General features: G+C 39.4%; 2 protein-coding genes across 8 annotated transcripts in view; one reads left to right on the forward strand and one right to left on the reverse strand.

Moving 5' to 3' along the window:
• The first annotated feature begins 15,976 nt into the window (after positions 1-15,976).
• Positions 15,977-90,646, forward strand: ATG5 (autophagy related 5). 5 transcript variants are annotated; one of them, XM_029962769.1, is made up of 9 exons: positions 15,977-16,016; positions 16,714-16,874; positions 21,699-21,826; positions 28,196-28,274; positions 34,060-34,222; positions 49,080-49,174; positions 63,882-63,999; positions 75,630-75,784; positions 88,314-88,460. In XM_029962769.1, exons 2-9 carry the CDS (start codon positions 16,767-16,769, stop codon positions 88,335-88,337), a joined length of 870 nt encoding a protein of 289 aa, XP_029818629.1. In that variant the 5' UTR covers positions 15,977-16,016; positions 16,714-16,766; the 3' UTR covers positions 88,338-88,460. The 5 variants fall into 5 exon arrangements, with proteins under 5 accessions (XP_029818629.1, XP_029818630.1, XP_029818631.1 ...); XM_029962770.1 differs by having other exon boundaries at positions 75,633-75,784; XM_029962771.1 differs by lacking the exon at positions 75,630-75,784 and having other exon boundaries at positions 88,314-90,646.
• A 27,666-nt stretch (positions 90,647-118,312) lies between these two features.
• The window catches only part of PRDM1 (PR/SET domain 1), a 23,413-nt gene continuing 4,392 nt past the window's right edge, over positions 118,313-137,333 (reverse strand). The window contains exons 1-6 of one of the 3 annotated variants that reach the window (XM_018078405.2): positions 136,283-136,878; positions 134,466-134,585; positions 131,084-131,336; positions 122,249-123,357; positions 121,814-121,942; positions 118,313-121,398 (exon numbers count right to left, since the gene is read on the reverse strand). In XM_018078405.2, coding sequence (XP_017933894.1) covers positions 120,823-121,398; positions 121,814-121,942; positions 122,249-123,357; positions 131,084-131,336; positions 134,466-134,585; positions 136,283-136,285 — 2,190 coding nt within the window. In that variant the 5' untranslated portion in view covers positions 136,286-136,878 and the 3' untranslated portion in view covers positions 118,313-120,822. Of the gene's footprint in view, positions 121,399-121,813; positions 121,943-122,248; positions 123,358-131,083; positions 131,337-134,465; positions 134,586-136,282; positions 136,879-137,333 lie in introns of those variants that run through there. The other 2 variants (XM_018078403.2, XM_018078404.2) reach the window with 2 other exon arrangements.

The raw sequence follows: 137,333 nt of genomic DNA on the forward strand, positions 1-137,333 counted from the left end.
TCCCCGGCCCCGCTCAGTTTAAAGGGAAAAACATGAATAAAGAACGTCAGCTGTACCGCCGAGGGGGCTCCTCAGGAGAGAGCACACCCCAAACCTTGAAGCGCTGCTTTTTGTCTCGGTGCCCGCCACATTAATTAATTAGCTGCTTATCCCTCTCCCTGGGAATAAATTAGCTCCGACCGCCCTGCTGGCTCTTTATCCCGCTGAGGAGGACGAGGAAAGAATTCCGTCGAGTGGCAGAGCCGTTCCCGCGGGATGGGTCAGGCTGAGGCACCTTGCCGCGGAAGGATCGTGTCAGGTCGTATCGTGACCGACCCTTGCCAGGACGTGGCGGTCCCACGTGTTCCTCGGTGCTTTTAGGAATCTTCTCTTAAATGACCCTGAGTCTAGCTTTCCTTAGGAGACTTACTATTGTGCACTGACAGATACTGTCTGTCCTAAATTGCACCTAACAAGCATGCGTTTGTCTCGTATAAGGAGCTTTTAGGGTGATTGTGGTTTTGGTTCTGACTTTGCTTGCTACTGACGGGACGTGGATGTTGTAATTTTCTGCTAAAAATGCTAAGCTGAGATAATAAAAATGTTGGAAGTCTGCATTGTGGAAAAACTTCAAATTCACTGGTAGTCAATGGTCATAATCAGCCAATAATTTACAAACACTACATAAATTGATGAAAGTAAATTAATGCTTTTTTTTATGGCAGGAGGACAAGGATGTGAGCAAGGCAGGGGAACACAAAATACAGAAGGGTTGGCTGAGCAACCAAATCCTACCTATAATGGTGTTTTATCCAAAGTAATATGTACACCTCTTTGGGGGGCAAATTCAGTTCTTTTCTGAGCTGTGAGTAATTTACTTGGTTAGTGATTAACTGAGCAGAATAACCTACAAAGAAAGTGATTTTTCCCAAAATTAAATGCATGTCATACCAAAATTGGGCAGAACTGAAAACGAAGACAGTTATACCCTCAGGAACTGCATAAGGGATTGAGAAAAAAAGTCTGTTTCACTAAAGCAATTTATATAAGCATAAAAACTGTAGAATCACAGAACGCTTGAGGTGGGAAAGGACCTCTGAAGGTTGTCTAGTGCAGCCCCCTGCTCAACCACAGTCAGCCAGAGCAGGTTATTAAGGACCATGTCAGTTTGGATTTCAAGTATCTGCAAGGACAGAAACAGCAGAACTGATGGCAGATAGCATGCTGTTCTTGATGGATGGGCTAGGAACAAAGCAGGAAGTCCTGTATCTGGACAGGACTTTTGGACACTAGCTAGACACTGTAACGATTCAAATAGCTACATCTCTTCCCTTATTCTAGCCTAAAATTATTCCTTTTTTTTTTTTCTTGACCAGAGAACCACTATTCACATAACCATGGCATTTTTCTGACATTCACCATTGAAAAAGGCAGATACATATGTTACTGTGTATGTATACTACATTTCCATTTAGGTGTCAGTTATAATCAGTCTTATGTTGTGCTGGTGCAAAGGTGAATTAATCGATGTTGGTGAACCACTTCACCAAAACAGCACTGGGGAGAAAGGAGCCTGCACCACTACAGTTCAGGTGTCTCTCCTCTCTTCCACTCTACTCCCTAGGTACTCTCAGTTTCTGGCAGACCAGGCAGATGAAGGTACCTTCAGCAGACCCGTGCTACTTCATTCCACACCAGAAAAAGATACGTTTGGCCTGAAAACATGCTTCAAATGACAGAAGAGAAAAAAGAAAAGAGGAGAACTGCAAGGCATGCATCTTTTCAAACCCTCTTAAATTGTCTTGGCAGGGTTTGGATCAGCATTAGCACCATAAAATACGTAGAAAACGTGCAGAGTTACATATCTGTCTGGAGAGACACATGTAAGGAATATGCATTCCACATCAGCCTTGAGGTACCCAATATTTGTGCTTCAGTGCTAACATACACCACAATATCCTGATACACAAAAGTAAGTGAAGAGGTTTAGTTGTTAATATTTGTTTAAGCTTTGGCCAAAATTAAGGTCTGGTTGCTAATTATGGCAGTGTCAGAACAATGTGTGATCTCAGTCAAAAGAGATTTGTGGAGACCCAGTACTTTGGTTGTACCTGGCTTATTTAGAAGGTTTGGACCTCTTCTTTCAGGAAAGGCATTTTTAAGGCCATTAGTTAAGGCCGTAAGATAGAAATTAACTAGAATTAGCCAGTTATTTAGGAAACTTTAAATGATGGTCATGTTTGTGTCAGCAGTCAGTTTATGTCAGTTTAAGCCAGGCACATGCAACAGAACAAGTCAGTCTAGCTTTTATCTGAACCAACACAATTTTGCAACCGTTCGTAGTACTTCATACCATAGAAGGGTATTATGCAACAAATTATCCTTCTCCTGTTTGGTATCATTCCAACATGGTGAAAAAGAATATGATTGAGTATCTAGATTAGACTTTATCATACTCAATACCCATCTAGCTTGACTACACATTGTATGTGAGATTTAAAAAAAACCCAAACCCTGAAACATGCTAATTTTGGAGTTACAATGAAAATCCAACAAATACAAACTCAAAATCTTTAAAGTTGTTACAGAAATTAACTAACACACAGGCTGAGATATCACTATTTATTCACATAATTGATTCTCCCTTTTTATTGTTTCAAAAGAGAAACAATCACTGTTCTGATATAAAACTGTTCCAGTATATGGCACAATATCTGTGGAAAAAAACGAAACAAACAATCAAAACTCCCAATCTAAAGCCCATAAGCAAATTACAGAAAAATGGGAATGGATTATCATCAACTTTGTCACCAAATATTTTGTCTTCTTTTCCAATGTAATAGAGCTTTGAAATTTCCTCCAGAAACAGTACATGCATGCATGCAAATATTTGAGATTCTGATAATTCACTGTCAGAATATACGAAGATTGCTTTGGATTCCCATGCTTTGGAGTTGGCGATAAAAAAGCAATAAAGTACACAGGGGCCAAAATCCTGCCTGTGTCCCACATAAAACACGTAAGTTCCAAACTATGGTCCTGACATTCCACATTCGTCACCTAAGCCTGTGGGCACCTAAATTCCAGGGTTGCCTCCCTGTTTGTCTTGAAAGTGCCCCAGGTACTTAGGGATTCACCTCCCCACATACTCAGAGTTGCCTCAGTCTTCACAGGACTGAGTGTTGGGTGCCTGCTTCTTGCCTAAGTCTGACAAAGAGCTAAAAACCAGGTATTGCTTGGCCTAAATCTATGCTGGGACTCCCTGTGGTTGCATATTTGGATCTTGTTTAACTCATGCAGTAATAGCAGGCTCTGTACAAAATGCTGTACTGGCTTCCATTTTTTCCAAGAGTTCAGGTATGGGGTAGAAATAGTGATGGAAATGGTAGCCTTAATTCAGGAATATTCTGAATATCCTACCTACAAGATATGTTCTGTCTCACAGTTGTACCACCATTAATGTTTTCTTTCTGGCTCAACAACACCAGAGGCTCCCTGGCTACACCTAAAAAGAGGAGGGAGTCCAATTCCATGCCTTGAAAAAAAACCCCATAAATTAATGTCCTCAGTAAATTATCGGACATGGCGTGATGCAAGTGATCGCTCCTGGGGGTTAAAGACAGCCTGGAAAATGCAACTAAATATTGTGGCCAGGAAAAGCCACAGCTAGGAACTCCATTAATTCAGGAGTATGCCAAACAGAATTGCATCAACAGAAATATGTGGGAAACCAGGGAAGTGAAGAGAGCCCTAAAACAAATAGCAGGGCAAACCCCATAAAGGTAAGCAAGTCTATGTCACAGGGAAGGACTTTGGAAAGACAGCAAGCAGAGATTGAATGAGAATAGGACTAAGGAATCTGGAAGCAAGAGACAGTGATTTTGGCTTCAACCAAGAAGTAAATTTGGAAGTCAAGAATTTCTGGGATTGCCTTAGGTACATGGTAGGTGGGCCACAGCTCAAAGGGCAATCTTCTCTTAGTCAACATTATTGGCACACCGGTTGCCATGACTTACCCTGGTCTGTCTGGTGGCCGTATGGCTGGATTGCCTGGGGAGACACACAGGTGAGCACACAGGCACTGGAGCTGAAGTAAAGGGAGGCACCTCAGGCTCTGAGGGACATTTTGGAGTGGGGATGAATTTACATAACCTCATGCTGTGAATTTCTTCTTGTACACACTGCATGATTACTTCAGGCACTAATTCAGATTTGCACATTGGATTCTTTTGGTCTCATTTCAAGTTGTCTGGTTCCCATCATGGTCCCATTTGGGATCCTTGGTATTCAGTTTCATCTGTGAGCTGGTAGCTCTCTTGAAAGCATGCAATGCCCATCTCTTAGGTACTAGTTATTGATCAGATCGAGTCAAAATGCATGTGACCCTTATCAGGGTCAAGATTTCAACTTCATTCTTCTGACAGCTTTAACTTAATTTATAATCCAGTTCTGCCAAACCATTGATGCTCTAAGATTTTTATTCCCTAGACTGAGTCCATAGCACATAGGTGTGGGTAGAATTTTTAATTGGAAATTAGCATATTCAGTTCATCATCATCAATTAATCAATTCAATACTAGCATGACTTCCTATTCTTATTTTTCTGTAGAATGCCAATGATTTGTCTGAGCCTTTGAGTCGCATATATATTTGATGAAAAGTGTCATATAGACCTCCTTGCTACCCACATACCTCCTGTCAGCTACTCAAAGAAGAGTCCTATAACCCATCTTTGGGCTTTTAAAGAAGATTTTGCATTAGAATCCTATAGCTCAAGGGAAGAAAACAAAACAAGTCATGTATATAGTTCATGGAGTTGTATAACTTCAGTACTTACCCATTAGAAGTGTCCCACAATGTGGCCAAGGTGTAGCATGTGGTCTTTAACTTTAACATGGAATTGTATAGTGCTATCCACAGCCATTGTAGGGTTTTTTAATGTACAAGTGAACTGGTTCTGCATCAGTTTCTAGCTCCACATAATACTCCCATTGTGATGCTAACAGTGAGAGTGCCCTGTTTCATTTTATTGCCAACTAGGTGCAGCCCATAAGTCCAGGCAGATAGCCAAACAGATTTCAGTTATGAAATGTTCAGGAGTACCCAATGTAGAACACCGCTTTTATTCTTGCTATTACATCTGTGGCAGTAATTTTCATTCCTTCTCCAAACAGTTCACAGGAAAAAAAATCCATCTCACAGAAAACATTTCTTTCTAGGGTTTCCTTCTCTGTTACCTGCCAAGTGCTTTTCTCATTCTGTTAATGACAATCCAGTGTTACTTTTCTCTTAATGATAACTACCTTTCGTTCAGCACAAAGCCAAAACAACACCTACAGCTCACTTCATTCTTGCTCTGAGTATCCAAGTATTGTGTTCTTCTGCCCCCCTGTAAAAGATGAATGTTTCCTCGGTACATTTTTCAAATTATAGTTTTTTCAAAGCTTTCAATCCTTGGACTTGCCAGTTTGCATAAATAGTTTACATAAAGATTCTGTGCCTAGTCTCAAGCTGAACACTAATATCTGTAAAACACTATATATGTACTATGTCAGCATTGGTTCTATGGTATTTGTTCGGTGTCTGAGGTTTTTCAATAAGTAGGTATTTTTCTCTCCGAAGCTGTAACAGCTATGAGAAAACAGACTATATAACTACTTTGAAACAAACGCTGTGGATGCTACATGGAAAGAACGTTCCATGTTGTGGCAACTCTCCCACCTTGGTGGTTTTGTAGACTGATAGAAACTGAGTGGGAGGTGGGATATGCTGCTTCTCGTGAGAGTAGGAAGCCATCGATTGGCAGCATTGTGGTGCTCTGTGCATCAGGGGCTCTAGCCTCCTCTGGAGCTTGATTAAAAGAAAAAAAATAATGTGAATTCTAGCACTCCATTTTTCTCTAGTCACAATTAAAAGTATACTGGTGAGACCATAAATCAATTCAATTAAAATCAATTCAATTAAGTTAACAAAATAATGAGGCACTAGAAATATAATACTGGCAAATTGTTAATTTACTGCTTAATATCAAGATGTGTTTATGTTTTCCTGAGTAGATATAGCTTTGCTGAAATATATATTTCTAGACTAATATTTTATGACTTTGTTTCTGTTGCTTTCCAGTTTTGCACTAACACTGGTTAGTGTGCATAGTACTACTGCACTTTTGTGGTTGCCCAAAAGCAAAGCTATAGCTTGTGCTCTTCTCTTGCATCCTGACCTAGATTTTTGATTATTCTCTAGGTTGAAATTAATTTGGAAACCTGTCACCTTAAAGAATAATTTTAATTTGTTTGACTAAATCAGCAAATATAACCATTCTGTTATATTTTCATTATATATTTTCATTATACACTCGTGGAGATCTATCAGCATGGCTTAAGTTTGGATAAGATCTTTCTTTTTTAGCTCTTAAGAAAGAAGGCAGAAACTACCAGGAAGTTTAAAATTAATTATTTTATAGGGATTATAGATATATTACTTAATCAATAGCCCTGAAAATTAAATATCTATTTACCAGTTATTTGTTATTATTTATACTGACTAGCAGATGAGCTGGAAAATGGACAAGCATGCAGGAAGGTAGCTCTGTCTCTATCATCAGCAATTTACAATCTAAAGCCAACATGCTAGAGACTAAAACAGAAGCACAGCTGATTAAATTGCTATAGGATATGAGCGTCCTATGTCAAATCCAGGAGTTATCCAGTCTTCTGTAACCTAGTTAGATGCTAAAGAATCTGCAAGTAAATATTAAGCTGACCGGATGTAATTAAAAGCATAACTGTTCCTATAAATCTGAAGATAATACAGGAGCATTACTAGGAAATTGAAACTGCCTGTTCATAGTTATGTTTACCAGTCACTCCTTCCTCCTGTATGTTACACAGGGTCTACAATACAGATCCTGTGAAAACCATCAGCCTGCACCTCTCTGTGCAGCCATCAGCCCTGTCCTCTTCTCAGGGGAATCTAAACCTTGCACTGTCCCACGAAAAATTATCCAAAGAGGAGGTGTTGAAACAGCCTGATGAAGTAAATGAGTTATCAGGAGTCCCAGGGAGTAGAAGCATGAAGTGGCAGAGCTGTTTGTCAGCATTTGCTTTTCCCATGATAATCAGTTGTGATCACAGAGAATAAGGATGTAATATTTAAAACAAGCATGGAGAATGACTGTGAGAATGCGGGTCAGTGAATTTCTAGCATCAATAAACAATAATTAGGGAGTTATCTACCAGCTGTTCCACAAAACAGTAGGCGAAGGAGAATGAGTAAGCTGAAATTTATTAAGTCTTTACAAACAATCCATTCCCAATAAGTTATCAAGGAAACTATATAATTACAGGTGAAGAGAAAAAAAGACAAACAGAAAGAGTAAGAATAATCAATATGAAATGAAACAAGGTATGGACTTCCTTAAACTTCTCTAATGAGATAGTTCTTATTTAAAATACTTCTTGATTGGCTATAATATGTAGCAAGACAGTAAAATTTATATGGGATAGAAAGTGTTGTGGGATAGCTAAAATTAGAGAAGTTCATGGGGAGTTCCAGGGGTATCCAATGAAAATCCCTAATAGCTGGAACCAAAGATGAAGTAATGGGTAACAGTGGCCAAGACTGGGTCACTCTAGGGACCACAGCACCCACCTGCAGGTCAGACCTGCTGTCAGGAAGCTAATTGCTTGTCCTGGGCCCTGGTGTGGGACACCATGGAAGGACCAATGGGGCCTTTGGATTATTACTGTCTATTACTGCCTTTTCCCTATTACTATGTACTTCTTACCCATCTGGCCACAAGTATTGCTGGCAAAAGAGAGCTTGAGCAGATCAAAGATAACTGCTGTGCTCTAAGCTGTGGTAAAGGGCCAAGGTGATGTTCCTTTTTGACCCTACCAATTAAGCAAATGGGCTCAATAGGAGAAGATGTGTTATGCAGATCAAAGCCTGGTGTCATGGACAGAGCCTTTGACATCTATGCCCGTGGATCATCTTCTGGGAGCAAGGATTGGTGGGAAGTAATGGCATCAGAAGAAAGGCCAGAGCATCTTTCCCATCTTTCATAGTCTTGCTAATCTATTGAGAAAGGCTTCTGAGCAGGTTCATAAGAGTATAAAGATCAAAGCCTAAAAGGAAGTGGAGAAACAGGTTGAATTTAAGATGCTAAAGGAAGCAAAGACCTGGACTTCATGAGAGTGGACTTCAGATTGGCTAGGGAATGGGTAGGCATGAATCCTTGGGTAGCCAAGAAGGAAAAAAAAAGAATTGATCTTCAAATAAAACCTCCTTGAAGCACTAGAACAGTCCATTGTGATTGCACAAAGAAGATGGGGAGATATGGCAGGAAGCAAGATTGGCTGAAGAGGGAGGTTTTAGCTGAGATCAGATATAGAAAGGAAATATGCAGAAAAGTGGAAACAGGGTCAGGCTACCAGGAAATCTGAGCACGCAAGAGTTGAATTAGGAAAGTCACGCAGCTGGGATCGAAACCACCAAGAAACATAGAGGGCAACAAGAAGGGCTTCTACAGATAAGCAGCCTTGAAAAAAAGGTGAAGAAAAATGTAAGCTTGTGGCTAAATAGCGCAGGCAAGATAGAAAGGACGTAGTGACATATTTGTAGAAAAGACTGAAGTACTTAATGCCTTCTTTGCACTGGTTGCTTAGTGCAAAAGTCAGGTCTCTGAGCCTAGTAATAAAATATGGGCCTGAGGCACTACCCACCATACAGGAAGATAAAGTTAGGAAAAATTTAAGTGTTTCAGGACATAGGACCAGACAAGATGCATCCACAGGAGTTGAGGCAGCTGATGTCTTTGTGAGGCTCCTCTTTGTCATCTTTGAAAGGCTGTAGCAACTGGGAGAATTTCCCAGTTTTTAGTATTACATCAATATTTTAGAAAGCCAATAAGGGAGATCCACAACATGGTCATCTCCTGGGAAGATGAAGGAGCAAGTCCTCCACGTTTCAGACACATGAAGGACTGGGATCAGGCAGCAGAGATTTATCAGGGTTAAATCATCCTTGGCCAACCTGATAGTCTCCTATGATGAAATGGCTAGCTTTGTGGATGAAAGGAGAGTTACAGATGTAGCTTATCTGAAGCAAGACTTTCAACACAGTCTTTCATAGTGTACTGGTAGCTAAACTGAGATGTGGACTGGAAGAGTAGAGTGCAAGATGAGTGAAAAACTGGCTGGACTGCTGAGATTAGAGAGTAGTGGTTAATAGTTCAACATGATATTGGGTTTGTGTGCCAAGGTTTTGGTAGCAGGAGTGCTACAGGGTTCTTCTATGGGAAGCTGTTAGAAGCTGCCCCTGTGTCTGAGAGAGCCAATGCCAGCTGGCTTTGAGGTGGACCTGCTGCTGGCCAAAGCCAAGCCCATCATGAATGGTGGTAGTGCTTCTGGGATAACAGATTTAAGAAGGGGAAAAAGTGCTGCAGAAACAGTGGTGGAGAAAGGAGTGTGAATATGTGATTTTTTTCCTCCCCACTCAGCACTGGTGAGGTTACTGGTAATTATACTTCCTATGGAATAAAATGGACTTGAAGATTTTTACTTTTTTTCACCATCAACTCTAACACCCATCTTCCTATTTTATGTGCATTATATGCTTACTTTTTTCCCTAAGAAATCAGAGTGATTTAACAACTAGCTCATATAACAAATGTTGTACAAATACAGCCAAGAGAAAAGAAACCAGAAAAACTCTCATCCAATATTGATTTTAAAGTCACTAAAAACTCTGTAAATTTAAATCTCCACAGTACACTTCATTGATGGAGAAACACAAGATATATCAGAATATATATATATATTCAGAGCTGGAGTTACCAACACTTTAGTACTACAAAATAATCAAAGTGAATTTGGAATCACTGAGAAATATTATTTCCCTGGGTAAAAGTACTGAACATGACCTAGTCGCACCAAAAATCCAATTTTGTCTGGAATAGAGAAATCCTGTGTTTTATTACAAATCATTACTATTTCTTTCAGAAATCTAAGAAAGAAACTGTGCCCTATGTTGTAACAGACACATAGGTTTACTGAGAATATAAAATTACTTTTTGAAGCCATGGTGACTTGGATGGGCAGGGAATCTAGCCTGCTGTCCCTGCCTCACACTTGGCACCGTGTTTATCCATCAACTCCTGTGATATTTGGTACTTTATTGCCATATTGTCAGGTTTCATAATTTAGCCAGTAGACCAAGTTGTAACGAGTAACTGTGGATGACTGTGTCTAACTCAGATGCTTGGACTTATGCAATGTAACACAGAAAAGGAATTAAATTCTTATTTGAAATTATTTCAATATAGAGTTATACAGTAAGAAATGTTCTTACCAAGGTATAAAAGATTACTTGTGGACAAACAGCAGTTAATTCTGGTTTCAGTCCTGGGAGTTCTCAAGTGCCAGGAGACACACAGGTGCTTAGTGTCCTCTTGTACTGAGGACTGGACTGCTCATGTCTCAGAGCTGACATTTCAATGGTATTAATAGCTCAGATTAATGGTGAACTATATTATTGCCTAAAGATAAACAAACTCAGGGCTGTACCAATAGCCAAAGACCACAGGATTGTTGTATTATCTTCCTTCTGCTTTTGTTTTACTTTCTGGCTGTGCTATGATTCACCATTAAGTTAGTGGTGATCCTTGGTCATAAATGGCTAAATTTGTATATCAAACATAGGTGGAGCCAATACTGAGATAGTACTGACAAAGTCATTAACTTTTCTGTCAGTATTCTCAACAGAAAGAACAGAAGCATCAGGAATCATCATCCTACTATCTTTTGAACTCCAGACACTCTTCTTGGATAATACCTGATGGAATAAGTATTACTTAGTATTAATATGCAGAGGAGTAAAAACGTACCTAAGTGAACCATCGGTTGTTGGCATTGTCAATATATTAAAAAAGAAAGCTTACGGTCTGGTTTATGTTCCTAAGAAATTTCCATATGTACATGTGAAATTTTAAAAAATGGTATTTCCCCTCCTCCTCACTCAGACCAAGATGTCTTAATGAGTCTACAACAAGGTAGCAAAATCAAGAAATTTTGTTCAAGGGTGTAAGAAGCAGCAGATCTACAACTAGGATTTCTATGCCCAGTCACTTGTTATAGCAATAAAAGATTTTTTTGATAGTCTGAAATATGACTTAGAAATTTTAAGTTAGAACTAAAATAGGAAATGAAGATTGGAACTAGATGATCTTCAAGGTCCCCTTCTAACCCAAACTGTGAGGGAAAACTAAGACAGCTGTCAGCACACCTCACTTATTTAGACAAGAAAGAGTTTAAAAACAGCCTAGGATATTTCCAAATACATTTGCTGTTACAGAAGATAAATATCAATAGATGAAGAGAGCACAAAAGGAAAATTATATCCAGATAAGAGTGATTTTTTTACTTCCACAAACTTATAAATTAGAAGTGCATCTGGAAAACATTAAGTGCCATCAGACATGGTACTTGAATCTTGTAATATTTACAGGAAGTTCTCAGATGAATGAATCAGCTTCTCATGTAATTAATCAAATTAATTCTTCACTGGGAGTACGCAACACTGAACTATTTAGCTAGATATAAATAGCAGCCTTATGAGTTTCATTTGACTCTTACTCACTGTTGCATGTTAAAAGGTGTACATTAATGATTCTCACAATCTGGTTTTGTTTACACACTCAAAAGACAATAGCTAGGAAATTAAAACAAAATACATTTTGCCTTCTATTGAAAACTGTTAGGGAAGTGAAGGGAAAACATCAGTAGTGATTGCTGATCAGTGTCTAGTAAAACAACGCTGGAATGAGTTAAGTTTCACATATCTGTGTGTTTTGCCAATGATGTAGTGGAGTCAAGGTTTTACACAAAGAGGAGCCAGGCTTCTTTCTTATGTGTATGTATAACTTACATAAGTAAGTATATACATTATATACTTAAAAAGTATCCTTATTTTGTGGTATGTGTGGGTGACACATGTAGGTGGCTTTCTATGAAAGCAGCATTAAATTCATTCCATGCAATCAAAGCAATGAATATGTTATCCCAGTTCTAGCAAAATACAGAGGAAAACACTGTGTCATATCTCAGGTAACTTTTCAGCAACCAAATGTTGGCATGATTTGCCTTTACCAACATGTTCTAACTTTGTAGCTACTCCTGCTTTGAGAAGGGGTGTTGGCCTAGGGTTCAGAAAAGGAGTCCAGGGGTCCCTTCCAACCTAAATTATACACTGATTCTGTTTACAAATCTTCATCTGCACTATCATTACACCAAAACATAACTGCCCACAAATATGTAAACCATCTGTTCCATTTCTCTGATTTCTGTTAGAATTAGTGCATCTTTAATTACAATCTTGTTCATTACAAGCGTCTTTAGATTGCATATGTACTCAATAACAGGTGTTTTGATTCAGGTGCCATTAGGCAATGACTAACTGTTGTCTAATGATGACGTTTAAAATGGGGGAATACTGCTTGAGGATCTTTGGAATTGGAAATATGTTTGTTGAGCTCCCCTTCCAATTTAGACTGGTGCATTCTGCCAAGTGATGGTGCAACTTAAAGGATTAGATAACAATGTGGAAAACAATATGCCAAAGGAGGTAAATCCTTTTTTTATTGTATCTATTTTGACATTACATCCTAGCAATTACTTTTAATGTTTGGATTTGGATTCATTATTTGTAGTCATAATAATAGCTAAGTTGGCATTCACTAGGTTTACTTTATTTGTTCGGTAGTCACATTGTATTTTGTGTGTTTACCTGCAACCAGCTTTGTCTCAGTAGCAGAGCCTCATTTGCCTATTGAACTATTGTCTTTATAATCTCAAATGGATTTTTACAATGTATCTTGCTACATCTGTGTCTGGTAACTACATCAGGAGTTTGCTAGGATGTTTAAATAGGAAGACACTGTACATAGCAAATTATTTCACTTTATAACTTAACTGTGTTTTATTCTCTACTTGGTGTCCTGTATCTAGATCCAGCAAAAGACTTGAACACTCAATGGTGTTTGATTTTCAGCCTATGAAGTGGAATCCATATGCCTGAGTCAGATGCTTATGTTCCTTATACTATACATGAGAGAATAATGCAAAAATATGTGTTTCATCTGTTTGGTAGTTGTCATTAGTAATCAGGAGAATGCTGATTGCACAGTCTAGCTAGCCAGTGCCATGCTTCAAGAGCTACAGACCTTAGGAAGTGAACACAGGCAGTGTCAAGAAGGGGTTACACACATTCTCAGTACAGTCACACTAACAGTACTACTGATAATAGCAGGGGTGACAGACTCCTTCCTGCCTGTGAGAAAAAATGAGCTGGCATCATCTTTGTGATGCTGCTACAACGATCAGTCAAACCCTTCAGCCTACAAACCCTACCGAAACAACCCTTTTCTATAGAACACTGAGGAGCTCATAGGAGGAAAGGCAAAGACTAAACCTGTGGTTCTCCTTTGTTTCCTGTAGGGAAATCCATATGTGCAAAACTTTCTGAAAGTTTGTAAATCCTGTAACTGGGAAAAGTCTTTGTAAAAATCTTGGGATTTGGTTTAGGTTTTTTGTTTTCTTCCAGTGGTGCTGGCATCCCACAGCAGCTCCTACCAGTCAATGCATCCTCATGTGACAGGTTTCAGCAGAGCTGTGACAGCATCAGGGGATTCCTTGCAGAAACACACGGAGAAGTCTCTAGCAGTGTGCAGTGCTTGTGGGCTGGATGCCTCTATAATTGTGGGATCAGCTCTGTGCAGGTCTCCTGCCATTCCAGTCGTTTCCACACCATCCACACTAGTTAAAACTGTGGTGAGTGCACAGGCAATACTTCTGGAGGAGCCTCTCCCCTTCCACTATCGTGCCCAATATGTGTACCCAAGGTGAGTGTCGGTTGCTTGTATTTAGGAGCGTAAGGGAACTGGCCCCTTCAGAGCCTGAAGCCCTTGCAGTGTCACATGTGCTGTGTGTCTTCTTTCCCTGTGCTTTGGGTAGACCATACCTAATATTACATTTACTCCCTGTTTACAGCAGTTTATCTGCTTCTTTAATTAATGTCACAAAACCCTCGGAGAAAAGGTAAGGAAAGCTTCACTGTGTATGCCCCCAGGCACAAAATTGCCACACCTTAGCTTTTTGCTTATAGAGCACTAAAAAAAAGGATCATTTTATATTAGGGCTCATGTTCAGAATATTATGTTTTATAAAAAATAGGTCATCATGACAAACTTATTTAAACTGAGGGGGAAAAAACCCCAAGCTCTTCAGACTTTTCTAATCTTTCAGATGACTGAAAAAAATACTAGAGTTACACAAGTCACACTGTTGGGTCAGCAACGCACAAATTTAATAAAATGCGAGTCTTTATGTGAACCCCACGAAGTCAGTAGTAACTGCAGTCAGTTTCCGAATTCCTTAACACTCCTTCAGCAGCAGTGGCCACTGCGTGACATCTGGTGGCCATAAGGCGGCATGGCCAGAACACGGCACTTTGAAACTGCAGCGTGTGCCACCCTACCAGGTAAACCCACAGCGTATCAGCTCTCCTCCAAGCGGGCCAAACGCCCGCTGTAATAACTATTGCTGCAGTTGTGCGTTTGGCCACGGAACAGCCCAGCTTCGACTACTGCTAGTGTGTGGCACACTAGGATCCATATCTTCCTTGGATTTACGATGTTCCCTCCCACCTGAAAAGTTCTGTCCTTCCTGTGCACTCCTACAACTGTAGGACATGGAGATAGGGATTTGCTGAGTGACAGAATTGTGGGAGATATCCTTTAAAATGCAGAGGTGGAATTCACTGTGAACTTGGCCCTACTGTGGCTATAAAAACCATTCCAGAATGATGCTTTGGTATGTAACAGATGTCACTGGTGGCAGCAGGTACTCCTCATCCTCCCGTGACTGTGCTATAAAATCACAGAATCACAGAACATTAAGGGTTGGAAAGGACCTTAAAGATCACCTAGTCCCAACCTCCCTGCCACAGGCAGGGACACCTCCCATTGGACCAGGTTGCTCAAGGCCTTATCCAACCAGGCCTTGAACACCTCCAGGGTTAGGGCATCCACAAGCTCCCTGGGCAACCTGTTCCAATGTCTCACCATCCTTGCAGTAAAGCATTTCTTTCTAATATCTAACCTAAATTTCCCCTCTTCCAGTTTGTACCCATTACTCCTTGTCCTATCACTAAAGTTGCTGCTGAAGAGTCCCTCTCCGGCTTCCCTGCAGGCCCCCTTCAGATACTGGAAGGTTGCTATGGGGTCTCCACACAACCTTCTCTTCTCCAGGCTGAACAGCCCCAACTTTCTCAGCCTGTCTTCATAGGGTAGGTGCTCCAGTCCTCTCAACTTCGTGGCTCTCCTCTGGACTTGCTCCATCTATCAGGGTGGATAAGATCTACTACACAAAGAATAACACAATATCCCGAGTTGGAAGGGACCCACAAGGATCGTGGAGTCCAGCTCCTGGCCCTGCACAGCACAGCTTCAAGGATCACAACCTGCGCCTGAGGGCCTTGTCCAAACGCTTCATAAACTCTGTCAGGCTTGGTGCTGTGACCACTTCCCTGGAGAAACAGGAGAAGATAACAATTGGGTAAGAGAGAGCAGAGAGATCAAGTGCTCAAAATCCTCAGGCGCGCGGCTTATCGACTGAGCGACCCCGTCGCCGCCGCCTCAGGAGCGGGACCGGCGCAGCTGCACCCCGGAGACCTCCCGTCTTCGGCGCTGCCGCTGCAGCATCACCAGCACACTGGGGGCGGCGGAGACCGACTCCAAGACCGACTCCAAGACCGACTCCAAGACCGACTCCAAGACGACTCCAAGACCGACTCCAGGACTACTACCTCCCCGCCGCCCCTCCCTCCCCACCCGCCGCTTTCGGCTTCTGGCCTGGCGGGGGGGGGCCGAGCCGGCGGGGTCGCGCGGCTTCGCGCGGCGCGCGGGGGTGCGTGCGCGGGCGTGGCAGCGCGGATCGTTTCTGCCCCGCGCGCGGGCGAGCGGTGTCGCCGTCGCGACAGAGGTAACGGCCGCGCCCGGCGCGCGGCGACCCCCGGCCTCGCCCGCCACCGCCCCTGGGTCCGCCGCTGCCCGGACACAACGCCCGGCGCTTGTCGCCGCGGCGCTCCCGCACGGCGGAGCACCGCTGATTCACGCTCGGGCGGCCGCCGGCAGGGAGGGAGGGAGGCAGACGGACAGACAGACCGACAGACCCTGCGGGGCCCGGCCGGACCGTCCCCAGAGTTGCTGTCGGGGCGGCCCCGGGCTCGGGCGGCGCTGGGCGATGCTGGGCCCGTCTTGCGGCCTCGGTGACCCCGGCCGGTCCCGGTCCCGGCCCCGTCGGCGGGAGGCCGGGCTCGTGTCGGTGTTCCCGCCCTGTCTGCGGACACGGGCTCTGCCGGCTGCCCGGGGCACCGGGGCCTCGGCGGGTGCGGGGGCTGCGGGGTCACTACGGGGCGGTGACGGGAAAGGTCCCTTTGGCTCTGCGGCTGGGGTGTGATGCAGCCTTAGGAAATGCTAATTTACTCCTTATCCACCATGTGTTTGTAGTTGGGAACTTAATTCATCCCGTTCTTTGTACCAAGTGATGCCTTTAATGCCCCGGTGACAGCGTTGATCACATCTGCAGGAGCGTAGTTATGGAGGAGCCTTAAATAAGATTGCTTTTTATTCACAGTCGTGCTGACTTTTTTTTTTTGGGGGGGGGAAATGGGTTACAGTTTTAGCTGAAGAAACAAACTGGTCTACATGTGCTTCACTGTCCATTGGAAGAATGACAGATGACAAAGATGTACTTAGAGATGTGTGGTTTGGGCGAATACCGACCTGTTTCACTTTGTATCAGGATGAGATAACTGAAAGGGAAGCTGAACCTTACTATGTGAGTATGACAAAGGTAGTCACAAATAGTCCAATGCCATGGTTATGTTTGTTTCCTTCATTCTCATTGTGTGTTATGAAAAAACACAATGTTTTTTTTCCTATTCCTGGTACCTTCTGAAAGTAAACATATAAGCATACTGTGTGATTTGTTTCTCTTCACAGCAGATTGAAAACTTCAATCTTGTTTCACTAATGAGGGAAACTTAACACAGGTCATTAAGATCTTTTAAAAAAATTATGTAAAAGTCAAATATTAAGGTAAAAGAAGGAGGCTCTACATGAGTTCGTGTGTTCTTGGATAGTGACCAGAAGGGAGAGAACTTTTATGTTATCTTAATATGAAAATACTCAGTCAGAGCTTTATGAAATCCTAAACACTAAGATTGGTCACCTGTGTAAAACAAACTCAAAATGACCACTGGCTCCAGTATTTCTGCTCATACATGACTTCTGCTTATTTTCTTTTATTAAAATGCCAGCAGCCATGAGAGATCTACCTCAACAGTAAGAAAAGCAAGTAGAATGATTTAACAGAACAGTGCCTGAACTGGATTGCTAGCTGATGATAAAAATGAGGATGATGGATATATTTGAGTTGTAAGCTGGAAGTGCCTTCTGTAGTCACGTGGTATTTATTTATACTGTACTCATCAGTTTTCATTCTTTCAGCACCTAATAGACATTTGATTCATAGAGAATGTTAGCTGATTCAGTGAAACTTAAATTTGAAATGTAACAAGTGCATGGAAGGAATATCCTGAATTACTAGTTTTTATGTGATTCTGAATTTCTTAAGTCTTGTAATATCCCATTATACACTGAGTAGAACTTTTTTTCTGTGTTCAATAGCATCTTTGTGTCATCAGTTTCTGATTTACTGAGTCAGAAATGTGTATTTATTGGGGTTTTGAAATGTAATAAACCATAATTGCTTTTTGTTCCGTGATAATAGTGCTCATCTTTCTATATTTTAGTTTTACCACTGGTAAAAGATAAACACTTTTACATCATAACTAGCTACTTTACTTCTGAGCTACCTCGAAGTCTCACACTTTAAATTATATATGTGAGTTAAAATATATGTGCCTGCATTGTGTAGGAGTTACTTGAAAGGTATGAGTTTAAATATAGAGATGCGCAATCTCAATCTGTTTACCATCAGCACGGAAACTCTGAAACCATGTTATCTTCATGGTGTGGCCATGAAGATAGGCCAAGGAGATAGTTTTAAGCTGGTAGGGTTTCTTTTATTTACTCCGCTTAAACTGTGCACAAAAATTCTCAATTATTAATTCTTTATTTCTGCAAAATATGATTATTCACGCATAACAATTCTAGAATTTTAGTTTCTTCATTTTCCAGGTCATGTTGGAGCTAATAGTATAGCTTTGCTTCTTGAAAGGACCAAGGAGTGATGCATATATGCATCACCTTATGACACTACATGAGGGTTGGAGAAGTAATTTAAAATTAACTTGTCTATCTTTTGGAAAGAGTAATCACATAAAGATTAGGCAGCTCTGGTAAAACACTGTCCTGTTGCTATAGTCAAATCAGGTAGGTTTCTGCAGAGTTACACTGGAAATGGATATTTTGATTTTCTTTGGAGTGTTTCCCACAGATGCTTGTTTTGAGTGGAAGCGTATTTAGGAATAGTTAGGTTGAACTACTTTTTACTGCTGATCTATCTGATTTTTCCCTTGTCCTAAAGTTGTTATGAATTTTATTTTAAAATTATATACTGTTTGCCTCTTTGTGCAAACAACAAGAAGAAAGAAAATGTATACAGGAAGCATAGCACTTATTGGCTGAGAATTGTCCAGTGTATAAGGAACAAAACTACAGCAGAAGACAGTCTTAAAATGATGTTCTGCTGAAGGGTCTAATCTTTAACAGGGCCTTTCTTTTAGCTTCCTCGATGTCAAAAGTGTTGTTTTGTTAAGGTGTCTGTAAGAGTGAGCAACGTGAAGCCATTCCATGTTAGAATGCTTTGTTTCATCTTCTTGGACACTTTGCTGATCAGACCAGTCCAGTTCCTGTTAAGTCTGTGATTTTTCTGTTTTACAGGGTTTTGCACATAAAATACTGTTTTGCTTTACAATAAAACCTGTGGAGATATCTGGAGAGGTGCTCTTTTTACACCATGATATATTGCAAACATTTACTTAGGCATTAGGAGTTCTTTGTATTTCATTTATCCTCCCAGTTCATAAGAAAACATTTCTGGTTATTGTGACTAAATACTGTAGCAATATACAATATGCAAAAGGAAGGTGTTGTTGCCGTTTGTGGAATTTTAGGGATGGCATGTTCTAGCCTACTAGGATTTATTCTGCCTGCTAATGTATTTGGAGATTTACTTTTGGTTTTTTAATTTAATAAGGAGAACTTCTAATCTTATTTGTTATCTTTCTGCTGGTGGAGAAGGGATATTAAAAGGTAACAAAATGAACATGTTTTTAAACTATGCTTTTAAAGATCTCAACAGATTTAGTATACTTGTAAATATCTAAGATAATTAAAGCTAGAAAAGTGATAGAATTGGATCCTTCCATTTTTCCCTTGGAAAGGGAAGACTGTAAGAAGGTAAAAGAGGTGGGAAGACCAAAAAAAGAGTTCAGTGGGTTCTACAAATGCTCAGTCCCTGATCAACTGTTGGGTTTTGTACTTCAGAGAGGCCTTTAAGGAGTGCTGGCCACATTCTGTTAAGTTCAGCTAAATGCTGAATGGTTATTGTCTGTGATCTCTAATTGTGTTGAAATCAAAACTGCATTGTTCTTTCACACTACAAACTGAAGTAAAATATTTTACAGAGGAAGTTACACAGTTTAAATGGTTATGTCAAACACTGTTGCAATAAATAATGCTTTAATATATTTATCTATTCCAGCATGGCTGTGCCACATGCAGCGTGCTGAAAATTGGCTTTTGTAACAGTCCAAATAAGTCTCATCAGAATACACCAGCATTGATTTAATTGTAAATATCACACCAAAATAATACAAAATTGTTACCAAAAATATGATTGGGATAGCCTGGACTTTATTCTCTCAGGAACAATCAGTGGATATGTGGAATAGGTTAATAAAGGATAAGATCGTATTGTTGTTCAAGTCATTGAAGTACCAAACAATTCTCTCTTGAGTGTGTACATGACTCCGTTGAATTTATTGAGTTTATTTACCTTTTAAAAATGAAGTCTGTGTTTTGATTACCTTGCTGAATTAGACTCCTATGAAACAAGGGAGAAACAATACAACGATGGTAATAAAAGCAAAGCTGGATAAAGAAAACCTACTACGTAGATTGAGTGTTAACTGACATGATGACTGTGAGGGTGGTGAGCCTTGATCTTATGTAGTTTTATATAATCGTAAAATTTAGGTGTATCACAGATGTAACCTAATGTAACATTATGTAAAAAAACCAATCAGTTCTCTTCTTATAAGAACTTGATTTACTCTCCATACTTCTTTATGAATCTGATATTTATAAATTATAATATCATGGCCAAAATATTATCTAATTTATATATTAAAGTGTGGTCTAACTTGGAGAAATTCTGGAAGAATGTTGCAGCAGAGATCAAATTTTCCATCAGGCAAATATATCCTTATATGGTTTGGGGTGTGTGTACCACAGACGTTCTCTTAGGTCTAGCATTATTCATATACTATAAAGAAAATACTTTAGGAAGCAACACTGGTTATGAGGAACACTGGAAAACAAATGTTTCTCTAAATATGCAAGATATAATTTACGTGTTCCTTAGGTCTATCTATTTGTATTAATAATTATGAAGCAAAACTTTACAGGATGAATACTGTTAATTTAAAATGTCTGTTCTACAGCTAATGGTGATTTTACAGGGAGGTTAATCTTTTCTCATTGGGACACTGAAATGCATTGTTTGTTAATGCTTACAGACTGATTTATCTGAAGTAAATGTGCCACACAGTTGTCAGTTAGAGCACTGATTGATGCAGTCTGCTTAACTACTCTTATTAGGCACGAAATTTTTAAAAAACAGAGAGGGGAGGAGGTTGCAAATAAAATAGCACAGCATTCGGATTTGAATACTGTATAATGGTACACTTGAGAAAAAAGATAGTATATGAGAATGCTGTAAGAAGGTATCTTGTTTCAACTGATAAAATATTTACAGTTTTCTTTCTGATTTTAGTTGCAGGGCGAAGGTTAAATAGTGGAAGAATCATAGTAGCCTTGACTAATATGTCAAATTGGCAAACCCAGTGCAAAGAAAATGGAAATTGCCAGCTACTGGAAGTATAAAACACTTGAAAATCAAACCCTTAAGCAACTAGTTTTCAATCTTTTTTTTCTTCCTTGTATTTGAATTTCCATTTTGAAGTAATAGCAGATACACAGTTGCTCATTCTATACAGTAAGAAGTTAGAATCTCTTCTTATGTGTTCATATGAAAAAGGTTTAAGACTTCATTATTTAGCCTGTTTAAATACAGAAAAGTGGAAATTGAATTCCACTGTTCTCCCTCCCACCCCATTGAAAGAATCAAGAACCTAATTTTATACTATTTTTTGCTATTAATTTTTTTACAATTTTTTGTGTTAGTGTGTTGGATACTGATATTCTTCATCTTCTGAGTACATGATTTTATAGCCTTTCATTACCATTAATAAGTAAACTAAAGATGTTTAAATGTCTAAAAGACATTCTGCCTTGAAAAAGGGAAAAAGAGAATGCTGACTGAATTTTTGTTATGAAAATGCCTACTTGTTACAGATTTTTATTAATTTAGTATATTTCATATATACTCAAAGCTTCTATAATTTTTTTTCAGTTGCTTTTGCCAAGGATAAGCTACTTGACATTGGTAACAGACAAAGTGAAGAAACACTTTCAGAAAGTTATGAGACAAGAGGAAGTTAGTGAAATATGGTTTGAATATGAAGGTACACCACTGAAATGGTGAGTTTATTTAACTTTGTACCTTTATGCAGTTTGTCATGTCATGAGTTCCCAGGTTCAGCACAGTATCAGTACTTCTCCTGAACTAATCACTCCCTTGGGTTTCAAAGATGGCAAAAGAGGAGGAGGGTAAGAAAAGCATGTTGTTTGGGAAAAACAAAAGAAGATTTAATTTTATACATATAGTAAAATACGGGCAGAATAAAAACCAGTATGTTCAAGGCAGAGGTTGTTCTGTGCTTACCATTTTTGTTCTAGTTGTTAGTGTAACATGAAATGCCTGTGGTTTTGGCTTTGCCGTTTCTTGCAGGAGAATCACCAAATAAGTCTTGCTTTAACTTGTTCCACCTTCTTAAAATATGCCTAATGACACAGATAGGAAGTAGTTTATTTCTGGAATCTGAGTGCAAATAGGTTACATGCTTAAAGATAATAAAACATGTAACAGTTTTCACTGGTGTGATATGTGTGTTTGCACTGTAAAACAGCCTAATACTGATCTGCAAGCTTTTGTTGAATTCAATTAGTTCAACTGTATTTTTGTTCTGTCATATAGTCTATGCAAACTGTCTTCTTTTGGGGTTTTGGGGTTATGTTGTTGTTTTTTTTTTGTGAGAGGTTAGGGAATCAGACTGACATTGTTTCATTTAATTAATTTGGTAAACACTGTTCATCAGATATTGTTTCTTCTTCTGCTGGGAAAGAGTTTTAAAGAAAATACTTTAAGAGTTGCAGTATTTGCTATCTCTATATAGATAACATCAGCTTTCCAGAAAGTATTTAGTATTTTGAATGCTGAAGAGATTTTTATCTCTTTTTATTTCCTGTATCATAACAGGAAAGAAAACTACCAGTGATGTTTTTTATCTTCTTGAACCTAGAGTGTCTTATGACAAGCATTACATCGTGGAGTCCCTGTAGACTTGGTGATATAGTAGATCTCTTCTAGTCTTTTTTTTCTTTGAGACCAACCTTAGTGCCTTGAAAATATGTAAATAGAAAAAAGTATAAAACCTACCTTTTTTACCTTTTTCATAACTGTCTGGCAAAACCAGTTTTAGACATCTATTTAAATTATCTGGGATTTAACAAGAATTTCTTGTGTGCCACAGTGACTTTGAGTTGTGGATACTGTCTAAATAAACAGCAAGGTACCAAGTTTTTCCTGGTTTGTTCATAATCTCAGATAGAAAATGGGAGGAAACTGTAAGCTTTCACTGAAATTGTAAAAAGAAATGAAAGAGGCTTTTTATATCAATCAAAAATACAACTGTATTTTCTATAAGTTTTAAAATACCATGATGATTAAACTAGAATTAAAAAAAATAATTGTAGAATAAAGAGTAAAATATAAATTATAATTCTAAAACTAAGTGATGAGTTAGTAAACTCATTGAACATTGAGATGGAAACGAATGGTGTAATGATGATCTGCTAATTAAGGCTCTGATCTTTGAGAAAAACTCAGTGTATTCTGCCAGGAACAGCGTTGATTTCAGTGAAATTGCATTTCTAAGGAAAATGCTATCTGTAAACCATTATTTTGGGAGAATGGTAATTCCATATATAACCGAAGCTTCTTCCAGGGAAGACCCAAATACCAGAACTGAGAATTAGACTGAGCTAGTAGTTTGTAGAGAAGGAATAGTGAGCATTAATGTTTAATATTTTTAGCTATGACTTCTGCATTCAGAATCAAATAGAACTTGTTAATAATCTTGCTTATTTTAATTATTTGCTTTTTATTGTGAGGTCATGCTGCTTACAGTCAGTGCAGTTTCATACCTGGTTGGGATGAAGTGTATCTCTGTTCAGCTGCAGCTCTTCTCTTTTCCAGTGAGATTTTTGGTGGAAGTCTGAAACATAGTTTCAACTTCATGGGCTGCAGCACATGGGCCAAGTTCCTGAAGGAGGAGGAAGCTCTCCAGGTCTGGAGTTACAGGGGCCTGGGGCTTCCCACTGAGATTGTTGGGACAGGGAAGATGGTCTCTTTGCCTGCAGAAGGTGTGTGTACTGGGGGGGAGGCTCTGTGTCACCAGGGTAAAGGGCTGCAGGGAGAGGTTACCAGACTGTGCAGCATTAGTGACTGCAAAAGGAAATAGATCAAATCTCGGAGACCCTGCAGCTACAGGAGCCTAAACCTACAATTACACTGAAAGAAATACAGGCAAAATCTGTGGTTATTGGATTAAAAGCAGTCTCCGAAGACATGGAAGAGCAGGAAGCTTATGAGTTCTGGCAACAGGAGGAAGGTTCCAGCGTAGATTCAGTTCTGACTGCAGGTGAAGGACTGAAAGCTTTGTCCAGTGATGCATCTGATGTTGCTGAGCCTGAACTGTGCAAGGGCACCAGGAGGAAATGACAAAAATAAGTCCAAAGCCTGTATTCTGCTTATTGTCATTTCTCTAGGATTTTTAACTCTGCCATTTCACGGTCACTACAGCTAAAGCTGCCACTGATTATCATATCCAAAACTCTTTTGTCTTGTTAATAAGTAACAGATTCAGCTGTGGGTCTTGTCTGGTCCATCCATCTTGACTACTTGTGTCTCACTGTCTAGATGTCAGAGATTAACATGAAAACAGTGTCTGTGATGCAGAACTCCTTGAGTTTTTTAAAGAAGACTTCTATCTCTTTCCTTACCTGGATTGCATGATCTGTTGCCCTGACTAGTACTTCCTCTGATCCTGAACCACAAGAACTCAACCAACCTGTTGTCTGTCCCATTAAGTTTCATCCATCTAAGCTGCTCCCTCACATGGATGACAGCCCTCTGTCCTCATCTGCCCTGCATGTCTTTACTGAGCAGTTTACGTCAGTCCTTTCACAACAGTATTCCAGTTGTGCAAGCTGTCTCACTCCATCTCAGGCAGACCAGCACAGTTATGTTGCTGCATGTGGAACTCTAGTTTCTCCTGCTTGTTTCCCAAGCTGTGTGCACTTATGTAGACACAATTTTGGTAGGCTCTCTTCTACCTGCTTTTATCGCTTTGACATCTCCCTTGTAGCTGTCACTTTTCGTCACTTACTTTCAACACATGTCCATTAATTTCTGTTTATCTGTGGGTTTTTATTCACATTCCTGTATTTTATGATCTAAAACTCTCCTTACCAGGCTGCCCAACCTGAAGGCAAAGATACTCGTGTCCCACTTAGGTGGATTCCATCTCTCCCCAGCGTTCCTTTATCCCCAAAGAATGTCCTGTGTATGTAAAAGCCAAGTCCAGTAACTCACACCTCTGAGCCAGTGTCCTTTTATGGCAGAATTGTGGAGATGCCACCCAGCCTCTAGAGCTGTATAGTCACTTTTGATATACTCAGGAGTTCCCTTACAGCACTTAAGATTTGTGCCCATGTGGGTGAACAGCAAGGACTAATAATCCAAACACAGGACAAACTTTGCAACTTCTTAACAAGCGACAGACCTCTGCAGGTTAACAAGTGAGGTTGGCAGATGGGGGAGAGCTCCCTCCTGTGTAGGATAGTCTTCTAGTACTATCACTGCTTCCTCTTGCTGTGGATGTGCTGTTCAGACAGCTTCCTCAGAACTTCAGCTGCTTGTCTGCCATTGAGGCACTGATAGCAGGTAGAGAAGGAGCTTGCCCTCTTGCCAGAGGTTAAGGAAACTTTTCTGTCTGACCATCCAGGATGGTGTGGCAGTCACATACTCGCACCACCTGAGCTGGGACCGAGGTCCCTTTGCAGCTGGCGTCTCCAGGGACCTGATGGGTGTCCTGTGTGATACACCCCACGTGCGCACAGTCAGATGAGGTTTCCTTACTGGCTTGACCCTTGGCTTCCCAAAGCAGTTCTAGACGTCTGGATCCTGAAAATAGTTTCATCGTGGTGCCAACAACAGAATAACGGTTTGAGCTGGGTGCCTCTGAAGAGGTACCCCAAACAAAGGAAACCCTGGGCTTTTATACCCTCTTGGTGTATGTGTGTGATAGTCTGGGGTTTTCCTGCTGGGTCGTTGACTCCCGCTGCATCTCCAAGTGTCTGGTCCCCTGGCCACAGCCACAGATCCCCATGCCCTTTGTCATGCAAGGCCTTGGTGCCAGTTCACAGCCTTTTGCTTTGGTCTCCCTTCACCCAGAGCTCAACCTGCAGCTGGCACTGCAGCTGTGCACCAAGCTACCTGCACTGAATGTATTCCTCAATACTAGAGGTCACAAGTCTCTGGTCTTCCCCATCTTTTGAGTCTCCGTTGACCACTCCAATGACTGCCAACTCTCCTCCTCACCAAGTTCTCATCTCTGCAAGGTCTCAGTGAAGATGCCATCCATCTCTTTATTTTTCCTGATGGTGTGCAGCCCACTGACCTCCTGCAGCTCTGTAATTTGGTGACATAGCTCCTTCACTAACGAGCACCTCCTCTAGGCAAGGACATTTCCTCTGCTTGCCTCAGCCCTCAGGAAAGGTCCCAAACTCTTGTGGCAGCTTGAGACCTGGAGAGCTTCATCCTTTCTCAGGCAGCTTGAGACCTGGAGAGCTGCATCCTTTCTCAGGAGCTGTGCCTGAACCACATGCCATTCTGATGTGCTGGAGTGGTTTCTTCAGCAGATGCTAGAGGTTGACACCCTACAGCTTGTTTCCATCCTATTTGAGCACTTGGACATGACCTTCAGTGGAGTTTTTGTCCCCTTTCTGTGGATCGTATTCTAGCCCTGGATGCATAGGTGTCTCTCTTGTACCACCTGGGTGGATGACTGACCCTTCCTATTCTTGAATCAGTGGAAGACAGAAGGTCAAAGCACCATTTGATCAGGCATCTATCAGCTGTGTAAAGCACAGGGATTTTACTGAAAACATCTTGATTACATGAACTTCATTATGTAATCTATACTGGGTAGAAGATACAGAGGTAGACCAAGACCTGATGCAGGCATTTTTCTGTGGGCGTGGGGTTTTGTTTTGTTTTTGTAGTTATCTATTCTATTGTATAGACGGAAAGTAACTGGAAGTAATTGTTCATGTTTGTGAAAGTTTGTGTTCATCTTATTATCAAAAGAAATCTGACTTTTGTTAGTTAACTTGTCTGAAAAACACTCTTTCATAGAACTCTTGCTGAATCCCTATTAAGGGACATGATTAGCAGTTAGTAGTAAAAAGTCTTGTGGTAAGAACTTGAACGTTAGCAGTGAATCAGGATAAATCTGGATATGTGCTCTATTGTTTGTTCTCGTGTAAGTTCAGGAACTGTAGTAGTTTTTCGGGTTTTATTTTGCTGTTGTGGTGAATTTGTCTTAGCTTTGGGGTAGCTCACCTGCAGAGGGTGCTAAAGCACTGCTGTGTAAGAATTTAACAGGTCAGGAAACTGGCTTGGCACAGGTGCTTTTAGAGGAACGCTCTCGGTTATTACTCTCCAGAGTTTAAAACTTATGTATGTGCTTGGTTCTGCGCCCTGTGCTCAGTCCCATGCAATTCAGTGAAGCTACTGAGTTTACACTTAAGCGTGTGTTTATCTCTTTGTGGGATGAAAAGCTAGTAAGGCTCTTTTAGTTATGATTTTTGAAAGATAACAGAATGGAACTTGATGTGCTAAAAGAAAAAAAAAATTATCAAAAATCTTGCCCTTGTCTGCATGTGAGAAAACTGAAGGAAGAGCTTTTTAACCAGTGCCTGTAGAAGTTTTGTGTGTGTGAGATTTATTCCTTATACCTCTGGGGGCTGCATCTTCCAATGAATTTAAAGGAGAGAAAGCTATAAACCAGAAGTGAATACTTGGAGGAAGCAAGCTTCTTTATGTAGCTCCTTTAATTTAGAATACCACTGAAATACAAAATTCCAATTTATTTTTTTTCTTCCCCTTTCATTCTTTTTAATTTGATAGTAAAGATATAGAGTTCATATTGATCTATCCTCTTTCAGCCCTTTCCAGATATGTAATTTTTTCACTTTGCTGTTTATTCTCTACAATGACATCAGGCATGTGAGAGGGGGAGAGGATGTTAAGGGACTGTGTGGTGTAAACCCAGGGCATTGAAATATCTGAAAGCATGTAGGCTTTTCTGTCAGACCAACTATTCCTGCCACTGTTACACTTTTTAACTAGAAGTTCTGTTTTGAAGGGTTCCACAGAGCAGCTGTAGGCCACGTAATGCTGTTGGAAAAGTAGCAGTGTTTTGTGGCTACACCTTGGAGACCATGGGTTTAGATACTGAATGTGTAAATTCCAGGCTCAATTCTGCCAGAAACTGTCGATCATTTATACTTGCCTGTATAATTTTTCTGAATAAGCAATAAATAATGCTAAGTGTGGGATTCAAACAGCTAATTTTTTTTTTGTGTAAATGCAAGTATGTTAACTGTTATATGTAGAATTAAATTCACAGTGTCTATATTAAATTAATATCTCGTCATTTTTAGGCATTACCCAATTGGTTTGCTGTTTGATCTTCATGCATCAAATACTGCCCTTCCTTGGAGCATCACAGTACATTTCAAGGTAAAACTGAAATACACTCTTAGTTAAGAATAAGTGAACATAAGATTGCATGAAGTTTGGAAGCTAGGAAAAGGTTTCATAATTATTTTATAAAATAAGTGAATGTTCATTCTTCAGGAAGTGCATAAAGCTTTCTGTAAATCTGCAGTTGTTTTCCATGAGACTGTGTGTGCTTTCATGACTTTCCTTAGAAAATTATCCCGTTTTTTGAAAACTCAAAATTGTTTTTCACGATAAGTTATGAGACAATGTCAGTGCAATTAAGTAGATAAAAGAGAACTTTCCATAATGTTTTTTATTCTATCATCTGGAGTTGACTGAAGATTGGGAAGATTGAGAAGTGCTCATCCTTTTAGGCATATATGAGCATGGATATGAGATACTGTAGAAAACCTTAAAGTCAGGGAATGCTGCTGTACTTCATGTTGGTCCCTTTTAGAGAACTGAGTGAAATTACTTTCTTCTTGTGGCAGCTTAGTCACAAGAGAGACAGTATTTTGATTGTACATTGTAAAACCATTAGGTATGACTAAATTACACTACTGATCTTTGTTCTGAAAGGTACTTGAGCAGGGCGAGCTTTGGTGCAGGATTCTTGCATACCCTGAAATGCATTGAGACAATAATTCTAGGTATGTTTTGAATTCAAAAGCACAACTAAAAATCATGGATATTTAATTTTGAAATGTTAATTTCTCCCTTGTAAAAGAAACAATACAGTAGGAAAACTGATCTGAAGGAAAGTGCTAGGTTAATAGGCTTGACTTCAGTGTGTGAGAGATTTGAGTGAAATTAAAAATGTACTGGGAAGTAGTTGTTTTGAACGTTTTCATTCAAACAATTATTCTCTTCAGGGTGTGTTAGAAAAGTTTTTTTTAGCTGTAGTCGTATTCTTTTTGGAAGTGTACACTAAAATCATACATTCTTATTATATATATTTCTACATGTTGAAATTTTTAAACTAACTAAATAAATCTGAAGTTGAGGGTGTTTTTGAAACCACTGTATTTGCTGCACTTCTGTCTGATAAATGTCAGAAACCTGAGATGAAGTAACTTCCAGTGTTCTGAAGAAAATGTAGGGCATCTAGTTTCATAAATCATGATTTAATTGTTATGTTCTGAGAGCTCTGGCCTATTAACAGTGGCATTGTGTGGATGTTTCCATTGCAAAGTGGAGGCATCTAGAGAATTAAGTTGCAGCACCACAGCTTCTCAATTTCATCCAGTAATGTAAATTGATTTTAATGTCCTTATATTGCTGCTTACCAAAAGATCAGCTACTTTAAGTTTTTCTCAAAGGTGTACATTAAAGATCAACAGAAATAATTTACTGCTAAGGCAGTGTTATTTTAAAAGCTGATGTATTTTAGTAATATAATACCTTGGAGTTAGCACCTGCATAATTGCTCTTCCCATTTTGATGTAATCTGAAAGTTTATTTAAATAACCCCCTCTTAATCCCTAAAGTCAAAACATAACTGAAATATATCAAAATATGTCAAAATATTGACAAGGTTTACATGTGTTTCAATTTCTTACAGCTGAATAGTTTAGCTGTGGGATTTCTGCCTAGATTATTCTTTTAATTTCTGTGCGGTTGTTCTTCAAAGAGTCATAATTTTCATTTGGCTTAATTGAACAGTGTAAAATTTTTCTGAGGTTTTACTTTTGTTGTCATGGTTGTCTCCTTTCTTCTACCAAAGCATGCAGTCAACAACAGATAACTCAAACATCTGTAAAGAGTGTTTTTCAGCTTTAAAAAAAAAAGTCAAACTCCCCCTATCAGGTTTCTTTGTTTAAAGTTCAAAACATGAAAAAGGTTTATTTCTGTTCAGCAGAAGTTTGGAAGTTGACAGATGCTTGTAATTGTCCTCCTGTGTTATGTATGCAGACCAAATAATAAGCACACTTAGTCTTTGCATTGAAGAATCAGTTTATTATTTTGTTCAAGTATGCAATAAAATAACATGCATTTATATCTTATAAAGTTGAAAAACAGTTGCATTAAGTAGTTGCATAAGGATGAGCTTGAACAGCATACAGTCTGAGAATCATGAGAGGCTATAGACTGGGAAGTTGCTTTTTTTACCCAGCTGTGGCTTTAGAGGAGGAGGGAAACTCTATCCCTTCCTGTTAAAATCATCTCATGTTACTCTGCAGCATGCTGAGCACTATTCATGTTCTCAGTGTGGCAATCAGCTCTCCAGATTTTGGGCAGTAGATAAGAAGTGGTGAACTGTTCTGGAAATAGTTGTACTACTGGAGAAGAGGAAACTGGGTGTGCCAGGGGAAAGGCTGATGTTCTCCTGCTGCTGAAGCCCTTATCTGCTGGTGCCTGTCTCTCCGCCCATGACCTGATGTAGAGGAGGAGAGACTGCATCTGTCCTTACATAACAGCCCTCATCTTGGTTTTTTTAGGTGAAAATTGGGTTGGGTGGAGTGAAGAGGAAGTACTTTTCCATGTAGCATATGGATAAATTGTGTAACTGCTAGGAGATATTGCAGAAGCTAGAAGTATAAATGTATAAATTTTGAAAGAAAAGACCACAGATGGTAACTAAACACAGATACATGGATGCTCCCCCTGCCACTGGATACATTCCTTGTGGTTTTTCATGCCCTGTTTTCTGTAAATGTAGTCTAATGCAACTAGACTGTCACAGTATAAACAGATATTTTGTTAACTAGAACTGATAGATAAATATGGGTGGAATGGAGTTGTGAAACCAGACTGTTGAAATTGCCTGTGAGGTTGTTCAGCCATTTTATATGAGAGGTCATTTAGTGCTCCTGTCTGTACAAATGATACCTATTTCTTTACGACCAGTTCGTGCTGCAAGTGTCTGCTTGTATGTGAAAGTAAAAACCAGTACTCATTGAGATTTTGAAGAAAATTGAAGTCAACCCTTGGTAACTTTTCTTTCAAAGATACAGAACATGGAGGGAGTAAGACATAACCAATAAGAGTACTTGAATTAAAGCTGCTTATGTCATCTCTTAAAAGTTTTTGCAAATCTCCTAGTTGTAGAGCCAGGGGTGGCTATCAGCTTGTTTACGATTGACCCTTTCTTCAGGGAACAATTGATCACTGTTTCCTCAAGTAGAAAGAAGGCAAGGAGAATTTAGAAAAAAATAAAAATACAAGCACACGTGATCTGTATATAAGTATAAAACTTATTATTCTATGCCCTGAATTATAAATCAGTGGGGATGCTGTATTTTCTGTTGATAGTCTCACGTAGATGAAACTGTTTCATATGCTTCTTGTAGACACAGCAGGGTTTTTTTTCTAAGTTATCACTTTCATATTTAGGTTTTTCAGCTTCTGCTTACAGTACTGCACAGAAATGTGTCACTGCTTTCCTACTAAAGAAAAGAGTAGACAGCACTGAGATTCTTTCTAGGAGTGTTTTTGAGCCTTTCACAGTGTTAATCCTTAGAAACTGGGAAAATTAATCATGCCACACCTAGTTCTACGCCTGTGGCTAGATTCTTTACACTAGCTTAGCCAGCTCTGACCAGTTTTAAATATATCCTTGTTATTCTGCAGACTACACTGTGTATGATTTCTGGAACCCACCCCCAAAGACTGAGTTTTCCTGCAATTTGAAATTCATTGGAAGAAAGTCACCGGGAAGATATCTACTTGTAGAAAGAGAGAAATGTCCAAAATAAGACCCTGCAGTTCAATATTTAGACATCTGTGTAGCAAAACAGTCCTTGTAACAAAACTGTTGTTTTCATAAACTTAGCTTAACTGTCAGCTTTTAACTATGAAAGTAATTTTCTAGGTTCCTACATTTCTTGGCATTAGGTATATTAGGTTTCTTCCATTTTTTTGAAAGATGCCAGTGTCTCATTTTGAATTCTTGCATGTAAAGAACTTTTTTGATCTTTTAAGTATGCTATTTCTGTCTGTTCGTTTCTTGTAGATTGGTTACCAGACATTACATTTTTTATTTGAGCAAGTAAAGTGAACTTCTGAAAGTATTTTACAGGCCTATGCAGATGTCAATTGGAAAATAACAATCCCAGTAATGTTTTTCTAGTAATCTTGGGCCCAATTATGCTGAGACATTCAGCTTTATAGGATAAAATGGGAGTGAGGTCTGCCCTAGAAGAACTTTCCCTATTGTTCTGTCCTGTTTAATGTCATTATACTTGGCCATTCTCATATGAGAAACCAGATTTACCTCTGTCCTTAGATTTCTAGTCAACTTAACATGCATCGGTCGTAAGTAACAACAGCACTCCCTTTGCTACTTCAGCACCAAACCACGTAAATTTTAGTGGAAAAGAGACTAACAGTCTTCTCTTTGCTTTATGGCCCTGTTTTTGGAGAATAACCTTTTGATCCGCAGTTTCCCGAGTTTGGGTTCATAAGGAGAAATCCCTATGTAAAATTCAATTATTTAATTTCCAACTCTTTTCAATAACCTAATGAGGAGGGAACTATCGCTGTTGTCCTCAGAACTTCCTTCAGGAAAGGCAATCCCCAGCTCCCTTTCACATTGTCTACTGGTAATGAGTTTTTCATATTTTGGGTTCCTCTATTTTGAAGCATTTTTCACTATTTTTTCCTGAGTTTATGTGGAGGAGTGAAGGTATGGGGTTTTTTGCAGTGTTACATTGCTCCTACTGCAATGTGTTAAATATGTTGTAAAGGCTTTTGAAAAATATCCCATTATATGTGCTTATATTCCAAAATGGTTTTGACAGTCCCTCACAAAAGCTTTTTGAAGTGCTAATTTGTAGTGGATTAAGAGGAAAGGGCCTCTGGTGGAATAGGATGAGAATTAAAGTATAGAAATGTGGCAAGCCCTTGTTATGGAAGGGAGTACTAATGATGCCACTGCTCTGGTTTGGCTCTGAGGTTTGCTCAGTTCAGTATGGTCATAAGCAACTGTGAAAATAAGATGAATAAGAAGGGAATAAAATAGACTGGGTTTTAAAACTTGTAATAACTAAAGGTAATGGATTTGTGGTAATGAGTATTTATGTTATTATAAAAAGGCAAGTGATAGTAAGTGATGATAAAAGAAAAGTTAGAGGAAGAACAACCACAACTGTATGCCTTTACAGGGCAGGACTTCTGATCAGTTAATTTCCAAATATTTTTAGTACCTGAACAAGATTTACTACTATAATTCCCTAATAAATTAATTAGGAGAGGTAGTTGTCATTTACTGAGGGGATAAGAGTTACGTGAGGAGTGGTAGCTGTGCATTTGTGATGCTGAATGCAGTGTACCAGCGCTAACTAAATAAAAGGGGTATAGGATCAAGTCACAAGAGCTAGCAATAGTCACATGGATTAGGTAAAGTTGGAGCTGACAAGGATTTCCAGTATCTCTCAGGAAAAATGTAAGTGGAGATATGCTGTAGTTCATATATGTGGATGATACTACTTGGAGGAAACATTTTTCAAGGACCTACATAGAAAGGGGTGATAAACTACCACTGAGAGTCAGTATGAATTAGATGCTTGTCATTTACTTCCCCCCATTTTCTCCTGTTTGTTGCCTGAGAATTGAACATCTACTTGAAAACATGTTAAAATTCTGTTTTTACAGAAAATTGTTCAGCTTTTATTTTTCCTGAAACATTTTCACTGCAAACTGTTTCTTTTCAGCAGTGGATGGTTGTTACATTCTTCCATAAAGTAGAAGATTCCAGTATGCTTCTTTTGCATAAATATATGCCTGTTTTAAATTATCATTTATTCTTCATCATCCAAGGTATGTGATGCAGTTATTTCTCTTGATCTATCATTTCTCTTTGTAGAATTTTCCAGAAAAGGATCTTCTACACTGCCATTCTAAGGATGTGATTGAAGCTCATTTTATGGCTTGTATAAAAGAAGCAGATGCTTTAAAGCACAAAAGTCAAGTCATCAATGAGATGCAAAAAAAGGATCATAAGCAACTGTGGATGGGGTTACAGAATGGTAAATACAACACATCAAGTATTAATTATATTTAAGTCTAGCAAGCTAATAAATATTTTTTTCAAATTGGAGTTGTGCTGGGGGATATAAAATGTCATTGTTCTGCAGAATTTTTGTCTAATGTCATGGAAAGCATTGATAGTTTTGGTGGGTTTTTGGTTTGTTTGTTTGTTGATTTTTTTTAACTGAAGTCGTAATTTTGGTGATAATTCAAATGTGGCTTGAGTTATTTGAGGAACTAGATTGGTTGTGACTGTTTTAACAAACCAGAATTAGGAAAAAATCAAAATAGATAAATGTTGTTTAACATACTTTTTGGGAGACACGTGGTGTGTTAAGTGCTCAGTATTAGCGATCTTGGACCATAAAGAAGAGGTTGTCTCCTAGAGGATTTTATAAAAGTGTTCTTATTTTGCACAGATGGCATGAATCTGTATTGCAGTGCAAAATAAAACTTCTTTTGTTTGTAGTGTCTTCCCTTGTCATGATTCTTAGAGTCCTTTAAATTGAAAAGCTTTTGTAAGTATTTCAGAAACTGCTCTGTAGAATGGGTGCTAATGCCACTTTCATTGCATTTTTCTCATCCCCTGAAGCTGTCATTTGTTATCACTAGTAAATTTATTTAATGGTAACATTTTACTGTAAACATGAAGGTGTTTATTCTGTGTTCTGATACAAAATACTAAATGCTTAGAATATATGAGTATAATAATGACTGACGTGATGAAACTGTACAAGTTAAGATTCTTTTCTTAACCAGAAGTTATAGAACCTTGATACTCTCAATATGTAAGGTAAAATGACAGATACACAGCATGGTTTTTTCCACGGTCATCTTAGGCTATATCTTTTAGTTGATTATTTGTCTAAGAATATCTTCAGTTGTAGGGAAACCAGAATTTTTCTGTTTTGCTCTATCACGTTAGGAACAGAGATTGCCTAGCAAGGTTAATTTCAAGAAGGTTTCACTGTACTTAGTAAGAAATTGCACCTGTGGAATCTGACACGTAAATGAGAAGTTTAAGCAATGTTTTGAATACTTTCAAATGCTAATTTTAATTTCTCAACTCTTCATAAAAGAGAAACAAGAAAAGCTTGTGAAACCAAGAAAACTCTTTTTAAGTATGTTGTATCTTTCAATATGTTCTTATAGGCTTTTGTTTGAGATGTTATAATTTTAAACTCCTTTGTGAAACAGAATGAATGACCACAAAAAAGAAAAGAAAGTAGCATTTGTGATACCTGCTTTGTAAGTAAAGTTACATCTGCAGGTTGTTTTTTCTGTGAAACTTCAAACAATTTTCTTCAGTTCTTAAATATAGGAACTGTTATTTGTTTAACAAGTGATAGCAATACTTACAGCATGTTGAACTTACATTTTTGGGGAAAAAAATCCAATTTTGTTTATTTGGAGAAGTGTAACTATCAATTAATGTATAATTTGGTATAAATGTTTCTGCTGAGAAGCAAGTACTTGAACAGGTAGCATGTGAAACTTAACAGTTGCCTCTAGATGGCTTTTAAGGGAAGAGCTGTAGTAGTGAATTTGTGGGAAAATCTTGTGCTGGTAACAGCTGGTAGTTATTCATAACAACCTTTACATCCCTCCTGCTACCATTTCTGGTTTTGTGTTATCTGCTACCAAATTAGAAAAGTAAACATCTCTTCTATCTTGTGCTGTGTTTTTTCTTGCTCTTCAGACTTCAGTTAGCCTATTTTTGTCCATAAACCTGATATTTCTTCACTGCGACAATTCTTTTGGACAGGTACATTTTGACCAGTGTCATGGATGTGTGACTGTGGTAGGGAAGTGATAAAAGCAGACTATATATCTGCACTGACCTTTGTTCCTGTGTAAGGATTGTTAAAATTCTTTGGTCAGAATTCATGGGAAATGTTTCTGCTGTTTTTTCTTTAATAGAGTTATGGCCATTTTTATCATGGATAAAGAGGATTTTCAAGTGAGTGTTTTCTTTTCTTCTTGCCTTTTGAGTGGAAAAATAAAGGCTTTCAGCTTTGAAACAGTAAGACTCTGTGGGTCTACTGATGACTCAGGATCAAACAACTGAAATCTCCACTGTTTTTAGGGGGAGAACTGTATTATTTTGCACGGTTCAAAGAATTAGTATCTGTAACTTCAGTATATAATGGTTCTGATAAATGAGGGAATTTAGATTGAACACATCTGCTTTTTATCAGTTGTGGAGCGACATAAGCAACCATAGTCTGAAATTTTCACAGGCATCCTTTATAACCAGTGAAGACTAGATTTGATATTTCTGATACATGAGTGGGGGAAATAGTAAAAATTCATAACAACTTTAAGTCTTCTTTTATATATTATAAAATATAATGGAGTCATTACTGAAAATACTATGGAAAAAGAATGTAATGCTCATTCATGCTGTAGGGCTTACCAAAAGTTAAGTGGCCATATTGAATTGTTCTTGCTAAAGAAGAAAAGTCCTGCAAGCATTCAGAATGTAGAGTATTTTATCTTTTAATGCATGAGATCTCTTTCTTGTCTTGATTTTAGTTCTAAATTTTATCTAAACTATTCTTGGGTTTTTGAGAGGCAGAAATCGTCTTTCTTCTGGATTATCACGTTCCTGTTTAGAAATGTTTGAACTGAGAAAAAGGAAGTGTCTTACAATATCAGCATCTCTAGTGCTATGTACACATGGCTCACTCAAGTTTGAACTTGCTGTTCTTTAACTCGTGATAAGCATACTTTGGTAGCTGAACAATCTCAACTGATTATTTGAAAATTAATTTAAGCACTATATGCTTAGAAAATCCTCAGAAGTTTATCAGAAGAATGAATGAACAAGCTATTAGTTTTTAAATCACAAAACCATCTTTTTTTCTTCTTCCTGTATTGCTACCAAAATGAGAATTTCTTTCTGTGTTCCATCTGTGGAGGTTTGGTTAACTCTGAAGAAAGATTAAACAATTCTTTTGAGCTTTGAAAATGGTTGTATTGATTAAAAGAGGTTTTTAAAAAAGATCATTGCCTTCTTGGGCTGGTAGTTAAAAATTTCTCAAAATGCATCAAATCACCTTATAATTAACCTCAGTGCCTGCTTTTCCCGGAGTTAAAATATTATGGCATGCACATGGCATCGGTTTGCTGATGTTGTGGAACTGAGGAGATGTGATGTAGACACATTCAGATAGCTCTGCCCAAAGTCAGCCTGGTGCTGATTTGGTGCTGAAGAGGGGCTGGATTTGGGCAGGCTGGACCTGCAGAATGAACAGCTGTGTCAGAACAGGCCTTCACATGGATGTTTTTGTTTTTTTCTTTTCCATGGCAGTGGGTTTTGTTTAGGGTTTGATTGGTTGTGGTGGTTTTTCTGGTAATGGATTGTGACCTAAACTTGACTGTTAGTTCATCAGTGTTTACTGGGTTGTTATCCTTTCTGCACAAATGACTAAGCCAGTGCTCCACCGGTATGGGTGCAGTATCAAGAGTCTGAACTACCATCCCACCCAAACTGATTTTTGTCTTATTACCCTGCTGTGCTGGCTTGGTGCCTACTTGCATAGCTGCCCTTTGTTGCAGTGCAAAGGTGGGGAATTGATGTCAGCCTGCATTCCCCCCAGCTTTCTCGTCTCTGCTCTCAAGTGAGGGCGGAGCAGGGCTGCTCTCTTCGAGGGTATTGAGAAGCAGTGGGTGTCAAAGGAGGACGAGAAGTGCATGAAGGCAGAGAAGGGAGGAAAGCAAAAGATAACACAGCATTCACAATCCTCCTTTATACTGAAGTCTCTAACATGAGCAGGTTGCCTAGACATAGGTAGACAGAGCTAGATGCTTTCTAGTGTTTTCACCATCTTACATTAGATGTCCTTGCTTTGAAAACCATTACACTCGGAGGGAGCAAACTTGGAGGTTTCTTTTTATTGCCTCCTGTTTTCCTTCCTCCTCTTAGCCTCAAAATAAGTCATTTCCTGAAAGATATGTAAGGTCTAACTAAAATTCAAAGTTAAATATCTGTAAAAAACAGACTTTACTTTTAAAATTGCCATTCTTTAGTTGTTGAGGGGCTTTTGTTTTGCAATTTAAAATGCTTCTAAGTTACTTTCTGCTAGTACACTCCTGAATTTGACAGATACATTAATATAAAGGTTCCTGTCAAGAAAAGCTTTATTTTAGAAAAAGCATAGTACAGGGTAAGTAAAGTAGGTTAGCAAGTCATATGGTGTTATGCTGCTCTGTTTTCTTGTATATAAAGAGAGCATAATTAGGAGATGAAGAAATCAAAATATTAAGGCTGTCTAGACTTGGAGCAGAGAGCTGGAGGATGAGTAAAATTGTCAGAAGTCCTTTTTCTTTTGACTTACTCAGGGAAGTCTGTAACAAGCCCTGCTGCTTTATTCCTACACAACCTGTGGGTTATGTGTTTCAAAAATGGATTACACTTATTTGTCATCAGAGCTTTCTTTTTAGAGTGACAATACTTACTGAGATCACCTGCTTTTTGAGTACACAGAAAGCTTAGATTTTGTAGGATATATGCATTTTCATATTTGAATAAAGGAAGTAGTTCATCTTGATGATTTTTTTTTTCCCCCTAAACCTTTTTCAGGTAAACTGGTAACCTAGAAATGAAGGGAGGTGGTGTTAAGGAAACAATGTATTTAAAGTAAAACTTCTAGTTTGTATGTACCTGTAGGAAGTGAAAAGAATGTTGTTAAGATATAGGTCCCTTGTGTATGTTAGAAGAAAGCAGGGAGAAAAGGCATTTCTGGATCTGATAAATAATCTGAAGAGTGCTTTCTCATACAATTTTCAAAATGTCCTTTTAACCTGCAAAACATAAGCAATGCGCTCTTATTTCTTTGCTATAAAAACTACTGGATAAATTACAGCATAAATGTATTAAATATACTGATCTCAAACCTAGTCATATAGATTAGGAGGGGGATGCCCCCTTTTTTTCTCAGGTTACATCTGTAACTCAATTTATAGTGCAGCTTATAAATTAATATTTTTTTAAACTATAGTTTACAGCTAACTAGACATAAAGAAGTTTGTCCTAATTGTTCTCTGGTTGTAGACACTGCTGTTGGAAGTTATAGTGCATATAGGCAAGCAGAGTTGAATTGACTTGATTTATTTACATGATAATAGTACTAAAAAGGGAGTGGCAGACTTAGGTAGCCAACCTTGAAGCCCACACCACTGTACTTGACTATTACTATACCTGAGGTCGTTATCATGACATTTACTTTTGCAGAGAATCCATGTCTGATTTAGCATGGATGCGTCAAAGAAAGCTATTTGTTTTTTACGTTCAAATTTTGCCACTGCTGCTGCTTTCCTGCCAGCTGAACATGAATTTGGAGTGTATGTGAGATTAATGGGCACATGGTGTGGTGCAGATATTTCCCATAATGACTGTTACATAATTGCAAGGCAAGATTATGACTACCTCAGATATGTACATTCATGTTGAATTTTGTAACTTTACTATCTGCAATGTGAAGAATATTTTCACATATTTCTGTAGCTTCTGCCACATAAAGTCAAAACAGTTCTAAGGTCTTGTCTCTGCATATCTGATAGTTACTCATGTGTGAAGATAGTCTAAAAAGTTTAGTAAACTTGTGTTTCATCTTCAGTGGTGGATTTGTGTTACATACCGTGATTTTTCAAAATACCCAAGTAACCTAAGTGTTTAATATCAAGAATGTTTTAACTGTGCCAATGTGTAAAATGGAAAATAAAAAAAAAAAAATCTGCCATGTCAGTATTTCAAACTGTGTTCTTATAAAGGCTGTCACTGAACTGTAGTAGTCAGCAAGAGTCAAATACATATGTGAGTCTTCATGAAGTCCTTGATAGTTCTAATTATCCATGTTTTTATCGTACAAGAAGAAGAATGGTGAGTTTAGGTGGACTTAGTAATTTAGAGACAGGTCTTTAAATAGCTAAGAAATTATAGCAATCAGCTGTAAGTAGTGTTTCTGAATAGCACAGTAATTACTTTAAAGTGTTTAAAATATTTATCTTTCATGAACGAAGCTCCTTCATGCTTGAGGCATACCACACAAAATTTACTTTTTATAAAATTTGTTACAAATACTCACCAGTGAGAACAATTACATATGCGTGCAGAGTCTGAGTCTTCTTGGAAACAATGTGGAAGTAGAATTTATGATGCATTTTGAGAAGATTCTTTTTTGGCTGTACCAGTTAAAAGCAATGCTTGTTAGAGCATGAGTCGGTAGAAAATATACTTGTTTTAATGTTAAGGAAATACACTTTGTATCCCTGACTTGCAGCTGTAGCTCTCTGTACTCCACACTTTATTGGATAATGTGTGTGATGGGTTAAACCATTAGTGAGTTTGTCAGTGACTGAAAGAAAATGTTCGTGGGAACACTTGGTAGACTGGAGAGCAGATCTGCCATTTAGAGGGACTGTGATGAGCTGGAGCAGTAGGCCAGCTGGAGCCTCCTGGAGCTGACAGACAAGTCCTGCACCAGAGACAGGAAAAATCCCCTTAGTCGGGGCAGGCTAGGGACTGACTGGGAAGCGGCTTTGTGGAAGTGGGTAATGGTGAACAACAAGCTGAATGGAAAGTCTGTTGTGTGGTGTTGCATAAATGAAGATTAACTAGAGAGTTGCTCTAGTGCTTGTGCCCCGCCCTTGGCTCAGGACTTCTAAAGCTGCCCTGGGAGTGTCATGTCCTCTTTGAGACCCCAGGACAAAAGAAATGTGGGCAAACAGAAAAGAATTCAGCAGAGTGCTGGTAGGATTATTATGAGCTGGAGAATATGCTCTATTAGAGACTGGAGGGAACTGCCCTGTTCAGACTGAAGATGAAGAGGCTGAAGGTAGATCTAATAGCTGCTTTCCACTACTTGAAAGAAAGACTTGTAGAGCAGATGAAGGCAGACACATCTCAGACATGTCTCTGTTGGCATTGGAGGCAGTTACCAAGAACAAATGGTTAAAAGGTGCAACAGGAGGAAGTCTGATGAGACACTGGGGAAGGGGGCCAGGGGTGAGCCAGGCAGGGGAATGAAAGTGCTTGAGTGGAAGCCCGTGAGAACAGTCAAAACTTGACTGGGCAAGGCCTTGAGTAAACTCATTTAACTTTGTGGAAGCAGGTCTTTTGAGGCAGTGGGAGGAGCTATTATTCCAAAGCTTGACCTCCAAAGGCACTTCCAAACTTAAGTTTTTCTGTGGTTCTTATACATCAGTTAGAGAGTCTTTGGTCTCTTAGTTAATGCTATGGTTGGTTCTTCCCAAGTACTTCAGTGGTTGTTAGACAGTGGTGAACCACTGAAAACAGACAAGTATTGTGATTTTTAAACTTAAGGATTGGACTCATTTTTATGCAAACTGCAGATTGGTATTGCTTGCATAGAACTAGAGATACAATTTAATTCCAAGCAGCTTTTTTTTTTAATTTATATCACTAAATTGTTTTAAGAAGAAACCTTGAATAGTCCGGACAAAATTGTGCATATGTGCTATCCTGAGAGCTACACCATTTTGTTCACTTTTTTGGCTTTCTAAAAAGATACTGGAATATAAAAGCCATTAATTACAATTTCCTTTCTAAATTCAAGCAGTCTTTACCTTGTTTTTACATTAATTCTTTCTGTTATTTAAATGCTCTCAACAGCCTTCTTGAAGTATATCCAATTCTAGAGTGAGTACTCTGATAGCAGTTGCATCTCTGTCAAATATAGAAACAAAGTAATTCCTTACTATTAAGGTATTTTTGTTGATAAATTTAAAGTGTGTGGGGGGAATTTCTTTTGCCCAAAATATTGCAGTAGGATCTCGATTTTAACTGTCTGTATGCTGTTACCAGAGTGTCTCATTGCAAATTGTTTGTAGATGTAATTTTCCATGCTGTCCATACACATAATTGTGTATGCAGATTTAAAGCTATGCTGCAGTGCAATGCATATGTTGATGGCAAGCACTTGAGCAGTGCCCTTTACCCTCTCAGTGATCCATCCTGTTGTGGAGTCAGGCGGGTGAAAGAGATGTGTCTAATATCAAGATTCACATGAAATTTCAAGTTGTTTGAAGCACAACAGCACTCAAGTTTCAGAAAATGACTGTAAGAGGCTAACATGAGTGAAATTAATTTTTCTGGTTTTCTGAAGAATGTTTCAGGTGGAGACTCAGGGGCAAAAGAGACCCAGCTTTCAGCCTATACTAATCCTTTGTTAACACTGCTCAATAGTAAAAGGTTCAGCAGTTACTCTCTATTAACACTAAACTATGATGGAACTACCAAGAACTTTTTAATGTAACTGGTATAAATTTGGATTAATTTCAGTGACTGCTAAAGGATCTCCAGTCTTGCCTAATGGAGGAAACAACAATTCTCAAAATGTTTTCCTGTAACAGTAATTTTTTTAACTGCTTTACTGGGCACTTTAAAGACATGAGTAATGTCACTGATAGGTCTCTGAACCCTACATGCATAATGTGGCATACTGTATTTGTAAATTTATATTTGAGGTTTAATTTGTTGCTTAATGAATTTGTGTGCTGACACTATTTTCATGGATTAGACATTGTAGTTTTGCCAACTCATACTTGTTCTAAATATGTAAATATTGTTTTCAAAGCTCTCAGATTCTGTGCATCTCTGTACTAATGAAAGCTAATGTCTGTCTGGCATTTGGGCATTCAGTGCCTGCATTTCTAATAATGAGTATTTATAAATATAAGTTACTTGGTTGATAAATTTTTCAACTGCATCTCTCCTCAGTTATTTGATTATTAACTTTCTCATCTTTGACATAAAATACAGAGAGAAAATTTTTATATTTCATTTTAGGCAAAGTTATATAGCAACCATCACCTCTTGTTTAAGAAATATTAGTGGAGTCATATGAAACTTTTATACTGTCACTAATTTCACTTTTGTTTGAATCTTATTGTTGTTACTTTAAATGTTGTAGTCCAAGACTCAGCTATTCCATCACACAACAACCAGTGAAGTATGAATTGGATACTGCTCCCACTTTAGGAGAAACCCTCAAGGCCGTACAGCAGGTGAAAATTGGCAAGGCAGCTGGGGTTGATGGAATTCCACCTGAAGTCTGGAAACATGGGGGCCTTGCACTCCATGCTAAATTTCACGAGTTTGTGGTGCGCTGTTGGGAACTAGGCGAACTACCATCAGACCTTCGTGATGCAGTCATCATCACTTTGTATAAGAAGAAAGGAATTAAATCAGACTGTTTAAATTACCGTGGTATTACTCTGCTCTCCATTGCCGGCAAAATCCTGGCAAGAATACTTTTGAACAGACTAATACCCGCTATAGCAGAAGAAATTCTACCTGAAAGCCAATGTGGTTTCAGAGCCAACAGGAGTACCACAGACATGGTGTTTGTTCTCAGACAACTGCAAGAGAAGTGTAGGGAACAGAATAAAGCTCTCTATGTAACCTTTGTTGATCTCACCAAGGCTTCCGATACTGGGAGCAGAAAAGATCTATGGCAGATTTTGGAATGTTTAGGATGTCCCCCCAAGTTCCTTAAAATGATCATCTCACTCCATGAGGATCAGCACGGACAAGTCAGATATGGTGATGCACTTTCTGAGCCCTTTCTAATTACCAATTGTCGTGGTTTGAATCTTGTTTTCCCCCAGAGGCTAAATTAAGTGGTAGACCCCAAGGGGTGGAAACCCCTGGAAGTTTTGAAGTTCTGCCCAATGGGCACTCCTGCAGAAATGTAAACATATCACAAGCTCACCGGAAGAGATGAGTTGTAGTTTTGGTTGCAGGAGAAGTGGCCATGTTGTGAGCCACGAGGAAGGGGCTCTGAGCCCCACAGGGTGGCTTTGGCCCCCAGCCCCCAGCGGGGGCTGCAGGGACCTGGAACAGCATAAAGCTGGGCTAGGTGCCTGTAGTTATGCCGGGAGATGTTTTCTCCATGGGCGCAGAGCAGCAGCCGGGACTGGCCAGAGAAACGGTGGCAGAGAGCCAGAGATAAGAACCTGAACCGGGGGAGCAGCAGAAGCAACATGCAGCACCAGAGAAAGGACTCCTGGAAGACAGCTGGGAGAAAGAGAGCCAGCAGCCTGAGAGACAGAGTTCTGGGGGTAAGACTGTACCAGCCCCCCAAAACTCCTTTGAGACCTCCGAGAAAGGAGGAGTAGATGGATTCCTATTTTAGAGGAGCCTTGGAGTATGCAGCACCAGAGAGAGAGAGGAGCTGAGAAGCTCAGAGCGTCCCGGAGCTGGACCGGGACGGCCAGAGGAATGCGGGGGGAGTTGACCTTGGCTCTCCCCCCCTTGCACTGCTGCCACGGTGGCAGCCTGAGAGACAGGGCACAGAGGCCCTGCAAGGAGCTGAGTCTCCTGGAGATACCAGACCGTCACGAAGACCCCCCTGTGTCTTTGTGATATGACGTGGTGATACGACCTTGTCTGGGGTTACGAAGCCCACGGAAGACCCCTCGGTTGGAGGCGATGGGGCCGAGAGAGGTTTGGATACCTCCCTCATGGATGCTGGCAGAAAGCCAGCTATCAGCTGCTGCGTGCATGTGAAGAAGACAGACAGACTGCTGCCTCAGAAGATGCTGCTGCTTAAAGACTGGAAGGGATCTGTCCTTCTTTCCCTCCTGGACTTTTATTTGGAGGGGAGAAGAGATCTGATCATTGTAAATACATATGTCATGGTAGAGATAGTTTGTGATCATGTGTATAATGTGATATGGTATTTATTTGTACAGTCATTGTAATATATTCCCTTTCCCCCACTTTGAGTCTGGTGTGTTTTGTCTGGAAAAAACCCATCTCACATTAGGTTGAGATGTGGGAGGGGGGAATGGAGCTAGGGGATTGGATTTTGGGGCTATCTCAAACCATGACACCAATGGTGTGAAACAAGGCTGCGTTCTTGCACCAACCCTATTCACAGTCTTTCAGCATGATGCTCCAAAGGGCCATGGCAGACCTCAATGATCAGGACGGTATCTACATTCGATACCGTACTGATGGAAGCCTTTTCAACCTAAGGCGACTGAAGGCCCACGCTAAGACTTTAAACCATTTTGTCCGGGAGCTGCTTTATGCTGATGACGCCGCCCTCGTCGCTCACACAGAAGCAGCTCTGCAGCGTTTAACATCCTGCTTTGCAGAGGCTGCTGAGCTCTTTGGGCTGGAAGTCAGCTTAAAGAAGACAGAAGTTCTCTATCAACCTGCACCTCAGGAAGTCTTCCATCATCCCCATATCACCATTGGCCAATCAGAGTTCGAATCAGTCCAGCAGTTTAATTACCTAGGCAGCCTCATCTCCTGGGATGGTAAGATTGACAGAGAGATAGACAACAGGTTAGCAAAGGCATATAGTGCTTTCGGAAAGCTTCATAAAAGAGTTTGGCGAAATAAACACTTGAAGAAAAGTACCAAGATCAGTGTTTACAAAGCCATAGTGCTGTCTACTCTCTTATATGGATCTGAATCATGGGTCATCTACCGCCTCCACCTGCGACTCCTAGAATGCTTCCATCAATGCTGCCTCCATATAATCCTAAACATCCACTGGTCAGATTATGTGACCAATACATCTGTTCTAGAACAAGCAGCAGTCACAAGTATTGAGGCCATGTTGCTGAGAACACAGCTGCGTTGGGCAGGACATGTCTCAAGGATGAAGGACCACCGCCTCCCTAAGATCTTGCTTTATGGTGAACTTGCCACTGGCTGCCGCATGAGAGGAGCCCCGAAGAGAAGATACAAGGACTCCCTGAAACAACATCTCAGCCTTGGCCATATTGATCAACATAACTGGTCTACTCTGGCCTCCAGTCGGGAGGTCTGGAGACACACCATCTATAACGCTGCTGTCTCCTTTGAGAATGCACGCAGGATCACTCTCGAGGAGAAAAGACAACGCAGAAAGAATCGTGCCTTGCAGAATACACCATCTAAGGAGTCTTTCTGCAGTGCCTTTTGCAACCAGACATGCCTATCTTGTATTGGCCTTTTTAGCCACCAATGCGCTTGCAACAAACGTGGGTAGAGCCCTTCCCAAATCTTCGTTTGCGAAGCCCAGTCACAAAATATTGTTATTCAGATATGAACATCTGTCTTTTGCAAGTACTGTTTTTTGCTAATATAGAAACTCACTAATGCTTCAATCAAACACTTTCTTAAAAACAGATGGATCGTGGAAAACAAAAAGTAATTGGTTTTGACTGTTATGGTAGTTTAAATATCATGCAGACTGCATAAGCTTTTCAGGAGCGAGCAGGAGGGAGGGAGGCAAGTGTGTAAAATGCTTTTGCTGATCGTTTGAGAACTCTTTCTTGTTTACTGGCTTGATGAAAACTCAGTTTTGTTTTGATTGTCAAAGTTCCGGCCAGCGTGTTCTGTCTTTGTCATTTCTAGCCAATGAACTGATTAGTTCTTGTAGCTCATCATAGCATTAATAGCTTCCTGAAGTCTGTTTTGCATAAACAGGGGGTACTGTGAAATGAAAATTGGAGAATGATGAGTCCTTTCACTTATATTTTCAAGGGGGGCTGGGGGGATTTTATGTGTTTGTGTTAGGGCAGATTTATTGCTGTTATATTTGGAAACTACAGAAACTATTAGAAATTTAAACAATACATTGTCTTAAACATTGTCTGAGTGTTCGAGAATAATCTGAGAAATACAACTTTGTAAATTTACCTACCTTAAATAAAATTACCTGCATGCTTTCTGGGAGGTAAGGAAGCTGGAATGAGGAACAGAAGTGAGTTAACTGCACGTTACCATTGTTTAACGTTTTTTGTCTTTCAGAGGCTCACTTGTTTGCCGTATATGCCACAAGGGTCAATATACTTTGTCTTATAAGTCTGTTATTTATTCAGAATTTCTAGTTCTTCTGATCCATAAGATGTGTCGCTTATCTCTGTTGAATTTTGAGGACAGTAAGCTGTTCACCCAACTTTCCTAATTACTGTAATATATATGAGTGTTAAACAAGTAAATGTAGTTAATGTTTGTTTTATTTTTTTAAAGTAGGATATATCCAAATATGTAGATTCCTTATTTAGGTCTGCTGAAACTCACTAGCTTAAGTAGGTCTCAGTTGTTTTGTTTTGTGTATCACGATAACAGTTTTATCAACTGAGTTATAGTCAGAAGTAGTAATTGAAGTATAAATCGATTGATGCCTACTGTAGGATGCCTATCCATACATTTATAGTGAAAACTGTAAGCTGTTCTCAGTGCTGTCTCCAAGGATGAAGGAATTATGCTAAATCTTCACTTTCCCACTGACAGAGTTCCTGAGGAGGAGGCAGTCATTCTTTGTGCCAGACATTGTAAGGCTAAACCTCTGACTGTGTAGGCTGGGGTTCCCAAATGCAGGATTGCTTGAGTACATTCTGCTCCAGGGTTGTCACTGTCACTGCCACTTCCTAAACTTCCCAGCCCAGTGAGCTATGGGGTAACACCCTGTGTCCAGGCAGCTTGTCATCTAGGGCAAGTGTCTGCATGGTGGTGCTGACTGCAGCTCAGGTAAGTGCCTGTCAAGAGGCACTTGCTGCTAATGAGGAAACAAGGGTGTGGAAGTACTTTCTGAGATAAGTATTGGGAAATGCTCCTACAGAACACCTGGCAGGAGTTTGTTTACAGTTTCTTGGAAATTCTTGCCTTGTGTTACATTCGGTCAGGAAAAGCAATGTGTTAAACCCTGCAATATATATTAAACTATGCCTTTTAGTACACCGACAGGCATCTGTGCAGTATGCTGGAGTGAAGCAAATCTCAAACTCCTTTTGTTTTGTCCAGTTGCTTCAATTTTTATCAGCAGTTTCGGAAGCAGGCAGAACCTTTGTCCAGTGAATAGATTTCTGAATTTCACCTTGCTTCAGGGGGGCTGAATTCTCTCGTGGGTATATGGCCCAGCTTCTTGAGACTTGTGGCAAAGAGGGAAAATTGGAGACTCTGTGTTTCTTCTGAAGAAACACACACTTTGGTGTCTTGGAGAGTTAGGACCTATAAGGAAATTGATCTTTTGCTTTTCCCGATTTATAAAGCTGTCTTCTCCACTAAGACTAGCAACAGCTCTATTCATCTTAGCTCTTTGTGTTCCTTTCTATCATTTCTGATATTAGTTGTTTGCTTGATTTGAATAATTGATTTGCATGTATAAAAGCCTTTATTACTCTTAGACCTATGCTGTTCTCAATACATTTGAAACATAATAAACTATTCAGTTCTTGTAATATCTGAACAGGATGAAATGGTGTGCTGCCTCGGGCTATTTTACTAAAACTAGTTACTTGGATAATGACAAAATTGTGTTTCAAGCATAAATTTTTACTTTTGGGTTGTGTCATGAATCTGGCAGTATATTTTCTGATTATATCATACATTGTTGCAGATTATTTTAAGATTTACATATCCAAATGTAAATGCCTCAAAAAGTTTTTCTCTTGCTTTGGTTTCTCTATACTTTACACCTATTGTTTATCTGTAGTTAAGAACAATTAGATATTTTTAGCAAATTGTGAGAGAGTGTAGACCAGTAGCAGCAGGAAGTGGAGAAACAGGCACTGTTAATTGAGGTAATGAAATCCATAATTTATGGCCCAATATTTCCTTAACAGTGGGAGATAAGATATGAATTCAGGTTGCTCTCTCTTTCAGTTTGATAAGTTGCCACATCACTGTTTTCATAGGAGAATGCAGATGACCTACCTTTGGCGTCAGGCAAAATAGGGAAGAGAAATGTGGGGAAAATAAATTCAAAGATAGGTCAAACTTCTGTAAGAAAAGTTTTCATGTTGTTCCAATCATGTGTCATTTACCTTTTTTAGCTGAAAAAGAATATATGTTACTAATATTAACAAAGTCTAATTTTACTTTCACAGATAAATTTGAGCAGTTTTGGGCAATAAATCGAAAACTCATGGAGTATCCTCCAGAAGATAATGGATTTCGATACATCCCCTTTAGAATTTATCAGGTAGGAGACAATGAAATAAAGACACTTTTTCAAAATGCTTCCACTGAGGTGTCATATATCATAATTTGTTTGTAGAATTACATGTTCTCTTTTCTAACATTATGGTAAAACTTTGTATGCTCATATTTTCTGGACCCTTATGTTGCATGAATTAACAAACAAAATAGACTATGTTTATTGTAATAGGTAATAACCATTCATCATGTTGTCATGTGTAATATTTGAGAATGTGCTAAGGCTGGTATAGATGATGTTTGTCTGTTTTAAAAAAAAATAAAAGACCCAAAAAATCTAATTCTGTTATTAAAAATAAGTGCTAACTGTGAAGACTGCTTTAGATGCAAAATGCCATCTGAAAGGTCACAGTCAAACACTTCAGGAGCAACACTTTTCCCTCAACCACTATACAGGCCTCTTTTCTTGTTGGCATTTTAAGGTGAAAGTAATGGCATAGGTCTGGCATCTAGTTCTTACCTTTGTCTTCTGATTGTATACCTTACAATCCAATCCATAGCTTCGAATGTTGGTTTTTTTCTGTTTTAATACACCAGCACCCAATTTTTCTCAGCAGTTTATTTAGCGATGTTCCTTGGAATCCTTACAATTTTTTTCCATCCTCTTAGTTTTTATAACATTAAGGTCACACTGAAGTTCAGAATTATGTGTGGTTAAAAGCTTATACAGAACTCATGTAACCTCTCTAAAGTAAACAGTTGTGCTCTGTTGGAATGTTTTAATCTATTTCTCCTTAGGTTTTACACCTGTAGCTATCAAAAGAAGGTCCTTTATTCAGGGTACTGAATAGTCTGATACTACTTTATAACAGGTTATAATGACCATAGATATCTATACAGTCTTGCAGTGGGATAGAAGTAACTTTTAACGTTACTTGTAAGACATTTACTGTCATAATGAAACTTTAGATTGAGAACGGAAGTCAGTTATTTTGTCAGAGATCATAGCAGATGGCAAGGTTTGTATAAGTATCAAAAAGTATGTATCAAGAAAAGTAGTACGGCATTTTGTTTGGCTGGTGACTAAGTTGTTTGCTTGTTCTCTGATAGGTGTGGGGGTTTTGTATGTCTTTTCATAGAAATCACATAAATGGGTTTGCAAAATGGAGGTTTTGCTGTCAATGGATTGCAGACCTTTAAGGCATGAGGGAGGCTTTCATTGATATCAAATGATTTCATGCTAGTAAAGCTTTAAAAAAAAAAAAATACAATTTGGTAAAATCTGTCCCTTTAGCCAGTAATACTTGTCTTGATTCTCATTATCTTTTCGACTGGAAACTCTTAGTTGCTGTAGTTCAAACCCAAAATATCTAAGAATAGAACACCAAAGACAAATAAAAATGATGCTGAGACAGTTTTTGGGAAGGTTGGTTTATATTATTTTCAGTAATGCTGCTCTTAGTATTTGTAAATATTTTTAGTCATGTTCCTCTTTTTAAAAAAGTGGATGCAGGTGTTTCTAGCTTTTTTTGTTTGGTTTGTTGGTTTGTGTACTGATTACTGCTTTATGTATTTAAAGGAATTTTCAAAAAGTCTTAGAAAGGGTGAGATTATAATTTAATTCCAAACAGGGAGTTAATTCCTATAGTTTTAATGGAATTTTACAGTACTTAGTGACAGACTTTCATATGTAGAAGTAACTGATTCTAAAATGTTCTTAAGATGTATTTAACCCCTACCCCGAATGCATTTAATTTCCAATAGTGCTGGTAGAAGTCAGCCTTGCATTCAAATCAGTTGTTTTTTATATCCCTACATAAATACCTGATTTATCCTGGGTTTGTATTGCAGTGGATGTTTATTCCCTGTGTGTTGTCACATGGTATTCTTGTAGATACTTAAGAATATACAGGTGGATGGCAGGAAATGACTAGGCATTGCCTTCAGTAGGGAGACTTCCTCCTCTTAGTCTCCATACCTCCCATTACTCCAAATTATCAGGAGAAAATTCTGTGAAGGGAGCTGTCTAGATTGTTTTTTGTCAGCATGAGATGGATGAACTTGTTTTCCTCCAAAGAAATGTATTAAATTATGACATCAACTAGGAAAATTAGTCTTAGTAGCAGTTAAATGTGACAGCAAAGTTGCTGCAGAAAAAAATGCATTCAGTGTGTTTTTCAGTGGATTGATTATTTTAAAAACTCAAAAGCTCTTTCAATTGTAAAGCTTGTCTATTAAAATACATTTCTAAAGAGTAATATGAATCATACCTCCTGTGGTGACCAAATCTGATGGAGTGTGTGGGAGAAAGAGATGGCAAAAATACGAGCATCGTACTTGGGTAAGTCAAAACTAAACTAACCACAGGTAATTTTAAAAACCCTTGTCCAGCACCTGTTCTAAGTATAGCAGCTTAGAGTGGACCAGAATCCTGGTATCTACTGTAGATGGTGAAGAAAAAGGCTGAGTATCACTAAGGATCAAGTAGTTTGCAATTTTAAGTTAACTTAGATATCTTGGAGATTGTATTGCCAGCTGTCAAATTCTGTTAACTGTGTAATATGGAACTTGCACCAGAAGAAACTTTGGCTTAAGTGGAAACTTCTTCTACCAGAGACAGTTTAAAAATAGTGATTATATTTTTGTGACACTTACTTTGTGTAAAAAAAAAAGTTCCCCACTTCATCCCTTCAGAGGTGTAAGCTGCTTTGTTTTCACTTGACAGGTGCACAAAATCTTTTTTGCCTTTTTGTCTGATAGTACTGTTGAATAAACTGCATTTTGCACTTGTTCTTTAATAGCAAGAGAGAAAATAATAGTAATGTTTTGAGTATATTTTGAATTTAAGTGTTGTTTTTCCTGTCCAGTACTAGAACTATTTTGACTTGTAGACTTTTAAGACCAGCTGATGTTGTGCAGTCTAATTGAACAAACTATATGACTGATAGATGGCAGGAAGCTTTCATCAGTCTTTGTCTCCGGGCACTGTGATAGGGCATATTAGTCAGGCACTGGAAAGGAGTCTCTACGTGCTGATAGTGACTGCTCTGATGAACCTGCCTGCTGTCCTACGGTGCAGATGAGAGCACCCTGAGTCTCAGTTATTGTACACTTAGTTTGCACTCATCCCCCAGTTTTGGTGTCTTGCTCTCTGCCCATGTCATGCTCACCCTCTCCCTGTCAATCTTCCACCTTTCCTCTGGAGTCTGCCCTACGAGTATATCAGATTTAAAGTTGTATATAACGTTTCATTATTGGGAATAAAATGACAAAAGTATGTGCAAGAAAATGCGTGAAAACTCTTCATGACAAGTTCTGAGTTCAGATTTCTAGAGTTGCAATTGGCCTGGGGCAGGTTGGCTGTTGTATGTTTGCCAGCCCAAAGGGGGATGATCTGGGATTGTTTTTTCGCTTGTTCCTTTATTTGGGTACTGGGAAATGCCATGGTACTGGAATGAGCATTTCCTTTGCCTCTATTTTTGGAGGATTTTGAGTAGTTTCTTGATTTTATTGCCTTACATAGTAGGCCTGAATTTTCAACAGTTTTTCCTATCCCGAGTCCCTTAAGATGTTATGATTAAGTTGTACAGTCACAAATTCTTATGATGTTTGTCTTCCTGAGTAACATGAGTGAAATTCTCCATACTTATATATCAGTTGAATGTAACACTTTGCTCTTTGTGTCAAAGCTGCAATATGGAGATGTCTAAACAGACTTAATTGTTTACTATTACCTAAAAATACCTAAAAATCACCTGTAAAAAGAGCAAAGTGGGAGTGGGAAATGAAATATTTTAAGACATTGTTAATATCTGTCTCAATAAATGAATCAGAATCTCAAGCACGGCCATTTCCAAGCAATTGAAGGTTGTTTCATTCATATTCCCACATTAATTGGCAGAGCTCAGGTAATCAATTGCAAAACCCATTAGAAGTATGCAAATCAGCAGCACAGTTTGGCGCATGTTATGACAACTATTCAAAAACTGATCAAAACAGAGTGCATTGGAAAGATATTGGGTCCACCTATAAAGTTTTCAAGTAATAATGAATCTCCCCTTTTATGTTAGTAGGTTGTTAAATTTTTCTTTTGTTAAAAGTCTCCATTGCATTTCAAGTCTGAATTTGTCTCACTTGAATTTCTAGATTCTGTTTTGACTTACACGAGTTTAAAGTCACCTGACTTTCTGACCTCCCAAGTTCACTTACAGAGTAATTTCAGGAGCTTCAGTTTTCTTTGGTAAGCGGAGTCAACTGAGCTCTTTAAGCCTCTTGCTTACCACTGCTGAAGTTGGATTTTTAGTCATCTTGTCAAACTCTAGCTAATATTTTGATAATTCTCAGGATTAGTATTGAAGTTAGGGAAACATAGAGGCAAAAAGTATAGTTTATAGGATATTAGACCAAAAATATTTCAAGCACTGGTGGAATACAGGTGAAGTTAGCTGCTACTTGAAACTTCAAATCTGAAAACTTTTATGAAAGAAGTTGAAATGTAATGACTATTCAAGCAAAAGAACTAGAAAATCTAGTTGACCTGTCAGCCTGAAGAGGGCAACACAACACAGCAAGTTTCAGCTTTTTGTTGTCTAGCGTAAAATGTTCTTGAACAGACCTGTGTGCAATACCTTATTTGACTTTTTTCTTATTTATTCAAAATTATTTTTTTATAAAGGACTTGCTGAAAATAGATCAATTTATTTATTAAAAATTTCCTTTTACAAGGAGGAAGTTTGGGCAAATAGGAGAATTGCGTGAAATGGTGATTGATTTTGTGTAACAGCTGGGCTCAGATGAATTTCTGTGCTGAAGAGAAACAAATGGATTCTGGTTCATCATCAGTTGAGTACACAGAATGATTTATTCTAATAACTGATGGTTCAGCACTAAAGAAACAGTAACACACTTTCACCAGTTTTAAATTACTTCAAAGCTCTATGAATGAGAAAGTTTAAAAGCTTTGTTAGGTAAATCTATTTTCCTAGTGCCTCATAATTGGGGGAAAAAAAAACCAGAAACCCGTCTATCAGATATTGCATGATCTGTAAATTCTTGTTTTCTGAACTAGATTGTTTTGTTCTGTGTTGAAAGTAATAGCAATTTGACTAGTTGTCACCTTCAGTTGAAGGTCACTGTGACCACAGTTGAGGTTCCAGAATTGCATAAGCTTTTCTTATCCATTTAAGTGCACAGTGAAATGGCTAGCTCAAACCAGCTCTGTTAAAGATGACTTTTTTTACATGTTCTAGGTTAAGGAATGCCCATGCTGATCTCTTAAGAGACTTAAGGAACCTGTGTGGAAGATCAGTCTTGTGCCTTTAACTATCTTGGTACAGGATGGGAACTGGAGCCGTCAGAGTTTAAAAGAGGTTATAAACTGTATTTGGTGTCAGCAATGTGACTAAAGTTTCCATAAATATGCTCAAGTTGTCTGTAAAACTGTCAATCTGCCTAGTTCAAAGCTATAGTACAAGTTGCACAGTGCTCGGGGAGGGAGATGCAGAAGAGATGGGACTGTAAAACCTCGATTTGGGTCACTTCTCTGAGCCATGTTACCAAGCTGGATAGTTTTAAGCTAGCTTGGGCTTGTCAACAGGAGCTGCAGTGAGCCTTCGGAGTCCAATGTAGGTGGAGCTTGTATACAATGAATAAAGTAGTTTTACTTGTGTGAAAAATAGTCTGTTGAGGTTCTGAATTACATTGTAACTACTTTAAAGCAATTTAGGGGTATACTGTATTCTGCACATTGGGAAAAGCTGAGTAGTATTTTTTTTAAAATCCTTTTTTATCTTACCATACATAGCATACTCTTAAATCTCAGAAGAGCCTAGGTGTGTAAAAAAACAAGTAGAATCCTAGTAGTTACTAAATCAATTTGTGTAAACGCTTTTATAGATTTTTATTTTTAAGTCAAAGTACATTTTGACTTGCAATGAAATAATGAACACTTCTGGTGAAAAAAAATTGTCTGTTCCTAATTTGCAAATGCCTTAATCTTACCAAATGTCATATGCACTCCCTAATTGCAAATTGGTAGTTACTTTTTTAGCAAATTGGTTTTGTATAAAACTCTTCATTAGTTGTCTTTTCTTTGAATTGTCTTATGATAATGAAGTTTGATATAAATAAGTTTATGTAAAGTTTGAATTTAAACTGTGAGATTTGAATTCTTGTGGCTGTATTTTCCAAACCTGTTTTATTAAGATAGTACTCTTGTAGATTTATATATCATCCTAAATTTGTTAGGGAAAAAAAAATTGCACTTTTTTTTTACCTCAGCTTTGAATGTTAATTCTTAAGAGTATGAAAACATTGCAAGGCTGTGATGAAAACAGTGAATGAAGCAGTAATTCAGTTGAGTTAGGACTGTGTATGATTACTATTAGATCTTGTAATTTAAATGCAGTGCTCTTTATTATATTGCTACCTTTCTTCTGATCATTAAAGCTGATCATTTGACTTCTCCATTTCACTTGGTATAGTCAACACAAACTGATTTGCCACTTTCACCACATGCTTCGTAATGTGGTCAGGTTCTTATTTTGTAGCAAAAGGACTTTGCCTACCTTACAACTACAACCTGGAACTGTATTTCTCTGAGACTGGCTCTCTGTTATAATAGCAAAATCAAAAAAACCCCCAAAACACCTAACACCCAAGTTGGTGAACTGCTTTGCTTGCAGAAAAAGGGGAAAAGCAGATATGGAATTTTTTTCTTCAGAGAGATGAGGATTGTCATCTCTTAGGGTTATTTCTGTGGCTGTACAGCATAAGCAGTGCCAATTGCTTAGGAATAAAGGTAGAACAAAGCCTGGCCTATGATGATGATGCAAAACTCTGCACAGATGAAAGTCACAGAAGTATCTGATTTGTCAATAACAGTATTCCATCTTGTTTATCCTTTGCTTATTTTTAAGTAAAATAGGTAAATAAAGCTGGTTAACTTTTGCACAAAATTGAGGGTTAGAAAATACAGGAAGTATTCAGGATTTTGGAAAGTGCCAAGACTTCTGTTTGCACTTTTTAGAAGACTGAAAGCGAATTCTATACAGGTAAGTGTGGAATGGAACCAACCTATAAGGAATTGGGATATGACACCAAGTTTTAGGAATACAATACAAATTAACAAAGAAATATTGGAAATTTAGCTGTCCTTGAATATGGGAGTTCCTTCTAGTTAATCATTACTGTCGAAAACTAAGGATAATTATTGAATTTAGTAGTTTGAAGTAGATTGAAAGTGGTGTATGAAGTATTGTACTCTTCACTGCTCCTAAGAAAGGAATATAGTGTTTGCTTATGTGGATGTAAATCCATTTCTAAAGTTGTTTGCTTCATAAGTAGTCAGTACTCCATTTCTTACTTTTATGTGAGGTTTAAGTTTGCATGTGCACATAAGACATTGCAGCTGTGAAGAGCACTATTGATTTGTTGTCCCTGACACTTCAGATACCTTGATATTTTGCCAATTGCAAATATGAATTCTTTTTTGGGAAGGAAATGTAATACTTTAAGGTCATGCTTTCATTGTCGCTGTCTTTGTCTTTTCAGTGCTCAAAACTGCCTCTGGAAGCTGTTTCTTCTGTTTAGTGTCTGTTATTTCTTGCTGTATGACAGTTGCCTTCAGTCTGCTCTGTGTGTCTAGAGTGTTGACTTTCTTCTGCCTCTAGGATCTGTACAATTCACCTGAGATTAAATAATGCAAATTCAGTTGTTCCGAGAATATAGTGCTACTTTACCTGCACAAGAAAATTTAATTGATTTAATGTCACCAGGTGACAACCAGACTGTGGTTCAGCCATGCCTGTTAGGTATTTTGAGTGTTATTTCTGCAACTTTTTGTGTGGAATTGGTAACAGAACTTTTGGCAATACATACTCTTGCTAAAAATGACCCACCAGGTATAACAAGACATTTACAGTGAGACCTATGATAAGGAAAGCAAAGCGATATCCTGAGCTGCTGTAGGATGAGAGTTGCTGGCATGTTGAGGGAACTGATCCTTCCAGTCTACTCAGCTCTGGTGAGGTCACACCAGAAGTCCAGTTTTGGGCTCCCCAGCACAAGAGAGACATGGAACTACAGGAAGAGAGTCCAGCAAAGGGCCTCTAGGGTGATTAAGGGACTAGTGCATCTAATAAGAGAGAACAAAAAGGCTGAAAGACTTGGGACTGTTCAGCTTAGAGAAGAAAAGGTTCAGGGGGATTTCATCAATGTCTATAAATATCTCTCTGAACATCAGGACAGATATTTAACACAGAATTGGTGTGGACAGCATGATGCGTCTTTAGAAACAGTTACAGAACTGAAGCAGTGTCTTCTGTTCTGAAGTGTTGCAATGTACTCATCCCATTAAGTTTTAAATCACGAATGTGTTAATGGTTGCTTTTTAACTAGGCATATTTTTTCAGGTTAGTAGAACATGTAGGACTTCAACTTTCAAAGCTTTTACATGGTTCTGATTATTCATTGCTCTTACATACAGGTTTTTCTAAAGGATTGTAAGAAAACATTCTCTGCCAGTTTACATAATATGGAAAAGGGTGATATTTTGAATGGTTCTTTAATATTTTTAAAGATGAGCAAGTAATGGCCCTCAACAATGTATGGGAGAATTAACTGAAATAGTTGCTGTGTTTCTCTGTAGGTTTATAATAACTCTAAACTATTCTTAGTTGTGTAGAAAGTTAGGATAGAACTGCAGTTGCTTCATACAGTGTGCTCTGTTCTAAGAAAGGCTTCAAGGAAGACATGATCAAAAATGGTTCAGTATTATTGTCTAGGCTTAACTGTAATAAGCCCTACAATGTAAAATTTTAACCTTATTCCAGATGTGTTTATAATTCTAGTTGTGTCTTTCATTTGACTGCAGTCTTGCCTAAGATACTAGATAATTTTGGCATTATTACTTACATCAGTTCTTGTCATGATATTTGCCACATGTTATGGTGGCCGTTGTTATGGACTGTTAAAGTTTTCACTGAGAGAACACATCATGTAATTGTCCTTGCTTTTAGAACAGTAATCATTAATGTTCAAAACCCAAAGAATTTCCAGTTTGTGTAATACTGTTAGGAGTGCTTTCAAGAATAACATAATTTTCACTTGATAGTGTGATTCCTTGATATCTGTGATTGATACGATGATTGCCTCCTCATCTAAGAAGTTTTAAAGATGTAGCCAAGTACACATTTGTCATGACCATTCATATGCATATGTGCATGTATTTGTAGAATTATCTTAAGCTTCCATATACTTCTGCACTACTAATTTAGGTGACTGCTGTTAGTGTAATTAAATGTATAAAGTGTAACCTGTTTGTTTAATCTTCTTTTGCTGTTGTTGTGTCAAACCTCTTAAAAATACTAGAGAGTACAAAGTTCCTGTCCATCACCATAAACACTTTTAATTTCATGAGGAAATCAAAGCTTCCTTCTTATAACATAAATGCAGAAATTCTAACATTAATTTTAGTACGAACTCAAAAAGTGAAAGAATTCATTTTTTTCCATAGGTTACAATCAAGTATCTATTGTAATTTTTGCAACCACTGAACTAGATAATTTATTAGAGGAATTTAAAATGTAATATGGGAAAACCAAGTAATTTGATTTATTATATGTGTTGATTTTACAACTTGTTCTGCAACCCAGAGCACATGGTGTCAGTGATTTGATTTTGTGGTAATTCTAGATAGATGTGTTGGGCGTGTTTATACTCCTTTTTGTCTTATGATTTTTAGTTACGTACTGGACATATAAAACATTACTTAGTTCTTTTATTAAAAAAAATTAATTGATTTTATTTTATTATGAAATGTACTTTTTTCTCTGAAGAGTGATGTTGCAGATAAGCAGTTCAAAATTTTGGATGATGGCAAAAGCAGTGCTTTTTCAAAGCACACAAAATCATAACTAGAGCATCTACTTGGAGTTTGCAGAGGCTAATTAAAGAAATACTAGAAACAGTCTTTTTTTTTTTTTTGAATGTTGTTCTAGTCCTAACATTTTGAAGAGTAAAGTAAAATAGAAAATTTATCAAAGGTATAGAAAAAAGCAGTGGAGTGTCTGGGAGAAGCCCTCTATTGCTTGGAAGATTTGAAGAAGAGGAGAAGAGCAATGATTACAGGATAAAGGAATACCACATTGTTATGTTTTATGGCTCTTCTAATAGAGGCTCAAAAAATACTGATAGAATTTGAAAGGTGACATTTCAAATAGATAAAATGAGATCATTTTTATGTGTGTACTTGTTGGAATCTGAAAGTCGACTATCAGCAGAAAAGGATCAGATAGGATTATGCAGCAGCCCATGGACAGCAGGAGCTGGGAGAAACTCCTTACTCTGAGGAGCTTCATCACAAGACCCATTAATATTTAGCTATGTTTGATTGTCCTGTCTCTTTCAGCAAGATATAGAAAGACTTTGTGATGATGATGTCAGACGATGTAGAAACCCTTTTGTTCTCTTCCCCCCCTGTGGTCCTCGCTATGGGAAAATATTAACCACTTGCGTAACTGTAGCAGAGAATCGTGTAATCATCTAGTTAGCATAATCCATACCCTGATTAGCATAACCTGTCCTCTTCATTAACATGTCCTGCCTCCAAGACTTTATATTGTGAAACGTGTATTCAATAAATATTCCAGTTTCTACCCCCGACCTGGGATTGCATAGTTTTATTGACCACTTACATGTACTTTAGCTCGTTCAGCTGAAAATCACCCTTATGGAAGAGACAGAGTTTATTTAAAAAAACCCCAAACCAACCAACCAAAACAACAACAAAAACCAAGAACAGCTCCCACCCAGAAACATTGCTTGTGCCTTCTCTACAATTAAGTACTTGGTGATTCTGGTCCAATATTAAGCAAAAAGGAGTCAAAGGTACCCACCCAGAAATGCCAGCAGAACATTTCAGCACCAGTGGAAGAGCAGTATTTCAGATGGGGATTTGCAGTATCTTGTTTTTGGACAGGCATGGTATTCTGATGGTTCTGTGACTACAGCAATTCATCGTCTTTTCAGCTAGTCGCTTTTACATTGTGCATTGAGATTTTTAATTGAAAACATTTCTACAAAGTAGAAGGCATCTTCTAAAAATATGAAAATATGTTTTTGAGCAAATATTTAATAAAAATTTATTTTCAAGGAGTAGTTAATTGTCCTGTTTTTTCTTTTTTTTTTTTTTTATGAAATAACTTGCATCGTTATGCAAACTTTTATTATTACTTCTAAAGCTTCTTGGTTGAGTTTAAATTGGTTTAAACAAAATGGTTCTATGAAATTAAGAGGGCTTTTTTTAGTGTAAAGTGGTTCATTACAAAATGGCACAGACTATGAACTTGACAAGTTACTGAAAATATGATGGAGTATGTAGGGAAGTCTCAAGTTTTACAGTTTTAGGCTGCCAGCTTATGCACATGTGGGAATTGTAAGAAATTATTTTTTTACTTTGTGTGTTCAATATGTATGTTGACTTTTATTTGTTTGAATACTGAATAGCAGCTGAGTGTTTAGGCAGAAAATGCAAATCCCTTCCTCTAGAAGAAAATACTGGTAACTGTGATTTTTCCGGATTAAAACCTAGCTGTTCATGAGTTATGTTTTTCATTTTAAGATGCATCCTGTATAAAATATCTGACTAATTAAATTGTGGATTTCATGCAGTGTTTGATGTTCTGTTGATTCTGAAAAGGACCAGGCAGACTGACAACTTTTTTTTTTTCTTCCCCCTTCTCTTGTCAGGATGATAGGAGGAAAAAAGTTAAAATTGTTAGCACAGTATGTAACTGTGTAGCTTGTCTCTAATCCTGGGAGGCTTTACACTGCCTTAAAGGGTGTCTTAAAACTTGCCCTCACCTATATCTCTTGTCAATGCCTCTATACCTGAATAGGTAATTTTAACCTGTTTTTTTCTCACTGTGGTGTAATTTGTTTTCACTGTCGCTTTCCTATCACTGTTATGGTTTAAACTTGGTAAAAAAACAGTGAAGTTTTCATTTGTTCTGCAAAGCATGTGATTTGTGGTGCTATGTAATAATGTAGAAAAATAAGAAATTGCAGTTAAGCCTAAGTTTCTAGAAAATATGTTAATTTAGAGATGAATATTTGCTTTCATATAAATTTAATGATTTGATACTAAATTGTGGATATGATCAGTGTAAAATGCACTGCAATTTTTGGGTCAGGTGATTGTCTTCATGTGCTCATATATTTGAAGCCATTTCCTTTGTAGATGTCAGCAGTTACTGATTGACTTTCACCTGTTGTGTCCTGCAAATGTTTCCACAATCTTTTGAACAGCTCACAGTTACGTGAAGGCTGGATTGTAAAATAAAATCTTTAAAAAGTGCTATGTTCTGTTGAAACTATGATAATTTTAGTAGGAAAAACTATGGATACTGTATGAATACATGCTTTAGGTCTGATGTAGATTATTTAAAAGCATTATCAGCAGTTATGCAGTGATGTCTTTGTGGGTTAGATTATAGGTAGTACTTTTTTGCATGATTGATTAAGCAAATATTGTACAAAGCACAACATTATGTAAGCAGTTATTCATGGTGGCTATTCCTTCATGTGTTGTAGTAAATAGAATCACAGACAGTTTGAGTTGGGAGGGACCTTTCAAAGGTCATCTAGTTAAATCCCCCTGCCGTGGTCAGGAACATCTTCCACGAAACCAGGTTGCTCAAAACCGTATCCAGGCTGGCCAGGAACACTTCCAGGGATAGGAATACTAGAGTAGAAAGCTGTAGTCCAGTTAGGCTTATATTCCTACACTTGAAAATGGGTGATGGTAAGATTTTTCTGAAATTTTTTATGCTCCTGTATGACTAAGCTACTTTGGAAAGTTATCCTATAAATATTGTGGATTGTAGGATGGGACTTTTCTTTTGACTCTTTTAATGCAGAAGACATCTGCTGCATGTGAGGGAAGAAGTGTAAGAATGTTGGGGTAATACTGTGCCTGTAGGATTAGATTTGTGAACCACAGTCTTTGTATAAACAACATCTAGTTACTTTTATCATTTTAACATTGATGAAGACCAGTGATTTTTATTTACATTACCACATCTGTGTTGCTTAACACTTAAAATACAAAATTGAATTCATTTTCTGTAATGTTTCATGATAGCAGCTAAGGATATTGTTTTGCAGCAGTCAGCAACTATGTGGGAGACCTGAGAAAATACATCTTTGGCTTTTTATGGCTTTTCCCTCATATTTTTTCCCTCCCTACTATAACTAGGGAAAAAACTGATCATAATTTATTAATAAGAAATGAGAAACTGCAGTACATACTTGGGAAATTTTTATCTTAAAAGTCTGATGATGATAACAACCTTTGCCTGCATACTTCTGGTGTTTGTTTCCACTTCTGCTTCTTCAGATGATAGGCACTTGGGAGCTATGACTAGACTTCTGTGAATACCTCATTATTTTTAAAAATTAAACTTGATACCAAATTGTTTTGGCTATAACAGTGTTTTAAGGGAGTTGCCTTTTTTTGTTTGGTTGGTTTGGGGGTTTTTGTTTGTTGTTTGATTTTTGATTTTGGGGGGTTTTTTTAGTGTTTTGGAAGTACATTTCTTCAGTATAATGTGCTAGAGTTCACTTCTCAAGTGTGGATCTATCTGAGGTGGATCCTACTTGGCTGTGTGCATACCATCATTTTTCAAGTCTTCAGACATTTCATTAGCACTGTTTGCATCCAGATTTTGCTACCCTGAGGACACAGAGAAGCATCATCCCAATTTTAAAAAGGGAAACAAGGACAACCCAGGGAACTACAGTGCCCAGCAAGATCACGGAGCAGATCCTTCTGGAAACTATGCTAAAGCATATGAGGAATTCAGGTTGTTTAGCCAGGAGAAGAGAAGGCTTTGGAGAGACCTCACAGCAGCCTTCTAGTACCTAAAGGGACCTACAAGAGAGCTGGAGAATGACCTTTTACAAGGACATGTGGTGACTGGACAAGGGGGAATGGCTTTAAACTGAAGGATCCATAGGTGAAATCATTCTGAATTCCTTTGCATATCTGCAGCAGAAGTGGGGCATATATGTTCTATATGTATGACTAGTTCTTTAAGTAGGCAGGTTGTCTGTCAAAGCACAATACTTTTTTTCTTTTGTTTCTTAAATTGTACTGTTTCTTGCAGCTGAAATAGTTTGAAATTTTTGACATAAAATCTTCTGGAAAAAAGTTCACCTGTCTTGATGTCTTAAGGGTACTTGTTTGCCATTGAAAATGCCTAATGTTTTTCTAAAAGGAGGAAGATAGACTGTTGCAGAAGATATTGGATATTTGTTACAGTATTGCTTTGACTTGGCAAAACATAGATGTATGTTGAATTCCTAAGTTTGTGCTTACTGCTTGTTTTAATTAAATAAAGAATTTATTAAAATGTTTTGTTCAAACAGATCATATTTCCATAACAGAAGGTTTGGTGGTTTTCTAATGTAAAAAAAATAATAATTAACACTTTTATCTCCATGACATTGTCTATAAATCGTCTTCACACTTTTTTCTGAGGTGACAGCTTACTTGCAATTGTTAATAAACAAAAGCTCCCCTGCATTTCATGATATGAATGAAATACAAGGGGGGGGTGGAATGGGGAAATTCCAGATGTTTGTTTTCCTGCAGTCTTTCGTTCTGTCCTATCTTCTACCTGTCTCAAATGGTAATACTACATATTTGCACGGTCCTTAAATTGTTGTTTTTGTTAATTTCGTTATTAAAACAGGCAACGACAGAGAGACCTTTTATACAGAAGCTGTTTCGACCAATTGCTTCAGGAGGGCAGTTGCATACTTTGGGAGACCTGCTAAAAGATGTGTGTCCTAGTGCTGTCACCCCTGAAGGTACTGCAGAAATAACTTTTGTCCACTAAGATATTTTTGTCTGTTGATTTATTGTTTCTTTTGGTGTGGTTTTATTTTTTAATAGGGGTGTTTTGAACGTAGAACTAATCCTCAGTACTAGAGTTTCAGATTTCACTCCTTCCTGGCTCTTTATTGTGCCCTGCATCACCTGCACTGTTTTGACTGAGTCCTTAGCCACTCCTGAAAAATTAATCTCTGGAAGTTTCATTTTAAAATTCATCTACTTCTTTGCCATCATGCTGTTTTTAATAAAAACACTGACATGTTATTTTCTGCACTTTAAAAAAAAAATTCTTAAGCATCAGCAGAAATTTTGTTACCTTTAATTTTATATTGCAAAAACTTTTCATATGTAAAACTCCAAAATTGATAGAAATTGAAGATGTTTTCAGAATACCTTTTTCCCTGTTGAAGTCCAGCCTTTTAAAATGTAGCAGAAAGAAATTGTTACAAGTATATAATATTATATGTATGATTACTAAGTAGTATTGTGTGACAAGATAACAATTAGTTCATGTAGCATTATATAATTTCATACAATAGGATTTGTTGATCAGCACTTTTTCAGAAAACAAGCATTTCTGAATGTTATTTTAGCCTCAAGGATTACAACTACTGGAACTCTGATACAATTTTTAGGTGGGATAAATGTAAAAGTAATGTACTCTGCAAATTAGGATCAAAGTTTTTTAATGTGAAAGGTTTTTCATCTGGTTCTTGCTATTGTCTTACAAGTACCTGTAAATTAGTAGCTTCTTTTTTCTTTCAGTCAATAAATCACAGTTTCTTTTGAGAAATGTATGATATTCTAGAGAAGATCTTGGCACAGAATTTACTGGTGTAGTATCGATGTCTTTTGAGTGAAGCACTGAATTTGAAACCAGAGTTGCACAGAGAAGTCGTGTAATTCAAAATCAAACAGTTGTCATGGATTTCTCTAAGTATCCCAATCTTAGAAAGTGACTGAAATCTCAAACTGTGTTTTTACCCTGTTTAATACTTGTTAACACATGGGAATAATTTCCAAAAATAACAAGTTAAGAAAAATATGAAATGTTGCTAACCATGTGTCCATTTTTCATAAAGCTACTACAAATTTTGGTGCATTGTTTTAGATAGTGCTTTTAGCTAACTGTCCAAAAGGTAAAGGAAGATACAAATAGATACTTGAATATTAGCACAGTCAGGTTTAACCATCTTCAAGTACTTATCTGTCAGTGTCCTACAGACAGTAATGAAAAGGTACAGAGCGAGTTTAAAAAAAAATGAATGAGGAGGGATGCATTTTAACTTGGAAAGCAGTAAAAAGAACAAATTAAATGAAAGAAACTCAAAAAGCATTTATACAAAAGTTATTCCAGTATATAGTGGTTGATAATTTTTACAAAAAGGATTTGCCAAAGCTGCAGGTGTCAAATGTGCTAGGTACTGCCCTTATTAAAAGTCTGAATGTAATGCAATTCTATCTGAGTGGCAGTGATTGTGCTTCCCATCAGCAGGCCTTCTCTTCAGAAGTTGACAAAACTGCCAACCTTTAATAGCAGAACAGAAATATGCTGTGCTAATTGCTTGTTTCATCTTTGTTAAAGACTAGAAAAACTTAGAAGGAGCGATTAGAAATTTGGCGGGTTTCCTTGTATGGAAACATGCTTGTCTGTTCCTGTATGCATCTGCCCAGTTTCTACTGAGAAACTTACAAACTTAAGAATTGAATAAATTTGATCCCTCACATGGGTGTGAGCTATCTAGAATTCCACAGATTTTCTCCTGTAATACAGCTTTGTATTGTAGCATTGTTCAGTTGTTCCTCTTGTAGTCTGAGCGTTCTCCTCTTCTGGTATGTAACAGAAGGAAATCTAGCTGAGCTAAATACAGAAACCCTTGAGGAGTTATGGGGGTAGACTGATACGTAGAGGCAGCGGACTGGTGCAGCAAACTGACTGAACAAGTAATTTGGAAGAAAATGACAGATCTGGGAGTCATTAAATGTGGTGGGGAGAGCGACTATAAACAATGTGACAGGATGAAAGAGACTGGGGCAAAAGCCAAAACCTGACGTAATAAATGCAAACACCTGGACAGAGTAAGTGGGATAGGAGATGATAAAAGGATGAGGGAGAAACAGAAACAATGCTTGTGGAACATACATAGATTGTGCAAGGCATCTGTGAAAGAACAGGGAGTAGAAATCCTGCTGGACAAGTGATTTGGAGAAGGGATTTGGAGGAACAAGTTGAATCAGAAGTTAAAAAGACAGTTTGTACTGGCAGAACGACAAACTGCAGGTGAATGGGTGGTCAGGTGGAGCTGGAGATGGTAAGATAAAGGACTGAGCAAAACCTGTTCAGGATTTCTGTATTCCCGTACCCCAGACAGGAATACAAAGTAGAAAGTTAGGTATGGCAACATGGAAAAAAAACCAACATGGACAGCAAAAAGAGAAGCAGAACTAGAACAAAATGATAGGGATGATGTGGAAAGGTTCAGACTTAGTGGAAAGTGACCTGAAAAGATAGATGTCCATGACAGCAGTGATTCTTACTGCTGAGGACCATGCACACAAAGACAGTCCAAAGAGGTGTGAAGGGCAGTACTGGTTTAGACTTGACTGCTTGAATTCATCATACTCTGTTCACTGATTATTCAGCTTAGCCAGTAAGTGAATTTGATTATTCTCTTGCTTGGCTGAATCCACTCATTCATTATTCAGATGTGATATGTACCATATTAAGTGTTCATGCTCTAATATGGCTTTGAGCTATTAAAAAACCAACTAACCCACCAGACTACATAGTACCACTTTTGAGTTTTGCCTGTAGAAACGTTAGCAGCCATAATGAGGGCATTCTTCTCCCTTTTCCAGCAAGTAAATTAAACTGGGACTACTGAACCACAGCATGTCTGTGCTACTTAAGTCTCCATTCAATCAACTCATTTTCTCTCTGATGCTGAATCACAGAGTTTAACAACCTTCATCTGTCAATAGATGTTCCATCAGTTCAAAATACAGAGGAGATATGGCTGTAGGAGGGTTTAATTTGCAAGCACTTTTTCAAACCTAAGATACTATGCATAAATGTTTTCTTTCTAAAGCAGTTGTCTCTATTTGAAGTTGAATACTTGAAATTTAGAAGGTGTTAGAGCTATAGACTTCCTGGACAATCTTAATTTCTTTACACATGCACACTGATCATTATTCAGCTTATAATCAGTCTCTACCTCTCATCTCCCTTTGTCTTCTGTGAGACTTTTGTCTTCCTGTCTATGCTGGGCATGTTTTAATGTCAGGTCTGTGTAGTAAAAAATCACAATCTTGATTCTTAAAAGGATGAATGGAGAATAAATGTGCTTCGGGAAGTATTGTAGTTTCGGCAACTGAATACTGCACCTTTGGGAATTGAATTCAGTTCGTTTTGCCACGGGGAATTAATTCATATGTGATATTAGGCAAGCTGAGTGTTACAAAATCACCCATTTTATAGAGCAGCATCAGAAAAATCCAGTGATGAACATGAGTGTTCTGTCCCAGCCTCTAAAAAATTAATACATCTCACTATAATATCTCTTTGACTTGAATGTGTGATCTATGATAATACAGTCTCTTTCTACAGAAAACTTGTTAAAATGGTTTCAGAAAGAAAAATAGTTTGTGTTCAGACATTAAAAATAGTCCTCTTGAGACCTTTTTTGCTGTCTTCTAATTTTTGTTCTTGTAAACTTCAATGTTTTATCTTAATCTTCACTTTATTCTGACCAAGGCATTAAAATACTGTAACAAAACAGAATACATTATGAAAAGTATATTAGAAAATTATGGAAAACTTTTTTACATCTGAATTTTCAGACTTCATTCAGTGTTATCAAAGTTTAGATCTACTCAATTTTTCTGAACAAAGGGGAAGAAAAGTAGTCTCTTATCAAAGATATGCTTAAAGACATAATAGGTACTGGAAAAGCAAGTTGTTTTCTGTCTTTCTACTCTTCAAAGTAATTTAGATTTTTTTTCAAACTGTTTATAACCTTCCTTTTTAGTGAATTAAATAATGATGACATCAGCTGCATCTTTTTGTCAGTGCAATGCAATCAGTATGAGCTTCTTTCTTTCTGTTTTTCTCCATCTGTTGAATTATTTTTTTCCTTTTTCCTCTATGGTTTTCTCTTTTCCGATGACTTTTCATTCAACTGGAAGCTTCATGGTAATTGTGGTGGTCGCTTGTCTATGGTGACATCCGTAACTGAGCTTTGTGCCGTGGGAACACAGAGGATATATGGTTTTCAGACTCAGCATTTGTAGCCATATATGTAAGCTGTTCCTGCTGCCAGATTCTTAAGGACCACCACAAGAAGAGGGAGGAAAGGGTTTCAAGAACCACCCACAGTGTCTATATGCCTTTGCTTTAGGAAACATGGATATAATTAAGTCTCCCTTTTAGCTGTGCTGAGAAAAATATTTCAATGAAAAAATGTATTTATATATATATGGATTGAATATATGCATTGATTACCAACTGTTGAAAACACGGTGTGAAGAACATTTTCAGAAGGAGAACAGGTGGAATAGTGACACTAAAAGATTGATCATGAAAATGGTCTTTGTAAAATACTGTGTCAATATTATTTTGGACTGTTACAGACTGTGGGTAGCTGTTTAGAATACTGTGTTTTATTTAAATTAGCTTATGAAACTATTTATTCAAGGCTTTTATTGTTTGTTGAAGTGCTGTAAAAAATAAAAACTTGAGCGTCCCCTACTTCCCTGTCTCTTCCCCAAACTGATCCTTTATTTGGTTATATAAATTTTTTTTCTGGTTAACTCATGCTGTACAGCGTTCACCATTCTGGGTTGCTAAATAGTTTCATCATCTTAAGCTGTTAATCAGAGCAAAATTGATGGACAGAAGTTTAAGGCTTTTTGTAATGGGCATTGTTATACCAAAGGAAAGAGTGGCTTCTACTTAGAGTAGACTGGAAGGAGTGTTAGCTTTACCTTCTCTTGTCCTTAATCACTGCAGTGGAGTTGGAGCAGAGAGTATAGCAGTTTGGAACCCAGTTGTCAAAATGTGTATCAAGCATTTTTTACGTTAGTAGTAATGCTCAGAAAGTGTGGAGAAAAGCAGTACTTGGAATAGAACAAGCACTGAGAGGCCAGTATAGTTCTTACAACTTTTGGCAGTTACATTAATTAACTGTAAAGGATACTCTCTTTTTTCTAAAGCAGCAAGGAGAATGTGTCTACCTTTGTTAGTAGCAAACACAGTATCAGAGAAATGGCTTGGGTTGGAAGGGACCTTAGAGATCATCTAGTTCAACCTCCCTGTGTTGGGCAGCGACACCTGCCATTAGACCAGGTTGTTCAAGGCCCCATCCAACCTGGCTTTGAACACTTCCAGGAATGGGGCATCCACAGCTTCTCTGGGCAACCTGTGCCGCTGTCTCACCACCTACTTGAGTAAAGAATTTACTCCTAATATTGGATCTAAACCTGCCCTCTTTCAGTTTAAAGTGACTCCCCTTTGTCCTATCACTTGACATGCCCTTGTATAAAGTCCCTCTTCAGCTCTCCTGTAGGCCTGCTTTAGGTACTGGAAACATCTTTAAGAATAATACAATGTTCAGAGAACCTTCAGAGAAGATGCTATATTTTCACCTTACAGTACTACTGCTACAGTACTGTACAGTACTTCCCCCTGGAAGATTAGGTTACAGCTGATCTAATATAACACTCTCTAATTTTCTGTCTAAATGAGTATTTAGACAGCAAATGTGTTAAATCAGATGTTTTCTCATTAGCTGAATAGTTTTTCTTTGGTACCTGTGGTACCAAATGGTATCTATTTAGCTGCTTCACAGGCGACACTTGCGATTATGTGCTAACACAAATAGTAAGACCAGGTCATGACAGAAAGGATATCACCTTGCATTTAATATTGATACATTGCTTCAGGTTTTTTCTTTGTTCTTATCCTCCTGTGTTGACATGAAGTTTGGGAAGCAGTGAAGTCCTTCTTGTCGTGTTCAATAAATACTAAAATAATTTTGAAACACATACTAATCTAGTAATCACTGTCTCTATATTGTAGCCTGCTGTAATCAATCTTTAAGGCATGTGTTTTTTTTGTTTTAGTTACTGCATTAATAAATTGTATTTTATCAGTTACACAGCAGTTCATAAATTAAAGACCCCTCAGCCCAAAATATTACTATAGGTAAACCTATGTTGTATATTAGTACATTTTTTATTTACTGTATTTCCATAATTATTGTTTACTTCAGTTCGTCTAAAGGCTGCATAAAATTGAAATGAAATTTGGGAGTTCTGTGGTTGTATAGATATACTTAGCTTGCTATTCATGGACTATTATTCCTGACCTAGAGTTGCAGGAAACTCTTACTGGAAGATGTGCAATTTCATTTCAGTTTTCAGTCTTTTAAGGTAAAACTTTGCAAGTTCTGTACTTTGAACATAGTGAACTGTGTTTACTTCTTAGATGTGATGATATTCTCTTGAGGGAGTGGGAGAGTGCTGTGTACTTGTTTTTTATGCTTGCTTTTGCCTAGTTGTTCATACTTAAATCCATGGCAAAGTGGTCATTTAGGTTCCCGGCAATGTTTCATTATTTCTGATCCTGATCACAGTATTATGGAAGAGGGGCACTTATTTTTTAGTTCTCTTTTCAGCTTGTGTTAACCCATCTTGTTTTCTTTCATGTCAGTGTCTCTTTTCCTGTTCATGTTCGTTCAATATGTATTCTAGGAATAGCTAACTCTTACTGTCCTTTGTCACTCTTTTAGTATCTGCTTTTACATGCTTTAAAATTGGCTATTCTCCTTCTTTGATTGAGTTCACCCTAATTTATATAACTGATTTTGTAGTTTTTGAGACTTTAGCTGATTTCCTAACAGGAATAGATCTAGTTCTTTGGGGAAGTAATGAGTCGTTGTCATTTCTGCTTTAGTTTTTTCTTCTTGTTTTCCACCTTTTTGTCCTGTGGTGTTCTATTATCTATACTTCTACTTCAGTTTCCTTGAGTTTTCCAACATTGTTTTGTACCACTGGATATGAAAATCTAAAATATGTCAACACCCAGGGATTTTCCATTTCTCAATTTCTCTTGGTATTCAGTTGTCCTCCAAGATGCCCAGTGTCCTGGTTACTCAGGGAAGTCCAGAATAAAATTGTCCAGTGTCCCCCTTTTCATTCACCATTTTACACTCTTGAAATTGTACAGAGATCCTTTCCAGCCATCAGTCCAAAGTCCTATAGTTTTACTTCTCATAGACTGTGCATCATGTAGTTTTGAATCTAAGCTCATGACAAATGTCTTTTTTTATTTTAATATGAAACACCCATTCATGAGGACTCCAGGGTTAGAATCAGATTATTCTGATTATTCATGCTACAGCTTGTCAACTCATTGTCTGATCTTTTTTCCTATGCTTGTGGATGCCACTTGCACAGACAAAAGTTGGTTCTTTAATTGGACAGTTCTTGTGTGGTAAAGTGGAATTGTCTGCAGTAGTTCTAGTTCCAGAAAATTAGGCAGTCGTTTAAATAACTTCAGAGCTATTGCTATTTGTGGGAAGATTTAGTGCATTATGCAGGAATAGGCTAAGATGAAGCTTGATCTTGCCCATGGTTTCTTAGACTGCCTAGTTATAGTTTCTATGCAGATAAGGAAGAAAAGATATTAAGACTATGTTGTTGCCTGTAAATATAGCATAAGGCTACATACCTGATATTGCAGAACATGTTAATTATGGGTATTCTTCCCAAAACTGCTAAATAATAAAATTATCTGTGCCTGAAGGAGATAGCACCTATTTTCCCCTACTGTCTTCAGTAGATTAGGCCACCTGCTTACTGCAAGACTGTCATTTATGGCAGATAATAAAATTGTTATCTATCTGTTGCTTCAGGGAAGTCGTGCTGCATTTCCCCATGGTTTTCTGCATCTGATGATAGTGTTCCTGTTGCCAATTAAGGGGCCTTTGTTTCCAGAAGTAACACCGGTTCCGAAGTTCAGGGTTTCTCAAATTTGAAAAAAAAAAGTGAATAATTCACAACAATTGGAAAAAAAAATGTTTAGTAGACATTTATGAAGTTCTTATAAAAGAACATCCTAATACTGTAAACTGTTCATTTAGAAATAGTGACTCATCTTACTAGGAGAAGGGGAGAAATACAGTATGATCTTGTATAACTATAGAGTAACAGCTACAAGAGGAAACAGTGTTGAGTTCAACAGGATGCTTTTGAGATACAAAGGGTTAAAATGATAGAAAACAGAATTGTTCTGGGGGAGGGAAAGACCTCTTTCCTCTTCCACACCAGAAATGTAAGAAAGACATTGGGCATAATGCAAAGATAAAAAACTGTATAGTGCAGAAGGAAGCAGTTTTCTTCCACTGCTATCATGTCTAAACAATTCTGGATACAATTTTAATTTGCTAGTGTTGTTGAAGTCTTCGCAAAACTTGTTTTGATTTTTGTCTCATGCTTCCTTGAAGACTCAAATGGTAAACATTTGGACATAATGACGCAAACAGTAGGCTATCAATCAATCCCAGTTTTCACAGCATTGTTGTTCATTCAGAAAAGCTGTGTGAACTGACCTCTTTCTACAGCAGTGTCATTAGTTCTTTCAGAAATAAAACAAGGATCAAAAAGACTTCCAGGATTTTTCTCTTAAGACTTGCTGTACTGAATGATTTTGTAAAATTAGGATCAACTGTTTTCAATTAGCTCTCAGCTTTTTTTAATGTATATTGTAAGAGAGACTACATATTAATTGTTTGTTCTTCCTCAGTTTTCTAAGCACTGACTTCCAGTAAATTAGTCAAACAGAAAATTGAATTTAGATTAGATTTGCTGTGTAGGCACCTAATTTTGATGCAAATGACAAATAGAGCAACAGAAGGAGGTAAATGTATGCAGTGTGAATGTCTTTGGATAGACATGAAATATGATAGGGCTTGCTCTGCGTGAGGTTAGAATTAACTTGATGTAGGGCTTACTGTGGGAGCTGGAGCAACACAGCACCATCCCAATCCTTGCTGCTCCCATGGCGAGCAAACTTAGGAAGCCTTTGCTCCCCATGTCTAGCTAGTAAGTCTGACTGCTTGTGCTCTCTGCTTTTCAGTGCTGTGGAGGTACAGAATTGAAATACTTTCCTAGGCCACCTAAATTTAGAAATTTAGAAATAGAACAATAGAACTGTCAGTTCAAGACAATTTATTAGCCACACTTTCATCCTACGTGGGTACGAGAGTATTGTGAAGGGTTAAAGGTCTTGTAGAGTGTAAGTGTACTAAAAGATGCTTAAAAGCTCACCAGTGATATGAATTCTAGTCTGCTGTCTCCTCTACTGTGAGAGTCATCTTGCAGGCCACAACTGAACTTCAGACCACTACTTAAGCTATTCCACCCTTCGTGTGTCCTTGACTCAGTGGTGCTTTCCGCCTTGGAGGAGGTCATCATGTACGTCTCCTTTCTGGTATGAGTCATTATTTGTGCCTGTTATCCTTTTTCTAACTAGGCCATCTGCTTGGGTTATCCTTCTGCATCTGACTTTCATCTGACTGACTTTGATTTCTTTTTTTTTTCTATACCCACAAACACCTGCTTGCCTCAGTTGCCTTTTTTTTAAAGTTGGAGTAGAAAGGGGTTTTTTTCTGTGTTAAAATTGCATACCTTTTGATTTACTAGTCCTTTTTGATCAAAAGGGATGCAAGTCCAGAGGTTGACTTGAGATTATAGAATTAACAGTCATTACTACAGAATTAATTACTATAGAATTCATTTGTCATGACCACATGGAAAGGTGCAAATAATCTGAGAGTTAATGCCAATTAACAGCTGTGCTGTTTATGTGGCTTCTTGTTAGCCATCTTGATTTCTAAACAAGTTCTTTGCAAAGTCAGAGAGGGCTTCTGTGTGTGCAGAATGTTCTGGCTCTCTTGCCCTCGAAAGAAAAGAGAAAACATAATGGGGATCTGGGGCTGGTTGTGATCTTTCTGCTTAGAATTTCTCAGGAAACAGCAAACATAGCTTGGTTTTAAGGATTTCTCCAACATTGCCTCAGTGGACTCTACAGGGATTATCCATTTGTTAGCTTATGAGACCTTTACCCCTTTCCTAGTGGCAAATGGGGTGAAGTTTAGTAAGTCCAAATGCCAGACTCTGCACCTAGGACAGAGTAATGCAGAGCACAGGTATAAACTGAGAGAGGAGCAGCCTGAGAGCAGCCCTGTAGAAAGGTGCCTGGGGGTGCTGGCTGGCAGCAGGCCTGGCAATGTGTCCTGGCAGCCACATCCTGGGGTGCATCAAACACAGCACAGCCAGACAGTCAGAAGAGGTGATTATCTCACTGTATTCAGTATTGGTGCAGCCTCATCTGGAGTGCTCTGTGTAGTTCTGGGCCCCACAATTTAAGGATGTTAAGGTAGTCAAGTGCATCCAGAGGAGAGCAACAAAGCTGGTGACAGGGCTGGAAGGTGTGTGCTGTGAAGAGCAGCTGAGGACTGTGGGTCTGTCTTATTTGGAGAAAAGGAGACTGGGGAGTGACCTTATTGCTCTCTACAGCTTTGTGAGGAGGGAAGTACAACAGGAGGTACTGAACTCTTCCCCCTGGTATCCAGTGATAGGACATCTAGGAGTGGCTCAAAGCTGCCCCAAGGAGGTTTAAACTGGACCTTAGGAAGTATTTCTTTACTGAGAAGATGGTCAAACACTGGAACAGGTTTCCTAGAGGGTTGGTCAATTCCCAAGCCTGTCAGTGTTTGAGGCGTTTGTACAATGCCCTTAATAACATGCTTTAACTTTTGGTCAGCCCTGGATTGCTCAGGCAGTTGGACAAGATTATTATTATAGGTCCCTTCCAATAGTCTGCAATAGTCTATTCTAGTCTAGTCTTTCCTCTTGTATCCAACAACTTTCCTAACATCATAAGAGTAATGTGCTTTTTGTTTGTAACTTAGAAGTGGTTTCTGGGAGTGCACAAGCATGCACATTCAAAAGGATAGACTGTAGGAAGAGGTACAGCAAATAGGGAAATAATCCTGTTTTCTTGAACAAGCCTTTGGAAATGTGTTCAGCTTCAGCTACATTTGTTCTGCCGGCCACCCAATAAGTTTTATTAGTATCAGACACCAGACTATTCTCTTTAAATTTTTCAAAAGGCCAATGAATTTATTCAGGCACAACAAAGTTTTTTTAAGTCTATCATTAGCTGTAGTAGTATGAAATAGAGAAAGTAAAATCCTCCACAGAGCAAAATAGCTTTTTTGAAATTTAACTTACTCTGTTTGAAAATTGCAAGCCAGCTCTTCTAAAATTCTCTGGAGAAGAGAGGTGGGTTTTTCATTCTAGAGTAGTCTTCTCTTCCTGAGAACATCAGCGTCCTACCACCAATTTCCTGATGGAATGCTATAGCTCTGAAAATCTAGGCAGTTAACAAAAGATTGTGGAAAATTACTGACAGAAACCCTGCTCAATTTCTAGTAATCTACCTTGTATGCGAGTTCTAGAACTGTTGGGATCAAAGCATCTTGACAAAATATTTTGCTTGTGTTGAATTTTCAGTTTTAAAATGAGTATTTTTTTGTTTTAGCAGGAGACCTCAGGTTCTTTATGCACTGTACACATGTTGCAATGTGTTCCCACACAATTTATCACTTAGACAAAGGACAAGTGAAGAGAGACAAAAAGGAAGGAGAAATTAAGAGCCACAGAGAGGTGATGTGGCTTGTACCTGGTCACACTGAGGTCAGTAGCAGTGTTAAGAGTTGAATTTTTTTGAATCATGATCTAAATCAGTCTGTCTTACTACAAAGGGGCCACAGAGGTCATTCAGTGTGACTGACCCAGCAAAAACTTCACAGAAAAGAAATGCAAAACAAACCTTTCTTCTAGTTTCTCATATATCCTTGTTGAGAGCAACAAGCATGTCAGCAACAACTAAAGTACACAAAATAGACTTACAGGATATTTTTTATGGTTAGTTTCCTAGAAAATGTGACAATGCCTTTAGTGTTGTAATTGGTGGAAGAAGTAACTGGAGATATGGGTCTACCAAAACTTTCAGGAGACAGTAATAACCTTCTGAAGACCCACAATGTGAAGTTCTCAACCAGGACACTGCAACACACAACCAGATTTGGATGTTGTGGTCTTAGTGTTTTTATTTACACTAGTAAACAGAAGAGGGCTAGAACATATGTGATTTGTGCTATATGACTATCAGCAGTTCTCTGGCATAATTTTGGTCACGGGCAATTAATACTCTCCCAGAAAACTTGAGCAGTGTTCATGGATTAACAGTCTGGGGACTATTCTCAATATGCAGTAATGGAGAGGGAGATAGTTTGGCTGAATAGGCATGAGTTATTTTCTGGCACTTGCCCTGAGGTTCAGAGAGTGAGTTCTGATCCATTTTATGAGTTGCATCTATACCTTTAAATTAGGTATGTTTTGTGTGTCTTTTGTGGTTGGCTGAGTAAAATCATTCCCATCTTCCTTGCACCTCTCTTGCAGTCTGGTTCTATTCTGCCTTGATGCATATAGGTATAACCTGAGGAGATAAACCTCTTACAGGGCTGGAAATAACAACCTGCAAAACTAAAGGACCTATAGAAAATAATTAGAAGAAAAGTAGTAGTCTTATCAATAATGTATAGTAGAGTAATCCGCTAATAATACTATGTGCTATGTCCTACTCTCTTCTCTAAGGATTCAGCAGCACTTGCTAATAGTAGTTGTGCCCTGTTCGAATACCTCATTTTAATCAGAGATTTTGGTAACTTCACATTCAGCGGATAAACAGTGGATAACTTTATATCTTATTTTGGAGAATATTTGTAAGAAAACCGAGGTTAAACTTATGTCAAAGCCAAAGTCTTATGCACTGGCTTGACATGTGCACAGAGATGCTACAGTTAGTGAAGATTTGAGGGCTCTTGTGCTCCTTGTCCTTTTTCCTGATCACCACATTTATGACGACAAAACGCAGGGGGTGTCTGCACTTTGGGAAACTTCCCTAAGTCTAGTATCTTTGTGCAAGCTGTTACTAAAAATTTAAGCCAAGAAACCAGATGTATGGACCAGATACACAAACAGATGCCATTCTGCCACTTGTGATGTTGGGCATCAGTATCCTCAGATGAAAGGGGGGTTGCAAAGCAAATTCTCTTTAATGAACTAATGCAGCCAAATTAGGTGTAACTCATTTCAGAGCTATGTACACACAGTGTTTTGTCCACATAGCTAATGATTTCTAGTAATATTGCTAACTAATTAATGATACTAACTTAGCAAACTTTGTTTGCAAATGCTGTATGTCTGTGTTCTTTTATAGATCTGTTTTTTTACTATAAAATGGAAAAATATGTTCTGAACTCCAAGATAAAAATACTTAAGTAATGAGTCAAATTCTCATTAAAAATAGAAATTATATGATTATGAGTTTTGCAGCTAACTCTCTTGATATTTTGGAATGGAAAAACTAAGATGAACTTCTGATGAAAATTCACTTCCAGTTTTAACTCTGGCCAGGTAGCTGTCTTGGGGAGGGTTGGTTAGTTTGTTGGTTTGTTTTAAACTTCGCATTCAGTGTCAAGAGCCCTGCAGGTATTCCTTTATTCCTTTAGCCACTCTTTCCTGAATTTTTCAATACTAAATTTTTTAATTTTACTGCGATAGAGATCTCTAAATACTTTAGTCTGATAGCTGTTCAAAAGAACTTAAAGTACATGTATAGAAAAAAAGATATTTCATGTGTGCAAACTCTACTGCCTGCTCATTACAGAATTTATTTTTCAATGAGTAAGGGCCCGGAAGAAGCTAATGTAAGTATTTTAGCAAGGGTTTGTATTTCTCTGATAAACAGCACTCCCCTTCTGTTTGTGATCACAGGATGAAAGCTCTCTAAGCTTGTATATGTACATTTTTACTGCTACATCATGTAGTGTGCTCTTAAGATTGAGATCTCATTCCCCAGGAAGCATTTCTGTCTAAGATTAATTGCCCTTTTAAAATCAGTGTTTGATGTATTCCTTTGGCTATATCCTGACTTGCTTTAACCCTCTTTGACCTGACCCCACTCACTATTACCGCCATGGCTGAAGCAGAAATCCTTCAGCTTGATGTATGCAGTACAGACTTGAGCCTGTGGTTTTTCACATCGATGGATTCAATTAGTTGAGTTTTTACTGATCAGCTTAGCAGAGGTTGAAGAATTTGTCAGACATGGAACAAAACTGTCCATAGTTTGGACATAATTAAATAGCTCATCTCCATTTTCACAGCAATTGTTTGCTTGTGAAGTTGTTTACTTTGTTAAATAACATAATAATATTCCTGGAAGTAGCATTTTTTAAAAGGAAAAACCCAGTTTATTTTTCTCTAGTTAAATGGGAGAAGGCACAAAACATGAAATAAGAGCAATTAAGCTTTCGATCTGTATATGTTACTTATCACTCTTCTGCCAAAACTTTTTAAACTGTAATTATGTCCAAATGTCAACTTTTGAATGAGCAGATAAACTAACAATTAGCATTATGGCTTGAAAAAAGCGAATATGCTGCTCTCTTCTGTATTGACAGTGATTTTTCAGAAACAGTAATCCTTCTTTACCTTGCTGGGAGTAGGTCATCATTTGGTTAGCTGAAAAGTTCTTTATAAGAGATGGACAGCTGTTAGAATCACAGAATATTTGCAGGCATGATGTGAATTATAGTAACTTGAAAATGAAATAAACTAGAGGTTGAAAGTTCAAGAATGCCATTAAAACCCTCAAAAGTGTATGAATGTGCATATGCTTAGGGAATGTATAGTATGATTGCATAGAGAATTTATTTAATTGATTGGCATAATAGTATTTTGAAAACAATGACATTATAAAAGTTCTCACAAGCTATTAGCAGCAAGGTCTTTTACAGTAAATTGATTTGCTTTAGGCCAAACTTCATAGACAAAAATATTTATCAAATGGGGTTTGGTTTGGTTTTGTTTTGTTTTGTTTTCTTGAACAACATTGATCACATTTAGCTCCCTAGCTGTATACAGAGATAGCCCTAATTTCTGAAGGTCAGCTCTACACAGTTTAGAGGGAAGGGCAACCTCAAATCTAATTAAGGGCATAGTGCATGAAAGGGTTAACTTATTTTAAGTCAAGATGCCTGCTGTTCAGAAAAGCTACAAAACTCCTAAAAGTGATTTATCTCTCCCTCAGCAATGGAAAACATATCATGGATGAGTTGGCCTCAGTTTGTCACACATTCAACTGTTTATCTTTTAATGCACACCCTGCCTGTTCCTCGTAGGTATAAATGTATTGTGTGCTTGCTTGTTACATGGGGCAGCAAGATGATTTGCATTTAACTTTGTCACTTCGTCCACATGTGCATGGCCAAACTTAAGGCATTGCAGAAAATTGTTTTATAAACCTCAGTCGCTAACCCCAGTCTTTTCTAAATTAGCATAGGTTTATTGCCAGTTCAAGGCTGAGGCTAAGGCACTGATGCTAAGGAAGAAGGGTTATAAGAATATTTCCTGGGAGTTTAATCTTTGGGGTTTTTTTATTCTACTTGAAGCTAGATGTTTGATGGGCAGCATCTTGGGCTCAGTCTTGTAAGGTCTTCTAAAACCTTTTAAATACTATAATGTCAGATGTTTAAGAAAAATATTTTAGTGTTCTGTCATCAAGCCCATTAAAAAACTTCTATGAAATATATGAGAATCAAAATAATAATAACAAAGCAACAACAGCAATGTTTAGTTAAGTAAAGCTTTCATTTCCATCCTCTATCTGCTTTTCTATTGAGCTGCATGAACTCTTTTATGGACAGAAAAATTCCCTTGGTTGTCTTAGACAGCATTACTGTCAGTAACTGTTTTGGGGAACTGTTAAAAATAATCTACTCGAGCTTAGTCTGCTTAGCAGTGTTTGAGGCCAAATTCTCTTTCTCTAAAAACTTTTTCAATTGACTTTTTCAATAGAAAAAAGTTTTCTAGTTCATTTACATGCTTTCTGGCTCCTATGAGATTAGAAGTGTAAGCCAAGTTCTCGTGAGCTGCTCCAAAGTGTAATAAACTTGGTAATAAACTTGCTTGTGGTGACTATTTTAATCCACTTTTTTTTGTTATGTTTCAGAAATGTGGCTATCTAACCTGAGGATAGACTTGAGGTAGAAGATGACAGGAAATGACAAGAGAGGAAAAATTGGATGGAGAAGAAAATTATGAATCAAATATTTGATTCCATCTCAGTATTTAATTATATTTGATGTCAATGATAATATTGCATATTCATCTACTTCCATTTTGGGGATAGAGAAGGCTAGGCATTTGCTGGAATATAATCCACAGGATATAATCATACTAAGAACTTTATAATCATGACAAAGAAGCTTTTTTCCTCTCCTTTAAGTTACAAGAAGATCATGTAGAGATCAGCCAACTGGCCTGTGTCAAAACCATGCAAAGAAATAGAGCAGTAATTAAAGCTAAATCAGTGAATATGGACTTAATGGCAGTCCATATTCATATCTTGCCTGGAGTTGGGCTTTTGTAGTCCAGTACTCTGCAAGAGCAGAGTTCACTGAGGTTGATACAGGTCTAGTTCTATCGCAGCGTTTTGGACAAGAAGCAGTAGTTCTTGTGAGGGGCTCTGGTAAAATGACATCAAGATGCTGTAAGGGTTATATTGAGATATGTAATATGAGTGACAAAACACTGCAGGATGGAGAGACTGATATGTCTAACTGTTTATTTTGGAGAAGAATTTAAAAAAAAAAAAAAGAAGAAATTATTTAGAAAAGATAGGTTAAGCACTTTTGCTCTGTTTTCTGTGATTTGTTCAGTAAACGTATTAAAAATTAACATTCCTTTTAAAAGAAATTTTTAAACAAAATATAAAGTTGTAGACTTTATTTGTCATTAGTTGTCTTTGAGGACAGGAACTTGCTGTAGTTGACAGGTCTCTGGGATATCTGAGCAAGTATCAAGAATATCCTGAGCTGAAAACATCAATTTAGGAAAACGGTGACCTTCAGCTTGAGCAATTGAACTCACATTACTACCAGTGATTAAAATAAGTGATATTGTCTTGTTGCTGATAGTTAACCAGATCTATGTGATTGTTTATTTGTATTGATGTTGGGCAGTTAGATTATATCCAGAAACTGAAATTCTTACTCTCCAAACTTTGTCTTGTGTTTGGAGCAATGTTTATTCCAGATACAGAATCATTTTAAGAAGGAGACTTGTTCTGACTGTTCTGAACGATGCGTTGACCATATATTTCTGTGTTTGAGTTCTTCACCTGAAATCAGCTTCAGTGGCTTTTACCAGGGCTGTTGAGATATATAGGCAGGAAGGAAAAGTCAGTCCTGTGCTTTTATGTCACATATTCTAAAATTTTTGAGGTCAGAGGAACCTTTTGTTGTGGCTAGGCTATTTTAGAGTTGGCTTTGCAGAATTTTTTGTGTGTTCTTGCTCTTGGTCAGAGGATACTGAACAGTGTATCTGCTGATTCGATCCAAGGTATCATCTCTGTGTCTCTTTAAACTAATAGTTACTCAAAATTAGAGGAGAGGAAGGAAATAAGGATTTTGGTAGTTTATGTGTGGTCAAAGTGAGGTTAAAAGTATGTTAAGATTGCTAAGGAAAATGAGTCACTTCTAGCAATAAAGCCTACTACTGTGACAAGCAGGGTCGTTTTTTCATAGGATGGAATTCACAAAAAAGTAAGGAAAGCCTGGGGGCTACTGCGAAGCTTCTGAAAACTCCTACTAAGATTTTATTCCAATTTAAAGAATTTTAACTAAAAGGACCCCTGCTCAGTAGAATGTGTAGTAAACTTAGACCTTGAAGCTATCACTTCTTAAATGTGAAATATATCAGTAAAGAGAGTGTAAGTGTTCTCTGTCTGAAGTACTTGTACTGAGTTCATTCAAAGAGCAGGTGATCATTTTGCTATGAAATTTAACCAAAATCATTTTTTTTATGCAGTTCCCATACATAGATATTGAGCTCCTCTTAGTACTCAGCTAAGTGCGTAAGATTTGTTCAGAATACAAGTTTGTTTTGCTATTTGAGACGTTTATATTGAGGTTGTCGTTACTGTGGAGTCAGAACATCTCGCCAAATTTCTGTACTTTGGTCACTTTTACACCTACGGATGCCAAAAACAGATTGGAGATATTCCAGTTAGAGTTTATGAATGAAAAAGACTGAAATCATAGGTTTTAACTTCTAATATTTTTTAAAGATACTGAAGAACAGCAAAGCTTTAGTACTTCATTTATAGATAGTTTAATTCATTCAAGCTTGCTTACTAAGGAAAGAAATATTTTGCCATAAATTAAAAAATATGTGGTATCTGGCTATAGTAAATATTACAAAAGTGATGTGGAAATGTTCACAAATACCCCTTAGCCTAGGGGTTTTTTTTTTTTATTTTATGAGCACATGAGATTTTTTTGTAGCACACACACAATCAAAATAATCATGAAGTTTGTTTTGTTGTAAATGATACCCACTCATTGTCAATTTTAATATTGGACATTAAAGCTGCTTTCAGTTTTGGATAGGTTATTATTGAAGAGGTGGATGGTATTCATCAGTTTTAGGGCTAGCAGGTGAAAGATCCCTGTATCAAATGGAACCATTGATGACAATACTGAGGTTTGAGGGTTTTTAGAGATGCTACGTACTTAAAATTGCAAAAAATGAAGTATGTTTATCAAGTGCTTGTTTGTTTCTCTTCCACTACCAGTGCAGAAGTCACTGGAGGAGTACTTCTTTAGACTATGAGGCTTGTTTGGGACTGTCTTCTCTCTGTATGTCCTAGAATATCCAACCTGAGGTGCCCACAGAGGGGAAAGATAACTCCAGCTGCTGTTCAGTGCTTTCTTACCACCTGTGGTTACAGGTTAGAACACAGTCTTTGAATTTACTTGCTAATATAGAGTAGTCTTTTGTAAAGAATTGCACATATGTATGTATGTGGTCCTCTGTGCTAGACCAGCAGCCTTGCTTCCAAGAAGATTTTCACTTTTGCTTACCGGAGACTTATCTCTGCCCAGCTTTGGCTTTAGGCTTTTAAAATTGGGTCAGCCATATCTGTCAGTAACAAACTTAGTGGTTGCACATTACGTTACTCACACAAAGCACATTACTGAAAGCTATGTGTCTGTAAGTAATTTCCTAGGAGATCCTAAAGAGCTAGATTAAAAATCTTCCCAGTGAAGATGTTGGTGTGTGTCTTCAGATTCAGAGATGTCCCAGGCACCAGGTGCTGAGCATATGCTGTCAAGGAGTGCTCTGGTGTTTCAAGATACTTATGCCTAAGGGCCTGTTCTGCCTGGTAATCTGAGGAGCAGGAGAAGTGGGAAGGAAAGCAGCCACACCACAGGCACAGAAGGAGAACTCTGCTTCTTATAATGCTGACCCAAAAGGAGTTTTCCTACAGTATCATGTAGCCATTGCCAGTAATACGTTTAGTATCATCTAATCCAGAAAATACAATGTATTCTGAAGATAAGCAAGCAAGTATCTGTGGCTCACTTCACAACTGAGAATGCTGGAATCTAGTTATGTTACATTATTAAAATGCTGCTACTGCATGACACTTGGTTGTATTTACTCCTTACACATTTAAGTATCCTTGTCCAATATAGTTCCATGACCTTGTATCATGCAAGAAGTTTGCTTGTAGTTTGAAGCACAGAGTTCTATTTCCCTATTTAGGGCTGTAAAGTGGTGCTGCCCCTGAATCCCGGGTAGGTTCTGGGACTTGCTATGCAGAACACTTGCATACAGAGGATTCCAACTGGTACTCCAGGGACACTTTTGCTAAATCCTGAATATCTTGTATTGTCTATCAGTGAAGGGATTTAAACGTACTAGATTGTCCTGACAGGTGATTGCTTGAGGCCACAAATCAGAAGGGAGGTATTTCATCCCACTAAAGAATTTTAAGTGGTACCTCACAGATGTAGTCTCTCTGGAGGAGCTGATTTTGTGTAAGTGAAAGGGAGAATGTCGCTGGCATTGAGGTGCTAATCTGTGTGAAAAACTGCTGAAATAAGTACCTTTGGCAGAAGTAGTGCCTTCTCACTGTGCTGCTCTTAGGCACTTGACTGTGTCTCAGAACTAAACTAACCTTTTCTTTTCCCTCTATCTTCAATTCTTTCTTTTTAAATAATAAGGTAATTAATAATAAGGTGTAAAAAATGTATTTAAAATGCAGTAATCTGAACTGATGCTGAATAAGCTCATTTTCCTAATGTTGAGTGGTGTACTTTGCAAGCCATAACTTATATAGCTAAAGGAAATGGAAAAACTTACTGTGTGATACCATGACATTGCACATCTTCCCACCTTCTCTGAAGACTACAGATTTTCTTTTTTGTTCTTTTGCTGTATCTCACTGATCCCTGAACATTGAGGGTTTTTTAAGGAAGCTGAGGATTCACAACAGCAAGTATTGTAGTAGTTAGGGCATTCCCCTTAAAGAAGGGAGAGTGGACTCAAGCTGCCTCAGGTTGAGGAGGGCTTTGAGCCACTGCCTCAAGGACTCTGTTGAGATGCAACAGGCCACTCTCTCTTGCTTCCTTCCAGCGGATGCCTATCTGCAAAAGAGACACCTTTGCCAGTACTTTCTTCGGGTGTGCCAATACTTTCTTTGGCTGGATCAAGGCAGTTTCCTGATCAGGAACACTGAGACACCTTTTAGATGACTGAGAAGCAGATCTCTTCTTAAGCCCTTTGCTTTAGAGGTGCCTGTTTCTCTCCATTTTCTGTACAGAACTGGAAAACTCTTCTGACTTTACATGGTATGATCCATTAGCCTGGGTCAGGTACCTACTTAAGGTGTTGCAGCCTTGACTTAATGTCTAAATTAAGTGGTCTGAAATGTCTCAAAAATGTCTTAGTACATAAGGTGTAAGCATAATTACCTGCATTCTGGAGATGGAATATTTTTAGATTTTACCAAAAAGCTTTGCCGTCTGTGCTTCTCGCTTGCCACTAGTGACTTTTGGGGGCTATACTAGCTTCTTTTATTGATGGAGTTCCACAAGGAAAGAAAAGAAAAATCATTTAATCCTGGGACAACAACTCTGATATTATGACTTAATTGATTTTCAGCCTTTTTTTTTTTTTTGCAAATGCCAAAACAGTGTTTGTTATTTGTCCATCACTTCAGTAATGGAGTGATTCTGCTTTTAAATAAATAGTCATTATGTACATACGCAATAAAAACTTCTTACAAAACATATATTGCTATGCTTTTATTTTTCTTGTATTTCCACTTCATCTTATTTCTGATATTAATTTGCAACAAAGTAAAAGAAACCATCTTAGGTCATGTGATACATAACATGTAACTCAATTCTGACATGATTCTAAGAGGAAATAAAAAGTCAATGATATTACTGGAAAACTTGAACGTATTAGTTTTGAGGAAATCATGGGGGTTTTAAACTACATTACTGAATATTGTAAAATGGGTATTGACCAATGATATCATCAGGTCTGGACCCTGTGTACTATGATGAGCAGAGCTATTTGCCCTAATTTTCATGGGCCTGGTCCAATGACACAGAGTGGCATTAATCTTTGTAATCAGGTCATTTAAATCTTGCACCACTCATTTAAATACATGTTGTGTTTAGCAACTTGTACACTTTGTAGATGCATTTTGTCAGTTTAAAAAGACTTTTTGTTATCAAAAAGAATAGAATGTGGGGTGGGGAAGAAGAGGACAGCAGTTGCTGTGTATTTTGTAATTCTATTATATCTGTAAAACAGGTGGATGAAGCTTTCATGATAGCTAGCAAATCATCCAGAACCCAGATGACAGTGGAAATGGATAAGAATTAGACAGCTGTTGAGAAAACAAGCATGCTTATCAGTAACATTATTACTCTATTTGCTGTTGACAACTTTTTGCTACAAAAAGTCTAGAAGATGTCTGTAGGAGAGAGACTCTGTATGTGATTTAAAATCGGGTGTGTGACTGAAAGCATGAACGTTGAGGAAAGTTTGGGTAAATGTGACTTAAGTGAGAGTTTATGGCCCCTAGTAACAAAAGGAGGGAAAAATGTTAAAGTAAAAACAATGGATTTTTTGAAAGAAGGCTATAGTAAATACAGAATTGGTAGATAAGATCTTTTTAGTCAAGCCTCAAGGGGAAAAGGAATTAAGGAGAAGTGATGCTTTGTCAGAGATAATACTACAGCACAAACAATGCTAATGCAGAGATTTAGACTTTAATTAAACTGTAAATTCTTCATTGACCTCTGAGACTTTCTCAGTTAGCTGAGGAACAGAATAAAAGACTTGTATGAGAAAGGGATAAAGCTGGGTAAGGAGCAGGGAATGGGACACCCAGATTAACTGTATTTCATTTCTAAGCAAGAGGCATCGAGTACACGCACATAAAAAAACACTGTGTCATGCAGTAAAAGAAGAGCCAAAGAAAATATTTATCACATATAAGCCTTTCCTCCAATGACAAGAAGGTGATACTGAGGTTCTAAAGCATTTAATCTATTTTTTACAAGTTCTTGCTAAGAAGAGTCAGATATTCATAGGGTGCAAGCACAGTGCTAATGCCAAACCAGCATTTTGTCATCTATTTTTATGCAAATTATTTTTTTCTGAAAATTAAATAATACTATAAAATGTAAAAAAAAGGTCACTAACTCTGACCAATTTAAGGAATACCATAGGTAGGTTTTCATTTGGAAGTGTTAAGTACATATATTTGGAGGTTACTTAGGTATTAGGAATATTTAGGTGTTCCCTAACTTCTGAATGGGAAAACTGGGTTTCCAAGATCTTTTCTTTTGGAGTTATACTTGACAATCTGACTGGTAGTGTTTCAGCCCAATAAATACCTGTTTTGGATGGAAATTTGTTTTTAAATTACATGCTTCATTCTTCAGATTTGTCTGCAATAAAACCAGAAACCAGCAATTGTTTATGCTTAATTTAGTGCGATAATGCATATGTTATGCCATTCAGGGAATCAAGAATTTGTACAGAATATACTGTATGTAAGTAACAAGTAACAGAAGTATAATGCTTCGATTTAAGCAAACTTAACTGTCTGTCTCACAGGAAGAATTATTACTAGCATGAAGTCAACTGCATATTTAAGGATGATTCTTCCCAGTGTAATTTAGTGCACTGGCATAGGTACCTGATTATACTACAAACTTCTTCAGACAGCTGTCAAATCATTTTGATTACCAAACAAATAGGATTTTGTCTAGTTATAAAATAGAAATTATGCTGCAACTGGGGTGGTTGAATGAAAGAGCAGTAATGGTACCTTCACTTCTAGATTCTGCTCTCTTCCATGCAGCTCTGGGGGAGGATGGTGATTTGTTCTGTAAGACAGACAGTGAAGGGGGGCATAAAATGCCAATTACAAAAGGCAGTGATATTTTTGACCACTGAATGTAGATTTCACTGTGGTAGGTCCATGTGAGAATGCCATAGTATAGTATAAAATCAGTAAAAGGTCACTGCCTACTTTCTCCCCCTCAACCATTATTTGGAGCATATTTCGTATGCTGTTCTCATCTCAAGATTCTGAAATAAATTTTCATTTTTTGTTGTTTTAGTTCATGTCATGACAGTTATGTCAGTTGCTTTAGCTGGTTCCCATAATTTGAATCAAAGGATCAAAGTACTTGCATCCTCTGGGACAAGTATAAATAAAAAGAATTGAAATATTCTTAGAAAATATTCTTGTCATACTGGGAATCATTTGCTAAGTTAGCTTTTCCAAGAGATGAAACTAAGTGAGAAAGAGCTGGTGCCAGTTCAGCCCTTGGAGTAACTTTGAAATTTTGCTAGTGATCTACATGAATTGTTCTTAGCAAAACAAAATTACTTCAGGAATATTACAGGTATTATATTCTTATGCCTTACAGCCAGGTGAGGTGGATATGCCTTAACTGGATTGGCACCAAGCTGTGATCACTGTAGGGAAAGAAAAAAAACAACCTTACAACTAGTAAGGAAGAATGGCATTTTCATTAAGTTTCATTTTAACCCAGTTTTTTCTTGGAATTAATTTTAACTCAAAGTTTCTGGTTTAGATGATAGAAATCTCAGCTTTCTCCACATTGATAGTTCCTACTTTTTGTTCTGTTAAATATTAAATTCTGTTAACACCAATTAAATTTACCATAAATGAAGTTTGAGTAAATGTTTTAATCTTTCTCTGAACTTTGAGTGATATACTAGTAGTTTCTCTTTTTTTTTTTTTTTTAATTAGATGGAGAGCAGAAGACTCAAGTGATGATTCATGGAATTGAGCCAATGCTGGAAACACCCGTTCAATGGCTAAGCGAACATATGAGCTATCCAGATAATTTTCTCCACATTAGTATCATTCCCCGACCTACTGATTGAAACTCAGCTATATTCATATAAGGATCGTTCTCAAGCTGGAATTAAAAGGGCATGTCAACTTCTTGCTTCTGTTAGTCTTGACAGAGGCAGCCTGACCAGAAAAAAAGAAACCAACAAAAAGCCGAAACAAAACAAGAAGTCCTCACTGCTGTAAGCCAAACAGGAAGAGAGATCCTGTCATCAGATAAGGGCAATTGGGCTGATCTTATTTTGCATCACTGCTGCGTTTGTTCACTGCTATAATTAAATCAGTTGCGATATGAAAGAATTTACAGGACTTCTGCGAGTCTGCTGTTTTCTTGTAAAATATAATGGAGCTGAAAACTGTCAGCCGAAAAGCAAATGGAAATATGTCACTTGATTGTATTTCTGATTAACAAATAAACAGGGCTGTTTCGTAAAGTGGTAGTGTTTCAGCTTTGAGGGTGGAAACACTGGTTCGATTTTCTAGAAAGTTAGACACTGAGAGATTCGGTTACCAGTAGCTTTTTGTAAAAGATCAAATTACTGTAAATCCATCTTTCCTTAATGAGAAGTTCATGTTTACAGTATATATATTGGTATGCAAATGATCTTTTAACTTTGATAACAAGCAGTGAGAGATTTTAAAGTAAGCCCATGAGCATGTTTTGTCAGTTAAAAACATGCACAACTTAATAATTTACAAATACTTTTGATTTGTATGCTGTCACTGAATACTCGAGTGTGTTTATTATTCAAACCGGTTTTCATAAACTAGCAATGATGTAGGATAATTTGTCTCAGGATCCGTCATGGCGTTTCTTTGAGTTCATCCATTTTTTTTTCCTCCAAGAATATTTTCTTAATTTACTTTAAAAAGTTTTTTTTAAAAAAAAAAGAAAACTGAATGGATGTTGCAAACAGGATTGTATCCTGCTGTTTATTTCCATAGACTAGGAAACAGTTAAACCATAGAATGATGAACAGATTTCTTTTTAATGATTTTGAATTTTGGAAAGCTGAGACTTTTCCTAGCTAATACTTCCTCACATCTGTGGTCCCTGAGCAATCAGTCCGAAATGTGGAAGCTTCTAATCTCATTGCACAGATTTTTCCTTAGTTTAGCAGATGTATTTTTGGGTTATTGGATCATTTTGGTTTCTAAATGTTTGTTACCATTGCAGATGCTACTAGAACTCTACCAATTTTTTTGTTACAGTGAATTCATCAAACTGTGCTCTATTGCTTTGTCTGCAGTTTGTGGCTGTTTGTGGCACAAAACAATGTTTATAGTAGACATATTATCAAATATGTCAAATATTATCAAATATAAAGAAAGCATGACATTCTTCTTTCAAAAATAGTGGCTGTTGAAGTTCCTACTCACAGTCCTGGCTTGTAAATGTCCTGGTAACTCCCAGTGCTGTTCCCATTCGTTTCCATGCTCCCTTTATGGTAGGATACTTACCTGTATCTGAAAAAGGAAGAAAATGAAAAATCAATCAAATGAATAACAACCTCTTTATGAAGCAAGAGGGGAAGGATCTCCATGGGTGAGGATAGAGTTGAAGCTAAGAAGAACCCTAAGGGCGGAAAAAGTCAGTAGACAGGTTAGATAGTGTTTTAAATGTTAACGAGGAAATAGCTTGAAGGGAATGGAAGAGGTACTAATGAAATAAACTTATGCTATATTCTGCAGGACATGAAGAATTTTTAAAATAAAACAAACCATGCTGATCTCTGTTTATGCAGAATTGAAATATAATATTCTTACAGAGGGATGATTTGGTTGAGTTATTCTAATTTCCAGTTCTGTTTGGAATTTTTGTTACGTTGTTGAATTGGCATTTATAAACTTCCTTAGGCAGACATATCTAAATATTTTGGGCAATTTCAAGGTCCTGCCAGTCGATAAAGCAACTATTTTGTAGAGTCTTCATATTTAACAAAAGTGTCTTTTGTAGGCATAATTTTTCCATTAATCAGGATAAGAGGCAATACATTTAAAAAACTGTAGAGATTGTGTTTCCTTTGTTTTAAGGTAAACTGGAGGGAGTCACTGGCTATTTTAATATGTTCTACACCAGCATTTTAAGTATACAGCTCTTCTCGTGGCCCGTATTTGCCAGTAAATCCAACTTTAAGGCCTAGCATGGAACAAAAAACATATTGGCTTTAAAACATATTCTTTCCTCTTACTTTAACTATTTAAACTTTATTAAAAAATAAAACAAAGTTTGAGTCTGTCTTTATTTCCAACTAAACAAAGATCTTTCTCATGGAGTGACAAGAATATTTAATAATACTTAATAAGTAGAAACTTCTTAAAGAGCTGGTTGGGTGAGGTATCTAAACAAAAGCACAGCATCACAAAAATGAAGTGGCATCTTTGCTTTACCTGAGTTAAATCACATTTTTGTAGTTTCTTTTACTTAGTGTGCCAATAACAATAGAAGGTGTGTTGTGGCGTAATTAAATACTTCACTTTGAAATTCTGTAACTTCTGGAAAAAGATCTGGTCTGAACTGGTCAGAATCTAAAATAGTGCTCACTAAATTAATTTCACCAATAAGGAAAAGTGCCAAATACATCCATGTACACTCCTCAATATTTAGAATTTAAGCGTAACTGGTGAGCAAGTTAAATCATAGTGTAAAATGCACCAAAATACAGAGCTTGTTGCCGTCTTCATTGTATTTCATGTTTGGCAGTGGCTACTTTTAATTTTTGAATGTTCAGTGAAGAAAGAGTGAATTTTCTAATTATTTTTTTGATATCACTGGTGGTCAGTCAGCATACATGGTGATGCCTTTTCTTCAAGTGGTAACTTTAGTTTTAGATTAATTTCATTAATTCTTGTTTGGGGCTGGGGGAGAAGAGTGGAATGTAGTGAAGGAGCATCCTCAATAAAACAAATTTGTACTGGTAAGAAGTCAGATAACATTACCACTACTAGGAAGAATGTGAACATGACATCTGATGGCCTAGTAACCCTGAAAAATGGAGAGTAGGAAAAATGTTGAAATGAATTTAAAGAGGAGCTTAGAAAGATTTCTGCTGGGAAATGAGTAGAGTTAAAACACTTGTAATCCTGGGTTCCCATTAGGTACAGAAAATTCAGAAAAGGGGGGGGAGAGGGGTTGTTTGTCTGCAGGGACAGTAGTTCTCACGTGGAATTTTGAGGGGGAGGGGTCTGAACATCCAGGGAAAGGAGAGATTCGAGCTGGTGTAGGGACTGTGCTGCTTTAGTGGTAGAAATGCTGGATATGTGTATTGCTGTGAACAGGAACTCTTGCAGGAATGTGAAGAAATATTAAATCTCAGGACAGATCAAGCACAGGAACATGCAGTATGAACTACCATTAAACTGTTGAGCTATTTCAAACCTGGTTACTTCTCCACTAAAAGTTTTGGGAGATGTGGAGCAGGTCAAGACAAAGGTTAAGTTATAAAAAGCGTAAGAGTTGTTTGCCTAAAATTGCAGTCGTTGGAATCAGTGACTGGGAAAGTCGTTTCAGTTCTGTATTCCTTTATGTTTTGCTCTGACAGCCAGATACCTATCAGCTGATGAAGACTTGATCATCACTTCCAGTATTATTTATATCCTGCATAATAATTATGACTTTTTTTTTAATTACCTTATATGATGAATGAAGTCTGAGTGACAGCCCTGTGTTTGTGGTACTGAAAATAACTGGAGTTTTTTCAGTTTTGATATTTAGAAAAGTCTGCATCCTGGCTGTACAAGTGTATTAGCACACTCTTAGAAAATTACTAGGGCTGAAAAAATGACGACTGACTTGAGAGAATGCTTTAAGCAAGTTTCATAGCTTGCCAGTGATAATTTATCAAATTGAGGGACTGGACAAGAAAAGGATAGGTTAATCCCTTTCATGGATACTTTCCAAAATTAACATTTTTATGTGTAATGATTTTAAACTCTCTGAAGAACCTAGATGTTAGTTTGCTTGCAAATTAAGCAGTAACGTACAGAATTTATTCATATGCTACCATATGTAGATATTAGAACTGATTACATACTTTATTAGTCTAATATTAATATTGATGATTATCAAAGTGTGTCGGGAAGAGAACCATGGTAGTAATCATGAGGGCTCCTGTAGGTGGCATGGTTCTGGTGCTGCAGTTGGTGAAATGTAAAGATTGAGTGCATCTCTGGCAAGTACTACCACTTTTTCCAACTTCAGCCTTCCAGCAAAACCAAATGTCTTTACTGAGAAAATAACGCTATTTTCCTGACATAGTGAAAGTGTATTTCAGCAGAAAAAATATTTTCCATTCAACGTTTGTGGCTGTATCAGAATAATAAGGCTTTTGTAAAGTGATTTCAGCCATTGATTTTAGCAGTCGCTGTTTATTTGGACAGGAAGGAGATTCCTGAAGTGATTTTTTTTTTTCTCTCCTTAGAATGAGAAAGGTTATGCACAGAGGTTCTTAGAATGTCACCACATGTAGAATGGGTTCTGAATTAAAGCACGTAGGTATCTGTTCTGTGTTAAAACTTCTGATTTTGAGACAGGGCTTGGTGACATTTCAAAATGTCACACTTAACCTGAGTAATATCTCTTGAGAGAGATGTTAAGTTTCAAATGCTCAGAAACTAGATTTCAGATTTCTGTACTTCCAAGTTACACTATCAAATTAACTGGTGGAAGATGATTTAGAGTGAGAGAGATATTTTCTTTCCTTCCCTTGCCTTTCATGTGTCTACGATTCAAGTAATTAAATTCTTTTAACTGTGAAATGAAACACCAGTTTTTCTAAACAATAGATTGAAGAACACAAAGGAATACAAAACAGCTATGCAAACAGCTACATGAAGAAGAGTTTGGTATATGTCAAGTTTTTATACGAATAAAATAACTAGCATTATATGGAGTTTAAAGGTGTGGATTTCATAATGTTTATATGTATAAAAACCACTTAAGGTAGAAAGAGAGGCAGTCAAACACTGTGTTAGGATTGGAGGATCTTGACTGCACTTGAAACTGCCAAAATGTGTCTCATTTTAAAATAGCACTTTCCACTGAAGATGTTTAAAGTCTTAATACTTGCATCATTTCACTAATCTAGGTCAACAGATAAAATGAATATGTTGTGGAAACAAATCTGTGGTCTAGTTACTGATACACATTACATTCTCAGCACTTGCAGTAACTGTGAGTATAACATGGTGAAAAGGGTGAAGCCAGTGTGTGGAGTTTGTCTGCATCTGCCAGAATTTGGAGGATCATTTGCTAGACTTTTGTCAAGTGTGTTTTGCAAGTTCACATGCACATCTTAAAAACCTCTAGAAGTTAGGTTCTCTTTCAAAACAAATTGGGCTTTAGTGGGGCAGGGCGGGGGCTGGAAATCAGTAGAGTTGTTCATTAAACCTGTCCCTTCAGTGACTGTCTTACAGTGAAAGGCGTGTGGAGAGAGTCACGAGAGAAGGCTGGTTATGTCTTATTTTGCACAGATACGTATATAATTCCCCCTTATCTATATTGTTGCTTAGTGTCCCAACTAACATAAAACCCAGGCACTTTGTAATTCTTTCAGCTAGACAGAGACACTCAAGTATTTTTACTGCTACAGAATTAAAGATCGGAATGGAAACTATCTAGCTGGAACTTGTACCTTACATGCTTTTATGGCTATAATTAAAATAATCTGCACTTCAGAGGTTTGATTTCCATCAGTCATATGTATGCACGCCCTCACTGTAATTTTTCCACACTTCAAAATTAGCAAAATAGGCTGGTCTTCCTTCATTTTAAAGTTTATCCAAGTCTGTACAAGGAAAACATGAGCAGGAGATCAGGCTGTGGGGGTGACCCTGAAGTGCTGGCATGACCCTGGAAGTCATACGTCTTCTTCACTATTTCCGTGGCAACCATTTTATCATAGGAATCCTGGCCCCTACTAGCAGGTTCTTTAATTTGCAGCTTCTCTTAAGCTGATTCTTGACCTCAGCTGACTAGCACTGAGGCTGTGCCTACCCCTTGCTCCACAGCTCCCTTGCAGGATTGCTATCGGTCACTGTGCCCTGCGTGGGACTAAAACCCCTGTGTCTGGAGCCCTCCCTGGCACTGCTTGCACAGCTCCTCCTTCACCACTGGAGGTATGAGTTCATTTCTGCTGGTAGTTACCACGAACTGGGTGGCCCTGTAGGAAAACGGTGAGAGAAGGGTGCAGAGGAGGAGAGAGGGAAATGAGAGGAATTAAAAAACAGTGAAGGTGGGGCTTGAGAGAAAATACTTTGTGGGGATTGAAATGACAGAGCCAGATTCTTGATCTCAACCAGGTTTCTCATTCACTCATCATCTTACAGCTCCCACCACGTGCTTTCCTCTCCATCCTCTCATGAATACAGTGCAATGGCCTTCACCTGCAGAGCAAAGTGTCTGGCACCTCTGGTGTCACCACCTGCTACAGCTGCTCCTCCTTGGAGCAACCAGTGCACTGCGAGGGTGTACTGAACTTTGATGTTTCAGCACATTGCTGAAGGGGCCTTTATTTACAAGAATTGTTGCAGAGGTTTCTCCTCTGCAGCAGGTCCTGGGCCTCCTTCAGCTGTGAGGAGTCGGAACTGGGAGGTCCCAGTGCACAAAATGGTGGCCCAGCTCGCCCAGCACTGTGGGTTACTGTTCTAATACACTGTGTTCTGGGAAACTGAATCATTGCCATTAGTTTTTTATTCAGGGGCTGGCTGGCTGGCTGGATGGATGGATGGATGGATGGATGCATGGATGCATGGATGGTGGAGTTGCTCAAGGACCTTTGTGTACAAAAATCAGTTTCATGGCTCTGAAGTTTTAGTTTATGCAGTTCTGAATGTTTCATACAGAACAGCAGAATACATTTTCAACATGTGTAATAAATACCAAAACCCAGTTTTGGTCACAAGCCTTTTCTGTTTCATTTTCCAGTCAGAATAAAATTGCATTATATGGGGTTCAGTTGTACAACGATGTCAATATCCATAACAAGGCTATATTGGCAGAATAAAGAGGACGTGTAATTTTTAATCATTAGCATTTTTCCTGTACATCTCAACACCTTTCAATATGAAGACCCACAAGGACTTCTGCCTTTCTGTGGAGGCATGGTTTTGCTGAACCACACAGGCAATTTCTCTGCCAATTTAGGGGGTCTGCTCCCCTACAGAAGCTATCCAGTTTATTGTATGTAAATTTATACTTGATGGCTGTTGAGGAAATAACTGGAAGAATAGCCATAATGGCAATTAAAAAATAAAAAAAAAAAGCTTAATTTATTACTCGAGTGTCCTTCACTAAGAAATCATAATGTGAGTTTTCAGTGAAATTAGTGATGTCCTGCTTCTGGGTGTGCACTCAATTATTTCGGTGGCAAGAGGGCACAGTCCTCATGGGTCAGCTTCCAATTGCCTTGAAATATATTGTATGTTATTGGTTAATATGTCAATAACAGGAACTTCTTGATCTTTATTTTACTCTTACTGAAATTTGAATGCATTCAAGGGTTCTGCTGCAATTGGCTTCCTCGGGGAGATGCAGCAGGAGTTGTGTGCCCTCTGGCCTCCATAAATCCCACTGGGTTCAGTGTATATTGTGGGTACGAGGGAAAGTATTTCAGTTCTCTGCAGCCTACCTGCTTGCACTCTTCCCTCCCTCCTTCCTCTAACTAGATGCCACAATTTTCCATAATGCAGCCCTCAGGTTTTTCTTTGTTCCATGCTTTGAACAACAAAACAGGTGAACTATAGCTACTGAACATAACAATTAATTCTCCAGCAATCATTTTAGAGAACTCTGAAATTTAGGTCTTTCAAGTTTCTGAGCCACACCTCTAACAGAGACTTGTTCTTGGGTAACCACACAAGCTTCCAACAAGACAACAGAAGTGGAAATTAAATTCTCTTTAAATATTGGCACTCAAGTAAATGGAAGTATCCGCAACCTTCGTTCACGCTTGTTTTGCTGTCTTTATGTAATCAGCTTTCTGTGTACTTTCAAAAAACAAACCTAACAGAGATCGTGCAAAGGCAAATGGAAGATGCCTATTGCAAAGCTCCCCTCCCCCTGCCTGCACCCAGGTCAGCCTTTGTTTATGTCACTGCAGGCAATAAACAGTGCTCAAAACCACATGCGGCTCCTATTCCAAAATGCCATTTGATGCTATCGGGAGGCTTGAGTGTTCAAGAAAAAAAAGTTTATTTTTTAAAGGGAGTTAATTCTTCAGCATTAGAAAATGCTGAAGTAATAAAAGGCATTGAGTGTGCATCATCAACAAGTAGATCTTTGCTGCAAGTTATGATCTGGATGGGATAAAAATGCTTCATCTTTAGTATAATATATGCTTGAAATGAACTGCAATATACTTAAGTGTTCTACTTTGATCCTAATGTGTTGTGAGGCACTATGCTGAAATGAAGGTGGATACCATCAGTAGAGGAGAAGATCCTTAACACGTTAATATATGGGCATGTGCCGCCATCGCCACATAATAAACAAGGGCGTAAGCTTTTCAGAGCTGCCCCAAGATAGGGAACTTTTACCTCCTGTTGTTCCAGGGTAAGTGTCTCTGAGAGCAGTAGAGTGCTTTCTCTGGCATTGGCCAGGGAGGGAGAACATGTGGATGAATAATTATGGTGGATTTGCCAGATGCGCTGTAACCACACGTGTGCATCTTGACCTGATAGTAATGAATATGAGTGTACATCTTTACCTTCAGAATTTCTTCTGAGTGATTTTGTTATTTATATCAAAGAGGGTTTCAGAGATTTGAAGTAACCTTAGGACAGGGATAATTTCATTGACGGGCCTTGGTGCTAATTATTTGAAGCCAATCAGTCACTGACATTTTTATTAAATTTCACTGTGGAGTCAGGTGAGATAAGATTAAGTGTGAATGGTGTGACTGGAAATTTCTTGAGCAATATTTGAGTTTATTTTGCAGTGGCAAATACGATCACAGGAACAAGAGAAGACTCCTGCTATTACTGTTTTTCTGCTGAATGTTTTGGTGGATCACTGTTTGCCTGGAGCGCTGAAGTATCCCTCTGCCATTCAGATCATGTAGTAAGGGTGTTGTCATGGTGGAAAAACCTCCCTCCTCAAGATAAGGGCTGACCTAAACCTGATTCTGGTTCTTCTGAATTCTGATACTAATACACTCACTATGCACAAGCCGCATTGTTGCCTGCTCATCACAGTCTGAAGCTTTTTCTGGATTTATTGCCTTGCAAAGATCAAGTGTGCTATTTAGTCTTAAAAAATCCTACCTCAACAAATGAAGAACATCTTAAAAGTTTTTGAAACTAGAGGGAGAAGCCAAGAGCTAGGAGGAGCTAGCAGCAGCTCCCATGATGTACCAGAAAGAGAGGAAACCTCAAATGTGGCACTTTTCATCACTTTACAAGCTTGATGCAGCACAAGAGAAAGATTTCTAAAGAAGTTGTCTGATGTTCAGATAGGGAAGATAAATGGGATGTTACTGCTGCTTATGTTGATGTCAGTACCTTCTACTTTCCAAGCAGAGTTTATCAGCTTGTGCCATGAATTTGTTGTCCTTTCTCTCCACAGATGGGGAAATTCATCTTCCAGGATCACTGTCATTTCAATTTTACTGGGGGAATGAATTGGTAGAAGTTTGGAAATATAAGACGATGTCAAAAAGGTTGCTTATGGCAGAAGATCCTTCTCAAAGCCATGTTTAATCCTACCATAGAGCAGGCACTGGTCACAGCTGGGGTTATGTTGAAGCATCTGCCAGTATGCCAAGCAAACCTGTCAATAATATCTGGGTGATGGTTTGGAACTCAGAAGGGACAGATGTTATAATACTTTGCAGTGCAAAGTTTAAAGAGTGTGTGATACTGAATTCATGAGATGGTACAGTTTGGTAAATGTTGCACAGCCTGTATGGTTTCATTATGGAATGACTTTTTCATGGCATGGCACTCTATTAATATGAGAAGCATTGTTTTAATTATCTCAGCTGTTGTTCCTCTGAAACTGCTTTGTGGGTAATTTTAACGGATGCATGTCATGGTTTAGGAGTGGTATTCTCCAATTTAATGTTCCCACTGAAACCACTCCAAACCACATTCTGCTCACTCACTTCTCCTTCCCACTCCCCCTCTCCTTGCAGTGGGCTAGAGAGGAGAATTGGAGGCACAAAGGGTAAAGATCATGGCTTGAGGAAAGAACAATTTGCTGGAAACAACAATGAGATAAGAAAACGAAAAATAACAGCAACAATACTAATAACAGAGGGTGCAAGAAAGAGGTGAATGATTCATGCACAGAAACCCCCCCACTCCCACCCCAACCCCCGACAATACCTGACCACTCCCTTTGCCACACTACACTGACCCGGAAGGGAGCCCTTCCTCCGTCCCCAGAAAATGACATGAGATGGTGTAGAATAACCTTTGGGTCCTGGCCATGCTTCCTCCTGGCTACTGCAAAAATTAACTCTGTCTTGGCCAGAACCAGGGCAATGGGGACTGGAAATCACTGCACTGGCAGGTATGATAGCCAGTCATCTTATTTGCTTACAAATGTTCCAAGCAATCATGTATGACACCTTCCTGCAAATGAGGCAAATCCTGCTTGGCGCTCAAGCCTCTGAGGAAGAAAACTTTTATATTGTAACATTAAAGGCAGACAGTTTGTTTTAATCACTTGCCAAAACAGCTGAAAACAATTATTAATTAATAGGAAACATTGACTTTTAACTTTGTAAGCTCTCCAAAGAAGTGACTGTGACAACTTGCATCTGGATTTATGGATAATTTGGATATAGTGAAAATGGGCATCGTACTGCAAAGGTTGACTGCTTTAAATTCATTTTAAGTGTACACATAGTGCTCTTAAAATTAATATGTTTATAAATCTAAATTGATTCAGTTGGATGCCTTTTGTTCTCTTTGTGGCTTCATTTGAAGCAACAACAAAAAGCTGTGCTTGTTTGTGTGTTTAACCAAAATGTTAAATGCAATTAATCCACCAAAAGCATACAAATATTTTTTGAATAATAGAGGCGCCCCTTTCACAGTGTCTGTGGTATTTAGCACTATGGTTTGGAGAGTCGAAGGCAACTTTTTCACATCTCATAAATAAAATTTAAAAAATCTTTTGCTTGGCTTGTTTAATTTGAACCAACACAGTGCAGCACCCTCAGTTTTTCTTGTCTGCTTTGATAAGGCTGAGGTTAGTACATACAGTTAGGGGGAGGTGGCATTCTTAGTATTTTATATTCTAGATCTTACTTTCCCTTCTGAAAAAATACTGCATCTGACAAATACAGCTCCCAGTAAATAAGGAGGAGGTGATGAATATTGCAGTCTGAGACAGAGCTCCTGTTTGATCTGACTAGGGTGGTGATTATTGGGGGTTTCATCATGCAGATCAGCATGCCTGTAATAAATGTAATAAATGTGGATAGAGCCTTCCTTAATCTTCGTTCGCGAAGCCTAGCCATGATTCATGCAGATCTATTGCTTTTGCCTCTTTTGTCCAAAAAAAGAAAAAATTCCTTGGATTTGGTCAGAAACAGAGAATATCTAAAATACTTCAACAAGATCAGACCACAAGAGTTTGTTATCTTAACTGAGAATCTTGAGACATCCCAATTATTTTAACAATGGGAGAGTGGCTCCTTAGCCTGTCTGCTTCCAGCCAGTCCACTTCTCAGTTATTGAGAAATTCATGGGGAATCCTGTGACAACTTTAGTAACTGCAGACTCAGTTAAAATCTCTTTTCTAGCAAACATGAGAGCTTTGCTTTATGCATTTTTTCCTAAGACTCTTCTCTTTAAAAAGGTGTGTGTTCTCATCTTTTATTTAAAATTCTGCTAGTTCTGCTAAACCAGCGACTCGTTCTTTGCCAGGTAACTCAATCTGAACTCATCTTGTATGCATGGGACTGAGTCTTGACTGTTGAGGGCTGTCTGGTCATACTGTGTAGCTTGGATGACTGACAACTGTGCGTGTCCAGGGTCTAAACCTGGGTATAGGGAGCCAGGTACCAGAATTCATCCATGTCATTTGAAGAAATGTCATCTATTTCCCTCTGTAGCATGATTACTTCTCAATAGTTTATAATGACTGGGAATATGCTTAGTTGTCCTGTCCTTTTGATCAAGGCACAACATACCTTGCTATTCACCAATCTGTGGAAGGATAGGTCTGGTCTATGTAGTTCTATCTTTATGATTAAGAAGAAAACTGTTATGCTGTTCAAGGGTTGTGTCTGCAGATAATAATGCTTTGCTTCTCCTGGAATGTTTTGCACAAGTTTCATGAAGAAATTGAACTTGTCCGTGTTTTATCAAATCGTTCAGACTTAAATGGCTACTGAAATGATGTCTTCAACTAGTTTCCCTTTTCCTCCTCCTCCCCACCCACCACAGTGCTCCTGTTGGGAAGGAAGAGTTGGAACGTGCAGACACATGGATGCTGCAGCTTAAAAGTCAGATGTATAGCAATGAAGGACAGTGCTGGTGCATTGATGGAGTGACACCTCTGCTCTCATTGGTAGGGGTCAATAATTTCAATAACAATGATCATATAAATATCTGGGGATTTTATGGGCTGAGCTATGGTAATTGCTCTACTTCAATTTATATTTGTAACTACTGAAGTCTTACACATTTATCCTGAAATTGCTTTTTATTACAAACAGTGGCTCTTTGCACAAAGAACTTCATAATCTCAAAGCAGTTATCTTTCTTCAAGTAGATAATTGGGTCATTACCAACTTTTTCTCAAAAGAAGGGGAAAACTTAATTAGTCTAATACTTTTCAAATGCAGACTGAAAGTTAAAATAATGTAATTTCTGCAATGGGTTGGGCATTTTCTGCACTTCTGTTCTCTACCATTTTGTTGCTTGATGGTCAGTCAGGAGACCTTTACTAGACATTCTTCCTACCAGGCATAGCAGAACAGTGAACTGCATTTATGGCATCTCCAGAGCATTGTGACACATCACAAAAGAAAGCAGTAGGTTGCTTCTGGTTACTCATTGGTGCATTAGATTTCTACTAGCAGAACCATTTTCAGGTTTCTAGATTGTATGTGGCAGATGGAAATAATTACTTTCAATAGGCCCTGGGGTATTGCTACCTGAACAAGAAAGACAGCGTGGCTTCCCTCTCCCACCACCCAGGGTTTAGGATATGCCTAGTTGGAGTGCAAAGAGGATCTGGATTGATTCGTGAGCTTCATTTTGGTGTTCTTTATTATTTCCTCAGAAGCAGCTGAGGGATAAATAAAAATTTCAAATGTCAACCTCCAGGGAAGGTGAGAATCTGATCTGTGACGGCACTTGTTGACAATGAATTCAGAGTAGTCTTGCTTTTAATGCTTGGTTTTCACATGGCTTGTGATGATTTGGGGTTTGTTGAGACCAGTGAGGCTCCTTTATGCATTTGTGCCTTTTAAGCAGTGTCCTTTCTGAAGGCATCAGTACCTAATCTCAGACACAACTCCTGTGCAGCAGAAACCTTCCCTGTCTCTTGAATTTCCTAAACACAATCTGGGATTGCAGCATCCTCTGATGCTTGTGCATGTAAAACATTTTTTGAATTTGGTCTGTTCCTCTCCAGCTCTTTGGGTCTGCCACCTGTGTGAAAATAATGGGATGTTAAAATTTTAAAATCAAAAAATAAAATATGATTCCATACACCAACTTCAGAGGACAGCTGCTGATTACAGTACATTTTCTGTGCTATCTTCTTTTTGACTGCTGTTTTCTGTTACTGTAGTAGAAAGAAATTTGTGTTATCCTATGCTTACGGGACATAGGAACCAGCAGATACCTAGGTATAGAAATTCAACATTAAACAAGTGATTTGTTAATTTTCTGAAGTTGTCCAAAAAGTAAAATGCATTGTGCTACCACAGAACAGTCCTCAGAGTGCTCCTTTAAATAACAAGCTACTTCTTTTGACTTGTCTGTCTTGCTTAAGATACAAAGTGCCCACCAAGTCTCTCTCACAGCTTTCATCTGTATTTGTGGAGCATTTTGCAAATGAAAGTTGGGAGGTTTGCTGTCCTTGTAAACAATATTGCAAACCCCAATTCCAGAACTGGGAAATGCCTTCCTGTCTAAACAGGCAAAATTCAACAGATGCTGAATTTTGCAGTTGTTTTATGTCTCACAGCATAAAAACCATGGTATGAACATTGAGGAAAGGCCTTTTTCCCACCAAAACTCTCAAGCAATCATACCAGTGAAGCAAAGCTACTTCACTTGTCCTGAAGAGAACATCAGTTGGAGGAAGGGATGTGCAGCAGTGGATGAGAAGGTTTAGTCTAACTGGTCTTTTTCCTCACATGAGATCAGCAGAATACTATTTGTCACAGTATGTTGTTGAAGTACCAATATTTGGGGGGGGTGGGGGGTTAAAGATAAAAAGATTGATTTGATGAAAATCAATAGAAAAGTGCAGGAAGCTGCTGATGTGGAAAATTTTCACATCATGCCAAAACAACATTTTTTATCAAACTTTTTTCCTTTAAGGTGTCACTTTGCAAGGTTGCATGCTGATGATAATGTTTTGCTGCTAAAGCTGAAGGAAATGAGACACGAAAATTTTCTGTGTGAAAGCCTGTAGAAGTTGACTTCAAACAATGAAATGTTCATAAAACAGGAATGCGGCAGAGATGTTCCACAGGAATGTTTCAGCTATCAGGAATATGAACCGTTATGAGCATTTCCCCTCTCAGATTTGCATAGATGGAGATACATTGATTCAAAACAGAAGGATTTTGATAAACAGATATTTGCTTCAGTCATAGCTGAGTAAAGAGGAAAAAAGGTAGGTCACATTCAAAACAACGGAAACTCAACAGCTTAATTATACGCTATGAATGGTCCTACCTCTTCAGTCAGTAAAGATGGAAAAGTCCTTTGTTAAATGTTATTGGTACACGTGAAACTGTGGTCTTTAAGCCTATGCCAGCTGCTTCTGAAATCACAACAGCGTATACTGCAAGCTGTGCTGCAATTTCTTTTCCCAAAGTCACGTGGTTTAGCCTACAAGTGAAACTTAATTGGGTCAAATGGAAAGGTTTGGATTTGATAAATGAATTGGTATATGTTTTGTGAACTTCTGTTACTGAAGTATTTTCAGTTGAGAAATACTAAAAACTTTGGACAAGATGAGTTAGTGAAAGTAATGCAACAGCTTAGATAATGTAACTTTCATGGTGGCTGGAGGATGGCTCAACATCAATTACGCATGATCAGTAATAAGAGTAAGCTAAAATTATAGCTTGACAGTGCTTAGGAGGGGACCTGGAGGATGTGTGTAATACGTTTGCTTCCTTCCAAAACTTGTTGGACTAGCAACCTGACTACAGGAAAATCACTGTAATTTGGCTTTTGCTGGCAGTATCAGCACTGGAATCTAGGGCATATATACATTGCTTTGTATATATCTTAGCCCAGATCTAACAGGGGAGCAAGTGAAAATGGGAAAGTTTGCCCTGTTGTTGCTTCTCCTATTTTTAAACAGGAATAGGGACAGCTCAGGTTTGGTCATGCTGGAAAGCAGACATGCACTTAAAAACATTACCTTTATTTCATCCCAAATATCTTATTGAATGGAGATACAAGCCCATATTTTATCCAGTCTAACACAATGGTGCTCAGGCAGGCAGTGGGGCTGCTCTCAGGCTGCCACAGAGGAGGCAGATGTGGAAGCTCATGGTTCAAATCTTCAGGTAATGGGAAGGCAACTCCCATTGCACTCAGTCCTCATCTGAGATAAAAGCAGTAATCACTGCAAATCTGGACTGTCCTCATGCCTCACATGTGAGGGAAACATTCATAGTTCCTTTAGTCCAGTTGCTCAGATGCATCTGACACAGCTCATGAGCTTTGATTTGTAGTGTCTGGGGCAGAATTTGTTTCTTATGATAGGTGGAGACTAAAGACAAAGAGAACTGTGGGTCTTGGTTTTAAACCTCAGAGGAGTATAGTAGCCAAGCTTTATACTGGATGCATTCAGTTCCTGTTCCTGTGAGCTAAAGAAGCACTAGTGGTGACATGTTTTGCCAAATAAATTAGCATAAGCAGAATGAGCCAGCCCCAAATGTGTCACTGGCCACTTTGGTGACTCCTTTTGCCACACTTGTAAGAAACCTAGAAATTGCTGCAATCTGGAGAGACAAACTTTTGGGTTTGTGCCAGCATGCACCTGTCAGCAGGGCTTCGTTGAGGTCTCTGACCTCCAAACATAGATAAGCTGCTCTTGTGGGTTAGGAGATTTGAGGTTGCTGGGCTGAAATCCAGCACATTACAACCCAAGCTCTTTACCTTTTCCTTGGTTAATAGGTGCTTGAACTATTTGGCAGGGAGCCAATGAGGTCTGCTAGGTCTTCAATGGGGTGAGGACTTATGTTTAAAGACCCAGTTTCTAATTAATCCAGGGCCTTAGTAACTCTCTGAGTGACTTGCTCAAAGTAACATTGGTGCAGGGTCACCCTTGTCTTCTGAGTGTGAGACAGAGTAGATGAGGCCTCCAGTTCTGCTAAGCACTGAACTACAGTATAGATCATTAACATTTTTAAATTATCCTTAGAAAAGTGCTAGAAAATTATCCGTGATTATATCTTGAGGTGCAGAAGGTAGAGCAAAGTTAATTGACTGATGTTTCTCTCTTGGGCTGGAGTTCAGCATTGCCCCATGCTCTCTGCTAAGGCTGCTTTTTGAATAAAATAGAACTCTACATGGAGCTGTTCTTGGTGTGGCTTCCGTTTAGAGAAGATAAGAATGAGGGAGAACCCATAACCAAAGATCAGCCTAATTTTTTTCTTCTTTCTGCATTTCTGATGGTAAGTACTGGTTGTGGGGAAATTGCATTGCTGCACCAGTCTGGAAGCGTCACTGTAGCTTTGACTGAGGTTGTAGGAGATGGTCCTTGCTGCAGATGTGCCTTGGCTTTACTAACCCACATGATTGTTTTTGATATGCTCTTAGTTCATAGCAAGTATCTCTCAAAGGTAATCTGTACTCTCTGTCACTGAAGTACATCACATGTGAAAATATGATGATGTGGTAACCCTGTGACAGAGCTTCTTGGTGTATTAGTGTCATGGTGAATATCCCTCTTCAGTAACTGATAGTAAAAGGCCTGATTAACATGATACTTCTATGGTCAACTGATCAAAGCTATGATTAGAAGCACAGTGCTGGCAGTGCCAATTCCTCTGTCACTGGTTGCAACTGAAATGGAGATCATCTGTAATAAATGGCGATTTGGTCCAGACCCTGGATATACCTGCCCATTGCTTTAACAATTTACCCTCACAGGGGATTTCAGATCCCTCAGATTTTACTTGCTCAAAGAGAATTCAATTAAAAAATCAGGCCAACAACAAGACTCAAACAGGAAGTTTATTCTGTTCGTTAATATAGTCTCTGTAAATATAGTGTGTTTGTTAATATGGTATAAATTTAGTTGAGACAAAAGATCTAAGAAACAGAACTTGGGTTGCCTGAGTTCTGTGTGGTGTGTATTTAATGAATTTTCACTTAATCATCCATTAATATGTATTAATAAAATATACATGGCAATTGAACAACACAGTACTAAATACTGTTCTGAAAGAAAAACACACTGAATAAACTAAAACAACTGCATTTCTTACTAATCTACACAATGCATTTCATTTAAAAGGAGAATTTATAGTATTTGAAATCTCCTACCACATACTGAAACTTTTAGTGTAAACTGCCACTTTCTGACTATCACATATTGAAATACTTGTGGCGCATAGTGAAATTTATGTTACATTGTGTAAAATATATAGTGAAACTGAACTGATGTATAATGAGACACACATGTGCCTGCAATGACTTATCAGTTCCATTATTTTCTAACTAACATTATTTTCGCGATCAAGTTTTTCTGGGTCAGAGGAAGATGATGGTGAAGACCAGGACTAGTACTACAATGGAAAGTGTAGACCCAAACTTGCACAAAAACCCAATCAAGCTGAGTTATCCTTTGTCCTTTTCTGATATAAATTCTAAATGTGAAGTCTGCTGATGGCTACAACATGTCTCTCTTTCTCTGCCAAAGCTTCATTACGAACATCACCATGACCCCAGCCAGGGAAATACCACCAGCCGCAAGTGGAGAGGCTGAGTGCCCAATTCTCAGCAGTTTTCACCAGAACAGGGCTACCGCATGAGAGACTCTGTGAGGTATGTGGGGCCTCGCAGGAGCACCCAAGCACAGGTTTGGTCGCTGAGACCCATTCAGGTCTTATGGGACACGGACATCTCAGACCCGACTTCCTTCGTCCACCAATGCTCTGGACCTCCTGTGAAGACCCAGAGTGGATAGACACCAATGGTGATGGCTGTGACCTGCAAAACATCCTTCTCTGCTACTTAGATTTGTTTTTTTTCTTAATTAAGTTAGGTCCTGACTCTGCATCCAAGCATTCCTACTGGGCAGGGCAGGCAGGCTGGCCGCTGGCTGTGCCCTGCTGCTCGCCGAGGGGGACTGTGGTAGCCGGTCCAGCAGTTCCTGGCCTCCTGGTGACCTGGGGTGCTCCTCTGCAGGGCAGTTGTTTGCAATTCACATTTGCTTTCCAACCTCAGCAGTGGTTTGAGCTGAGGATGTCAGCTCCTGGGCTGACTGACATGGGAGGTAGTTTTATCCCTGTCCTGGTTGACTGTGATCTTTGCAGGTCCCACCTGGCATAAGGCTGCGAGATTTCTCCAGCCCTGTCCACTCCTGCCCAGAGCTTACTGCTTGGACTACAAACAGAGCGCTGTCTCTGAGAACTGGCCAAAAAAGAAACTGAGGTCTCAATGCTGCTCAACCAAAAGAGTGGGAAATAAACCACAAATCTCACACCTCCTTGATCAGTTCTATTCCAAGCTCCATCAGAGGGGTTTCTTTTATGGGTTATCTTTTACCTGGTTTTGCATCCATGCCAGTATGACCAAAGCATTTAACACTCAGAAAGTGATGACTGCTATGAAGTTCCCTCCTTCTGATCTGCCTCAATAACACTCAAGTCAAGGTGTGTTTATGCAATCCTTGCATTGGACTATTGGCCTTTTGCTAAACCAAAATAATCTAGGCCATACTGAAATTGAAAGAAGACCTTCCTACTTCATGTCTGTTGTGCAATCAATGCTCATCAAGAATGGTTTTAACACACCCTGCATTTGAGGGTAAGGTATATTAACCTTTCCACTTGGAATGCCTAATTGCTCAAATATTGCCAATGTTGTTCAAACTGCCAGATATGTTAGAGAACAGGCAGAACTGGAGGGACAACTCTATATAAGGGGTATGACAAATTTATTGGGTAAATTGTATGTGAGTGCTTAACCCTTCTCTCTGTTCTGTTTTTTGTAAGGATAGCTGCCAAGTAGAGTTGATCATGACTAATTCATGTGAGGAAACAGCACAGAGAAGTTAAACAGCAACAACCAGTTTAATTTCACTTGTCACCAATAAGGCCTAACTTAAGTTTCAAAAGGAGATGAAAGGTAAATTTACCATTTGCTCTCTATGTTTTAAATGCTGCAAGAGAGCTTGAAGAGCAATGTGCTCTGCATTATTAATGCTACCTCTGTCCTCAGAGCAGGAGGAGGACACAGACACAATTTAATTTCTGTGTATACCAGGACAAAAAATTCTCTGAAGCACCAAATTCGTGTTGTACCCCATGGCTTTTAAAAATCATTCTAGAGGTACATTATTTATCCCTGAAGCAGGGCAGAGCATACACGGGCTCCTACATATGTCAGTGCTAGAACTGACCAAGATGATATAGAAACATTAAAGAAGAAATTGTCATGAGAGAGAAGAAGTAAGCAGGAAACATATCCAAAGTATCTGAGCATCAGCTCTAGTAAACAACCTATTCATCAGGCATGAATATTTCACCCATTACCTCTTTTTTGACCTGTCTTCTTATATGCCCTGAATCAAAGGGTGCAACAATGGTAATAGCGAGTGGATGTATTTAGACAACATCATGGAAGATGATTTGTCAACAGGGAAACAGAAACATTTCATAACTCTTGGAGGGAAATTCATAGACTAATCCTGGAATAATAGATTTTTAATCCTTGATTGTTTCCTTGTATGATATAAGCTACTGAGTATCACCCACTCCTTTGAACCCTTCTGCAACTTCATTGAGGTAGACCATTTCCTTTTGAAAGATACTCTGTCCAGACCAAAACATTTACCAATTTTTCATCTCTGTGGCTAGAGAATAAAACAGAATAGAACAAAACAAGAATCTTTTCAAAGTATATAGAATTATTATCCCTTTGGGCTAACTTCAGGAAGAAAGCACACGGCTGAGCTTTTGTAAGATCAGGCTTAAACTCGGTTCTCTTCATCTAAAATGCTTCTGCAGAAGCCAGTCTTGATTTAAATGTCCACTACACGAACTGTAGATGAAGACCATTCAAAATCAGGCTGCCAAGCTGAATCTGCCCTCTACTGAGCTGGGTGAATCTCTGTGAAGAGTCTGAAGGCAAATGGCTCTTGCATACATTAGCATCTTAGCAATTTTCTCAGCATCTACAGAAAAGCTGGAGGTGATCACTTGCCAGTAAAGGGGAAACTTTGCTAATGTGGGCCCAGTTATTTTCTTCCCTGGCTGCCCATATCCAATCATGGAGATGTCAGTGTGCTAAGAAGAGCAGCATCTCCCTGTCACTGGATTTTCAACTCTAGGGAGAAGTATTAGCAAAGTAATATGTGTCAAAATAGGTAAAATCCCCCCAAAATTCAGTAATTTGGTAATATCAACCCAGCAAAATAATGAAGGTGAGCTTTGGCAGGGTGGCAGCAGGCTTCTGAGGAGCCACAAAGCCTTGTGGATGTTATAGTTTGTCAAGTCATGGGTGAAATTTCATGCCTCAGAATAAAGTTAGAGATGAGAAACTCTGGGCCTTTCACTTTGCATCTGCAGACTGTGAAAAGATGTTCTTCCTTTTTTTTTTTTTTTGTCTCTCTCTTAGTATTTCATCTCACCCTTGCCCTTAGTTTTGTGAGTCCCCTCACTCAGGAGGCACCAGGTTTTCCAAAGAAAGGTGGTGTTTCACCACTTCCCTCCATCAGAAATTCTCCTTCTGGGGAGACTGAAGAAGCTGGTGGCCACGTACCCCTGTGACTGGTGTGCTTGCAGATCCAACAGCACCAGCAGGGATCCAGGAACCCCAGGAATGCTCACAGAGGAGGCAAAAGGACAGGGCTGGGCACCGGGAAGGGGAGGATGAGAAAGGTAACAGGGATGGAGAGAAAGAGTGCAAGGTCCACCACCCTTTCATGCTGATCTGCATAATGGGTGACAAGCTTCTCCTGGCAGCAGTACCATTGCTTGATTCATGGAGAACACCAATCCTACTGTGTTGTGCTGACATACCGTAGGACAGCCATGGAGTGGGACAAATCCTGCTAGTGCATGTGCTTTCCAAACCCTGAGAGCTTGCCCAGGCAACCAGTGAGAACAGCACCAAAGCAACAAGTTTGGGCACTCAGAGGTTGAGAAAAGCCAGAATAAAGGCTCAGTCAGGCCCATATGGATGTATGTAATGACTTGGTCTTTACAAGATGCATGTTACCTTTCCCCTTGGCTTGTGGAATCAGGAACCAAACAAGGCTCTAATGTGTAAACCCCACACCTTGGAGGTGGTCTCTGTTGAGAGGGGAAGGGTAGATGGAGAGGCTGTCTTGGCCAGAGAGTGGAGTGCTGCCTAGGGGAAATGTTTACCACTGGCTGTTACCCAAGGAGTTGTGCATGGCAATGGAGCAAGTCACTCCACCTGAGTTTTCACAGGCTGTGTTGTATAGTAATCTCTGGTTATGTCCTTGGTTTGAAGGTGTTGAGGATTCCCAGTGACCCCTGAAGGTAGGACAAACTATACTGCAGTCAAATAACACTTGGAATAAATTGTCCTGGAAAGTCTGGGCACCCAGAGAGAATATTTGACTTGAAACTCGCGTATTTTGTTTCTTTTTCAGTTGTGTATATGGATACCACCTTCCTCTCCCACATGGACACTGACTGACACAGGTGAAGCCTTCAGCATCTTCCCAGTGGGTCCACTGAAAGCACTGAGGAGCAACTGGCCCCAGCTGGAAGCAGGGCAGGAGGACAAAGGCCAGAGCTGTGTGGCAGTGACCAAGATAGGATGAGAAGGATGCAAGACAGGCATTTCCCACCTTGTGTGCTGAGCAAGGTGTAAGTCCTGTGGGAAAACCAGTGTGTGATCCTGTGAGCGAGGGCTGTTCCTGAAGCTGTATGCAGACAAGCTTAGTTAATTCTGTCTCTTTATAACTTTTTTTGGTGCTTGACATTTCAACCTTGCTTGCGGTGTGTTAATGCAAGGAGAGAGGTGTATGTATGCAACTGAGTGAAAGTAGCATCAGCATTTTGATTAGAACAAGGCTTCCATTAGATACAGACACATGTCCAACCTGATACCTGTTTGTTTCCAGGCGATGCAAAGTGAAGGCCCACTCAGTTCAGCACACTTCTGGGGGCCCAGGCTTTTAAAAGCATGTAATATTAATTTCTGGCAACAGATGAGAGTTAATACATTGTGTTTAAATCTGGGATGAGTTGTTGACCAGCTGTGGTCTATGTGCAGAGATACCAAATGCTTTTCTTTAGATAATGTCAGTTCCAGCCTGCAAACCACATGTGGGTCAGAGGCAGGACCAAAGACCAGCAAAAATAACCCATTTAATCTCACAAAGCCATGTCTCTCCTGTGAGCATTTGGTGCAGTTCTCCTCTAATGATTTAAGCATTTCAGAAAGTTCTGGGTGAGCTGGCTCCTTTTCAGTGCAGCATGTCAGTCAGCGCTGGTGGGAGGTTTCTACCCTTCTGTCTGCACCGGAGAGGTAGATTAGTTAAGCAGAGGCATGAATTATTTGCATGCAGCTGAGGTGGTAAATGTGTTATCTCAACAGCAGAAAAGGAAATGGTTCTCTATAGATTATTAATTACTGAAAAAGCAAAGGCATGTCTTTTGTTGCCACCACACCACTGGTCTGACTGTTGAGCAGATATGGATCAATATCCCCCCTTCCTCCTCACCCCCCTTGCTCTTCACGTTTTCACTTAGGCTGAGGTGAAGAGGTTTCACTTTAATTTATGTCATTCCTGTATTGCCAAATGGCATGCCAGAGCAACCGAACCGGGTGTGATCTGACTCTCTGTTGTGTGCTCTCCCATGCAATCCCCTCGTGGGAAAATGCTGAGAGAAAATGGAAATTTAAGCTGTGCACCTAGTCACTGTGGTTTCTTGGGTTTTTTAATAGTGCTTCGTTTGTAAGGTCCTTGGGGCAGAGAGAGTTTGTGTTGAGTTCAGGGTAGTCATAACCTGTGAGGGTTTCTAAATATTACAATATTGTAGATAGTACTGTAAGCAACTTGTTCTCTCCACGAACAACAAAATACATGCTGTTACAGATCAGAGGAGCTCAAAACAAGGTACAAATATTAGTCCTACACCACAACTTGCACAAGTCTTGTACCTATTCTACAAATGAGTCGGGCCCTGTATGGGAAGGTCAACTGACTTGTTCCAGACCTCACTACTAGTTAGTGCAGGTACCAAAACCAGAACCCAGCCATCTTGGCTCCAGGGTCCTTGTCTTTACTGCAAAACTTAACTCTGGCCTTGAGGTATTGAAGTTTCTAGGTTAAAAATAAAAAATCACTGCTTTAGCGTTTATTTTTGATCTAAATAATTACACTGAAAATTAATTTTAAAAAAAATAGTATGAATGGCATCAACTGGTATTCCCAGACTTAAGTATCTCAAATCTGGGAGAAATGAGAATCTGTAGCTGCACTCTGTGCCTGGGTCCATCCCTGTATGTGTTTTTGGAGTCAGATTCACATGGGGTTGAGGTGTTCCTTTGTGGCTAATGGGTGCAGAGGGAGATGACTGGCGGAGACCAGTAGCAAAGAACTGAGATTTAGCATTTTCATGTCTAACAAGACACTTAAAATGTTTTGCAGGGATATCTGCTGCTTCAGTAAATGAGTTTGATGTTCAGGGAGGGCCCTTGTTTTCTGGCCTCCTCAATTTGGATAAGTAGCTGAGATTTTGAAGGAAGTTGGAGAGCACTGTGCCTCTATTAAGGTCTGCACCCTTCACTTCTCAGCCCACCTCTCTGTCAGGTGCTCACTAGCACGATGAGGATAATCATGCCCTAGACAGCAGAAAGGCCTGTGCAGCATTGCCTCTGCTCCAGAGGAACTTGAACCACTTGCACCTACAACCATCTCCTGGGCTCCTTTTTGAGGTCAAGCAAGACAAGTGACAGTGCAGCAAACAACACAGTCATTCCTAAATGTTGTATCTGGACAGTATTACAAACTCAAGCAGATATGAGGGAGGAAGGAAATCTGCACATCCTTCTTAGCTGCTATGTAGGTCATAACTTCATCTGAGTATTTTATGAACGAGGGTCCCAGTGATTTGTGGCACCCAAAAAGGATGAGAGGAACCAAGATATTCCAGGGGAGCTGCACTGAACTCCTGAATGGCTCCAGATTTATGGGGCCATTTTCCTTCACATTTTAGCAGCAACTGCTGAGGCTGCTGTGGGGTCCCCCTCTGCAGGGAACAGGCTTTTCTCAAGGGTGATGTAATACGGGGCTGGTGGGGCTGGTGGTAACACAGGACCCCCAGGCTGGAGAAGCAAGGATGGAGGACGTGGGGCACCTCTCGTTCACAGCCCATGTGAGGACAGTGGGACAGTCAGAACAGACCTTGGTGTGTAGTCTAAAACATAGGCATTTTTAGCAAACAGATATAAAGATAAAAATGCTCATTTGGAAATCAGCTGCATGACTGGGCACAGGGATTACTTTTGAGACCACAAGCCTCTGCAGCCAAACTAGAGCCATGCTTCCCAAGGGCCATGGGCATACCTGCCCTGCCCTTCCCTTGCTGCAAATGACCAAAATGGGCACAATTTTAGTCAGTTGCTTGCAGCCAGACTTACTCAGGGCCAGCCCAGGGAGGGATGGAGATGGGCAAGCACTTCCTGAAGCTACCCAGTTTGCAGTGGCCAGGCTGGGCCCCCAGTGGTGTGGCATCAGTGCAAGAGGATGGAGGTGGTGCAGGGTTTTAGGGAGGTGGGGATGTAGGAAAAGAATCCCAGCCCTGGGATCCTGGTTTTGCTCCCTGGGGTCCCAGCCAGGGCCTCTCAGGGTGGCACCAAGGTTGTGGCTTTCAAGGTGGTTTATTGCCCTTCTGATCGCGTTGTGAGGGTTTTGGCAGATTGGGATGCTCTGCTGAGAAAAAGCCCTATGGTTGTCACCTCTCTTACTTCTCTGTGCTTAAAGCATATTTTCTCAGTTTGCAGTGTCAGGGGGCTGGTTGCACCGTAACGCAATTTGGATTCTGTGTTGATAAGGCAAGTGCAAACTGTCCCCACAGCTCTCGAGAGCAGAATCAAACTGAAACTTACCACTCAGAGTAGAAAGCACATAACACCCACAGCTACAGACATGCACAAATTGCTGCAATATAGGTTAGAAAAAGAGCCCCATTCTGCACCCTCTGGTCTCATTAAAAACACACGCACACAGAATCTTCACTGAATGACTATAAGCACCAGCGCATGTTCCCTCCTAAACACCTAACTAACTTGTAACGGCTTATTAAAAAGGCAAATTTTCACTTTTTATGTATCCTTGCTCCCTTTTGCACCTGGTTGCAGTTTCTACAACATTTTTAACTTCTGTTTTTTTCACGACTGGTTGCGAGTCAAGTGAGACCTCTCCAGAACACCACCCAGCCTAGTTAACTTTGTCCCCATGTAGGGACATGGCTCCAGCTTGACCAGAAGAAACCAAACTTTCCCCTCTTAGTAAAGAATTTCTGCATGGGGCTGTGAGGCTGACAAGAAGAGTAGATCTTGTCTGTAAAGATGCACGGAACCTGTCCTTTAAAAACAAAAGGCCATCTGAATGCACAGGGTAGACTAAGGAAAGTGGTAGGGAAAAAATGTCTCCTGTGGTTCACAGAGGGACAGTCCTCACACAGAAAGTTTTGCCATAGGAAAGCTGTAGGGAAGCTGGGCATTATAATATCCAAGAAATCATGTATGTGATTATGTCTGCCACACAAAAGCTGCTCTCCACTTTGCTCGTTGAAGCTAGGATTTACTGTGTAAAACTCAACTGGTAAAGCCAGGAACACTGGGATCTCCCTGACCTGAAGACCAGTTATCACATTGTGACACCCAAGTCCTCAGCACAGGTGAACTGGGGAAGAGGTTTTCAGCTTCTGATTTTGCTGTGTGTGGTTTCAATATTGCAGGAATCACTTCTCTTCCCAGTACAGTGTGGCCACACTGGGATAGGAATGCTGTAAGGAATCTCACTTAGTCCTTGGATAAGGAAATGATCAAGGACTTGCTTATTCACAATTAATGGAGAAAAAGAGCTGAAAGCCTTTATTAATCATTGCACAATAAGGAAGTCATACTGGTTTTGCTCCCTTCAATAAGGCTATTTGGTCACACCTACCTGAGTGGTTTGGCATCCCAACCATCTCTCTGCGTGCAGCTGGGGAGGAGGAAGGAAGGGCCACTGTGCCTGAATGTCACCAAGGTGCCTGGCTGCTAGCTCATGGGGCAGAGAGAGCTCTGAGTGACCATCTCCCTTTTCTGGAGGGCTGGGAATCTCTTTTCAGAGATGTCTGCCCAATGCCCACACCAGTGGTGCCTGATCCCATGCTTCAGGCACAGGTGTCTGCCCCAAAGCCCTGGTGAACTCTGTACCAGTTGCAGAGGTCCCTGCCAGGGAGGGTCAGGTCCCAGGGGTGTGTGTCACCCGCCCAGTGACTGCAGCTCCTTGCCAAGGCTTCTGCTCCCTGGTTTACCTATTGTGACAGCCAGTCTGCTTGGCCCCCAGCTCCAGAAAGCAGTTTTTGGCTAAATCTGATGGCTGGCAGGTGCTTCTAAAGTGCTCCAGACGTTCAGACTTTGTCTGGCACAGGAGGCTGCATTGCCCTGCTCTAGAAGAGGGTACTGAAGGTAATTTTATATTGAGTGGTGGGGCAACATTAGCATAGGATAAGACATTTCAGGAGCCCAGGCTGTGTCTCAGGGGCCTTTCCTAGGTGAGCTTGTGTGGGCTGAAGTTTGCAAAACTGAATGGCCTGAGCCAGTAGAGCTTATGCTGCCTGGAGGTGGAAAAGCATCTCATCTTTCCTTGGCTAGGTTTTCCTGCACAGAGCGCCATTTGACTCATGCCAAGTTGCAAGCTGTCACGGTGGAGGTAAGGAGACTTTGGCTTTGAAGCAGAAGGCAGTGTCTGCTTGTATGCATCTCCAAGCAGACATCTGACCCCTCTCTCATGGGACAAGAATACCACTTTGCATCAGAAGTAGGTACCAAGGCAGCAGGGGCTTGGTAAGGCCAAGGCTTAGTAGCTCCTCTCCCCTTTGGCCACCACTATGAATGGCTGGGAAAAGTTCCCCAGCCTCTTAAAAATGATCAAAAGTTCATGCAGGGTGTTGAAAACTCTTGAGCCTTCTGTCATTGATGACAGTGCAAAGGTGTTCTCGATCAGTGTGCCAATGTGCTCTTTACCAGCTCTTCCACGTGCTGCTCATGAGAACGGGAAGGGCAGCAGCCGTACTGGTTGCAGGATGGGCATGTTTTAGCATCTAATGAAAAATTAAATCCTTTTGGTTTTGGGAAGTGTCACATCTTTGACAAGAAGTCTTGTTTTTCTGCTGTTCCAGCAGGCCTGGTCTGCGCTGAAGTTGCCAAAATATCAATCTGTGCCCTCCACTTCCCAGGCTAGGCAGATGCCCTTTCTCTACTGGTCTACTCCCACACCATGCAGAGGATGGAGACCTCCATCTCAGTGCCAGGGTGGCTACTTTGGCGTCGTCAGTGAGTTTTCCTTAAGCCACCATGTCAGCCAGTGTTTTGCAGATACCTGCCCCATGACAGGCACATTCCTTAGCTGTACAGCATCCACTCAGCTCCAGCTCATGCAGTAATTAGCCAAGTGTTTCCTGGCTGCCTTTAATTACAGCCACAACTATTTCCCTCAGTCAAACATAACACCTCTGACTGACAGCAAAGCTTTTGGGCTGCATCCCACGCGCACGTGTTGAGACGCAGCCGTGCACTGGCAGCCACTGATTTGAACCCAAAGGGTCATACCCCCTCAGTGAGTCACGTTTTTCATTTTCGACCTCAAGGCCATAATTGCCCACACTGGGAATTTGCGGTGTCTCTCCCAATACCCAACTGAGAGACACCGGGCTTTATAAACCAGCCAGAAGGACAAGATCCTCCTTACATCCGTGTTTTAGTCTGTCTCAGCTGTAATTCATCCTATCCTGTGGCAAAGCAGCTCAGCTGGCAAGGCCACATTGCCCAACATGCTTGATCCCCCAACATTTTCACACTGACGGCAGCAAGATGGGCTTCAATCCTGCCTGCCCACAGGCGGCCAATGCCTCTGTTCTGGGGGCACATGGTCTCCCAGGACTGCATTTTGTAGCAGCACCCAAGTCAATGAGCTTTTCCCCCCTGCACCTTGCTAACACTGTTGCGGTTCGCCAACCTGGTGGTGGTGGTGTTGCTGTGGCTGAAACCCGCTGTATTGCTGGTCGGAGCACACGCCTTCAGCAGCTTCCAAGCAGCTTGGGGGCTGCCAGAAACCAAGACAGCAGCTGCTGGGCTCGGCCTTGCGAGGCTGTGATCTATAACGTGCATTGTCTTTTTATGTAATGTGTTTTATTAAACATCTTCTAAAGCTTACAAGTGTCCCCAGGACATAACTCTCCAGTGCAACGTAATGCTTTGCCAAGTAATGAAGTATGATTTATGGTGGTAATGGTTATCCTATGTTTTTTTTTTAAAAATTATTACAGCAATAGCTCTGTTGAATATGGGAATATAACATGCTGCATTTGGCACGTTTATGACAATAGTGCTCTGGTTTTCTTAACTCCACAGTTCAGTGTTGGCAGTATTTCAAATTCTTGAGACAGATGTTTAAATGAATTTTTTTAAGAGGACAGTGAAATACTTTTAAAACATCATACGGTGCTGAGTGTCTCAATATGCGCAGGAACATTATTTCTTTAACATTCAGGTAGGGCAGGGCAGCACATGGCCTTTCTGGTTTAGATCTCTTAGTAAGTGATGGAAGTAGCAAATGTTGAATTAGCTTTCTGGGGCATCCTGGCCTGCTGTTACTTTTGGGCTGAGGTGGGGAAGGGGACAGACACTTGACCTTCTCCTGAATTTAGTATGTATTCACATCTCCTTTGTGAGCACTTACAACAGATCCACGTTTGTTTTGAATGCAGTTCCCACCATGCTGAGACAGGACTAAGTGGTCTCACACTGACATTTTGAGTGTGTCATTGTGGTCCCAGTGGTTAGGGTTTCAGGCCAGAAATGACAATCATTTGGAAAAATGTAAATGAGAACCCTGGTCACATATCTGGAAGGCAGATAGCATTCAAATATTTCCACTGAAACCCTGAAAATTTTGGGGTTTTTTTTGGTCGTTTTTGTTGTTGTGGTTGGTTTTTGCTTGTTTGTTTGTTTTGTTGGGGTTTTTTTACAGGTACTGCCTGAAACTGAGGAAAGAGTTGTAAAAAACGAAGGCATGGGTACTTGGCTCTGGCATTGCTGTTTACAACTTTCAATCAGGGAAAATCAGAACCCACAAAGGCAAAAGTCAGCATTGCTGGAGATACCATTGCCCTCCCCATAGCACACATTTGGGGCCAGGAGGGGATGGTGCCCCACGTCTAGGCTATGCACCCACTCAGTGCAGAGAGATTGAAGACAAGGGAAGCATCGGTAAAGCAATGAACACTTATATTTAATTTACATTTGACAATTTGCACATAAATAATGATGTAAACCAATACGTAAACATATGATAGTTTGTTGTTCTAGCAAAGTAAAAAGCCTGTTAACTTTGGTCAGAGTCTTTCTCAAGAGAGACAAAAAAAGCCCCCAAAAACACTGTTGATTGTTGCTACATTCACATGTAAAACGTCTAAGGGAAGGGGGAAACAGTAAAGAGAAGTAACAATTCTTAAAGCTGATGCATATAAATTCTTGTAAAATTTGTGTCAAATACAAGAAAGCACTACAGGCAATAATAGGAAAAGTGTGTGTCCAGTGACAGAGTAGTGATACTTTGGTTTTTCCTACAATTAAGTACTATATTTATGAACTATTGCTACATTTAAAAGATGTCAGCCTCACAATTTGCAGAAGTGGAAATGTAATGAACTGTAGTCCTTCAAAAGCTGTGTTGAGAGACTTGTATTTCAGGATTGTTTGTTTTTCTAACAGAAGCCATTAAAATGAAGTTTGCTGAAAAAAAAAGATCACTGAACCTTGGATTGCAGAGGTGGGCTATTTTAAATTTTGTAAGAATATAACCAGACAAAAAAAGATACATGGAGGGGAGTTGTGTAATAATGCTACTTATATTTATGTGAGTTAAACTCTTCAAATCATTAATGGCAGGGTACAATGAGACGAGGGGCTTATGTCAACTAACTTCCCTCCTGCCCTTACTGTGATTTGTGACCACATCAAACATTGGTCATGTTTGGCTTCTTTCCAAGTTCTTTCAGTTATGTTTTCTGGCTGTCTGTTGACTGACCACCAGCCTCCTTTCCCCCAGTGCAGACTGCCGGGAGAGCAGGGAGCTGACAAGCCCTGTCCTGCAAACAGGGTCATTCCCATAGAATTCACTGGGACGCCAGCGTGGATGATGTCATTCATGTAAGGTGTTTGCAAGTTCCAGCTCCACCTGGACAACTGCACATGTGTACTTGCAAGTGATGAATGCCTTGGTACAATCTTCTGGTTTTGAGGTCACTGGTTATATGCAAAACTGGGTAACATTTGATTTTCACACTTAGATGAAAAATAAGTTTTATTACATGGTTTGGCTCACAACTTAAGTGGTATAAATATATATACATATACATATATAGTATAGTGGTATAAATATATCTATAAATATACATGTATTCTTTGCTACACCTCAAACATCACCATATCATCTTTGGGCTTAGCAAAACAAAAAGATAAAAGGACGTGCATTCTATCTTTCCCTGTGCACATTTTGGTTTCTTCTCTAAAGTAGCAAAGCATTTAGTTAAAACAGCATTGTCTGCACCACTGGACACAAGCACTGAGGTAATTGTTGTTCAACAACTTTGCAATGCCCTTTTCTTCTTTAATTAAATTAACCACAAAATGTACAAACACAAATACTGAGAAAAATCTGAGTCGTACAGGAAGGACGAAAAAAATTTATGTGCCAGGAAAGGACTTTGTTTCCCACTTTTACCCAGGCAAAGTGGGAGAGGAAAATACAAGTAAAACCGAACCCCTTCTTTCTCAGGGAATCTGACCATCTTTTTTTTTTATCCCTGGAAGGCTCTGGCCAAAAAAACAAAACAAAACAAAAAAACAGAAGAAAGAAATCTGCCAAAAACCTCATTTCAGGCAGAATATTAAGAATAATTGTTTCTTTGCTTTTAAACTGCTTTTGGAAATAAAAGAATGTGAGATTTTATTTTTGAAAAACCACGTTAGGCTCATGCATTCCTTTGGTCTTAAAGTTACATGACAATGTGTGGGGCTAGAGCTGTTTTCTAAAACCTGTGGTACTGTCCATGGCAGGTCAGTGCCACATCTGTTCGAGGTAGAGCTGCAGGTAGAAGAATCTTTCTCCTCTCCTCAGAGAGGCAGGGGAAACAGTTTCTTCCCTGCTTGCTGCTACTCTGGGTTGTTGATTTGGTTATTTTTTTTCCTTTTCTATTCCCAGTGGGGTGATTTGCACATAGAAGTACATGGCATTTTTTTCAAACGTGATCTAGGATTCTGTATGTCACATGTCCAACTTTGGCAATATGAAAAACCGCATTTGTTTAAAAGACATTGGTACATAAAACACATTTACTGAAACCCCAATCTTAGGTTCTTAAAACAGATGTGCAGAAAAACATATCTACAAAGAATGGCCATAAAACAAAAATAAAAACATTTAAAGTAAAAATTACAATGAATTTTCCAGTCATTGTAAACATTTTCCTAATTATTGCTTTTAGAATGATTAATTGCATAATAAATTATGAAGTACTATCATTGAAAAAATAGTTATGGATAAATGATTGTCTTTTAGTAACTGGCGAGGCAATGCACAGTCCTTTGCCCCTTTTTATGCCCTGAGAAAACAGTAACTTTGGAGTTCCTTCTTTCAGCTGGAGAGCGTAGGGAAACTACTGTAAGCCAAGATTGCTTTGCAGCATTGAAACTACGTACAAGCAACTGCTACAGGCACCCTGACTTGCCAAGTCATAAATAAAAAAAATCACTTTGCCAAAAAGTCTTAAGGGTCCATTGGTTCAACTGTTTCTTGCTTGACCTTTACAGGTAACAGAGGTAGTGGATGACCGTGAGGCAACTTCATAATTGACAGATCTGACGACTCGTAAAGGTTGCATCCTGATGAGATAAGCCCATTTCCTAGGTTCCTCTGTAGAGATACTTTCAGATTAGCTCCTTCCATTTCCCTCCTGAGCAGGGTCAGTATATCCTTTTCCACGATCGATGTTAAGTCGATATTGTCCTCCACTTCTTCCAACTTGTCAGCATTGTCACTGATGTCGAACTTCTCGATCTCCTCATTGATTCGATTCAGGTCCTCCATGGAGAGGCCAGAGGCAGGAGCGACGGGGCAGTTGCCCTTCAGGTGGACCTGGAGGCTGCAGAGGTGAATGTAGCTCTTGTGGCAGTGGATGCATTTATGGGGGCGTTCCCGGGTGTGGAGACGCTTGTGCAGCTTCAGGTGCACAAACTGGGTGAATTTGGCTGGGCAGAGCTTGCACTGGTAAGGCTTCTCTCCAGAGTGGAGCCGCAGGTGGGTTTTGAGATTGCTGGTGCTGCTGAACCGCTTGTGACAAACCTAATGTGGGGGGTGGCAGAGAAACAGTGAATGAGTGGGAGGGGATTTTATGGTTTAAATCACAGACACCTAGGAGGAGACAGCAGGATGAAGCAGCAGCTTTTTATATCTTCACACTTTCTCATAAAGGGAAAAAAAAATCCCCACCTTTTTTAATTAAATAATGGTGAATGGCATTTTGAGTGTGGCTGATGGCAAAACTGTATCAGGCAGATGTTGCTCTAGCAGGCTACAAGCAATCATGCTCTCTCCCAGATGCTGCTGCACCAGGGCTGTGCACGGCTGTGGTGTGGACTCCAGCCCTGAGCAGCCAAGGGTTTGTCACTCAGCTCTCCCTGAACACCGTACGGGGTGTGCACAAGCTCTGCCGTCCCTTCGGCCTCCAAGGGAAGTCCTCTCTGTGTGTGTTACATACCTGACACTCATGGGGTTTTTCTCCCGTGTGTACCAGATAGTGCTTCTGGAGGTGAGCCAACTGTGTGAAGCCTTTATTGCAAGTCTGGCATTTAAATGGTCTCTCTCCACTGTGTACTCTGAGGTGCACCTATGGAGAAACAAAGCAATTAACAATTTGCAGTTTCCAGTACTGTAACAAAAGTACTTTCAGATGTTTCCTAGAGTCAGCAGAAGAGTCCCATTGCCAAAATACAATGTCATCTAGTTAATTGGTTGGTGTCAGCACTAAAACACACAACGATGATTTCTTGTGGGGAGTGGGGGATGCCGCATTAAGCCCAGACAGATAAACAGCCAATCAAGTAAGGGAGGCCTGCCTCCACTTTTCCTTGAAAACTACAGGAGAAACCTGAGCCCTTCCCAGCAGACTCCTGTCTTATTCTCCACTGCCTACCTTCAGATTGGAGAGCTGGCCAAAGGTCTTGGAGCAAACATTGCATTCATACTTGATCTTCCCATTTTGCTTCTTAAGTGGGTATGGGAGAGTTTTGTAACCGGTCACATTCCTCTTACTTTTAATGAGATTCATGGCTTCTTCCCCGCCGGTGGCAGCCAACACCACTGAGGTAGGTTTAGGTTGCATTATATGTTCCGAACTGGCTGCTGTACCAGCAGTGGGTGACCCACTGGTAGGGCTGCATGGCTTGTCCTTCATGCTGGCAGCAGCGCCTGTGATAGAGAAGGCACTGTTAGGTGCTGGTATGAGGAAGTCTCTCGGATGATCAGGCTGCAGCAATCGACGGCCTCCTTCACTCGGCAATGAACTGGGGAGTGCGGTGGGGTTCAGCATGTGGTGGGAAAGGCTACCTCCACTGAGCAGGTTGCCATAAAGAGGATACATCCTTGGGAAGAGATTGAAATTGTTGATGCCATTGATATTGTTCAAAGCACTCAAGTTATTACAGCTCATATTGAATGGAGGTAACAGGAATTTGGGGTAGTGGGGGTTATAGGATGGTAGAAAGGTAGGTGGGAGGTGGCCAGGGGGCGCATATCCAGGGTAAGACCCTAATCCTTCTGAGCCATACGATCCATTCAAGTAAGAGTATGGCTCTCTGTGCTCTTGGGAAGTAGGTGCCAGAGGTGAAACAGTGACCCCTGGACTGCTGTGAGGGCTTGAACTTTTTAAACTTTGGTCTGGGCTGCTCCTCCCAGAAGGACTCGGTGTAGTAGATGCCTGGATGGGTGAGTGAGTAATGTAGCTGGGTCTGTCCATCCCGTATGCTAAGGAAGCTTTCAGATAGTCTTCTGGAATGTGAGGTCGGATTGGGTAGACAACTCGAGGGAAGAAACACCTCTCCGGGCTATAGTTTTTACGCAAATCATCCAAGTCTTTTTCTGGAGTAACTGGTGAAATGTTGGTCTGGAAGAAGTCTTTTCCTTTTGGAGGATTGGATTCCATTTTCAGGATTTCTTTCACACTGTGCTCCTTCTTTGGGATGCTCTTCTGATAAAGCTCATCCTTATCAGCACTGTGCTGCTTTGGATTAATGTGGGTTTGTGCTGAAATACAAAGACAAGGTAATGATTACTTAGATATGTCACTGGTATTATCTCTTTTCAAAACACAATCTAACTCCTACAAGTTTAGTGGGAAGGAATGGCTACTCTCAAAGATGAGCAATCATTTAACTTGCCAAAAGACTAATTTTTGTGTGAAGAAATGCCTGCTGGTATTAAGTGTTAATAAAAAGCATTGTTAATTTAAGGGATACCAGACAGTACATACAGATCTGGATGACGATGCATTTGCAGAGTGTTAGTCTCCACTCTGCAAACTGATTTCACCTTTCTTTCCCCTTAAATTTGACTAGCTTTGTTGTTGAATGTGTCTTTAAGCAGTATTTCTAATAAATGTGGTAACGAGCATTTGTTCATAATACAGGTTTAACAGAAGGACTTTGCAGAACACTCCCAGAAATGTTCCTCAGTAAAATAACAAGGCATGACAAATCAGCTTTTGCCAAACCGCAGCAGTCACTTCACCAGCCAGTTCAATTACTTACAGTACCAAAAAAACCATGGCTGGCTAGGATGAAAGCCTTCTTCAAAGTGAAGGTATTCTCCATCAGTAAACAGATCATTACTCATTAAATATACTGCTTAGGAACATCTACAACAAAGCAGACTATTTACTGCAGATTTCTGTGGCATTCAGTCTATGCAAAGCTCCTCTGCTTACAGCTGTACTTTATAAAAAAAATGCTGAAGCAAAGCAAAAGAAAGCAAGACTGGTTGGCTCCAGCTTAAGTTGAAATGTACTTTAGCAAAAAAAATAAGAAAAAAAAGGAAAAAGAAATATATATTTAGAAGGAAATGGAAGCTAGCATCCATTCATCTCAGTTCAGCACATACTCCATTTATTTGTATTCAAAGACCTTGCTATCTGGACATATTGCAATGTAGACAGTACACTGAAAGGTGTCTTCAGTAGAAAAAGAAGTCTGCTTTTATCTAAGTTAGTAATTAAAAAATCTTGATTACTTGTAAGGTATTTTATTATGGGGGAAAACTACAAAACTACATAATCATGCTTAGTTATGTGCACGGCTTTCCATCAGGAGTTACAAATCAACATTGGTATGTATGTGACTCAAAAATATTACAGTCCTTTAGACACTTTTCTCCTTCCATGACTGACTGCTCTTACTTCACTATCTGAGGTGAGAAACAGTTATTTCTGCAGGATCATCTGAACCCAGCAAGTAACATGTGAACAGGCAATGACCATACTGCTTTCCACATGGATTCTTTGCTTCACTATTCACTACCCTGAAGGAATCTATCATTTGGCAACATTACCCTATAAGGCAAAGAAACAGCCATTTATTAAACGTATCCAACAGAACAGCTGCTTTCAAAGCATGCTTCTACTCACAGCAATCTACTTTACAGTAGCGTCCTTTTTCAAATGGTATTAGCAAGCAAATTTAGTTTGAGATATGTGAGCAGTTTGTGTATTTTCACAAATCGAATATTCAATTAGAATATTTATGATAAAACTCAGAGGTGTTGTACAGCAAGCATATGCACACATAAATGCACAGATTACTTCTCTCAATGTTGAAAGTTTAATGCAGAGCTGTATAAAAAATTAAATCATAGCATATTATTTATGTTGTCTAGCTTTAAAAATCATCTACTTTCTTTCGTCATTTTGTCTGCACTCGTGGACTGGTAACTGATTTTCTCAAAGTCCACCAGATTTTGGGGCATAACACTGAGGTCAACTAGGTTCAAGAAGCTCCACAATGGCACTGGGAATATTATCTGTGTCTTCTTATCAGCTGCCTTTCACCACACCAGTGTCCAAGAGCAAACATTTCCAGTGACACTATCAGCATTGGGAAGTATCAAGACCGGGCGTATTGAAAGCTGCATGATGGGGGTGGGAAGTGGGACTTGTGAAGCCTCGCAGTAGGAAAAATAAATAAATACCACCTTATCAGGCCCATATCAGTTTCTCAGTGGGGTCTGTCAAGCAGGAAGTTCAAACTGACACTTTTTTCTTCTAAAGAAAAAAATCCAGGGGGAGGGGAAGAGGAAGGAGAAGTGCTGGTGCTGCTGGAAAAGCGATAGAGAAACTGGGGCCACTTCAGCTGGAGGAACAGCCCCTACTGTCACAAGGTTAAACACGAGGGTGGGGACATACGTGCCTTACACACATGGGAGCAAGCCCATGAGTGACAGAAAGGAAGCTCAAGCAGAGAGTGAAACTTTCTTTGTGCAAGAAGCCCATGCTCCCACTTGACTCACTAAAGATAATTGCTCTTTCCTTCCTTTCTGAATTTTCCCAGTAAAGCCTTCCTTCCTACTAATTTCCATGTGTAGACAGAAATTGCGATATTTAAAGATTATTTTTTAAGTCTAATTGTGACAAGTCTCTTTAGTTTGAAAGCGATTTTTGGTCCATAAATCCCCTCTTGGCTTTTTCCCTTATTACCTGAGCACAAGGGACACTTGGGAACACCAGAGAGATCAACATAAACACATAAACATAAAAACACACATAAACAAGTGTGTCAGCACTGTGTAAAATAAGAGAAGGTAATGTTGTGGGCCAAGGAGAGGTTCCTAGGTTTTATGCTGAAGGTGGATTTAAGCCAGGGCTGAAACTGATTGAGAGGTTTACAGTCTTTCTTGTTGCTCTTATAGGAGCCACACTTCAGAGACATATTTTTTATAAATGGATTTTTTTTTAAACTTGTGATCTTAGATTTAAGTTTTTACCAATCAGAATGTCTCCCTCTCACTCATGAAATGCATTTCTCCCCCCCGCCCCCATATACATACACACATATATACACACACACACTACACACTAAATATAGGCACATACTCTTCCAAGATCTGTCTAGTTTCTGTGGTCAGAGAGACACGGAAAAGAGATTCATGACAAAACAAGAACAGTGCAGCTGCATTTTTAAGTTACTGATCTGAGGGAAGAGGGGGAAAAAAGAAAGAAAAAAACTTCCAGACGTGCCTCTTGAGGAGCCTGATCCACTTCTGAGGTCAACAGATTATTTAGTTAGATCTGAGATTAGTGAGTGCGTGCAAGGAGAAAAAGGACAAAACTGCTGTTACTTTTAAGCATTAACAAAACTTGAGTGGAGGGGCTGCCTGAAGTCACTCCAATGTGGGTGTTCCAGCTACAGACTGCTGCAGAGCTGTAGGTTTTGCTCTCGGTTCTTGTGCTCTGAGCTGTAGCCTGAGAAAGATTTCATAAAAACAATGATCTGGTTTTTTCTAAAAACTTGAAAAACGGTTGTAGGCAGACAGTAATTTCAATAGTAATTTCAGGAGTGAGATGGTACTGAACACTTCGAGTGGTGAAGCTTAATTATGCCGATTCACATTTTCGATCTAAATTAAGCACTTCTTTTGCTAGTAGTAAGAGAACCTCGAAGTTGTGAAGCGGGCAAAACAAAGAATGTTTGCACTCAAAATGAGAATGCAGACCAACATTCAGAAGTACATAATTTGATCATCTGTTTTCTGAATGTGTCCAAGGCAGGGTGGCATGCCTTTGAAAACTTTTTGCTCAGAGAAGGTCTTTAAGGGAGCCTTCAAATAATCCTCCATATTAAGTTCAACTTTAGTCCCCAAATTCTGGCTTTGTGAAGAAAACCTTTCATATCACTTAAAAATAATTTTTCCTGAGCCCTTTTGAACATTCCAGGAGGCATTTTTTTAAGCAAGTGCAGATGTTTCCTCTCAACCCAAACAGAAAAGCTTCAAAACCAGAAAGTGAAACTGCCCATAAACAAAAGGGAAAGCGAGCGGCAGGGCTGAGCTAACGGCCAGCATGTCAGGGCCAGCAGGAAGAAGAAAAGAATAAATTGCATTTAAGAAAAAAGTATTAAAAAATTAATCTTTATAGAAGCTGAAACATTTTAAATAATGCCTCATTAAACTTGTTAATGAAACAAAAAGATTGCCAACTATTTTGTAAATATGCAAATTTTCTTTCCCTGACTTGAACTTTTTTTTCTGAAGCTTGACCAAAAGATGTCACCTGCCTGTACTTGACTGAGGAGACAAACATGACAGAGCAGCAGGAAGTTGCATCATATGATTGCAATATATGATCGTTATTATCAAATAGTCACGTCCCAAGTCAATGCAATTGTTTGGATTTTGTTGCATTTTTGTTGGGGTTTTTTTGTTGTTTTTTTTAACTGTTACCCTCTCCACCATCCACCCCAAAATAGTCCTCCCATGATGAGGTAAGAATGAAATGCTAAACTATGTGGGAACCCGGAAGCAAATTTCCTCAGTCTTTTTGCTAAATAGTCCAAATATAAAATATCACAGACTAAAAGACAATCTGAAGGAGCAGTTGAATGAAGTTCAGGTCCATTTAACAAATTACCAAAAATTTATTTTTTTGCCAGCAGAATATGGAAATCTTGTGCCCCCATACTTAAAACTATTTCCTGGACAATGGCACCATCTGAAGGTGACATCTTAAATCCTGACAGAAAACATCAGGGGCCTCAAAACAAGCAAGAAAGGGAAGGGATTGATTAAAATGAGACTGAATTTCTACCGCTGGGATAATGTGGAGTCTTTCCTCTACCACTGTTGTGCAACTCCTTGCAGGCACTTCAACATCCACTCGAAGTTACGTAGCTCCACTTGGAGCTAATCATGGCTGTGAAGGTAGGTGTGTGCTCCAGCGTCTGAAGGACTAGGTCAAAGGCCCCAATTCAAGAAAACACAGAGGACAGGGTTAAACCCACAACTAAGTACATGCCTAATTGCTGTCTTGAATCTGGATGCTTTCCTTCTACAGGGCACAAATGAACTAATGCTGGGGAAGTTACCTTTAATTTGAAAGTTTGCTGTTACAGAGGCAAGTAGATGTTATATGTGGATGTGTAAATATATTTATGCTCTAAAGTGGTAGTTCTCTCATTTTTGAGGCCACTAATTACAGGAAATAAAGCCAGAGAAATTCCCTGATACATTTTTCCCCAGAGGCCCATCCTGCTCTGGTGCTTAAAGAGGAACTGAGATGCTGAACTCCAAGACCATGATCCTCAAACCCCTGAGGCACTTAAAGCAGCTGCCTGTATTTTACGTTGGTAAGACTGGAAGGTCTCTGTAGGTGTGTGTCCCAGGTGGCCTTGCCTGTCCTGGGCTGGGCAGCCAACCAAGGTATGGACGGCTCTTCCAAAGCCTCCTGCAGGCACCAGTGTGCTCTGCACACCCTAGACAGGGCAGAGGGATAGATCTGAGTGCAACACAACACAGCCACTGGCTGCCTCATGTTTGCATCAGTGTATGCCCTGTGGGAGGGGGCCCTGACTTCAGCCTGCTGTGGGACGTGGATCCCAACTTCCCCTCCCTCTTCCTCAGAGGGTGCCAAAACCAGCAGCCAGGAGCTGGGAGGGGCAGAGATGCTCGCCTGCTCCTTTGAGAGAAGCCATGCCACTTTAAACACCAAATGACTAGCAATCCTTTTATCTGGAGAGGACTTTCTTGACTTCCTAGCAGGTGCTGGTGTGGGGGTCTCCTCAAGCAAGACTGTGTTAAGATTGTTCTGGTGGGCCAAAGCCCCACATCTGCAGCAGGTGCAACGTGCTAATGATCTGGGGACAAGCCCTCTGCACTTTACTCATAGTACCTTGGTCACTCTTTGTGATAGAGAGAGAGGCTGTAGAAGCAGCACAATGCTCACTAATTTAAATTTAACTGGCCTGGGAGGGAAGGGGCAGAAGAAAACTAAACAGTGCTGGCATTCACTTTAAACTCATCTAGTTCCAATACTAACGCTGGAAAAACCACCCCTGCTTGCACTGTCGCTACAGGGTCTTCTGCAAATAAGCATCTTTGTGAAACTTCTAGATTTTTTTCTGTACTTTTCAAAAAAGGGCACCAAAACTTTAGAAAACCTCAATCTTTATGGTACCTGCAGGGTTTTTGGCCCAAATGAAGGCTTTAGGCTTGAATATGTCTATCATAAAAATGAGGGGAAAAATAAAAAAAAGTGAAAACTTTTTCTTATTTTGCTGAACTGCTATTTTCTTTAGGCAAAGGAAGCTAACATGAAATTTTGAAATGGTTTAAATGTAGTTATCTTAAAAGAGAAGAATGGTTATTTCAATTTCAGCACCTGGAAATACTGCAAATGTTAAGGTTGAACTACACAATTGTGGCTCACGATCCCATTTCTTTAAATCCACATATTGAGCCTACTTTTACTAAAATGGGTTACTCTGCTGTGTCCAGACACACCACATTTTGACCACATTTGAGTAAGAGTAACTGGACACAGTAAGAAACACTTTAACACTTTATGAATATATTCCTTGCTAGTTCTGCAATGAAACCTAAGGTGCCAGCAGACGCAGGAAACCGATCCCACATTTGTGCATCCTCCTAGCTAGATCTTTGGAAATTCCTCATTCACAGGAGCTCTAAATGCTGTTGTCTCATCCCACCTGCAGGTCCCACTGAAAAGCCAACAGTTCATCATATCAGGAAATAAAACTGCACAGAGAGTGGTGAAATGACATATGTGCAAAGATTAGAGAATCACTGAGACAGTTTTTGAATAGAGAATATAGTTGCATAGGACATTCCCTCCCTCTCTTCCGCCTGCCATTAAAAGACAAGAAGTTTTCTTCTATTAATTTGTAAGGAAAAACAAAAAACTGATGAAAGGATGACATCCACAGAGGAAAAATGTACTTTTGATTAATCTGTGTGACATCATTTTTATGATACAGGATGACATTTTAGCTCTAATGATCTCCAAAGCAACACTGATATTTTATAACCCCTTACTTGTTGCCAAATAACTGCAAAAAGTTCTTTTTATAAAAAAAACCTGCTTGGTTTTTCCTTCAAATTTCAGTGTAGGCACTGGTAGAAGGACGAAAGAATGCTCTATCTCAGAGCAGCTGGCAGTGGGGCAGGTGGCCTAAGAGTCCATTGAGAAGTCAACAAGAATCTTTCCCTCTCTTCAAGGGGCGTTGGGTGAGGTGCTAGGCAGTGACTAAGCTATGAGTAAAGCACCAAGACTGGAAATGGTCAGAAACCACAGAGAAACACAGAGATAAACTCCTGGAAACACCTCTTCCCTCTGCTAGCAGTGCTATTATTTTTGAACAGAAAACGAAAGCTGCGATATAAAGCCAAGAAATGGGGACAAAGTGCACTAAGCTTAAAAAACAAGTAACCCGATGCGAAGACCACAGGAGGTTTGCTCCCATAAGATAAATAAGTGTAGATGCAAGGCTCAAAGTGCATTATGCAGTAAACACGTATTTTGTCAGACACCTAGACAGTCATGGCACATTGCCACTTCCTGGTACAGTGAGGGCAGCCCTTTGGGAGTATGACTGGACAACCTTTAGTATATGCTATCAAAACAGATTTTTGCTCAACCTACTGTGAGATCTGGACTTGAAAAGTCAGAGTGAACCAACAGCTGTGATTCTGAAGGCAAAGGGTATATTCAGGTTGTCCATCCAGAATTTCATCAGATCAGACTCAGATTATAAACCAGCAACTGCTCAGATTTTTTATAATCTATTTACATTTGAACAGACACAGGGAACTCCTTCTGTTGTGTTGGGTTTTTTAATTCCCCTTTCCTACTCCAAGCTACCTACTGTGACACAACAGGTGATGCAGCTGTGTAATTATACAACTTATTATTAGATCGTATAGGCAGAAGAGACATTACTAGCATTCCTTGCTCATACTGTAATCCACTTACTGAGGTTCATCATTGTCAGCTCTCTGGAGGAGGGATAGTGCAGCCTTTCTGCAAAGTCTCGGCAATACCACACAAGCAGCTCTTGGTTGGCAGGGATGGGCTTGATGGTATAGAAGTAGATGTTCATTCCATTCTGACAAGCAGCCAAGTTCTGTTCCTGAACAGAGTAGCCAGGGTTTACATAACGCATCCAGTTGCTCTTGTCCTCGTTAAATCCATCAATGAAGTGGTGAAGCTCACCACTTGAATAGATCTGGAATAGAGAGGAAGTGTTTATGAATATATATATCTGCACTATACGCAACATGTACGTACAGAGTCCAGGGGGAAAACAATAAGCTTTTTTTTAATGAGCAGATATCACTGCAATATGAGTCCAAGCTGAGTTCCCGCCTTTCCAACTATGACATCCTGAGAGTTACAAAGGTATTCAAATATAAGTACCCAGTCACCTTTTCCATTTCAGCTTAGCCTGTGTCTCTGGTAGTACGGGAAAACAAGACACAAACTCTGAAATGCAGAGTACTCTCCCTGTGTGAACAGTCTACCTTATAGTCCTTTTCCTGGTGCTATGATCAACAAGTGGGTGATGCTGATGACTGCGGGTCTGAGTACATGTTGCATTAATGCTTTGAGTCACCTGTGTATAAGACTGACTGGCTGTGCTACGTCAGTCTTTCTCGCCTTTTTCTATGGCCTCTGTACTTGCAGTTTCCTACCACCTCCACCCAAAGGTTTAAACTATGCAAACATTCTCCACCCCCCACCAGAGTCCTAAAGCAACACTTGCTCATAGTTGAACTGTAACCCTTTTGTAGAACGGCTGGGCGAGGCAAAGATGAAATTCACAGACCATAACTTAGCGAAGATCTAGAGAGGGGCTAGCCCATGAGAAGTCACTTTTCTTATCAAGGGACATGCTCTGACTTGTCCACATAGGGGAAAGAAAACATGAATCTAAAAACTGCTTAGCGGCTTTAGGGGAAAGAAGTCCTAATCACTGACAGAAGCTACTGTTTCTTGAAATTGTAATAATAAGAGAACTACTTAAAAAAAAAAAAAATCAAGGAAAATCCAGCAGACATGTTTGTTAAAGACACATTGCTTACTTTTGGAGGGAACTAGCTCTGTGCTAGATGAAGTGGAGTTCCTGGGTTTCACAAAACAGATGACCAGGCAAAAGCCAGACCTTGAAGCGAGAGCAGCCTGCACCAGAGATGCACCTCACTGAGCAGGAAATGCCTTTCCAAAGGGGAGACAGAGCTTATCTTATGGGGAAAACACTCCAGAGGGTGTGTTCATATTACCATCTTTCGCACCCACCTGGCCAGGCAGCACGCCCCGCGAGCGCCCACCGGCCAGCCAGGACCCCTCCTCTGCTCCCCAAGAGCCACAGTCACAGAGGGGGGAGGCAGCCTGGCCCTTTAACGCCGGCCGCAAACACCAGAATCACTTTCTTTAAGAGTAACTTCCTGTAAACTGAGAAGGGGGAAATACATGTGGCCTCATCAAAGCAGCTTGCGAGAGATTTTGCGGTGTGTTTGTTATGAGAAAATGGAAGGGAGTTGGGTGAGTTATGCTGCATCAAGAGGAGCCTTTGGGTTTCTCTGCTCACCCCAGCTCACAAACTTCCAGGAACGCGGGGCTCCGGTGCTTGATACCTGCTGCCACTTCCCAAACCAGCCCTCCACCACTCCCACGTCAGGGCCACAGATCTGGCTCCCCTGGCAAAGGCACCCACCAGGCTCCCACTTATTCTGAGGAAGGCGAGACCAGATGTGCTGAGTCACGGCGCGGTTCCCAGAAATGACGTGGGCCCTGGGCGGCCCTGCTCCCCTCACGCGGGCAAGGCACAGGCAAGCATCCCCCGTGCACAGAGCAGATGTTCCTGCTTCTGCCAGCAAGCCCAGGATGCCTTTAATAACATGTGGAAAGTTATCTCCCACAATTTCCTTTGCATATGCAAGCCTGTGTCAGACCCCTAGGAAGGAATTAATTTTCAGTGCAGCAGTCTGTCTTGAACGAATCAAGAGATTATAACAGGGAATTTAATGATGCTTAGATGGCTCCTAGGATAGTTTTTCTGAGGATCCCTCCGCATGAAGGCTTAAAATCACATCATGAGAATGATGTCATCTTTCTTGCTGCAATATACGAATGAAGTCCTGCAAGATGTTTAGCAGTCCCTCTTCTCTGTGTCTGCTTGTCTTATTAACAACTGGCAGGACTAGGGCCAGCGTACCAGATTCTTCCTATACTGCACAAAAGCTCCCAAAAAATTCATCAAAAAGAAACTTTTTGTGGCCTTACGAATGTGAAAAGAGTTGCCTGCTTTGTAAAAATGGTCATGCAAATAAACTGCCTGTGCAGTGCTTTATTACATTGCACAAAGACGATATGAGAAAACCAAAATGATTCAATTAGGTAGGAAGAAAGGGGTTTGGGGAACGCTGGTGCTTGGCCTGGGTTTCACCTGGATATGAGGTTGGTATATTACTAAGGCAGGCAGGCACCTGAGCACAGAGGCTTGGACACAGTCCCAAATCCATGGATTTAGGCACAAAGAAAGTGGCTAGAAGGCAGCAAAACAAATCTGTGGAAGGACATGGGGCTAAGGAATATTCTCTAACAAGTAATAGTGGGTCTGTAAGGAAACTGAGAATTATGCCAACTGATAAACTGGAAGCACATTCCCTTGCACAGACTGCTCTAGCAAAAACAAATTGGTTAGTGCTCCCTTCCATCTTACGCTGTGGAGTACAGCTTAGGCACCACCTCTAGTGTTTGTCTCTTTTTCCCTCACTAAGATCCTTGGGCTGCTCTTCTAACAATCCTGAGGTGGACTAGAAAAATTTATGACTTGAATGGTATACACTGAACACCACCACCACCCCTGTGTTCTAGCAGTTCTATTCAAAACCCACGAAAAAATGTCACCAAATGTATCAAAATTGCAGAGTAAAAGTTTATGCACTACTTTCACAGCTTCTTCACAGCGGGAAAAATCAAGGACATGATACATGCAAAAACTAGACTGACCTTCCACTGTGAAGAAATGCAAAATAGCCTGCCATTACAGCAAGCAGCAGAACTATTTCTTTACAGAACCGAGCACCAATCCATATTGAAAGAGAGAGCCAAAGTGACAGAGAGAAGGGCTGTGCATCTCCACTGCTCTCTCCACCCACACAGTCCCTACATCCAAGACAGCCAGGCTTTTACTCAGCTTAATTCACCCACTGGCTCTGTTCATGCCTGGCAGTGTACAGAGGTTGTCCCCTGCATCAGATGGGTCTGCAGCAGGAAGTGACCCAGCTTCTCAGCCCTACTCATTTAGTGATCTGCTTACTGCAACAACATGGTGCTATTTTTTCCTGCTTACCCGCCAAAAGTATTTTCTGTTCGCATTCTTGGGAACCGTATCGCTGGTATAGATCTCTCCTACCAGGGGTCCAAAGCGTGTTCCTTTTGGGATGTACTCTTTGCTTATAACTCCAGTGACCTACAAGAAGAGCAACAGAGGATCAGTTCATTGCCAGCAGAAACTGAGAAGTCTTCCTCTTTTGCCCTGTCCTCCTTAACAAAGTAAAGCAGACAACACAAGAAGTTTTCAGTGACAGGTCAGCAAAACAGAAATAAATGAACAGTCATGTTGGATACAATACAAAGAGCTTTGTAAGATACTAGCATTTTACCAAGATATATGGAAACCAATGATGAATACCACCTTAAAAATTGATTTTGTGGAAATATATTCACAAGAAGAAACAGTAAGTGAAATGTGCAGAGACTACCAAATATCTTCAGAAGTTATTTCTTTTATCAAAGGCAACCCCCAAAAGTCTAGTTCCAGCAAACAAAAATATTCAGTATCTAGCAATCACTTCACTGCTACAGAACTCACTTTTCTAATAAGTTAGGAACTGGAATGACTGCTCCTCCAGATCAAAACGAAACCACCCTCCACCCTCCTCCATTCTTCACTCTACACCCACCCTGATAGCTAAATAGAGAACAAAGCAAAAAAAAAGACAACCTACAGTTCTCTTACCAGCATACAGTGGCATACAAAACAGAATATGAAATAGGTTTGGGACATGTACTCACAGGTCACCTTCTTTTATAAAAAGGAATCAGCAGTTCCAGTAACATATATTAAGTGGGTTTGGTCAAAAAGCCATAAGGGTTTTGAAGAAAATGCTCCACTATGGTAGGTCTAGGAAATGTACTCTGGTTGTTCAGCTTCCTTCTTGACAGTAATTATACCAAAAAAAGTCACTGACCACAAATCAGGAAGCAATTCATCATTATTCAGAAGAACGTGCCTTGGAGTAACCCTTTGCAAAACACTGCTGAGTTACTGGTTTTGTCTCTCTGTTTCTCACTAATCTTCTTAAATTTAATGTATCCAAATGATGTTAAGAACCCAATAATTTTGTAAACCAAGACCCCCAAGCCCTTGCCAGATTGATCCTGCTGCTCAGATAGTGGAAAAAAAGGAAGGTAAAAAGCTCATTAATTTTGCAATATACAAACTTTCATGGCAAAATGAATTAAACATATCCCTTTCACACAACTTGCCACTTGTCTTTTTACTCACTAGGATTTCAGAACAAGACAAGAACACCAGAAGTTGTTGATGAAGACTGAGAGTTGTGATTACTGCTGTCTGTACCCCAAAAGAAATCGATGTCCTTACCAAATCAGACACATCAGCAGCAGTCATCAGACCCCACAGACAGCTCACTTCAGTGAGCTTTTATTTTTCTTTTAACAGTCCTTCTCAGCAAAGGGTGGTAGAAATCCTGGGCTGTATGGAGACAGCCCTTCATAAATTAGCAAAGCCTTCTGATTTTCTCATGCTACATTTTCTTCTGTTGTATAACCCTTAATGTATAAGAAAGAGACAGACAGAGAAATCCTTGCCTGTGTACTGGTCAAGATTAAAAATTCCAATAAACAACTAACACCTAGCAAAAATAAAGGGGACAAATGACAACCATGGAATCAAGTAATCACCTGGAAACAGATTGCTGGGTGTATGCTGTGGCTGTTTGTACTCGTTTGCATTTCAACGTGTGTTTCAGCACACTACCAAAAAAATTTAAACATCAACAGTAGAGGTAGTTAAATGCTCCATTGATCTGTGCATCTGGACGGAAGGGAGAGAAGGACTTCCAGAAATTTTCCTACACCTACCATATGCTGAAACAAGCTCAGTGGTTCAGTTTTATTTTTGTCTTGCTTGTACTTGTCTCATAAAGAGCTGAAAAAGGCAGATGTTCTTCTCATTTTCCCTATATATCTTCATTTACATCCATCTGCTCTCTCAAGAAAAGTTCACAACCAAGCTACAGCACACCCTACCAGTTTTACTACATGATAGGTTGAGTTTTTTCATGGTTTTAAAAATATCTTGGCCTTAATTAAAACGACTTTAATGAAATTCTCAGAATTTCTAGAAATCACTCCTTGAACTAGTCAACTTGAAACAGTCTCTGACACAGCAGATACTGTTTGATATCCACCTTACAGACAGTGTTTGCCTCTTCCCCGGTGTAGTTGAACACAAAGATGATTTCTCAGCCTGTACCCATCAGAAAGTTGTTTTGGCAGAGGATGTTCTTGCACAGCCGTGTGTGCCAACACTGAAGTTTTGCTAACCCGGACTAAAGCTGCCCAGATGACTTTTAGCTGAGGGTGGCTTTCTGGTCAGCAATTCTTGGCCTTCACCGTGCCCCCTCAAGCTCAGTTGCAGAGGCCGATGAGGGGCACTCTCCAGGAGAAGGGTGCCAGCAGTGCCAAGGCAGGCTGGCTCCAGAGTGCCGGCAACCCCCCTGCCGCAGCCAAAAGGGACTCCTGCCCCGCCGCAGCTTAGCCGGACGGCTTAATAAGAGGTCAGGAAGCAGGGAGCTTCCGAGGGCCAGGAGGCAGGACAGCGGCGGAACTCCAGGTCCGGAGCCCGGGGTGAGCCGTTCCCGGGCTGCCGGAGGGCTGTGCCAGAGCGGCACTTCGGAGCTCTGTCCGCCAGGTGTCCCCTCGGCGGGGAGCCCTTGACGGGAGCCGCGGGCGCTCCCAAAAAACAGAGCCCCGGCGCTGTCAGCGGGGCCCGGACCGCGCCGCACGGCAGACACGCGCGACTTAGCGCACAAGTTTTTCTGCAGAGTCGTTCAGCTCCTCTCCCTTCAGAGCTCCCAGCACTGCCCCGCATCCCTCCTCTCAGCACAGCAGCGTTTCCAGCAGGAAGGCG

The sequence above is a fragment of the Manacus vitellinus genome, unplaced genomic scaffold (genome assembly GCF_001715985.3).
Source record: "Manacus vitellinus isolate BGI_N305 unplaced genomic scaffold, ASM171598v3 scaffold_4_pilon, whole genome shotgun sequence".
Lineage (NCBI taxonomy): Eukaryota > Metazoa > Chordata > Aves > Passeriformes > Pipridae > Manacus > Manacus vitellinus.

Coding starts and splice junctions, on each gene's coding strand:
- ATG5 (XM_029962769.1), top strand. CDS start 16,767: ATGACAGATGACAAAGATGTACTTAGAGATGTGTGGTTTGGGCGAATA. Junction 16,875..21,698: donor GGGAAGCTGAACCTTACTAT/GTGAGTATGACA, acceptor ATTTTTTTTCAG/TTGCTTTTGCCAAGGATAAG. Junction 64,000..75,629: donor TAGTGCTGTCACCCCTGAAG/GTACTGCAGAAA, acceptor TTTTTGTTTTAG/CAGGAGACCTCAGGTTCTTT.